Below are 142,792 nucleotides of genomic sequence, written 5' to 3'. Positions count from 1 at the left end.
GCCCCAGTATCCTTCCAGCAAATTTTTTTTTTGTTTTGCTTAAATCGGCCAGAGTGTTTTTTTTTTTTTTCTGTTGTTGTTGCTTTCAACCTAAGGCAATTTAAATAATACATCTTCTACTGTCCCAGTGGCCTACGGAGTCTTGCTCTGTCACCCAGGCTGGAGTGCAGTGGTGCAGTCTTGGCTCATTGCACCCTCCGCCTCCCATGTTCAAATGATTCTTCTGCCTCAGCCTCCTGAGTAGCTGGAGTTACAGGCTCATATCACCACATATGGCTAATTTTTGTATTTTTGGCAGAGACAGGGTTTCACCATGTTGGCCAGGCTGGTCTCGAACTCCTGACCTCATGCAATCTGCCTGCATCGGCCTCCCAAAGTGCTGGGATTACAGGCGTGAGCACCGCGCCTAGCCTAGGTTTTGTGTCTTACAGCCTCAACCACCAGAAAAAGAATTATTGGTCCCACATTCAAAATTTCCAGGGAAGGAACTTAGTGGCTGGGAAGTGGATCACTTTGGCCAAGGGATGGCACACAGAAGAAAACACCAGTTTCCTGGGAGACCACAGGAATGGAGCTGGGAGTAGTTATTGGAAGAGGGAACGGTGTTATCAGAAAAAGTGGATGTGCCAGGCGGACTCGGCGGACTAAACAATAGGTTTCCAATTATTGGGTCTACACTTTCCTATATCTAGATTCCATTGAATACTTATTCTGAAATATATTCTTCCAAAAACAGGGTTTGTGGTTAAATAAATGTGGGGGAAACTATAGATTTTATCACTCATAGAGATTCATAAGACATTAGTATATGAAAGGCTCTGACAATTTCTTTTAAAAAGAAACATCTTCAACAATATTTGATCCAGTGTTTCCCAAGCTCATTTGATCATGGAAACCTTTTTTAATGCCATGCCTAGTAACATTCCATGGGTAGTGTTCTAAGAACATATTTTGGGAAAGCCATTCTAGGTGATAGATGTTCTCCAGAAAGATGTGAGGCAAATTCTTGAAAACAAGAAAGCAGGCTGGGCATGGTGGCTCGCACCTGTAATCCCAGCACTTTGGGAGGCTGAGACAGGTGGATCACCTGAGGTCAGGAGTTCAAGACTAGGCTGGCCAACATGGCAAAACTCTGTCACTACTAAAAATACAAAAAAAAAAAAAAATTTAGCTGGGCGTGGTGGCAGGCACCTGTAATCTCAGTCACTTAGGAGGCTGAGACAGGAGAATTGCTTGAACCCACGAGGCAGAGGTTGCAGTGAGCCATTGCACTCCAGCCTGGGTGACAGAGAAAGACTCTGTCTCAAAAAAAGAAAGAAAGAAAAGAAAGAAAGAAGGAAAGAAGGAAAGAAGGGAGGCAGGGAGGGAGGGAGGGAGGGAGGGAGGAGGGAAGGAAGGAAGGAAGGAAGGAAAGAAAGAAAAGGAAACAAAAAGCCTTTACACAAACCAGAGAGCTGGGTATTTATAGAAACTGGTAAATTATTTTCAGAGTTGTTTCATAGCATAACTTAAACGCCATCAACACTACCAGTTTCTAGGCTCAAGAGTTTTACGTGCTCAGAGTTACGTGTCTTATTAACATGGGATACATCTCTGCAGCCCCAGACCTTCCCTATCTGGAGCATTCCTCTCCCAGGCACCCTCACAGGTTGTTCAGAAGCCTTTTCAACTGTTTTCCAATACCCTGTCCCCTTCGGGGCAAAGCACATCTTTATGCCATTATGGGGCTGGCCACTGCAGTTTGCAAAATCAACTTCACAGCGTGGGGACATCTGTTCCACCCTGTGTGCTGGTGTCATAAAATTCCCCACTGGGCTGAGCAACGCACCTGAGAGCAGCGTTAACAGCACCTCGCATCTGGGGGAGCCTGGAGGCTGGGCCAGCATTAATACATGTAATGAAGGTCTCCTCCTCTCTCACACGAGATTAGAATCTTACACCAGATCAACTACCTGGATTAGAGGTACAACTAAAGAGCACAGTAAACTGCGTGGACATTCAGGAACAGAGCACTAATACAGGTTGGCTATTATATCTGGAAACATAGGTGAATATATAATAAATGGTTTGTTGGTATTACCTTATGATGCATGATAATATAATATCTACATGTCCAGACTTCATGGCCACGCTGTAGCAGAAGCTATTATTTATATCAGGCAGTTATTAAGTGTCAGGAGGTCCTCTTCTAAATGCTGCACCTGAATTAGCCCATGTAATTCTCACCATGCTATGAGCAGGGTACTGTCATCATTTCCACAGTAATAGGTCGGGAAACCGAGGCACAAAGGGCTTCAGCATCTGGCCCAAGGTCTGCTGTTGGTAAGAGATGAGGCTGCGCCCAGGGAGCCTTGCTCTGGAACCCGTATTCAGACACATACACTGCGGCCACCTCTCCAGGTGTCATGAAAGTCTCCTATGCTTTGCTGAATAGCAATCAAAAACAAAAACAAAAACCTGGGATTTAGCGTTCTGTATCTTGTATTTTTTTTTCCATGGGTGGCAAAGGAAAAATCATTGTAATTAACATCTGTACCACTCTTTGTAGCTTGGTTCTCATCACAACCCATTACAGCAAACCAGGCAAGGCCTACAGTTCCATTTCCAGATGAGGAAGCTGAGCCTTTAACAGGATCCCTATCTACCAAATGGCAGAGCCACGTCCTCTGACTTCAGGAGCTTCATGATTTTAACTTATTGCTTGTGTTGGGTTCTGCGGTAGCCAATATCCAAGACGGTCCCGAGTGATCTTTGCCTCTTACGCTCTTTCCTCCCACGCTGAACAGGACTCACTTGTATCACCACTGTGATGTTGTGGAAGTAACGATGTGTGACTTCTGAAGTGAGGTCATAAAAGGCATTGCAGTTTCTACCTTGATTTCTCCTGGATCACTCACTCAGGAGGAAGTTGGCTGCCATGTTGTGAGGACGCAGAAGCAGCCCCATACAGACTCCCTCGTGGTGAGGAACGAAAGCCACCTGCCAACAGCCCATGAAGAACTAAAGCCTCTGCCCACAACCAGTGCTAATTTGCCAGCCTTGTGAGTGGGGCCCGTTGGAAACAGATCCTCCAGCCCCATGCAGATGACGGCAGCCCAAGCTGACATCTTGACTGCAATTTCATGAGAGACCCCAGGTCAAATCCACTGAGTTAAATCACTCCTGCATCCCTGACTCACAGGAATTGTGAGATATTTATTATTGTTGTAAGCCACTTAAAATGATTTTTTTAAAGCCAGGCTTGGTGGCACATGCCTGTAGTCACAGCTACTCAGGAGGCTTGAGTCCAGGAGTTCAAGGTCAACCTGGGCAACATAGTTAAAAACAAAACAATGCCTGGCACAGTGGCTCACACCTGTAATCTCAGCACTTTGGGAGGCCGAGGCATGCAGATCAACTGAGGTCAGGAGTTCGAGACCAGCCTGGCTAACATGGTGAAACCCCATCTGAACAAAAATACAAAAATTAGCCAGGCATGATGGCAGGTGCCTGTAATCCCAGCTACTCAGGAGGCTGAGGTGGGAGAATCACTTGAACCTGGGAGGTGGAGGTTTCAGTGAGCTGAGATCGTGCCATTGCACTCCAGCCTGGGCAACTGAGTGAGACTCTGTCTCAAAAAACAAGAAAAAACAGTTTTTTAATTTTTTTTTTAAGTTTGGGAGAAATTTGTTATGTAGCTGTGGATAACTAATACAAGTTCTAATTCCAAAGTTCTAATGCTGATGAAGGTTTAACTGGCTGTGGTCTTAAGAAAGTCACGGAAGCACTCTCTGGGATTCGGTTTCCTCCCCTGCTAAATAATAATCTAAGCTGATTTCTGAGTCACCCTTGAGGTGAATAATGAACCATGGCAGCTGGGTGCAGGGAATGCTCTGTGTAAAGCTGAACTCCTAGCACACATAGGCTGGTTCTCGGCAAACCGGCACCATGTACCTGTCAGGATTTCAGGAACATTTCATTTGTGCATCCAATCTACCAACACATAAAGACCTAATGTAGGTAACAATAGCCCACGATCGTCACTGAGTATCACTTAAGTTCCCTGCTCTGTGCCAAGATAGCCCCGAAGTAGGGGGATCTCTGCTCACACCATTAGGTTCACCAGAAATGCCTTCCTTACCCCACAGCTACCACAACTATCCCTTACCCAAACCCATCTCACCTGCCTCTGAAGTTTCCTCAGGCAGCTCCAGCTAACGCTGCCCTCGGGACCACCCACAGCAGGAGAAGCCTCAGGTATTTTGGCAGGGGTGTGCTGGTCAATGTTTAACAATGTTTAATGTTTTCTCTGCAGAGAAAAGGCCTTTCTTGACTTCTGTGGTGTTAAATACGTCTGCCGTAGCTGGTTTAAAGCTACCAGCATTGCATCTCTAAGAGCAGAATTGGAAAAAGATACGCACGATCAGTCTCCCAAGCCAATACCAGCTGCTCCAGCGAAGCCCTGCGTTTCTGACTCCTTCTTTCTCACTGTCCTCGTGATTACTTTGAAATATCCCTGGAACCTGCCCTTCCCGCATTCCCAGCATCTCTCCCTCAGCCCAGGCCTTCATCCCACCTGGACTATCGCAAGGGCCTCTTTCACCTTCTGTCTGCCTCCAGATCCTCCTCACCCCCATCCTTCCTCCACACCACACAGCAGGAAGTTCCTATACCATCGCCTCAGGGCACCAGGCCCTCTGTCCTCAAAATCCTTCAAACCCATGGTTTTCAATGGGAAGGTCAAAGTTGTTGGATATACAAGCTCTTAATGACAGACCCTTGTTTATATCTCATCGTCACACACACACACTTGACCCCAGGGGACTCATCTGATTCCTGTAGCCTAAATGTCTTCCCCAGTCTCTAATCCCACTCTTCCTTCTGGGCTCATGGGCACTATCCTCTTCCCTGCTAAGCATTCCTCCCCCCTCCCGCCCCTGCCCATCTCCACATTCCACTGGCGTTTTGCCGAGAGCTCACTCCCCATGGGGAAGCACCGCCGGTCCTGCGCAGCGCGGACCTTCTCTCCTCTCCCTGAGCCACAGGCTCCTTGAGGACAGGACTGTGTGGTGAGTCTCCCATTCTTCAGTGCCTGGCACAGTGTCCTGGCAGTGGGAGAGCCTTTTGGGATTTAGAGAGGGGGAGGGTAGTAAGGAGGTCAGTGGCGTGAGGCCGTGGGAATGGGGCAGGACCAGAGACTTCTCCCACCCTGAAGCCTAGGGTAAGGCTCCCGGCAGAGAGGAGTACAGGCTGTGGGGGTGGGGGTGTGGAAAGAGGAGAGCAGGCAATGCAGCCTCTGGAGTGGCTGAAGTTCCCGGGACCACCATGAATGCCCCACCTGTTTTCTCTGTCCCTCTCGCAGGACTGAACGTGCCACCCTCAATAGTTTGGTTCTATGTCTCTTACGTTGCTTTAAATTGGATAATTGTGGGCTCAACACGACCCTGTGGTCACATGTTAAAGGCTCCGGGCCAGGCTCTGACCCCAAGGAACATTCAAACTGAAGCCACTGATCACATGGACAGTGTCTTAGATTTCAGGTGGCTTCCTTCAAATAACTGCAAAAACATGCCCTTGGCATGTCAGCTCTGCTCCAATTATTAGGAGAACTGGGCAAGCCTCTTTGTTCTAGTTGGGTTTCCCATCTGAAAAAGACAGTTTGTAACCAGATGATCACCTGTATCTTTGACACTATGACTCTAAGCCAATCCCCCCTCTCTGTGCCTTAATTTCCTCACCTATGAAAGGGAAGTTATAACATCTGCCCACCGCAAAGGGCTGTTTAAGATCAAATGAGATCATGGGCGTAAACTTGTTGTTCTAAGCTGTAACGATGAAATATGGGTTATTATTTGTGAAATTCAATTATTGTGTTATCAGTATTTTATAAACAGTCCTGGGTGATTTAAGTAGATTGTAACATGATTGTAGGCATCATGGTGAATGCTAATTTAGGAGAAAAGCAAGAATACATTAAAGGCAGGTCCTCTTAAACAGGGACTCTTCCCATGGCTGAGCAAACTCAGAAACCAGACATCTGTTGGGGGAGCTGTGGACAAGCATGGCAGGCCTGGCCTGAATCAATAGTTTCCATGAGTGTGTTGAATTCCCTAAGATCGACACAAAGGATTGGACATTAAAATCCAGGCATGCCTGTTCTACGGCTTGTCCTGAATGTTCAGTCAGCCTTTCAACAGATACGCTGCAGAGAATTAGAGTTACTCACAGCTGTTTGCCTTTCCCAGGTAGAGCATAACTAGGCCACTGTAATACTTAAAAGCCTCTTCTTTCCATCTGTGCTATTGTTATTATTATTCTTCAGCTCTACAAAAATAATGTCAAGATCCAGAAGTAAGCCAGATCTCACTTTGATCTTTAAGATCATGGCCACACTCTGCCCAGCAGCCTTCATCCTCATGTCTCCAAGCACAATAAATGTCTAATTAGGAAATCTTTCCAGTGTCCTGGAGAATTGGTATACCTGGAGGGACTGAAGCCACAGGCAGCATGAGGAGTCCAAGTCATGCCATGGCCTTTGCCTGAAAATGATTGCCGACCTTCTCCAAGCTGCCAGTCGAGGAATGGCGTCCCCTGTAACTTTGCTACAAAGGTAAGCAGTGACATAGAGATAGACCAATCGGCGGAGGCGCTTTTGCAGGTGATATAGGACGTGCAGTTTCTATTTGTCATTCTATTTGATGTTTAGAATCACAAGTTACATCCTGAGCAACTCACTTTTTCATCAATGTGCAATGACTTGATCTATACAGGTGAACGGGAACAGACGGCCTATCCACAGGTTACCATCTGTGTTGCAATAACATCAAAACCCTGGTGTCTGAGATAATGAGCAAGAAAGAACCACTTTCTCCTTTTCACCATCCCAAATGCAAGAGTTAGCCTAGGCTTCCTGTCCACTGACCACAGGTCAGGAACATCCTCTTTATATCTAGAAGGGAGCCCGTTGGAAAATAGGCATGAAAACAAAGCCCCCGGTGCTTCTGTGAAGGGATTAAATAGTATTATTATTAACAATAATATAGGCCGGGCATGGTGGCTCACACCTGTAATCCCAGCACTTTGGGAGGCTGAGGTGGGTGGATCACGAGGTCAGGAGTTCAAGACTAGCCTGGTCAAGATGGTGAAACCCCATCTCTACTAAAAATACAAAACTTAGCCAAGCACAGTGGCAGGAGCCTGTAATCCCAGCTACTCAGGAGGCTGAGGCAGGAGACTTGCTTGAACTCAGGGGATGGAGGTTGCAGTGAGCCGAGATGGCGCCACTGAACTCCAGCCTGGGTGACAGAGTGAGACTCTGTCTCAAAAAATAAAAATAATAATAATAATAATAATAATAATATGTTGTCATTATTATTATTACTGTAAAGTCATTGATATTTGTAAATTAATTTATACAAAAAAGTCCTTTTCTAATGATTGATATATAATCTGCTACTATAGCCACACTAATTGGTAAAACACTGAATTACTTCCATATCTCTTAAACAGCCACCTGTTTACCCAAACCTCACTACAGTACTCCTTCTTGTGTCATCCAGCTACCAAGGGTCTCCTCTGGGAGCGCCCACTACACACACCTGTCCAAGATTCAGCAATCAAAGAGTTAACAGCTGGCTAAGCAGGGGCCCCAGGACCTATTGGCCAGTGCCACCGCCAGTGTCCACTCAGACTGGTGGGTGTCCATGCCACGCTGGTCATTCAAGGTTTCACTGCCTCCTCTCCCTGTCTGCACTGACAGGCTGAGGGCAGAACACCCTGCAAAGTTCCTCTGCACCCCGCACTCTGTTCTCCGGCTCTGCACTAGCCTCAGTGTGTGAACACAAGTCAGACGGCCCCAGAACAGCCACGGGGCAGACGCCGAGTGCCCTTCTTTAGTTGTGAGGGAGGAGTGGGGAACCTCCTCAGTGACTAGCACTTAGATGTGACCTCCTTCCCCTTGGCTGAGCCCCAAAGCCCCATGTTGGGTGCCTCTTAAAAACCAGAAATAATAACACCTAACAGCCATATGGGCAAGTATTTAACCTGCCGTCTGTATCAGTTTCCCTCTGTTCAATCCAATGGAGAGGGATAATTACCTATCTTAGGCTTAATTAACATCTGGGCCCTGCTGCTGGGAGATTCCCAAACCCAAGTCTCCCTGTAATTGCAAACCTTTATTTCTTTGGGCAGTTTGATGACAGCCACATAATGGGAGCTGTGGCCCCAACCCCACCCACTGCTTCATACTCGCCAACTGCCAACCTCCCTCTCCACCTCCGCTGCCTCTCTCTATTACTCTCCTGTCTACCCGCCCTCCCCCAGGACCGCTTACCCATAATCCCCTCTGCCTTGTGCCATTCTGCAATACGCAGAATCAGGAGGCCAGGACTCCAGCCCCAGTTCTGCCTGTTACTCTCCGCCACGGGAAGTCCATACCTTTGGCCCAGCACTTGGTTTCCATCCGGTAGGTTCTAAACACTTCGGGGTCGCTTTCCTTTCTACTGCATTTCACCCCTTAACCCCCAGATCTCTCAAATCTGGAAACTGAGTTACTAATACTGCTCTCTGCCTGCCTCGTTGGGTGATTATGAACATCAGGAAAGAAAGCATCTGAGGGCATCTTTTATAAGTTAAAAGGTGCCACATGCACAGGAGAGAAACCTCCTCAGAAGAAAGGTTTGGAGGCCAGACTATGTGGCTCACGCCTGTAATCCCAGTACTTTGGGAGGCCAAGGCAGGCAGATCACCTGAGGTCAGGAGTTCAAGACCAGCCTGGCCAACATGGCAAAACCCCATCTATTAAAAATACAAAAAATTAGCTGGTTCATGGTGGGTGCCTGTAGTCCCACCTACTGAGGCAGGAGAATGTCTTGAACCCTGGAGGTCGAGGTTGCAGTGAGCCGAGATTGCACCACTGCACTCCAGCCTGGGCAACAGAGCGAGACTTCATCCCTCCCCCACAAAAAAAGAAGAAGAAAAGAAGAAGAAAGGCTTGGAGGGCTGGTGGGATCACTGGCTAGACACAGCCTCCCAGGGTGACAGTCCCTTGGTGAGGCTACCAAGTGGAGAGTCTGGCCTTTACTAATGCAGGTCCGAAGGAAATACTTGGTCTCCATCTTCAAGATGTTTTGGGGGAAGCAGGAATCCCAGAAAGCAATTAGAAAAGGAAACAGCAGGCTCAGCTGCTGTGTGGTTAGAATCTATCCCTGGCATGCTCCCTAATTCTGCTGAGACCTAACCCAAGCCTGACCTCCAGGCTCCTCCAGGAGGACAGCAATGAAAATTCCTCACATTTGTACACTTTTCCATAAAAGGTGGCTTAGCTGTATGATTTCCTTTGAATTGCCCTATGTCGTAAGGTAGTATAATGACCCCTGTTTACAGTTGAGAGCACAGGACCTCAGAGAATCACACTACCTTGTGCAGTGTCGCAGGAGAGCCTTGTAGGACGGGGGTGAGCCCAGCCTCTGAGTCTGAATCCTGCGCTTCTCCTCCAGCTGCTGGTTAGCCTCCAAGAAAGATGCAGCTTGCTTCTTTTGCTTTCTTTTGTCTTTCCTCCCTTCTTTTTGTTTCTTGATAATGATATCTTTATTTCAAATATTAACAGATTTATTCCTAATGTTATCAGAAAATAATAATTATAATAAAATTACGCTGTATTCCATTAAAACCCATACCCATAAATTTCCCAGATAGTCCTGCTAGGTACCATAAGCCTTTCTAAAAACACCATTTTGAATCGAAATATCTCTAAAAACGCATTATGCAATCCTTTACTTTTTAATCAGGTTATTTTATTGCAAATGTAACACGCTAATAAACAAAATAAAAATCCAAGCCAGGTGCGGTGGCTCATGCCTGTAATCCCAGCACTTTGGGAGGCCGAGGCAGGTGGATCACCTAAGGTCAGGAGTTCGAGACCAGCCTGTCCAACATGGCGAAACCCCCTCTCTACTAAACATGCAAAAAATCAGCTAGGCATGGTGGCGGGTGCCTGTAATCCCAGCTACTCAGGAAGCTGAGGCAGGAGAATCTCTTGAACCTGGGAGGCAGAGCTTGCAGTGAGCCGAGATCGTGCCACTGCACTCCAGCCTAGACTACAAGAGCGAAACTCCATCTCAAAAAAAAACCCAAAAATCCAAATATTACCATATATTATAAAGCAGGTAAACTTCTTGAGAATGGAAACCCAGTATTTCCCCAGGACCCTCATAACTAAAGGCCAGACTTTGGACCAGAGTGGCCCCACCAAGCAACTGTAAAGGTCCACCTGCCCTGCCCACCCTCCAGGCCAGCATGAAGCATTAGCTAGTTCATGGAAGTGTTTCTGACAGTGGACAGTGGCTCCTCTGTCACGCATCTCAGTGGGGCCATGGCAGGGGGTGGATTCACTTAGAGGCCTCCTAGAGCGTACAATGAGCACTCACACCTCTATGCAGGTCTCTTATCTGGAAAGCAGGTGTCTAGGCTCCCTGGCAAAAGGCAGCTGAGGCCTCCGGGAAAGAAGAGCACAGGCAGCTTCCCTAGGGTGGCTGGGTCTGACAAGGAAGTGGAGTGGAAGGCCTGTCATGGCAAAGTTTCTGATCTGCCCTGCACACTGGGAGAAAACGAGACGACCCACTCTGCAGCTCACAGCGCAGAGGGAGGACCGGTGCAACGGCTTGCAGGAAGACAAGTCTCAGAAGAACTTTCTAAGAATCAGAGCTGTCCTTCCAGGGGCTGGGCTGTCCCGGGAGAAAGAGAGATCTGCTCCTAAGGGCCGTAAGAACTGAGGGACCGCCCCTCCTCCCAATGAAAGACAGTCCAGCTCCAGCGTTCCTTCTAGTCTCGAGCTCACGTGATTTTCAGCGTGTTTCTGAGAAGTGACTTGGGCTCTGGGCTCCGACCTGTATTTAAAGCAGCCCCTGGGACCATGTGCAAACGAGTGATGAACACCTACACAAAGCATAAATAAATGATTTCTCCATGACCCTTCCAAAGCCTTCGTCCATATAAACCTGAGCCAGCGGTCATAAAATGAAGAGAGGACAGGAGAGTAGGTACTTTTACCTACTCTTGTTTGGGACAAGATTTGAATCTCCAGGCCTGGCATGGTGGCTCACAGCTGTCATCTCAGCACTTTGGGAGGCTGAGGCTGGAGGATTGTTGGAGCCAAGGAGTTTGAGACCAGCCTGGGCAACACAGTGAGACTTCCATTTCTACAAAAAATAAAAAATAAAAAATTAACCAGCCATGATTGCACACACCTGTAGTCCCAGCTACTCAGGAGGCTGAGGCAGGAGGATCACCGGAGCTTAGGAGTTCAAGGCTGCAGTGAGCTATGAGCACATCACTGTACTCCAGCCTGAGTGACAGAGCAAGACCCTTTCTAAAAAAAAAAAAAAAAAATGAATCTCCAGTGTACATGTAGACTTGGATGAGTAGGCCTGCCCCTCCACCTGCTGCAGAGTCTGCACACTTCTCCAAGGCCATTTCTCCATTTCTCTTTCCTTCTGAGCACACAGCTAGACTACATTTCCCAGCTTCCCTTGCAATGACATAAAGCCCGGAACTGAGTTCTGGCCAATGGAACGTGGGCAGAAGTTGTGTGTATCCCTTCTGGACCTGGCCCATTCAAAGGTTCTAAATGATCATACACGTTCTCTGTCCACTGGAGGACGTTCTTTGGCCAGATGCAGATGTCCCAGAGAGAATTCCAAGACCTTAGAATAGAGATAAACACATTTTTTCTGTAAAGGGCCAGATGTAAATATTTTAGACTTCTGAGCTACACAGTCTTTGTTGCAACTGCTTTCAGAGTGCAAAAGCAGCCATAAATATGTAAGTAAATGAGTATGATTGTGTTCTAGTAAAACTTCATTTACAAACAGCTGGCATGCCCAATTTGGCCCATGACTCTTGCCCTAGGAGATGGTGGAGCCACAATGTAGAAGGAGCCTGGGTCTCTGAATGAATGCCTGGCAACCAAGAGTATTCACACTGACTCTTGCATAAGTGAAAACTAATCTTTTATTATGTCAAGCCAGTAAGAGTATGAGATTTATTAAAGCAGCTGGTAATCTCTACCCTAGTTAATTATACTCACCATATTCTATTTTTTTTCTGATGGCCAAGTGTGCAGGTCAAGAAATGGACCAATGAGGAAGAAAACTTGAATGTTTTTCTGAAATGGCCTTTAAAAGTACAGGGCTGGAGAGAGGTTGCAGGTAGGAGATTTCCAAAAACACCTCCCCACCACCAAAAAAAATGTTCCGGAGAATGATGCTTCCTCTAGAACCTTAGTCAGGCAGCTTTGTGACTCCAGGCAGAGCCTTTGAGGAGACCCACTTTGATGGTTAAAGAGAATGAGCATCTCCTCTGTGAAGCCCTTTGTAATCACCCCTCCCTCCCTCCCTTGGGTGGGTTGGCTGCCCCTCCACTAGCTTCCCTCAATACTTTACACATAAACTGACCACGCCTTTCTTTATGTTGGATTGGTCTTACACGCTTTGTCCTTTTCTGCTGAATTACAAGCTCCATAAAAGCAAGGACTGCATCTCGTCTCCCTAGGTTCATCCTCCAGCCCCCTACCTTATCCCTTAATCTTACCCCTTCCCCACACTCTCCCACCTCCCTCCAGAACCAGCACGGTGCTTGGCATACAGTGGATACCTTGGAAATGTCCCTTCAGTGAAGGAGAGAACAGAAATGAATGAATGAAGACACGCGCAGGTTGACAAAATTGCCTAGGTTACAGGGAGGTGGCTATATCATTTATCATTTATCATTTATCATCAAACTGGGACACCCTGAGAGTGAAAGGCAACTCTCCTGTAATTATGTGAGAACATCAGGCATAACCCAGGACTGTGCTGAGCAAACGAATCCACAGTCATCACAGCAGTAGGCATCTTTGAACTACGGTCTCCAGCAATACAGAGCATTCCCAAAGGGAATCAGTGGTTTCGATTTGTATAATCACATTTAATATTAAAAACAAACAAAGAAGAAAACTCAGAGCACAATGGAAAGGAAAGGATGACTGATCTGAAGGGTGTTTTGGCAGAGATCTGGGAGGATCAGCATAGCCCTCTCATTGTGCTATGAGTTTTCACCGATCATTTCATACCAACGCCAAGCACAACAGGTTGAGTTGACAATACAGCTCATACCCACCCTAGAGCACAGCCCCAGGCATACCCACAGAAACACACACACACACCACCGTTCTAGCAGGGTGAGAGGATTCCACATGTTCTTGTGTATACTCTCTCTGCATATGTCTCCAAGAAAAACCTCAGAACCTCCACATGTCTAGAAAATAATCAGTCTGAAGAATTACTTTAAGAGGATGTGTGTCCATTTCAGGGGCATCTAGGCATCTATTTGAAAGGTAAATGAAATCACAATTGCAAATATCTGTGGAACGTTTTGGGCTGTTGTGCGTGTGTGTGTGCTTGAGTATAGAACACTAATCACACCAGTAATACTGATACGGGCTGATAATCAAATGCTGACTAAAGGAATCCCATTATATGGAACAAATAAAAATGCAGCCAGAGAGCACAGGGCAGCTGCCATGCTCTCCTGCCACAGCTGAGGGAGGAGACGGGGCTGGAGATGGCCATGCAGCCCATGTGGATATTGAGCATTTCGGATGGAAAGTTAGCCCACCATCTTTCCACATGAAGCCTGCCATTCAGATACCCACCTAGTGCTTCCTACTCTTAAGAGATTACTTCATGTTTTTCGGGTTTTCCCACCTTGGGCCATGAGATATGTTTCTGAAAACCTTCCTACCCGTGGGCACACTGGCTCCGTGGGCAAGCCTCACTGAAGCTCACTCAGCCAGACTGTATTCTTTCCGCGTGATACTCCAGCAGCAACCACTCCTTTTCTGTACCGCACTTTACGAGGCACCTACGGGTCCAACATTTAGATTTTGAGCCTAAACAGCACCTGAGAGAGAGTTTGATTAGGTACTACCACCTCTATTTCACAGAAAGAATTGGTGCCAAAAGGAAGCCTGCCCAAGGTCAAAGAGTTAATATGTGGGAAAACCAGTGTGAGACCTGGGTCTTAAGTCTTTCTCCTTAGCTGTACCTTACAGTCTCACCCACAGGAATATTCCTCCCCCGCTCCTCCACCATCCAGCCCCCAATTCCACGTTTGTCAGGTAACGTTGGACACTTGCTAACACCTGGGGCAGAGGAATGGAGTGGCAGATTTATCGTATATGACTGGAATCTGTTTTGATCTCATCAGTGTGGACACCGCCAAAAGGATCTGACCAGCCATGGACTCTGTAAATTTCCTTCATCTGCAACCACTGCTGCAGACACAAGAGAGGGAAAGCCTCATATACCTGGGTGTGTCTGTGCATCTCTTTCAGACAAGCAGCGTGGTTTGGTGCAGACACAAACAGTAGCACCGAATCACATGCTGGTCTTTCGAAGAGATGAGCTCCTCTACTGGAAATCAGGTGGTGAGCACCAGTGAGGGTTCCCCTAGGAATCAGAGCCACTGGGGGCAAGTCGACATACAAAGATGAAGGCAGGTTTCTCCACAGGGGAAGCCTTGGGGGAGGACAGACAGAAGCTGTGGGTAAGGAACTGCTGATGGTTTTGTAGATCTGTAAATGGTACCTGGGAATCATTGGCAAGCCCTGAACTGGAACACAGAACTGAGAGAGTGCTGATGTAGGACCCAGCGTCCCTACCCACCCTCCCTCCTTGAACTCATGTGACCTTGGAAACTTCATTTTCTCTTTCTCTGGGCAGGAGTTCAGCTGCAAGATTGGAACCCTTAGGAATGTGGCTTATGTTGTTAGGAGAACATCTACGAAGTGATGAAAAGTACTCCCTGCACTGAAATACTTGCTACTGCCCACTCTGGCCTCCTCCCATCATGGTGCCTAAAAATAGCCTTAATATTTGGCCTTTTAGCTCTCAAAGACTTTTAATATTCAGGAGTCCCCTACTAAACTGTCAGGTCCATGGAAAGGTCATTTAGGCGAGTGACTGGGATATTCACTGTAGACGGAGGAACAATAGCTTGAGGCGGCAAAAGTGGAGACTTGACCAGCGTGAGAACGGGGAGAGACCTGAGCTTCACACACATACAACCGCCTGGTGTCCCCAGGGCAGTGGGGCTCCCTGCATTGTTGCTGAGTATCTGAAAGAGGGCAGTGCGGCATCTTAGAAAAAGACTGGAGAAAACAAAACCTGGGTTCTAATCCTGGCTCTGTTGTAAGCTTCCTGTGGCACACGCATAAGTCCTTTCCGCTCTCTGGGCCTCAGTTTCCCTATCTGTAAAATGAAAGGATTGGAACCAAGGGGTGATGAGGTTGTGTCTGGCTCTCAGGATGAAAGAGGGTACAAGATTTTGAAGTGAGCTGATGAGTCATGATTGGCTAGTCCTGGAGCAGAGGGTAGGGAGACTCCCCAATCACCAGCCAAGACCCAACTGTTTTAGAGAAGGAATCCAGGGTGGGGATGAGTCCTGGAGGAGGAGGAGCCTGCTGCAGGACAGACAGGGAAGCATTCCCCAGGCCAACAACTCACTCTTCTTCCCAGACGTCCTCAAGTGGGTCTTGGTCTCCCTTGCCAGAAGCCCCAAACACCCGGGGCCAGATGCCCTCGTGCCTTTGATCAGATGCTTAGGCTCTGCCAAGTTTCCTTGGACAGTACCTGGGTTGCCTCCATAGTAACTTATCCTCACCTTAAAGGATTCAGGGAAAAGAGTGTAGGACTTGGAGTCAGAGGACTTTGAGTTCTGGTCCCAACTTGCTGAGTAATCTTAGGCAAGCGATTGCACTTCTCTGAGGCCTAACTTGGCCCTTGGATTCAGTGCCAGTTCCCGTTTCAGGACCCACCATGGCCTCTACGTTTTGAGGTAATGAAAGGGATATCTACCAGGTGGTTCCTGGCTCGGCCAGGGGAATGTCACTTCCAAACCAGACGTTGCTGAAGGTCCAGGAACGTAGGTCCTGAAGACTAGCTCTGTCCTCAGAGCCCGAGACAGTTTCTAGCCCATAGTCAGAGGCTTCTTCTGGTTTGCCCTGCTCCTCACCAGAGCAGAAGCTGGCACCATGCTTCTTGTACAGCTGAAGAACCTTAAGCCAAATAAACCTCTTTTCTTTATAAATTACCCAGCCTCGCTGGGCATAGTGGCTCATGCCTGTAATCCTAGCACTTTGGGAGGCCAAGGTGGGTGGATCACTTGAGGTCAGGAGTTCAAGACCAGCCTGACCAACATGGTGAAACCCCGTCTCTACTAAAAAAAAAATACAAAATTAGCCGGGCGAGGTGGAGGATGCCTGTATTCCTAGCTACTCGGGAGGCTGAGGCAGGAAAATCACTTGAACCTGGGAGGTGGAAGTTGCGGTGAGCCAAGATCATGCTATTGCACTCTAGCCTGGGCAACAAGAGTGAAACTTTGTCTCTGAATAAATAAATAAACAAATATAAATAAATTGGGAGCACCCAAGATGGCCAAATAGAAACAGCTCCAGCCTCCAGCTCCCAGCCTGAGTGACACAGAAGATGGGTGATTTCTGCATTTTCAACTGAGGTACCAGGTTCCTCTCACTGGGGTGTGTTGGACACTCAGTGCTGGTCAGCGGGTGCAGCCCGACCAGCGAGAGCTGAAGCAGGGCGAGGCATCGCCTCACCTGGGAAGCACAAGGGGGAAGGGAATTCCTTTTCCTAGCCAAGAGAAACTGAGACACACAACACCTGGAAAATTGGGTAACTCCCACCCTAATACTGTGCTTTAACCAAGGGTCTTAGCAAACGGCATACCAGGAGATTATGTCCCATACCTGGCCGGGAGGGTCCCATGCCCACAGAGCCTCCCTCATTGCTAGCACAGCAGTCTGAGATCTAACTGCAAGGTGGCAGCCAGGCTGGGGGAGGGGCACCCGCCATTGCTGAGGCTTAAGTAGGTAAACAAAGCCACCGGGAAGCTCAAATTGGGTGGAGCCCACCGCAGCTCAAGGAGGCCTGCCTGCCTCTGTAGACTCCACCTCTGGGGATAGGGCATAGCTAAACAAAAAGCAGCAGAAACCTCTGCAGATGCAAATGTCCTGTCTGACAGCTTTGAAGAGAGCAGTGGTTCTCCCAGCACGGAGGTTGAGATCTGAGAACGGACAGACTGTCTGCTCAAGTGGGTCTCTGACCCCTGAGTAGCCTAACTGGGAGACATCCCCCACTAGGTGCAGACCAACACCTCACACCTCACACCTCACACGGCTGGGTACACCTCTGAGACAAAGCTTCCAGAGCAAGAATCAGACAGCAACACACTGTTCAGCAATATGCTATCTTCTGCAGCCTCCGCTGCTGATACCCAGGCAAACAGGGTCTGGAGTGGACCTCAAGCAAACTCCAACAGACCTGCAGCTGAGGGTCCTGACTGTTAGAAGGAAAACTAACAAACAGAAAGGACACCCACGCCAAAACCCCATCAGTATGTCACCATCATCAAAGACCAAAGGCAAATAAAACCACAAAGATGGGGAAAAAGCAGTGCAGAAAAGCTGGAAATTCAAAAAATCAGAGCGCATCTCACCCTCCAAAGGAACGCAGCTCATCGCCAGCAACGGAACAAAGCTGGAGGGAGAATGACTTTGACGAGTTGAGAGAAGAAGGCTTCAATCGATCAAACTTCTCAGAGCTAAAGGAGGAATTACGTACCCAGCGCAAAGAAACTAAAAACCTTGAAAAAAGAATGGAAGAATGGATAACTAGAATAATCAATGCAGAGAAGACCATAAATGAACTGAGAGAGATGAAAATCATGACACGAGAACTACGTGACAAATGCACAAGCTTCAGTAACCGACTCGATCAACTGGAAGAAAGAGTATCAGTGATTGAAGATCAAATGAGTGAAATGAAGCAAGAAGAGAAGTGTAGAGAAAAAAGAGTAAAAAGAAATGAACAAAGCCTCCAAGAAATATGGGATTATGTGAAAAGACCAAATCTACATCTGATTGGTGTGCCTGAAAGTGACAGGGAAAATGGAACCAAGTTGGAAAACACTCTGCAGGATATCATCCAGGAGAACTTCACCAATCTAGTAAGGTAGGCCAACATTCAAATTCAGGAAACACAGAGAACGCCACAAAGATACTCCTCGAGAAGAGCAACTCCAAGACACATAATTGTCAGATTCACTAAAGTTGAAATGAAGGAAAAAATGCTAAGGGCAGCCAGAGAGAAAGGTCGGCCTACCCACAAAGGGAAGCCCATCAGACTAACAGCGGATCTCTCAGCAGAAACTCTACAAGCCAGAAGAGAGTAGGGGCCAATATTCAACATTATTAAAGAAAAGAATTTTCAACCCAGAATTTCATATCCAGGCAAACTAAGTTTCATAAGTGAAGGAGAAATAAAATTCTTTACAGACAAGCAAATGCTTAGAGATTTTGTCACCACCAGGCCTGCCCTACAAGAGATCCTGAAGGAAGCACTAAACATGGAAAGGAAAACTGGTACCAGCCATTGCAAAAAACATGCCAAAATGTAAAGACCATCAATGCTAGGAAGAAACAGCATCAACTAATGAGCAAAATAACCAGCTAATATCATAATGACAGGATCCAGTTCACATATAACAATATTAACCTTAAATGTAAATGGACTAAATGGCCCAATTAAAAGACACAGACTGGCAAATTGGATAGAGTCAGACCCCTGGCCGGGCGCGGTGGCTCAAGCCTGTAATCCCAGCACTTTGGGAGGCCGAGTCGGGCGGATCACGAGGTCAGCAGATCGAGACCATCCTTGCTAACATGGTGAAACCCCTTCTCTACTAAAAAATACAAAAAAAACAGCCGGGCGAGATGGCGGGCACCTATAGTCCTAGCTACTCGGGAGGCTGATGCAGGAGAATGGCGTGAACCCGGGAGGCGGAGCTTGCAGTGAGCTGAGATCTGGCCACTGCACTCCAGCCTGGGCGACAGAGCGAGACTCCACCTCAAAAAAAAAAAAAAAAAAAGAGTCAGACCCATCTGTTTGCTGTATTCAGGAGACCCATCTCACATGCAGAGACACACATAGGCTCAAAATAAAGGGATGGAGGAAGATCTACCAAGCAAATGGAAAACAAAACAAAGCAGGGGTTGCAATCCTAGTCTCTGATAAAACAGACTTTAAACCATCAAAGATCAAAAGAGACAAAGAAGGCCATTACATAATGGCAAAGGGATCAATTCATCAGGAAGAGCTAACTATCCTAAATACATATGCACCCAATACAGGAGCACCCAGATTCATAAAGCACGTCCTTAGAGACTTATAAAGAGACTTAGACTCCCATACAATAATAATGAGAGACTTTAACACCCCACTGTCAACATTAGATCAACGGGACAGAAAGTTAAAAAGGATATCCAGGAATTGAACTCAACTCTGCACCAAGCGGACCTAATAGACATCTACAGAACTCTCCACCCCAAATCAACAGAATATACAATCTTCTGAACACCACATTGCACTTATTCCAAAATTGACCACACAGTTGGAAGTAAAGCACTCCTCAGCAAATGTAAAAGAACAGAAATTATAACAAACTGTCTCTCAGCCTGCAGTGCAATTAAACTACAACTCAGGACTAAGAAACTCAATCAAAACCACTCAACTACATGGAAACTGAACAACCTGCTCCTGAATGACTACTGGGTACATAATGAAATGAAGGCAGAAATAAAGATGTTCTTTGAAACCAATGAGAACCAAGATACGACATACCAGAATATCTGGGACACATTTAAAGCAGTGTGTAGAGGGAAATTTATAGCACTAAATGCCCACAAGAGAAAGCAGGAAAGATCTAAAATTGACACCCTAACATCACAATTAAAAGAACTAGAGAAGGCCGGGTGCGGTGGCTCAAGCCTGTAATCCCAACACTTTGGGAGGCCGAGATGGGCGGATCACGAGGTCAGGAGATGGAGACCATCCTGGCTAACACGGTGAAACCCTGTCTCTACTAAAAAATACAAAAAACTAGCCGGGCGACGTGGCGGGCGCCTGTAGTCCACCTACTTGGGAGGCTGAGGCAGGAGAATGGCGTAAACCCGGGAGGCGGAGCTTGCAGTGAGCTGAGATCCGGCCACTGCACTCCAGCCTGGGCGGCAGAGCGAGACTCTGTCTCAAAAAAAAAAAAAAAAGAACTAGAGAAGCAAGAGCAAACACATTCAAAAGCTAGCGGAAGGCAAGAAATCACTAAGATCAGAGCAGAACTGAAGGAGATAGAGAAACACAAAAAACCCTCCAAAAAATCAATGAATCCAGGAGATGGTTTTTTGAAAAGATCAACAAAATTGATAGACTGCTAGCAAGACTGATAAAGAAGAACAGAGAGAAGAATCAAATAGACGCAATAAAAAATGATGAAGGGGATATCACCACCGACCCCACAGAAATACAAACTACCATCAGAGAATACTATAAACACCTCTACGCAAATAAACTAGAAAATCTAGAAGAAATTGATAATTTCCTGGACACTTACACTCTCCCAAGACTAAACCAGGAAGAAGTTGAATCCCTGAATAGACCAATAGCAGGCTCTGAAATTGAGGCAATACTTAATAGCCTACCAATCAAAAAAAGTTCAGCACCAGACAGATACACAGCCGAATTCTACCAGAGGTACAAGGAGGAGCCATTCCTTCTGAAACTATTCCAATCAACAGAAAAAGAGGGAATCCTCCCTAACTCATTTTATGAGGCCAACATCATCCTGATACCAAAGCCTGGCAGATACACAACAAAAAAAAGAGAATTTTACACTAATATACCTGATGAACATCAATGCAAAAATCCTCAATAAAATACTGGCAAACCGAATCCAGCAGCACATCAAAAAGCTTATCCACCATGATCAAGTGGGCTTCATTCCTGGGATGCAAGGTTGGTTCAACATACGCAAATCAATAAACATAATCCAGCTTATAAACAGAACCAAAGACAAAAACCACATGATTATCTCAATAGATGCAGAAAAGGCCTTTGACAAAATTCAACAGCCCTTCGTGCTAAAAACTCTCAACAAATTCGGTATTGATGGAACACATCTCAAAATAATAAGACCTATTTATGACAAACCCACAGCCAATATCATACTGAATGGGCAAAAACTGGAAGCATTCCCTTTGAAAACTGACACAAGACAGGGATGCCTTCTCTCACCACTCCTATTCAACATAGTGTTGGAAGTTCTGACTAGGGCAATCAGGCAAGAGAAAGAAATAAAGGGTATTCAGTTAGGAAAAGAAGAAGTCAAATTGTCCCTGTTTGCAGATGACATGATTGTGTATTTAGAAAACCCCATCATCTCAGCCCAAAATCTCCTTCAGCTGATAAGTAACTTCAGCAAACTCTCAGGATACAAAATCAATGTGCAAAAATCACAAGCATTCTTATACACCAGTAACAGACAAACAGAGAGCCAAATCAGGAATGAACTTCCATTCACAATTGCTTCAAAGAGAATAAAATACCTAGGAATCCAACTTACAAGGGATGTAAAGGACCTCTTCAAGGAGAACTACAAACCACTGTTCAGTGAAATAAAAGAGGACACAAACAAATGGAAGGACATAACATGCTCATGGATAGGAAGAATCAATATCGTGAAAATGGCCATACTGCCCAAGGTAATTTATAGATTCAATGCCATCCCCATTAAGCTACCAATGACTTTCTTCACAGAATTGGGGAAAAAAACTGCTCTAAAGTTCATATGGAACCAAAGAAGACCCCGCATTGCCAAGACAATCCTAAGAAAAAAGAACAAAGCTGGAGGCATCATGCTACCTGACTTCAAACTATACTACAAGGCTACAGTAACCAAAACAGCATGGTACTGGTACCAAAACAGAGATACAGACCAATGGAACAGAACAGAGCCCTCAGAAATAATACCACACATCTACAGCCATCTGATCTTTGACAAACCTGACAAAAACAAGAAATGGGGAAAGGATTCCCTATTAATAAATTGTGCTGGGAAAATTGGCTAGCCATAAGTAGAAAGCTGAAACTGGATCCTTTCTTACTCCTTATATGAAAATTAATTCAAGATGGATTAGAGACTTAAATGTTAGACCTAAAACCATAAAAACCCTAGAAGAAAACCTAGGCAATACCATTCAGGACATAGGCATGGGCAAGGACTTCATGTCTAAAACACCAAAAGCAACAGCAACAAAAGTCAAAATTGACAAATGGGATCTAATTAAACTAAAGAGCTTCTGCACAGCAAAAGAAACTACCATCAGAGTGAACAGGCAACCTACAGAATAGGAGAAAATTTTTGCAATCTACTCATCTGACAAAGGGCTAATATCCAGAACCTACAAAGAACTCAAACAAATTTACAAGAAAAAAACAAACAACCCCATCAAAAAGTGGGCAAAGGATATGAACGAACACTTCTCGAAAGAAGACATTCATACAGCCAACAAACACATGAAAAAACGCTCATCACTCACCATCAGAGAAATGCAAATCAAAACCACAATGAGATACCATCTCACACCAGTTAGAATGGCAATCATTAAAAAGTCAGGAAACAACAGGTGCTGGAGAGGATGTGGAGAAATAGGAACAGTTTTACACTGTTGGTGGGACTGTAAACTAGTTCAACCATTGTGGAAAACAGTGTGCCGATTCCTCAAGGATCTAAAACTGAAATACCATTTGACCCAGCCATCCCATTACTGGGTATATACCCAAAGGATTATAAATCATGCTGCTATAAAGACACATGCACACGTATGTTTATTGTGGCACTATTCACAATAGCAAAGACTTGGAATCAACCCAAATGTCCATCAGTGACAGACTGGATTAAGAAAATGTGGCATATATACACCATGGAATACTATGCAGCCATAAAAAAGGATGAGTTTGTGTCCTTTGTAGGGACATGGATGCAGCTGGAAACCATCATTCTCAGCAAACTATCGCAAGAACAGAAAACCAAAAACCGCATGTTCTCACTCATAGGTGGGAATTGAACAATGAGATCACTTGGACACAGGAAGGGGAACATCACACACCGGAGCCTATTGTGGGGAGGGGGGAGGGAGGAGGGATAGCATTAGGAGATATACCTAATGTAAATGACGAGTTGATGGGTGCAGCACACCAACATGGCACATGTATTCATATGTAACAAACCTGCACGTTGTGCACATGTACCCTAGAACTTAAAGTATAATAAAAATAATAATAATGTTTGGATAATAATAGTTAAAAAAATAAATACATAAAAAAATAAATAAATATATAAATAACCCAGCCTCAGGTATTCCTTTATAGCAACACTAAATGGACTAAGACAGTGGCTATGTGCAACAAGCCTGGAGCAGAGAGTGCAGAGCGCCCGGGGCCGAGCACCCTCCTGGCTGCCTAGAGCCCTGAGTAGCTTCCCGTGTGTCAGCCATGGCTCCTACCCCAGCAGTCCTTGCACATTTCTAGCTCTGTCATGCATCACTCACCAGCAGATGCTGGGACTACTGATGCATACCACACAGAGGAAAGAGTTCTGCTTATTAAATTACTAAATCCTGTTAGAAAAGACGGCAACTTGCTCCTAATAGAATTTGCATGTTTCTCATAATCCTTGGCAACTCCAATGAGATTTTTAAATCTCCAACATGGCACCAGGGGTAGATTCTACCAACCAGTGGTCTCTCTATTCACAGGCAGAACCCTCAAAAACAGTTCTGTCCCCTCGGAGGGCATTGTGCTTTCTTACTATAACAGAGCCTTTTCAATTTGTTTAAAAGCTGTTCTGCTGACTGTGGGGCAGCGAGAGGTGTTTCTTTATGGAAACCATGTATGTGCACACACACGTGTGTGTGGAGGGGGTTCTCTGAAGCTGTAATAGTTGGGAGGATATGAAATACTACTGTTTATTTTATGCCATTTTATTCCTCCCACCTTCCTGCTCACATATGCAACAAATGGTAGAAGTGAACATGGGATGTTTGTGCTGTGAGAAGTGGATGAATGCCTCCTCCCGGACTCACACTGCCTCCCCTGGGCGACTGCACCGCCGGAAGCCACTCTGTTTCTCATGCAGTCAACACTGCATTGTTGAACACGGAGCATGACCTAGGCTGGGAAAGAATGTAGAAAGTGTCTCACTGCATTTAAAGTACCATCAGGTTAAGTCATGGAGAAACAAGAGCCTCACTTTGCAAGAAGGAAAAGCTAAATTTGATGAGTAAACCAGACTTCAGGTGTTTTCTGGAAGGTGTATTTTATCTAATGACTTAGCTTTGCTTTTGTTGCTCCATTCTTTTCCCTCTGAGCTCCAGGAGCAAAGTAGTTTTAGAGTCTTTTATTTTCATTCAAAACATCTCTTCTTACTCTAGTGATATCATCCCTGGAAGACTGAGAAGTAAGAAGAGGTGAATCACGTGTCACCTTTGCATCTCTTCTAGAATTACATCAGTCAGAGCTCTGGGGTGCAGTGGGGATCGATGCCAAAAAGCAGAGGGGAGGAAGGAGAGATGGGGAGGGCACAGATGGAGGAGGAAGGGAGCTGGCTCTTTCCAGCCTGCTTATTTTCTTCTTCCTCCTCCTCAGCCTTCAAGCCCCCCTTCCTATTTATAAATCACATAAGAGGAAACGTCAGACTTTAAAGAGATGGCTGCTTTATATTTATTGATGGTGTTGGTTTCAATGCCATTTGCCTGAACTTTTGGACCAATCACCACATGCCTATCAGTCACAGATGAAAGCCAACACTGGTATTCTCACAGGACACTTACACTAGATAAGAATGAAGACGCACAGACCCTGTCCTGCCTTCCAAGTATTAGCCATATTAGCTTCACTCTGTCTCACCTCTTCATTGGTTTCAAACAGCAGAGGAACTTGGCTATGCATGGGAATAATTTCAAATGTGGAATATAGTCACACAGGCTAGTGATGGCCCACACAGCCCTCTGCTTATCAGGTGAGCGCACTGGTGCGGAAGGGCTGGGACGGGCGGGTGGGCTGAGACTGGACTTTCCTGACCTCTCCCTAGCTGGGGTTTTTAATGTCATTCAATGATGTGTATCTGAGGTATCAGGGAGAGGGATCAGGGCTCACAACCAAGCCAAAATATAATAGATTCAAAGGCCTGGACCTTGTCCTAATGCCCTTAAGAAGTTTCTGAAATTCTTTTTTTATAATGTTTGTAACGTTTTCCACTCAGCCGGGTGCAGTGGCTGACGCCTGTCATCCCAGCACTTTGGGAGGCTGAGGTGGGCAGATCATCTGAGGTCGGGATTTCAAGACCAGCCTGACCAACATGGAGAAACCCAGTCTCTACTAAAAATACAAGATTGGCCAGGCGTGGTGGCGCATGCCTGTCATCCCAGCTACTTGGGAGGCTGAGGCAGGAGAATCGCTTGAGCCCAGGAGGTGGAGGTTGCAGTGAGCTGAGATCGCGCCACCGTACTCCAGCCTGGGCGACAAGAGCGAAACTCCATATATATATATATATATCTTTTTTTTTCTACTCGCCCCCTTTGCTTTTCTTACTTAAAGATAGTTCTATGCCTGAACCATTCCCGTTAATTAGGAAGAAAATCTTTCACCCCGCTTTCCTCTATGGTTCAGTGAATTCCAGACTCCTTAGGATTTCTAGGTCTAGCTGCTTGGAACATATTTATGATGAAAACAAAGCAAAGTGGCCTCAGGACACCAGGGAAGGCCAGGAGTGAGATCCATTTCTGCAACACAGGAAGAGAGGCCCGAAGGGGCAAAAGGAAAATATAATTTGCAGAAGGCACAGTTTTGGCAGCATCTTATTACAACTTCCAGCTGATCGGGTGTAGCCAAACTAGAGACATCTGTTTGGAGTTTACAACAGAAACAAAACACACAGAAAGCATGAAAGCGCTGAAACATGCACACCCAGACCGCGCTCTAACAGCTCCTCTCCACCTCGACCTTCCCGCTATCCCCCACTGGGTCACGCTGGGTTGTAGAAGGGAAGGAAATGGGCTCTGCAGCCTGCCCAGCCACCCGCCCACCTGCACCATGACTCACTCACACCGGGATCGGAACTTGTCAACTTTTCTCTCTACTTGGTTTTCCTCCCAGGAAAACAGAGATGGCCCCACTCCTCAGAGAACTCCTCTTTGGGTTTCCAGTTCATCTTTAAAGCTCCCTGAGCTGTTTGTAATGGAAAAGATAAGGTAGTCTCCTTACGCTTGATTACTAGCATGGCCCACAGAAGGAGGTGGTAAAATCTCGGCAGACCTGGAAGTCACTCCTCCAAAAATAACCTCACAGGTCTGAGAGTGTGATATGGAACTCACTCTGGCCTCTCCAAAAGACCAGAAAAAGACCACACTCCCACAACTTAATTAGTGAAAAATGCAGGATAATACATGAAAAGGCTGGTCCCAGACCCAGCACCCGCAGTTATGGAGGTCCAGGAAGGCCCCAGATGGCGCATAAAGTTGACCTTCCTTTCCTAATTCTCTCCAAGCACAAGAAAGGCCAAAGACCGTCCTATGATACCATCCCAGGGTTAGACACAGCCTCTCCCACCCCAACACAGCAGTTCAGACGCTCACCTGCTCTGTTAAATTTTCCTCTTTATTCTCTCCCCACTGGCGTGCAAACAGAACCAGAACAGTGCTACTTTTAAAAAATAACAAAATGTTTTATACACGTTTCTGTATATACAACTGAACAACATTTTACATGTTTCTTTTGCACAGCAAAAGATATAAACATTCAGCTCCGAGAACACAGTTATGTACAGAAAAAAGTCAAAAATACTTCACAACAGTGCAAAAATATTTTACACAGTATCATGGAGTGAGATCTTTTCAGCAAGAGGAAGGGCGTGTGTGTGTTTCTAAAGCAAAACTCCTTTTTAAGATATTAGATGTCTTTAACTGTAAACAAAATGCAACTCTCCTTCATCTCCCCCCACCCCCCAAACAGTTATGTGAGGAATTTGGCAAAATTTCAGGGGTGTGAGTCTGAGGTAAACACCCGGAGTTCTTACACCAGAAAGAACCGAGGGCTAAAGGGTTGCATAAAGCCTCAAACACCTTGAGAGCAAATTCTTTTTTTTTTTTAATGAGATGTCAGTGACAGCGCAGAGCCTCTCCCGGGGGGTAGGAGGAGGAAGTGAACCCCTCCTCCTCAGGCCCCAGTGCCCCACAAACAGGAAACTGGCCAGGCACCTACGGCCTGAGACTAGCAACTTCAGCCAGCATTCCCTCACCCGTACCCCAGAGGGCTGCCTCTCTCTCCCTCCTGGCGGGGTTTTCCCCTCTCACATCTCCCCGCATCCCCATGCGCAATAAAGCCAGAAGTGCTGGGGCGGGAGCAGGGGCGGGGAGGTAGGGGGAAACGGTCAGGGGGAACGCTGGGCCTGGGCTCCAAGTGTAGGTATGGGCCCCAAATGCCCCATTTTCCCTTTCCTGGGGGCGGGCAAGGGACAGGGAGGTTGTCGGGAGCACGGATGGGTAGCCACGTTGGAGCGCCGGCAACGCGCGGAGCTCAGCCCGAGTGGGGCTCGTCTGCACTGGCGCCGTCGGCCTGGCCGGACTCGTCCCCAGCGGTGGCGGAGGTGGCGTCAGGGCCCCCGCCCTCGATGGAGCTCTCGCTGCCCGTGCTGTCGCCCGATAGCAGGCGCGTCACCCGCAAGTCGGCCTGCAGGGTGCGCACGTCGTTGCCGAAGCTGAGCTCGCCCAGGTCGCTAATAAGTTGCGACAGCTCAGCCTTCATGTCGGAGGTGCTGCCCAGCAGCAGAGGCGGCGGCCTGGCCCCCGGGCCCAGGGAGCCCCCGCCGCCCGCTAGCGCCTCCCCACGGCCATTCTCCAGAGTGTCCAACAAGTCCCCGCACTCAAAGTGCATGGCGACCACCAGCGCCCGCTGCGCCTCGGCCTCCTCTGCTGGATCTCCCTCTGCCGCATGGTTCTCCTCTTCCTCCGGGCAGCCCTCAGGGTGCTCCTCTTCCTCTTCTTCCTCCTGCAGCTCCTGCTCCTGTTGTTCACCAAGCAGGTCCTCGGTGATGGAGCCGAGCTTAGGCGCACTGCGGCTGCGCTCCACTGGCGGTTTGTAACAGCAGGGTCCGTGCAGGAGCAGCTTGCGCAGCGGTACTAGCGGGATGGTGTGTGCGCCCACCAGCTCCTGCTGCTGGTGACGCGCGTCGTCCCGCCGCTTGAGGCGTTTAAATTCCGCCAGCGCGTTGGCCGACGTCTGGTAGAGCAGCAGGGCCATAGCCTGCGCCTTTTCGGGCTTGGACACCAGCACGGCGTGGCAGCGCAGCATCACGGCCTTGTGCTTCAGCTCGTGCCGGTACACCCAAGCGAAGACCTTGGGCAGCCGCGCGTCCGCCACGCAGTAGGTGACGCGGTGCAGCAGGTAGAGGTGGCCCGGGCGGCGCAGCGCGCGCTCCTCGGCGTGCACCATGCGGATACCCTGCGCACTCACTGTCAGCTTCATCTTGGTGCCCTGACGGCCCGCCTCGCTCTTGCTCCAGATCTTGCCCACAGCAAGGTCGGTGCAGCCATCGCCGCGAGCCTGGATGGTTGTGGCATTACCCAGGTAGAGCACGGTGTAAGTTGGGTCCTCGCTGGTGATGTGCAGCTTCTTGCGCTTGGAGCGGAACATGCTGCCCACCCGGCTAAGCGCGCCTTCGGGGCACGCCCGTGCCAAAGAGCTGAGCGCCGAGTAGTGCAGGCTCACAGCGTAGCCCTTGGGCTTGGACGCCTGCCGCGGCGGCGCCTCGGCCAGCAGCTCGAACTTGTGCTTCTTCCACGGTAGCATCTCCGGAGGGCGCCCCGGCGCAGCTGGGCGGCGGCGGCGGAGCGCCGGGTGCGAGGCCCACTGAGCCACCGGCCCCGGCCGGGCTCGGCCCGGGCAAGATCGAAGAATAAAACTACTGGGAGCGGCCCAGTGGTAGGGAGTTGGAGGGGGAGGGGAGGAGACAGAGTGCTTTGGAACCCCGGAGGGGGTGGGGGTAAATTTTCTAAAAAAGAAAATATTCAGCTTCGAGTGTGCAAAAAAGGTTGGGGGCGGGTAGGGACACGCGCGCACACAGAATTACCCCAGTCTGGGCAAGGGCGAGGGCAAAGAGTCTCAGGCAAGCAACAAAATGCGAGGGAGAGAGAACGAGCGTGGAGTGGAAAATGTCAGGAAAAAAGCTAGAAGCGCGCGTACAAATAAATAAAGAGAGCCCCGGCAACAGCACCCGGGATGGTGCGAGAATAATGCGGGAACTCCTCGGCGAACGTGAAGAGGATCCCCTAACACACACAACCCCCAGGACTGGGGCCAAAACCCGCAGAAACTCTACAGTGACCGTGCCCAGGGGCCGGTGCTCCCCACCTCCGAGGGGTGCTAGAGACGGAGGGCCCCTCGGCTGGGCTGGTCTCAGAGTCAGCAGCTCGCCCAAAGTGCTGTCGGATGCTGGGTCCGGCTGGCCGCGGCTGGCCCCGCGCAACAGTCCCGCAGGGGCTCACTGCATCTTCGCACCACCGGGGACTCGCGCTCGGCCCGCTCACTGTCCGGGCTAGTTTGGCCGAGACAGCGCTGGGCTCCGAGGGCAGGGGGAGCGCATGGCCGGGTCCGGGGACCGCCGCTACCTCATTTCTTCCCTCAAGGCGGTGTCCAGCTCCGCTCCCGGGCTCTCCACGGTCTGCTGCCCGCCTTTGCAGCGCGCCCTCTCCGGTGCTGCGAGCGGTGGCCAGCTCGCCTGCCTCACATCCTTGCCGTCCGGGAGGAAGATCTCCGGTAAATATAGGCCGGCGCGAACCATTCGCCGCGCGGGGACAGGGGAGGAGCAGAGAAGAGGATCTGTTTGGGGCTCAGACGCCGGACGGATTCCTGGTCTCTTAAAGGGACCGGGTGACAGCCATTGGTCAAGGGAGCGGGGAGACCGGTCCAATCCGACAATTACATTCCAAATTTACCAGCACCTCTTTTGTCTACGGAAATCACTGGGACCTGGGGTTACCCCGCAGCAAAAAGACTTGAATCCTGACACTCCACCCCCAGGCTGAATTGCAACTCGCTGAATACATGTATGTCTAGATCGAAACTTCTGAGGCAGGTGGCAGAAGATGAGACTACAGATTACAATTTCCTGTGCAAAAAGTTTGGGAAAATAGTGGTTTCTTCCTTGTGTGACGGCTTTCTGAGAATGACTGGGTGCTGTTTAGTATTATTTTCAGAATTGTTTTCCATTAAAGAAAAGAGAGATGCACAGAAAACACCAAGGCTTATCTCTCACTATCTTGAGCTCGTATTCACAGGTAAGCAGCAGACAGTGTAAAGTGAGGTGAGTGGTAACATGATTGGGGTGACTACTGTAGAATATCATCAATGAATAAGGCGCTTCCCCATCCGAACCCCAGCAAGACCCGCTCCTGCTGTCGGGCCTCAGGGTAGAGCAATTTTCTGAGATACACACAATTTCTAAGTAATGCTCGTGTGTAGTTAGGACGTAGTTTACTTTGGCAAGCCGGTCGTGCGCTGTCATTATATCATGGACATATTTTGGATGAGAATTCCTAGTAAAAATTCAAATGACATTTTTTATTTGAGTGACAAATAATGCCTGGCCACCCTCCAATGGGAGTGATAATTGCATCAGTATTGCTTTTATCATGTGCCAACTAGACAGTGTAGTTGTCCTCTGACCGGCTTGACCCTAAGCCAGTAACTCGTTTCTGGGCCCTTGAAACAACCTGCTTGCCTCTATGGTATGGTCAGTCAAAGCAAAAAGACTTAGAGCTGGAGTGGGATAAACGTCCGAATGATCCCGCACCAAAACTCCCAGCCTGGTCCTGGAGGAGGACAGTGATCCCTTCTCCCCATCCCAGTCCACTGGGGATCTTTGATGTCTCTGGCTTCCACACCACGTCTTCATGCCAGAGTCACTGCAACCACTCCTGGAAATTCCCTTGGGATATTCCAACAAAATAAAACTGATCCCTGCCCATCCTCTACCTTTGCCAACTTTTGACCTTCCTTTGAACTCTGAGTTTTCTCAAGAGTCACTGGTGCTGAGTTTCCATTTAAGTTACTTTTCTGACTACCTTTTGGTGCCATGCCCTGAGCTAGGAGCAGACGGGATTCCTGCCTCCTAATCCAATGAAGGTTGTAAACTCTCTACCCAACTCTGGGCTTCCACTGGACTTTGGGTTCTCTGCAAGTACCCTGTATCCCCAGTGTGGTACAAATAGGCACTCAATAACTGGAATTAATGAGCAAGATATGCATGTGGACAAGAAGACAGAGTGGGCTGAACGCTATGAGAAAGACTCAAAGCACTATGAGAAGCTGGAGGAAGAAAGCATTCATTGTGACTAGGAAAATCAGAAAAGGCTTCATGGAGGTAGTGACCTTTTTGAAAGACGAACAGAATTTATCCAAACACGAAAAGACGGAAGGACTTTCTGGGTATAAAGGGTAGCAAAATTACAGAAGCATGAAAATGCATGCATAAGGCCAGGCACGGTGGCTCATGCCTGTAATCCCAGCATTTTGGGAGGCCGAGGTGGGTGGATCACCTGAGGTCAGGAGTTCACGAGCAGCCCGGTCAACATGGCAAAATGCTATCTCTACTAAAAATACAAAAATTAGCCGGGCATGTTAGTGCATGCCTGTAATTCCAGCTACTTGGGAGGTTGAGGCAGGAGTATCCCTTGAACCTAGGAGGCGGAGGTTGCAGTAAGCTGAGATTGCGCCACTGCACTTCAGCCTGGACGACAGAGTGAGAAAGAAAAGAAAAGAAAAGAAAGAGAAGAGAAGAGAAAGGAAAAGAAGGAGCATACACACGTAGTAATTAGGATGGAGCTTGTAACAATGAAAGAAGAAAGCTTCCTGATTGTGTTTTTTGGCTCTCTTAGACTCCAAGGGAAGGAATGGCCTTTTCATGGCTAACTGGCCCCACAGGGTCCTTCGACCAGAGCTATAATGCCTTACTCCTCAGCTGCACTGATGGGTTAATGGAGGGATACCAGACACGCTGTTGGAATGAGGTAGTTAGTATTATAATAAGCCATTTAAGCCACTATTAATTCCTTAAATTTCTGGACTGCCTTGTAGTGGCAATGAAGGAGATAGTACACACTCTAAAGAACAAAAAATTCTGGTAAAAACATATCAAATGAGGCTGTGTTAAGTGACCTTTAGTTGGACCATAATCTTGAACTCCACAAAAGCAGACATCATGTTCAAGCAGTGATCATTTCCAAATGGCTCAAAGTTCCAAGGCTCAAGAGGGTTTGGGGAAGAGGAAGAGGGAGCAGTAGCAGGAGCTAAGGCTGGTCTCAGACTCAGCGAGAGGCACCACTTTGCACTTCATGCGGTGGCATGGACACCAGTGGCCCACAGGGGCAGGGAGAAGGAGTCCACTGGTGGGCGGGCTCTTCAGCAGCAGCCAGATGCCAGTCCCAGCAGCACAGGCCCACAGAGCTGCTCCTGTTGACGAGGCTATGTCACGCCTTGACCGCCTTCCTAATAAGCTTGTTTTCAACCTTGGGAGAACAGAAAGGTTCTAGGCCAATGTGAACATCCCGGTGTGAGTCATGCCCTGGAGGAGAACCCGCTGTCCCCTTGTGGCCTGGACCTGTGCCAGCCTCTAGGGCCCGCCTCACCTTATGAAGAAGCTGGCCACCCCACCTGAAACACACATCACAAATAAGGCTGCGTTTCTTCAGCTGGGAGAGCTGGCAGCGCCACGTAGGAGTCTACATCACAGATCTGAGACAGGGCAACTCCAGAACAGACCGTCAGCAAACTGGAGCTGGGAAACAGGTGAGAAACTGCAAAGCGTGCTTTTTTAATGACACTGCCCCATCTACTGGTAGCAGGCAGACATGCTGCTTGGTGGATGGTTTCTCATCAAACCGGATAAGCTAGTGGATGAAACTACACACAACCCGGTCACAGCTGGAAGGAAACGCTGCGATCAGGAGTCCCAGCCCTAAACTTGACATCCAGGAGTCAGCCTTTCATCTCATAGAGGATTTGGACCAGCTTCCTCCCACCTTATGTCTTACATAATGCTCCTTCCTCTCGCCCCCTCTTCCAACATCCCACTCAGTGGACACTGACTTCAGAGAGAACACATGACGAATCTGGAATCTTCAATGTCATCTAGTAAATACTTGTGGAGAGTCTCCCGTGGATGTCACAGAGTTGCTGGGGATATAGCACTAAAGAGGACAGATAGAGAGGTCTTTGCCTGCATGGGATTTAGAGCCTCTGGTGGAGGCAGGCAGGCAGACAGTAAACAAAAAACTAATGAAATAGCAGATAGTGAAAAGTCTCTGGAGAAAAGGAGGCAGTGCTAGGAGTGGAAGGTGGCTCTGGGCGGCGACAGGAATGAGATGAACCTGCAAAGAGATGGGGAAGAGCAGGGCAGCCTGTGTGGCCCAGTACACAGTCACCAGCCACAGGTCGCTGCTGACACTTGAACCATAGCTGGCCCAAATTTAGATGTACTACAAGTATGAACTACACACTGGATTTTCAGGACTTAGTAAAACAAAAAGAATGCAAAAAATCTTGATAATATTATATTAATTAAATATCGAATGATAGTATTTGGCTATGTTGAGTTAAATAAATTATTAAGATTAATTTTACCTATTTCTCTAGCCTGGTCAACATGGTAAAACCCCGTCTCTACTAAAAACACAAACATTAGCTAGGCATAGTGGTGCATGCCTATAATCCCAGCTATTCAGGAGGCTGAGGCAGGAGAATCGCTTGAACCCAGGAGGCAGAGGTTGCAGTGAGCCAAGATTGTGTCACTGCACTCACGCCTGAGTGACAGAGTGAGACTGTCTCAAAAAAAAAAAAAAAAAAAGAACCAATTTTTTTTGCTTCTTTAAGGTGGCTACCAGACACCTTGGTTTTAGCGCAGTGAGGCCCGTGGTGGGCTTCTAACCTGCAGTGCTGCCAATTTGTGGGGACTGAGGCCACTACGTTCGTGGCAGTTTGTTCCAGCAGCAGTACACCTCCCATCCAGCCTTCTTTTCCCTTGTCCTGACTCTCTTCCCTCTCCCACTCTCTTCAACACGTACCCTAAATCCTCACTAGTTTCCCAAAGCCACCTGCTCCCCCAGAGCTCAGCAGAATTGACCGGGTGCTTCCCCCGCAAAAATGCATTTAGAGCAACCTCCAGCCCCTGCCAACCTACAAACAGCACGTCCACACCGCAGCCCGCCTTCCTCCTCCAGGCTCCGAAGTCTCTCCTCCCTTCAACCTGCCCCTCTAACGCCACCTTCGATACTTACCAAACCAACATCTGACCTTTTCCCTCTTCCCGTTTTAACCTTCAAAGTGGCTTCGCATCAGCCACAGGGTACACTCCCACTCCTCAGTATAACGTGAGAATGTTCAGGTCTGGCACCTGCCTATGTCTCCAGCCTCATTCTTTTCTCCTGGACTCCTAATTTACGAACCAGCTACAGAGAATAGCCTACGCTTCTCCCCATGCTGGTGAGACTGGTTTTTCCCTTCCTGCCATGACTTATGCGGCTCTGTCTACTGATATGACCTCCTCCTGCCATTTCTCCCGGCCAAGTCTTACTCATTCTTAGACAGCCAGCGTGGATACCATTTTCTCCAGGTAAACCACCTAGGCCTACTCATCGCCTCTCCACACTCCCTTGTGTGTACCCGTACCTCTGCACTTGCCTTGTTATAATACTGTCTTTCTTTTAAGTCTTGCTCTGCTGCCCAGGCTGCAGTGCATGATCTTGGCTCACTACGGCCTCTACCTGTCAGGTTCAAGCGATTCTCCTGCCTCAGCCTCTTGAGTAGCTAGGATTACAGGCACCCACCACCATGACCGGCTAATTTTTTTTTTTTTTTTGAGACGGAGTCTCTCTCTGTTGTCCAGGCTGGAGTGTAATGGCACAATCTCGGCCCACTGCAACCTCGGCCTCCTACGTTCAAGTGATTCTCCTGCCTCAGCCTCCTGAGTAGCTGGGATTACAGGCACGCACCAGCACATCTGGCTGATTTTTGTATTTTTTTAGTAGAGACAAGGTTTCGCCATGTTGGCCAGGCTGGTCTCGAACTCCTGACCCTGTGATCTGCCCACGATGGCCTCCCAACATGCTGGGATCACAGGCGCGAGCCACTGCGCCCGGCCCATAATATCGTCTTTAACTCTCTGCCTCCCCCACTAGACTACAGGCTCCTTATGGCTGTTGACTGTATTTTATTCACCCTTTGTATCCCCAACTTCTAGCATAATGCCAGTCACCAAATTAATGTGTGGCAAGTGTTTGTAGAATGAACATTAACCATGTGTTTATTTTCAAAGTCATGGGACCGTCACGAGCACAGACTGTCAGAACTGGAAGAGCCTTGTCTGGAAGGCCCTTCGAGATAATCTAGTCAACCTCCCCTGGCTTTACAAATGAGGAAACTGAGGCCCTGACAGCACAGGTGCATGGCCATGCAGTAATTTAGTGGCCACACCAATATGAGGACCCATGTGGCCTGAATCTCAATCCAGGGCCCTTTCCTGTGGCTAAACGTAAAGCCAAAAGCTTCTAAACACATATATGTAGAACCCACATCTTTCGTTTGCTCCCCCTCAGGAAGAGCTGCTTTGGGGCTTATAGGTTCATTTGATGACCTGAACAGGAGCACAAAGCCAAACATACTTCCCCCTGTGACTTGACTGAGTGGCCACTCGCTGGACCCCTTAATGAAAAGTGCACTTTGCTAATGGCTCTCACTGCCCCCAAAGACGTTAGAGTCAAGCATGACTGTCACAGGACTCCACCAGTGAGACAGCTCTCTGTAGTGGTGGAGATCGCACTTGGGTCTCTGAGAGTCTGGCAGCCCATTTCCCATTGCAGGAGAAATAACTTGTAGTCAAATAGTGCCCAGACCAGGGCCCTCTTTAGGAAGGAAGTGGACTTCAAGCATGGAAGGATGGGCAGACTGCTGAAGACAGAGGCAGCAGAGAGTGGTCCAGAGGAAGAAAAGGGCCCATGCAGAAGGTAGTTAGTGTCGAACATCCAACAACTGGGCAAGAGGAGGGAATGCAAAAGTACTGAGCTCCCACCGCATGTCAGACACTGTGCTGAGTCAGATCCGTCCAAATATTTCATGCTCCTAAGAGTGTTGTCAGGTCTGTGCTAGTCTCTTCATTTTTCCGGGGGAAAGCACCACGGCTTGGAGAAGTTAAGAAATTTGCCTAAGATCTCCAAAGCCTATGTTCTTTGTGTTTGGGTCAGGCCAGGGCCTGACTCTGATGGCCCTGAATGGCAGGCGGAGGCGTCTCATAAGCTGTGGTGAGTCACTGGAGGCACTAGAGCAGGGACATGCCATGATCAGAGCCAACGCTCAGGTACACAAGATTGGCCAAGAAGGAATCCTGACCCCCACCCTCCAGCCCTGACTCACCGAGGGTCCCGGAGCACACTGCTGCTCTTCTCTGCCTGTTGGGGAGCTGAGCAAATTCTCATTCATTTCTAAAATCACAGGAAAGCTACAGGTATTTCCTACAGCTGCCATAACAAAGTACCATAAATGAGGTGGCTGAAAACAACAACAATGTATCCTCTCACCGTTTTGGAGGTTGGGAGGAGGCAGCATCCTTCCTTGCATCTTACTGGCTTCTGATGGTTGCCTGTCATCCTTGGCATTCCTTGTTTTTTAGACATATCGCTCCAATCTCTGCCTCTGGCCTCTCCTTCTTTGTCTTCTGCATATGCAGCCACATGTTTCTCTTTCTAAAACAGTAGTTACTGGATTAGGGCCCATCTAATCCAGTATGAGCTCATCTTCACTTGGTTACATCTGCAAACACCCTTTTCCAAACCTGGTACAATGAGCAGCTCATGCCTGTAATCCCAGTATTCAGGAGGCCCAGGCAGCAGGGTCATTTGGGCCCAGGAGTTTGAGACCAAGCCTGTACAACACAGTGGAACCTCATCTCAAAAGACCTCTTTCCAAAGAAAGACACATCCGCAAGCACTGGAGGTTAGGTCTCGCTCTGTGGCCCAGGCTGGAGTGCAGTGGTGCTATCATAGCTCACCACAACCTCAACCTCCTGGGCTCAAGCCATCCTCCCACCTTAGTCTCCTGAGTAGCTGGAAACACAGGTACACATCACCACACCCAGCTAATTTTTTTTTTTTTACTTTTCTGTAGAGATGGAGTCTCGCTCTGTTGCCCAGGCTGGTCTCAAACTCCTGGGCTCAAGTGATCCTCCCACCTCAGCCTCCCAAAATGCTGGGATTACAGGCATCAGCCACCAGGCCTGAACATGTCTTTTTAAGGGACACCATTAACTCAAAACAGAAGCCATGTTTCCAACAAAGCTCTCTGAAAATAAATAAATATAAAAGACAAAAGATCAAAACAGAGCCCATGGCAGGAAACTGCAGGAGTGAGAGAGGACCAATAGACAAGTCAGAGGTCTATGACCTCTGGAGGTCACCCTGTGACCAAAGCTCCCAGAAATGTTCTCACCATGCCCCTTGCCTTGGAGCCTCTCCTTTCATGGGCTGCCTGCTTGGAACGTTGGACAAGGCCCAGGCAGAAATGCAAGGGCACTAGAAGGAAGCCAAGAGTGATGACACCATGAGCCTTACAAGCGAGCCTTCTCCTCAGTGCCACCAAAGGCAGGGACCAGTCAATATTGGTTTGTCCCCTCTGAAGATGGAAGGAAGAGAAATCATTACCCCTACATGATTAACTTTAAAGCAGAAACCATGGATCTTTCATTCAAACTGATTATTTTTGACATTTCCATGGGTGTTAGTAGTATCTGTGACTAATGATGGCTGAATTTGCTAAATGGTGGTTCATGGTACCCTCAACTCTCTCGTGACAATGAGGGCAAGACGTTCTCTTAAATCACGTTATGTGGTGAAGCCACCACCCTGCTTTTGCCAACCTAGGCACCCTATCTGAGACCATCCCTTGCTATTTCAAATACTGGAATGAGGCAAGGGACAGCATAAAGAGGAAGACAACCTACCAGGGTCAGGAGTCTGTTAAGTACCTTAGCAGTTCTTTATTCCAACACCCACTTTGAGGCTTGAACCTGACTTAGAACATCTGACCCCTGATTATCTGGCTTTTGCTTGAATGCCTCTGGTGGCAGGGAGCTCATCACCTTACTAACTTGTCCAATACATCTTTGAGCTCCTCTGACTGTAAGAAGTTTCCAACAAATTCAACCTAAAACTGTATCCCTGTGATTTCTACCCATGTGTTCTGGTTGTTCTTGCCTTGTGTCTTCCCAGAAGTCTTCTTTCCTTTCCCTAGGACAGTCCTCCACATAAATGGAAATGGTTCCCACATACCCCCAGAGTCTCCCTCCTGAGACTAGTCTCATTTCTATCGCCTTTTCCTCGTACAACATAGTTTTGCATTCCAGCAGCATCCAGGTTCACATGCATATATTAGTATATTTATTATGGTGATTTAAGGAGACGGACCACTTTTAGAGACAAAATGTAAAATCCTGGTGGTCAGAGGCCCTCTTAATGGAGTGCGGTCTACCTGGTGGTACACCTTCATGGCTGTACCATGACCTGGCTCAAGTGAGCTCTTTAACCCTGGCTGAGTCTAGTAGGCTGGTTGCCACTAAAGTGTAAGCTCTTCAGGGCAGGGAGTTTGTCCAGTGCTGAATCCTCAGAGTCCTGTGATGAATGAATGAATGAATGAATGATGAATGAGTGAATGAATGAGTGAATGAGTGAGTGAATGAATGAATGAATGAGTGAATGAGTGAATGAATGAGTGAATGAATGGGAGAAACCTAGGACTTTCCACGTGCAGATTTTAGAGTTGGTGATTATTAATTCTACTTTTAGCCTCCTTTATTTTACTTTGCTTAACTGTATTGAGTCTCAACTTCTACAGCTAAAAGTGCAGTAAAATAACAATACCCTTTTTCACTTGACTGTCAAGAGGGAGAAAGTAACTGCAAAGTCATCTGTGAATAAAAGACACTAGCTATTCCATACATAACACGAGTTGAGAAAAAGTTCATGGGTTCAAATACATAGGATCTTGGGGCCTGTGTCACCAAAGCAAGAGGTCACTTTTCCTCTCACAGACAAGAAATCAATATTTGAGCACAGGGACTCAAATTAATCCATATAATAACCACCAATAAATGTCTGCTGACAGCAGCATGACTATGGTTGACAATATTGTGTTGTATATTTCAAAGTAACTACAAGAGAGGATTTTGAATGTTCTTACTACAAAGAAATGATAAATGAGGTGATGGATATGCTGAATACCCGGATTTGATTATTACATAATGTATACATGTATCAAAACCACCTCATACATACATACAATTATTATATGTCAATTAAAAAGATTTTTAAAAATCTGCTGAATTATGAAACTCATGCGAGAATCCACCCATTTTCAATAGGGATAAACTGAGAATGGCAGATAATCATAGAGGGTTTCCCTACTGATTCAATTACACTCTACAGAGGCTGCCAGACATCTATTTTCACAACTCTCAGCCTTATGCAAACTGTTTTAATGTCCTTATAGAAGGAGGTGGTGTATCGTATGGGAAAGAAAGAGAGACCAGGCTGCAAGCTCGCCTTGGAACAACTTTTCTGCCACCAACTCATTTTTGGCCAAGGTATGAAAGGAAAAACAAAACAGAAACCAACCCACTCTTTCCTCTCCTTCCTCAGACAGATGTGGAGCCCAGAGGCACAACAGTGTGGACTTGGAGAGCTGAAAGCAACTCCAAAGTTTGTTGCTGGGTGTGGATTTCAGAGCTTGTAACTACATTTGCTCAGACGTGGTAGAAATCAAGTATTATGCAACCCCATGAATAGGGAACACTCCCTGTGTCACTGTTTAGAAGCTGGGTGCCAGGCTTCCAATCCCCAAATCAATGCAGCCTCCTCCAGGAGCCAGCTTGTCAGAGGATCCTGGCTTTAATGGAAGTGTTCAGCTATGTGGGGAATCGGGAGGATCTGACCCAGCTTCCAGTCACCAGCCTGGTGGGTGAGAGTTTCCGCTGGCGTGAGAAAGCAGGGAGAGGGGTCCAGCTAGGTAGTGTTGTTCCTGAAGTGTGTGGGTGAAATGGCTTCTACAGTTGGAGGGCAGGGACCTGGCCTGATTCATCGTGGCAACCCCCTCACTTGGGCAGCAGCCAGCGCCTTGCTCCACCCTTCATCACCACCATCATCACTCCCCCACAATCTTACCTCGTTCCTTTTCATCTGGGTCCCATGATCTTGTCTCATCAACACCCTCAATTCCCTTCCTCCTTGTCCTTCTCACTGAACAATTATCCAGCTGGGCTTTCACCTTCATTGCTTCGTTTCTGGGGAAAGAAAGTGTGTTCAGCTGTGCCCAACGGTACTCCCACAAATTACTAGGCAGTGACCTTGCAGCATTATCTCATTTGTTACCTCTTCAGGACAGGAATTGTTATTAACCTCATTAACCAGATAAGAAGACAGAGACTCAATCGTCTGTCACTGGTAGATTTTCATAACGTCCTGGAGAAATACAAGAATTATCTATGCTTTTCTTGTCAGCTAGGAGTAGTTGCTGCTAATTAAATCTTTATGACCTTTTGACTCCTCACCACTCCTGATTATCACTTTGGTTTATTTGGTCAAGATTTATTTTTATTTTTATTTTTATTTGAGATGAAGTTTCACTCTTACTGCCCAGGCTGGAGTGCAGTGGCGTGATCTGGGTTCACTGCAACCTCCACCTCCCGGGTTCAAACAATTCTCCTGCCTCAGCCTCCCAAGTAGCTGAGATTACAGGCATGTGCCACCACTCCAGGCTAATTTTTGTATTTTCAGTAGAGACGGGGTTTCACCATGTTGGCCAGGCTGGTCTCAAACTCCTGACCTCAGGTGACCCACCCGCCTCAGCCTCCCAAAGTGCTGGGATTTCAGGTGTGAGCCACCACACCTGGTCTTATTTGGTCAAGATTTTTTAAGCCCTTAGAAAAGTAACAATGGAAAACCAAAGTGTTCATTTTCTCCAGAGGTGACAAAATCTGAAAAAGGAAACTAGGATGAAGTCCCAAGTTCCTGGTTGAGCTCTAGGAACGCGATGGCGAGTTTCTTTATCTCACCTAGTATTATTATCAAAATGTGAGATCTACCTAATCGCACTTCATCAGTTAGTTTGATCTTTAACCACTTAGCTCTGGAGAGAACGCCAGGAGCTGTCTACTAATTCTACTTCATGGGTTTTCTTCATATCTTCCTTCTGGAGATTATGTGTAGGATTTTAAAGATACACTGTTTCTAAATTGGGAAATGGGAGAAATCATGTTCTGATGCATCCCTTTGCTCATCTGTGAGCTCTGCCTTCTCAAAGGCTTGCCAACTACTTCACAGCTTGTCAGCAGTCCCTTCGGCATTTCCCAAAACTCACTTCAATTCAGTAAGAGGGGTAAGGTGTAGCACACAGAGGGCCTGGCAGGGAATTCAGAATGGGTGGGAGTCTGGACCCAGTTTCGCCTAATACTAACTTGCTATGACCTTTAGCCAGTCCACTTGTGTGTCTTCATTTGCACCAGGCAAGAGTGGACTACTCTTGCTACTCAAAGTGTAACCCAGGGACCAGTGACACGGGTATCACCTGGAAGCTTGTTAAAAGAGCCACAGGCCTCACCCCAGACCTTATGAATCAGAATCTGCATGTTAACAAGATTCCAGGGGATTTATATGCACATTAAAGTGTGAGAAGCCCTGGGTTAAATGGATTCTTGATCCTATGATTTCTTTTATTTCTTTTTGGCTGTTGTTTTAATTGACAAGTAAAAATTGTGTATTACTTATGTTGTACAGCATGTTTTGATACATGTGTACATTGTGGAATGGCTAAATCAAGCTATGCTAGGTAATATATGCATTACCTTGATCCTATGATTTAAAAATACATATTTGGCTGGGCGCGGTGGCTCATACCTGTAATCCTAGCACTTTGGGAGGCCAAGGTGGGCGTTCACCTGAGGTCAGGAGTTCAAGACCAGCATGGCCAACATGGCCAAACCCTGTCTCTACTAAAAATACCAAAATTAGCCGGGTGCGGTGGTACGCGTCTGTAATTCCTGCTACTCGGGAGACTGAGGCAGGAGAATCACTTGAACCCGGGAGGCAGAGGTTGCAGTGAGCTGAGATCATGCCAGTGCACTCCAGCCTAGGGGACAGCGAGACTCTGTCTCAAAAAATATAAATAAATAAATAAATAATACATGTTAACAACCCTCATTCCCCACCCTCCCCAGGGGTGTACAGGCTAGTGACAAGACTTGGGTTTGATTCCTGACACTGCACGCACTCAGTCTATGACTTGCTCAAGCTGCTTCCTCTCTCTAAACATCAAAACAAAGAGATGGTTCTCTGGATCAAAGAGAATGTAGTTCACCAGCACACAGCCAATTCTAAGCTGACTTTCTATTATTCCCATTATAGGGAAATCAAACATTCAAGTGAGGAACAGAAGCCTAGGCCTCTAGGAGTGGAGCTGGCTCACTGTTTTCACTTTCATTTTAATTATTTTTAAAAAGGGTAATGAAATTGTAACTAGAACCGTTAAAACATTTTTAAATTTGAAATAAAGCGTAAGTCAATTCCTGTTAACTTTCCTTACAACCTTGCCAAGCTCTGGAAATACTATTCAGCCTCTCATTCCAAATTCACATCCTAGGCGAAGACTTTTCTCCCCACTTCGCAGCTGGGAACGGCTAAACAAAAAGCCGCTGTGCTGGACCTCGGAGAGACCACACCTTGGGACGCCAGATGAAAACCAGCGCGGGGAACCTCCCCCGTTCCAGCGCCACCGAAACATTCTTCCTCCCAGTCTCCGCGTCCTTCTGACGGAAGCGGCGGGAGGCGGAGCTAGTGCCGCGAATAGGAACCGCCATGTTTTCGAGGTACGCTAGTTTCTCGCCGGACGCTAAAGACCGACGCACAAATCAAGAATGGACCATTCTTTTAATTCAGTCATTTATCCAAACTCGAGACGTTCGCCAGGAAATCTACAGAAAATTTCCCAGAACCATTTTTTCACTTATATTCTATAATGCTGGCAAGCTCGAGATGTAAAAAGAGCACTTTAGGACAAGTCATTCTGCTTTCACCTCTCAAGTTTGAGCCTGAACTACTTGGGCTCGCCCGTCGTCACTTCCGGGGATCTAGCTGTGAATCCCGGAAACTGCACGCGCGGAGCGGGGAAGCTTGGTCCAGTGGTCGCGTTGCCATGGGCCGGAGGAGAGCGCCGGCCGGTGGGTCGCTGGGACGGGCCCTTATGCGCCATCAGACTCAGCGGAGCCGAAACCGTCGTCACGCTGACTCCTGGGTAAGACAGACCATGTCATCTTTCTTATCTTTTCTGTCTAGCCTGAGTGCTGCAAAATTCGGGGTCAAAAGTCAGGTAAGTTTTGCGGGAGGGACGCCTCAGCCTGATTTTGAAGGATGAGTTGGAGTTTCTGCCAAGCCAAGTCGCAGGCTCTCCTCCTGGCAGGGCCCAGAACACAAAGGTAGAAGAAGCTTCAAAGAAGGGTTAGTGTGTTGATGAGGCGTGGAGTGACAATGTGAAGAGTCTTCAGTGCCAGGTCTTGAGTACGTTTGTGTTTTGCTCAAGAAGCCACTGAAGTGCTTGGAACTTCCAGAGCAGGAAATAGACATAACGTATTTTTGTATTGATTTGTTCAAAGAATGGATCCTCCAGAAGCGGTTGGTTACTGCCAGAAATACAGAATAATTCAGATCCTTGCTTCACCCTGACGAAGCACCCCTTAGTGGTTTCGCTCAAAGATAAATCATTCATTTTTCAGGGGTGACAGGACCTAATATTTTACTAGGCTATAGAAGGATCTTTAAAAAAATGAATCAAGTGATTTGACTTGTGTTAATCATTCTAGTCGTTATTTTCACCATTCATTCCCCCAGGAATGAATGAGAACATTTGAGTTCTAAGATCGTGTACTAAAGTTAAGTGTGCCCCTGGAGCTAACTAACGGTGTGCCACCGTCATACCAGCTGACTTTCATCCATGTAGTCCACAGAGTAAACAGCACAGAGTGTTTATCAGTATTCATCAGGTCTGAGTTATGCTGGAGATTAGATTACTGGTAATTTTTATTAGTTTCGAAGAAATTTGTTATTAATGAAGCCTTTTAGGAAATAGAGGGAAGATTGAACATGAATGGTAAACAATTGAATCCGAATTCCTTATTTTTGCTGATTCTATGACCACTTAAACTTTTGGCCTTTAGTATTTATTTTTTCATCATTCAGTCATTCATTTTCAGAGACAGGGTCATGCTCTGTCACCCAGGCTAGAGTGCATTGGTGTGATCATAACTCACCAGCTCACTACAGTCTCCACCTTCTGGGCACAAATGATCCCCCACCTTAATCTCTGAGTAACTGGCATTACAGGTGCACACCATCAGGCCTGGTTGTTTGTTTGTTTGTTTGTTTGTTTTTTGGAGAGACAGGGTCTTGCTATGTTGCCCAGGCTGATCTCAAACTCCTGGCCTCAAGCAGTCCTCCTGCTTAGCCTCTTGAGGAGCTGGGGTTACAGGCACAAGCCACCACACCTGGCATTTTTTTTTTATTTGTACCTATACTAAGTATATAGCTTAGGGTGATGGTTATCAAACTCTGGGTTGTGTCTGGAAATCAATTTAGTGGTTTGCAACTAGCTTTTTTGTTTTTATTTTTTCCCCAGCAAGATAGAGAAATATCAGAATGTGTTACATGTAATAGGGTGTGGCTTCAGTATTCTTTTGTTTCCATTACTGTACGGAATGGTACTTGAATGCTTGTATGGTTATGTGTACATACAGCTTTGGGTCACTATGTAAAATGTATTTCTTATTGTGGGACTATATCAGATAAAGTTTTAACTAATTTTGACTAGCAGAGTCAATCTGGGTTCAAGTTCTACCTCTGCCATTTAGTTTTCGACTATAGGCAAGTTATTTTATCTGTTGAAGCCTTAGTTTCATCATCAGTGAAATGAAAATACAATAAAATTCACCTCAAAAGTTTTTGAAAATTAATGAAATGGTGAAAGGGAACTGCCTATTATGAGGTAAGAGCGTGCTCCTTTAAACATTAACTATGAGTAGTATTGATTCTAAAGGGACTACAACCATCCTCAAGACCATAGACTAGTTGCAAGGAAGTTTAGAGCTTATTGGATGCCAAGAGCAGAAGAGAGCAGCTGTATTTATCACCCTGTGTTTTTTCATAGTTGCACACAAGTGAACTCACTGATGGCTATGATTGGGGTCGTCTTAATCTTCAGTCAGTGACTGAAGAGAGCTCCCTTGATGACTTCCTTGCTACTGCAGAACTTGCAGGAACAGAGTTTGTAGCTGGTAAGTTGTTTGTTGCTGAGTGCATGTGACACTGTCACATTTCCATCTGGGGCTGAGGTTTTGTTTTTTGTTTTTGTTTTTGAGACAGAGTCTCGCTCTGTTGTCCTGAAGTGCAATGGCACGATCTTGGCTCACTGCAGCTCCGCCTCCTGGGCTCAAGCAATTCACCTGCCTCAGCACCCCGAGTAGCTGGGACTACAGGTAGATGCCGCCACGCCCGGCTAATTTTTGTATTTTTCGTAGAGACGGAGTTTCACCATGTTGGCCAGAATGGTCTTGATCTCCTGACCTCGTGATCCACCCACCTCAGCCTCCCAAAGCGCTGGAATTACGGGTGTGAGCCACCGCGCCCAGCCTGAGTCTTGAACAATGAATAGAGTTAGAAGGACACATGATATAAGACCTTTTACACAAACAGGCAGAGGACTCGAGCCAAGATGTGAAGCAGCAGCCGACTTTGTTCAGAAAATGGCTAGAAGTTTGACTTTACTGGTGCAGGGGGCGGGATGTGATGAGCACAGGTGCTGAGCAGGTGGACAAGGGCCAGATTCTGGAGAGAACAAAGGTTTAAGGGAAGCTTTAAACAAGTGTGCAACATGATTTCATATTTCATTTTTCAGTTTTTTGGGGGGATGTGTGGGTTCCAGCTTTAATGAGCTATATAATTGGCAACTAAAAATTGTATATAGTTACAGTATATAGTGTGATGTTTGGTTTTGTATTATATATGTAGTGAAATGATTACTAAAACCAAGTAATTAACATATCCATCACCTCACATTGTTTTTGTGTGTGTATGTGGTGAGAACAAGATATATACTCTTTTAGCAAATTTCGTATTAATTAGTAAATACATTATTATCAACTATGGGCACCAGGCTGTACATTAGATCTCCAGAACTTACTCATCCAGCCTCAGTAAAACTTTACTGTTAGACCAATATCCTCCTATTTCCCCCACTCCCTAATCTCTGGTAACCACCATTTTCTCTCTGCTTCTACGAGCTGGACTTTATTCCACATATAAGTGAGATCATACAGTATTTGTCTTTCTGTGTGCCTGGGTTATTTCGCATAGCATAGTGGTTCATTCATATTGTCACAAGTGTCAAGATTTCCTTCTTTTGTAATGCTAAGTAGTATTCCGTTGTATATATACATATACCACGTTTTCTTTATTCATTCATACATTGATGGGCTTTGAGGTTGGTTCCATATCTTGGCTATTGTGAATAGCGCTGCAGGGAACATGGGAGTGCAGATGTCTAATAGGTACATGAGATTTCATTTTTCAAAAGGTCACTGATGAATTTTAAGGAAGCAAGATGAGTTAGGAGACCGTGTCACTTTAGTCTAGCAAGATGAACAGGCCAGAACTGAAATAGAGGTAGTAGAAGAATGGAGAAGATAAGAGGAACAAGAAAACATAAGGAGCTAGAGTAAACCAGACTAGTGGAGAGGGTAGCATAAGCGAAGACGAGCGAAGGGACAAAAATAAGCTGCTGGGTTTCACAATGAGATACCACCTCACCCACTAGGATGGCTAAAATAAGAGAGGCCTGTACAAATATTGGCGAGGGTGTGGAGAGATTAGAACCTCACACATTGCTGTGGGAGTATAAAATGGTGTTGCTGTTTTATAAAAAATTTTGGCAGTTCCTCAAAAGGTAAAACATGGAATTACCATCTGATCCAGCAGTCCCACTCCTGGGTGTCTGCCCGAAAGAAATGAAAACATGTCTACACAAAAACATGGACTTGTGTGTTCATAGCAGCATTATTCCTAATCACCAAAACATGGAAACATGGACGTGTGTGTTCACAGCAGCATAATTCCTAATCACCAAAACATGGAAACACGGATGTGTGTGTTCATAGCAGCATTATTCCTAATCACCAAAACATGGAAACATGGACGTGTGTGTTCACAGCAGCATTATTCCTAATCACCAAAACATGGAAACATGGACGTGTGTGTTCATAGCAGCATTATTCCTAATCACCAAAACATGGAAACATGGACGTGTGTGTTCACAGCAGCATTATTCCTAATCACCAAAACATGGAAACACCAAAAAGTCCTAAACAGGCAAGGCTACAGAAAGTAGATCATTTCCACCAGGTACCTGGGGATGGACAGTGACTGCTAATGGGTAAAGGTTTCTTTTTGGGGTGATGAAAATATTCTAAAATGGATTGTGGCGATGGCTGCACAACTCTGTGAATATACTGAAAATCATTGAATTGTATGCTTTAGTGGGTGGATTGTGTAGTATGTGAATCATATCTTAGTAAAGCTATTTTCTTTTTTTCTTTTTTTTTTTTTTGAGATGGAGTCTCTCTCTTGTCACCCAGGCTGGAGTGCACTGGTGTGGTCTCGGCTCACTGCAACCTCTGCCTCCCGGGTTCAACCGATTCTCCTGCCTCAGCCGCCTGAGTAGCTGGGATTACAGGCATGTGCCACCATACCCGGCTAATTTTTGTATTTTTAGTAGAGACGGGGTTTCACCACGTAGGCCAGGCTGGTCTCAAACTCCTGACCTTGTGATCCACCTGCCTCGCCCTCCCAAAGTGCTGGGATCCGTGAGCCACCATCCCGGTGCTATTTTCTTCTTCAAGTCATTAGTAATCTCTGCGAGAACAGTTTTAGTGGAGTGATAGAGCCACAGCTGGAATCTAGAGAAACAGGAAGTGGGAGGTGAGGAAGTCAAGGAATGAGCAAGTTGTATTCTTCTGAGATATTTGACTGTGGCAGGGAAAGAGAAGTGTAAGGGTGCGTGTGAGAAGGATCTGGGTTAATGGTAGTATGTTCTTAGGTTATGGGGTGAGACAGTAGAGAGGGAAGTTGGAAAGATTTGTTTTGGCAGTATCAGTTAGAAGTTGACAGTTGCAGGCCAGGTACAGTGGCTCATGCCTGTAACCCCAGCACTTTGGGAGGCCAAGACGGGCGTATCACCTGAGGTCAGTAGTTCGAGACCATCCTGGCCAACATGGCAAAACCCTGTCTCTACTAAAAACAAAAAAATCAGCCGGGCATGGTGGTGTGGGCCTTTAGTCCCAGCTACTGAGGAGGCTGAGTTGGGAGAATTGCTTGAGGTTGCAGTTAACCGAGACTGCACCACTTCACTCCAGCCTAGGTGACAGAGTGAGACCCTATCTCAAAAAAAAAAAAAAAAAAAACCAGAAAGCAAGTTTACAGTTGCATATCCTATGAGCCAGCACCTCTGCTTCTCAGCATCTACCCCAGAGCAGCAGAATTGCCCGGAGAACTCTTGAAGACAGATTCCTGGCCCTATCCTCTAGACTCTAGAGCGTCTGATTCAGTGAGTGGGGGTTAGAGCTGCTGTATTTACATTTTTAACAAGCTCCCAGATGATGCTGTATTTTAATAATGAAAACTTGGAAACTGAATGTTCAGTAGTAGAGAAAATGTGATATAGCCACAGTATGAAATACTGTGCGGCAGTCAAAAAGAATGTAGTAACTCTGGATAGTTATTTGGTATAAAACTTCATTTGAGAATAATAATTCATCCAAGGCTAGAAGAATCTAATCAAAAAAGCTTAAGTTGTCTTAGGCTCTCATTTTTAGTTTTCTAAGTTTATCAATATGACCAAACACTCTGTATCTACATTGCCTCTTAAGTAATAGTACTTTTCTTTATTTGAACAGAGAAACTGAATATTAAGTTTGTGCCTGCTGAGGCTAGAACTGGACTACTGTCTTTTGAGGAGAGCCAGAGAATTAAGAAGCTCCATGAAGAAAACCGACAGTTTTTGTGTATACCGAGGAGGTGAGCTGAAGAATTTAGAATGCCACACAACATACAGGCCGCTGAGTATTCATTTTTTAAATTGCTTCTTTTTCTCAGCTACCATTATTAGATCCAAATTCCCTATCTTATTTTGGTTACTTATATGAGGCATGTTTTTCCTTCTATGATTGTTTCAGACCAAACTGGAACAAAAATACTACCCCAGAAGAACTCAAACAAGCAGAGAAAGATAACTTTCTAGAATGGAGACGCCAGCTTGTCCGGTGAGTATCATAGACTCTATGGCAAGTTACCTTGAAATCCCGAGTTCAGACATTTGGTGTGGTTACACCGCCGTTTGCATTTTGAAGTTTTGATTCTTTTAAAAAGGAAATGGTAGCATTCTGCTAACAAGTGCAAATGGATGTGTGCAGAAACAAGATTGCTAGGTGCATATGCGTCCTTGCACAGACAGCGAGTCGGTTACTCTGCGCTGCTCCAGGCCTTTTCCTTTCATTCCCTTCTTTGGCCATTGGGCGCCCTGGAGTTGATCGCTGCTCGCCTGCACATTTTTCCAGGAAGAGTGTGGGAAAGAAGTGACTTTGTGTGATAGGGAAACTTCCAGGGCATAAATAGCTTCAGGATAAATTTTGAATCTGGTGGAGTATTGTCTAAATAAATAGTATTTTCATGGTGTCTCAGCAGGAAATATATAAAATAATTTGACTCTGGATATTTGCGCACCGTACTTATTTTTAATGTAATGAATTTGAGCATTTACACTGCTAAAAATTGTCTATTATAATCTGGCAAAGATATAAACTTCTCATTCAAAAACTAGGCTAGAAGAGGAACAAAAGCTGATATTGACTCCATTTGAACGAAATTTGGACTTTTGGCGCCAGCTCTGGAGAGTCATTGAAAGAAGGTGAATTCATCATTTTCTTTTGTGTAATAAAGACATTGTGGTGAAGTTATATTCGATTTGGATGTTGATATAGGCTTATAGGCTCAGGGTATGAGGAATTAAGCTATGCAGAGGGTTACTGAGAATTACTATAAAAACACAGTATGATACTACCGTATATTTTGTATAGATTTTTTTGTTATTAGATGAATATGTTGATAAGTGTGTGAGAATAATGAACATTTTCTGTAAGATGAATTCTGAAGAACCTACATAGATATTTTAGCAAATGTATATTTAGTTTCTACTGGTAATGTGGAAAATATGTACGAAAAAGAGTTAAGTTCCTGCCTGCAAAGAGCATCTATGTTATGGGGAGAGGCAGATGTCAAAGCTCATGTCAGCCGACTGTCACCATGTTCAGCTAAATGCTAAGCAAAGCACCAGGAACCAGGGGCACACACATGAATGAAATGCAGTTCTTGCACTCAGAGAACTTCATACGTGGGAAAATACAGAGGGCAGTAGAGTTCCTGCTCTGCGGCAGATAGGCAGTGGGCTGAGTCATAGCAGAGGAAGGAGAGGTTGATAAGTATTGAGGAAATCACGGGGTGGTTTTTATTTTTTTTAATTGGGCTCTGAAAAGAAGAGAATGATTTTGATAAATTGAGAATGAGAGATTTTTATTCTTTTTCGTGTAACACTAAGGAGAATTCCTGATTGTTGGAAGTTGATGAATCACCTGTCTCTAATCTCACCTCTTTGGTGTAGTTAAGAGGTTTTTGTTTTCCTCAAAGAGTTTCTGAATTACTTTCAAGGATGCCATAAATGAACCTTATATTTGAAATGATGTTTTTCAACAAGGACCCTTCAGGCTGGTTTTTGTTTTCTTTGAAATCTAGGAAACAGAATGCCTTAATTGGGATTCTCAGAAAAGAACCTTATCACATTTAGCATATTGTTAATAAGAAAACAGGCCCAGCCCGGTGGCTCACGCCTGTAATCCCAGCACTTTGGGAGGTCGAGGCGGGTTGATCACTTGAGGTCAGGAGTTCGATACCAGCCTGAGCAACATGGTGAAACCCCGTCCCTACTAAAAATACAAACATTAGCCAAGCTTGGTTACTACTTGGGAAGCTGAGGCAGGAGAATCGCTTGAACCCAGGAGGTGGAGGTTGCAGTGAGCTGAGATCGCACCACTGCACTCCAGCCTGGGTGACAGCAAGACTCCTTCTCAACAAAAAAGAAAGCAATACTTGGACTAAACTTGTAAAAGTCACTTACATTTCTTATTAGGGTGATGACAATTAAAGTCACTTGAATGCCCCCATTCTCTGCCTCTAGGGGTGTAGAAAGGGCTCGTGGGCTGGGATGTGGGGAGGTCACAGAAGCAAGGCAAATCTCTAAGGCGGAAGAAAGGAAAGGCTTTCTGCAGATTATGGTCCATGCAGGCTCCTTTTACTCAGGCTTGAGGAGGGCTTCGGAAGACCCACAGTCATTCTCCTGGGGAACTGCTGTGGAGCAGAGTAGCCTTCTCTTTGATGCCTCCTTGGTAGTTGAGGCTGTGTACTCCTGAGAATGCCCGTTTTCTCATTTCCAAAGAGAAACGGTAACAAGTGTGGAAGTACTGCAGCCCGGACCTTGAGGGCAGCACCCTCCATCTTCACACTTAATTACAGTTTTTGTTTTGTTTTCACATATTGTCCTACTTCCTATGTGATCTATCTTTCTTCTCTGTTCCTTTTCTTTTTCTTTTGGTTTCTGACTTTTACAGAAGAGGCCTTCCTCAGGTGTCTAGTGATGTTTACCTGTCTTTAAGAACAAAGCATTACAAGGCTGGTTGACAGGCCTACCTGTTTAGTGGAATTTGCCAACTGGTGAGCTTCACCGTAAGGTGCCTGGGCAGGGGTCAGTTTTTTTTTTTTTGAGGCGGAGTCTCGCTCTGTCGCTCGGACTGGAGTGCAGTGGCCGGATCTCAGCTCACTGCAAGCTCCGCCTCCCGGGTTTACGCCATTCTCCTGCCTCAGGCTCCCGAGTAGCTGGGACTATAGGCGCCCGCCACCTCGCCCGGCTAGTTTTTGTATTTTTAGTAGAGACGGGGTTTCACCGTGTTAGCCAGGATGGTCTCGATCTCCTGACCTCGTGATCCGCCCGTCTCGGCCTCCCAAAGTGCTGGGATTACAGGCTTGAGCCACCGCGCCCGGCCGGTCAGTTTTGTCGGAATACTCCAAGATGTTAAGATCTATAGGTCTTTTCCCCAGAGCCAGTCAGTTTTGTGTGTGGTTTTGTTTTGTTTTGTTTTGTTTTTTGAGACAGAGTTTTGCTCTTGTTGCCCAGGCTGGAGTGCAATGGCGTGATGTCGGCTCACCACAACCTCCGCCTCCCGGGTTCAAGCGATTCTCCTGCCTCAGCCTCCCGAATAACTGGGATTACGGGCATGTGCCACCACGCCCAGCTAATTTTGTATTTTTAGTAGAGATGGGGTTTCTCCACGTTGGTCAGGCTGGTCTCAAACTGACCTCAGGTGATCCACCCGCCTTGGCCTCCCAAACTGCTGGGATTACAGGCATGAGCCACTGTGCCTGGTTCCAGTCAGTTTTTAAAAAGAAGAATGATCTCCTGCCAGGAAGGGGCAGGAGGTTGGATAATACAAGGGTGCTGGCCATCTTCACAGTTCAGTATCTTCATAGGCTTACGCTGAATTCCCCTTTTTGCACTTTGGCAGCTCTTTCCCATTTTCCCTGTGCCTGAGGTCCCAGTCCTGGAACTTCTCAAGTTCATTTTCTCCATAATAAACGCTCGCCTTCTGCTATTGGGGTGGGGGATGGGGGCTGTGTGGTGGGTTGCAGTTGCCTCACTGAACGGAACAGAGAAGCCAACCTCCGAGCGCACTGTTCAGACGGATTACAGGCGCGGGCCGCATTCTTGGCCTTGAGAGAGAGAGCTGATGCTTCTAATCCTGGGCTTTCTTGGAAGTCTGGGGCACGAACAGGTTTGCTTCTTGTTGGTTTGACATTTGGTTGCTGCTGTTCTTTTTATCCTAATGGGTTTCAGCCTTTGTTTTTGTGGGTTTTGAGAGGGAGCAGAGGTAACCATCTGTGTTCAGGTTAACAGGAAGCCTCTCTTACACTGTTTCCGTCCTAGTAATTTCCCAAGTGAGCCTGTACATGTTGAAACTTCTAGCTTCAGTTTGGATTACAGTATGATTTGCTGTCTTATTTTTGTTATGTGATTTTCTCCTTTTTTTAAATAAGAGAACATGTTTTCTAACTCAAGGAATATAGGTATATGAAAGGGGATCTGAGTTACATAGGAATATTTCCTTAAAAATGACTGCCGCTCCATCTTTGAATGGGAAATATTTATTGATGTCTTCTCCACAGCAGATGTCTCCTGTTTGGTAACAGGCTGGCTAAGCCATCTGCCTCTTTACTTCTAATAGTAGTTATCAGAAAAGATTAGATGTATAACATGTCATTGACATGCAGGAAACTGCAGAGGCACTGAGGGCGGAACACTGTCTTCCAGTAAGATAAGGCATTTCCACTGTGCTGCGTAGACCCTTCCTGCTACATGGCTGGTGCTTTGCTCTGATCCTCACTCAGCACATGAAGCAGCTGTCTTGAAATGTCTTTTCTTACTGGTGTTTCTAAACTGATTGTTCTTCCTACATGTTCGGTATGTAGATATAATGTTTGTCGACATTGTGGTTTTAGTTGATTAGGCTTTGTCCATTTTTTTGTAATCATTTTTTCATTTACTATTAAATACCCAGTTTGAAAGTGCATTATTACCTTAAAGAAGGAAATACTAGAACCAGCTTAACTAGAGAACTTAAAAAACAGTTTGTCCAAAATTAGCAAGTCTGTGAGTTCCTTTGTGTCACAGGATTATGCTGACATTTTAACTATTCTAAAAGAAAATTCACTTTTAATTGTCAAAAGAGTGTCCTAATTGGTAACCTTAATTCCTTGGAATTTAGCATATTTGCAAAGTTGCCTCAGAAAAGGCTGATTAACAGAATAAGGGTTTTGGGGAGACTCTGCCATGAGGTAGTCATGCATCTGTAGCTTATTTCCTTCCAGCAGCAGTCACGGTGGGCCTTTATAACATCTAGCTCAGAGGCTGAAGGAAGGGAGGAGCCTCCCAGAGAAGGGAATTTTTTTTTCTCCTTGCCGTGCTGGACACCTGTAGTCCCCACTATATTTGTGAGGGATTTGAGGGGCTTGCACCAGCTGCAGTAAGTTGTCTTATTGCTGTACCTTCTTATATGTGATAGAAGAAGTTGGACTTGCCATTCCTGCTTCAGCTGGGCAACCTAAGTTAATACGTTCCTATTTTGTCTTTTTGCCATTTAAATACATTGTTGGAATTGGTGGATAATTTTGCCAAAAATTTTGGATAAGTTTGCCAAAAATATGCTTACTTCTTTGTTATTCCTGGGTTTAAATAAGATACTAGCTTCAATAGTGGCAGCTGTCAGCAACTGATTTACTACTTTTCTTTTGAGGCTTTAACATGAGTGCAGATTAGGGATTGAATATTTAGTAGACTTCACCTTGGAGTGAAGTGTTTGGAATACTCTTTTATCTCACCAGGAGAGTTGAATAGAAGTACGGTGGATGTCTTAGCAATGAAACATCATCCGAACCTCTCTAGGCTGTATGAGAGCAATAGCACGTTATGATTAAGAGCATCACCTCTGGTCCAGGCTGCCTGGGTTCCCATTCTAGCTGTGTTACTTATTAGCTGGTGGCCTTGGGCAAGTGACTTAACTGCCCTGAGCCTTAAGTCACTCGTGTATAAACCGGGAGTAATTATACCTTAAAAATTAATAGATGTCCAGTGCTTAATATCCTGCAGGTGTTTGCTACTCTGGCCATTAATGTGTGGTTAGGAAGATCCCTTTCACCTCACACTGATCGGTCTGTCTCGTGTTTGTGTTTCAGTGACATCGTGGTCCAGATAGTAGATGCTCGAAACCCACTCCTGTTTAGATGTGAGGATTTGGTAAGTCAAGTTTGACAAAATTCAAACATCAGTCCTTTGAGTAGCTGTGAGAGGACCACATCACTCAGCAGTGACTGTAGGCACACATTGTGCCCGCTCTGGCTTTGTTAATGAGGCCTTCCCTCCTTCCAAGGTCGGGAGCTTGCATGATGCCACTGTTGAGACAGATGTTTTCTCAAACAATGATTTCCATCTGCAGGAAGGCACAGACACTTAAATGAGCTTTCTAGCTTTTAGTTTAGAAGCCACTTAAGGCATTTGCTGGTTTCCCATTTTTCAGGAAACACCAGTGGAAATAGTATTTTATTTATTTTAGCATATTGCCGGTCACTTCACTTTTTAATTCATCCCATAAAGTTCTCTCTCCTCACACTTTAGTTATGACTCCCTGTGGTGTTTTACAAGTGAACTAAGTTTATGAAACACCACAGGTGCTAATAACTAACGTGTGAGAATCCCATGAAATGACGTAATACAGCTTTGGGGTCGTTAACAAAATATTGTATAATATGTGAGGTATTCATATTTCTTTTTGAGAACCGTAATACATATTGTTTGTTTGTTTGTTTATTACTATCTTACATATCTAATTTTTTGTAGAGACTTGCCATGTTGCCCAGGCTGGTCTCGAACTCCTGGGCTCAAGCAATCCTCCCTCCTCCGTCTCCCAAAGTGCTGGAATTACAGGCATGAGCCCCCATGCCTGGCCCAGATTATTTTTAAATCTGCTGGTGCATAACAAAAATATTAATGGCGGAACTTCTTTTCAAAGCTTACTGAAAGGATTAGTATAATGCGTCGTGATTAAAACTGTTTAAATTAGGAAATGATTTAAAACTGGGGGCAGTAAAAACTTGTGTTGGGATCTTCAATATGATTAGCCTCATTTTTTAGTTGTTTGAAGAGGTCTTTCTAAATCTCTTTATCTTGCTTAGGAATGTTATGTGAAAGAAACCGATGCCAGTAAGGAGAACGTGATTCTGATCAACAAGGCAGACTTGCTGACTGCTAAGCAGCGGAGTGCCTGGGCCACGTACTTTGAAAACGAAGATGTGAAGGTTATTTTCTGGTCAGCATTGGCCAGAGCCATTCACCTGAATGGTGACTCTGAGGTAACCTGAGGGACTTTTACAGGTTGGGTTTCAAAGGAGGATTTTGATTTCTCATAATGTGCTTCATTTGTGTTTTGTTTACTCTTACTGGAAATTTGTGGGAATTAGAGTTTTTCCCCTGTGTGCTGGATTCGGATGACCTACAGAAAGTGAATCACAAAGTTACTTTCTCTCTGGTTGTCGGACAGTCTGACATCGCCAGTGTTGTTACACACTGATATTAGCTGTATTATTTTTGTATAATTGTATAATTTTTTTTAAAGGTTGTAGACAGGAAGTTGTATAGGAAGTTCCACAATGACCCTGTAACTGCTTTTAAGAGAAGTCAGAACACAAGGGTACAACTGAAGGATGTAGTCAGTTCTCAGGACTTGATTAGAATCTCTTTCGACTTTGTTCTGAAAACAGAGAAACTAACCCTAAATTAAGATATACCACATTATCTTTTAGCCCATATTTTGCAAAAGTAGTTTGGGCTTTATTTTTACTTTTGAATAAAATAATATCTATAAGAGGGCCAGGCGCCATGGCTCACTCCTGTAATCCCAGCACTTTGGGAAGCCGAGGGGTGTGGATCACCTGAGGTTGGGAATTTGAAACCAGCCTTACTGACATGGAGAAACCCCATCTCTACTAAAAATACAACATTAGCCGGGCATGGTGGCGGGTGCCTGTAATCCCAGCTACTCGGGAGGCTGAGGCAGGAGAATTGCTTGAACCTGGGAGGTGGAGCTTGTAGTGAACCGAGATCGCGCCATTACACTCCAGTCTGGGCAACAAGAGCGAAACTCTGTCTCAAAAAAAAAAAATCATCATCATAATACCAACTATGAAACGAAATTAGGAATTAGGATCGTAGAGATGGAGAGACTTAAGAAGTACTGTCTTTTTCCCTGTCCTTTTCTCCTCTCTCTGTTTATCAGGCATCTATTGACTGTGGAGTGTGTGTTGAGCTGGGTTATGAATACAGCACCCTCCCCTCCGTGAGCTCATTGTATAAACTCTCACCTCTAACTGTGTAAAGGAGTTTCTTCCTCCACCTCCGTATCAAACAGTTGCATATTTCTCTTTGACTACTTTAAGCGACAGGATGCTCGAGACCAGGTAACTCATTTCTTTTTACCTCTAAATGTAGAAAGTTCTTCCATTCAGTGGAATGAAGTCAGCCACCCTACCCTTTGATCTGAGGACTCTTTGTCCCTTCGGTTCTCTCCTGCAGCTGTGCATTTTCAGCTCTCACAGACACCAGCTCCAGGACGCCCATCCTGGGTGCCTGTCTTCTTGCGTCAGGACTGCAGGCAAAACTGGCCACACCTAATTGAATACATTATTCCAGGTGGTGTTTGCCTAGGGCGTATACCGAGCATTCATATTTCTTGTGATCAGGATATTCACATTAATTCAGTTTCTGTTAGTTCATCTCCTTTCAGAAGCTGTTTGCTCTTGGCTCATTGAACCTGTGAGCAACCGAATCCCTCAAATATCAAAAAAATAAAAAAAGACTTACTAAGCAAACCTCATCCCATCTTTACATGGAGAGAAAGATATTTGTTCTGTTTTATTTCAACTTAGGAGAGTACTGTTCCTTTTAAATATGTTGATGGCTTAGTACCAAGGTAGAGTTCATTTTAGAGTGTACAGTTAGCATTTCGTCGCCTTCTAGCTGTGAATTGTCATGTCATTGATAACATCGTTGAACAGGCTAGGACAAGGGATACAACTCTGTGACCTTTTGTGGACTTACTAGCAGCACTCTGTGCCAAGCGTTTTTATGTGAATATAGATGTAGTCACAAGAATATACCGATAATAATTATTACTATAATTAATTAAAACTAACCCATAAAATTAATAAGTTAATAAAAACATAGTCTTTACCAGACACCACCATTCTAAACACTTTATGTATTTTACTCATTTAATCTTCTCGGCAGTGAGTATAGATACTCACCATTGTTAATCTCCTCGGCAGTAAGTGTAGATACTCACCATTGTTAGATAGAAGAATAGTTTGCCCTGTTAAACCATTATTTCTGTTGTTTCCAATCTTTCCTGGAAGTCAGTGTCTTGCTGAAGTTTTAAAATAGATAATTACCATCATATTGCTCTGCCCTCATGCAGTAACCCTACCAAAAATGGAAGAGATGAGTTTCTGCATCTGTGGCCTTCTTGATTTACTAACCAAGCAGTAGATAACAAAGGGAAATGAAATTTTTTGCATAATCAGTTTTCAGGGAACTCTTACTACCTCCTGTTGATGACTGTCTTATTTTTAGGGCTCACCAGGTCACTTGTGGAATTGTTTTAATGTCAGTGTCTGGCTTAGCAGTGTACAGTTTATGGAAGATTTTGTTTCCTCCTTTTTAAGACGTAGGCGCCATTTGCTTCTCCCAAGTTCTCTGGACTCTCTGCTGTTATCTATGATTTCTCAGGTTGTGAAGTCTCACTTGTAACTCGTTACTAATATCTGTAATTTGGGTATCAAACTACAGAAGTACTAGAAGGAGCTTGATATTCACTGTTTTCACTGTTTTCTTGCCTGAAAGGTTGGTTCATCTTCTACAGTTGTTCAATTTCAGTTGTTTGAAAAATGTGAATGTTCTGAAAAAATGTGACGTTTTTCAAAAGGCACAGCCCAGTTCTGAGTTGAGTATCTCTGGTTTCCTTCGGTCACCTTGGAATTGCACTGTGCTCCCCAAAAGATTGACTTTTTCCTTCTTTCTTTTAATTTTTAACATAATTATGGCAAAGTCCTTTGCTTGTCTTTAGTCCTTTTCCTGAAGCTGAACTGCTCCCCGCTGTAGTTTTTCTACTGCACGTTCATGTTCAGTTCACATTCTCATTTTCATGCTACTTTCATGTTTGAAAATGACCCAAAAGAGCCCACAGTGAGGACGCTGACTTCTTTACGTTCACTGCTCATTTACCCTAGAAATTGCTTCCGCTTCTGTATTTCTCTCATAAGCCCGGTTTCTTTTTGATTTGCCAGGCTTGATAGTGAAATCATACCTATTTTTCTTGACATTTTGTTTTCTTTCTGCTTTCTTGAGATTTAAGATACATGTTTGGCTGGGTTCATTGTGTCCTCTTCTGTGACTGTTAATTATTCTAACCAAATTACTTGGAAATGATACAAGATTTCCATTACTTTGAAGTCCCAACAAATTCACCCTTATTTCTGCTTTGTTGTCAAGAGGGATTCAGAAGAATTAACACACCCATGAGTAGTAAATGATTTTTACCTTTTGCTTTCCAAAGGGAATCTGTCATCACTAAATAATTTCCACACGTGGAGTTGACTTTTGCTGCCGCATTTCACACACGGTGATCTGTGTGTGCTCCACGGTGCTTTGACTTCTAAAAGCAATTCTGAGAGAATAGCAGATTTTTTTAAACATGCCAACCACCGTCTTTAAAAATACAAATGTAAAATGAACTGCAAATGGCAAAGTCTGCCCTTGCTTTGTGCAGAGAAGAGTATGTTAAATGTGTTCTTGTTCCTGAGACATGCTTCATTTTATTGTGCAGCCCATTGCAAAATAATGTACTGCCAAATAGTTCAGTTTAACATAAGCTTTTCCCCTTGCTGTCTTTGAAGAGTTTTGTTGTTGTTGTTCTTGTTTTCTTTTGTTTTTGTAGAGACCCAGTCTTGCTGTGTTGCCCAGACTGGTTTTGAATTCCTGGCCTTGAGCGATCCTCCCACCTCAGCTACCCAAGTGCTGAGATTACAGGTGTGAGCCATCGCACCCGGCCTAAAGAATTATTTTAAATTATAAAAGTAATACATGTTCTTTATACAGAGTTCAAATAGTATAGAAACATAGAAAGTAAAAAGTGAAGGGAAGGTCCAATTCTCCTCCCCTCCAAGAGGGCGCCACCCTCGATGGTTGTCTGTCATGGCACTGAAAGGCTTTCATTGTCTCCTCCCTATATTCACCTTTCCATCTCCATCGAACTTTGCTTGTCTTCTGCCTATATTCACCTTTCCATCTCCATCGAAATTTGCTTGTCTCCTGTCTATATTCACCTTTCCATCTCCATCGAACTTTGCTTGTCCTCTGTTCATCTTTTTTTTTTTTTTGAGACAGAGCCTTGTCTGTCGCCCAGGCTAGAGTGCAATGGCACCATCTTGGCTCATTGCAACCTCTGCCTCTCAGATTCAAGCAGTTGTCCTGCCTCAGCCTCCCGAGTAGCTGGGATTACAGGTGTGCACTACCACACCTGGCTAATTTTTGCATTTTTAGTGGAGCCAGGGTTTTACCATGTTGGCCAGGCTGGTCTCAAACTCCTGACCTCAAATTATCTGTGCACCTCAGCCTCCCAAAGTGCTGGGATTATAGGTGTGAGCCACCATGCCCAGCCGTCCTCTGTCCATCTTACATAATCAACTTATTAAGTATTTTGACTAGAGTAGAAACTGCAGTTACGTATTTCTGAGCGTTTCTATTATTTTATCAGGAAGAGGCAAGCAAAGATGATAGACAAAGCAACACAACTGAGTTTGAACACTCCAGTTTTGACGAGGCTGAAATTTCTCACAGTGAGACTGAACATCTCCCAGCCAGGGATTCTCCTTCACTTAGTGAAAATCCCACAACTGATGAAGATGACAGTGAGTATGAGGACTGTCCAGAGGAGGAGGAAGATGACTGGCAGACATGCTCAGAAGAAGACGGTCCCGAGGAAGAGGACCGTGGCCAGGACTGGAAGGAAAGCTCTGCTGCAGATTCTGAGGCTCAGAGCAGGAAAACCCCACAGAAGAGGCAGATACACAATTTTAGCCATCTAGTATCCAAGCAGGAGTTACTAGAGCTCTTCAAGGAACTACATGCCGGGAGAAAGGTGAAAGATGGGCAACTTACAATCGGACTGGTAAGATGACATACGTCATAACATTGTTGCCGCATGATTGTCTTTAATCCCCATTTTTTCAGTAGCTACACGACCCCAGAGACTAACCCGGCTTCCGGCATCATAGGGAACATTGCCTTCTTGTTGCCCACTGGCATCACGGGATTAGGCAGTAGGATAGACAGGGCCCAACTCAAAGGAATCAACTTCCTCAAGGCTTATATTGTAACATACCTATTCACATTAAATGTATTCTCCAGTCTCCTTTCAGTTCAGCTTTTTCTGCCGTGTGAAGTACCGAGAGAGCAGAATGAGAGAGATGTTAAGGTTGTCTTCAGACTTCAGCCCAGTGTTCTTTGGGCACCCTGTGATCCTTGCCAGCTTACGCTGTAAATGTTCAGATGCTTAATAGGGAGAATCCCAGCATCTTGGGGCTGGACAAAATATGACAAATGCATTGGTTGCATAAACACCGCATAGTAGATAGGGGAAATTAGGTCACATCCCCAGCTTTATATACGCTAATTCCAGACGTGGCTGCCTGCGGAAGTGCGCAAACCCCGAGGGGCTGCAGCATGGCTCTAGATGGCCCCATCCTTAGCTAAGGAGATGTGAGATGTTAGAGAAGGTATTTATTATACAGATCTATCCAGAATATAACAGTGAGGGAAAGGAGATCATGGCACGTTTAACATCTTGTAGCTTTTCAGTTACATGCTCAGTATAGCTAATCCTAATTAGTTTTGAGCCCCCTTCTCTCCTGCCCCAACCCCCTGCCCCAAAATGCCTGTTTAAAATGACTAAAGTAGATTAGCATCTTACAGTGTAGTTAAAAGAGCTGCCTGTGGAATCAGACAGACCCAGGTGTGATTCCCACTTCAGCACTAGAACTAACTTGTCAGGAACACTGGGGAAATCGCTTATAATGCCTCTAAGCTTTAAAGCTTCATTCTTTATATTGTTGCTAAAAATTCGTATCAGAAAGTTCAGCTTCTCTACATGTTTTCTCACATTTATGGAAAAACTGAGCATCCTCCCTCATTTTCTGAATTTCTTACTCTAGAAATTCTGCAAACACTTATTGATCACCTGCCACATGCCAGACATTCTGCTTGGCTTTAACTAAAAATGACTGAAAATTAAAAATAATTGTGTGTTGTGATTATTCAAATGTCCATCCGATCAGCCTCACCCAGTGTGGAAGATGCGATGGAAACCACTGTCTGTAGATGGGGCAGTGAGGGAAGGCTGGGGACAAGGGGATGCAATGTTCTGTAGCAGCTGCTGTTAACAGCAAAACCTATAAAATGAAAATGTACATAGCCTGACCATTTGTCCCTGGAGACATGTCTGAATAAATATACCCACACCACAGGAGAAAAAAGATGTCTCAGCAAATACAGAGAGCATGGATTTCAAATAATTTTCAGAGTAACCGGACGCTTAATGCTAGTCTTGCCATCATCTGTGTCCTATCTTTGAGTCTTCTGATAGATGCACTGTTTTACTATTTGGTAACTTCTGAGTCTCTTCTAGGTGGGCTACCCTAATGTTGGTAAGAGTTCAACAATCAATACCATCATGGGCAACAAGAAAGTATCTGTGTCTGCCACACCGGGTCACACGAAGCACTTTCAGGTATTTTTGTGGTTCCTTGCCACTCGTGTGCAGCTGTTTCTTCCTTTCATCTATTGTGTACCCAGCTCAAAACTCTTGTCTTCCAGACTCTCTACGTGGAGCCTGGTCTCTGCCTGTGTGACTGTCCTGGCTTGGTGATGCCGTCTTTCGTGTCTACCAAGGCCGAAATGACTTGCAGCGGAATCCTCCCAATTGATCAGATGAGAGATCATGTTCCACCTGTATCATTAATATCCTTTCTGCTTTGGAAACACTCTAGTTATTACGTGCATATTAGGGCTTCAGGTTTAATGTGGGCATTCGAGAGATTCTGATTTGATGAAGAATTTAAAATACTAGTGATCTGCACAAGTTTAAACTGTGATAGCATGAGAACTTCCAAATCGGAACCTCATTTCCTGATTTCCGCAGTGTAGCCTTGAAGAAATGGGAGAATCCAGGTTTCAGATACTCGGTTCCAAGTTTCAAACCTATTTAACAATGCCATGTAACCATGTGAGTGACCTTGGAAAACTTGCTTAACCTTCCCAAATACTTCCTTTTTCTCTAAGTGGGGGAAAAGCATCTGTCTCACGGTTGATTATATTTAATCAATATAGCTAACATATATTGAATACTTGCTATGTGCTTTTCTAAACCCTAACCAAATATCTTTTAATCCTCAAAAAGCAACCCTTAAGGCAGATACTGCTGTTATTCCCGTTCCCTCAAACTTGAGGAGACTGAGGCACAGAGAAGTTAAATAATTTATCTAAGCTCTTACAGCTAGTAAGCAGTAAATTAGGAACTCTGCTACCTCTCAGCAGCATAATGAATTAACTTAGGTAAAGCATCTAGGACAGTGCCCGGCATGAAAAAAGGACTCAAAGATGGATTTGTTAAGAACTATGCAGGGGCCAGGTATGGTGGTTCATGCCTGTAACCCCAACACTTGGGGAGGTCGTGGTGGGCGGATCACTTGAGGCCGGGTATTTGAGACCAGCCTGGCCAACATGGCAAAACTCTGTCTCTACTAAAAATACAAAAATTAGCCGGGCGTGGTGGTGCACACCTGTAGTCCCAGCTACTCAGGAGGCTGAAGCATGAGAATCCCTTGAACCTGGGAGGCGGAGGTTGCAGTGAGCTGAGGTGGTGCCACTACCCTCCAGCCTCGGCGCCAAAGTGAGACTCTTGAAGAAAAAAGAAAACGAAAGAAAAAAAAAACTGCGCAAGGTCTGAGATTTTACTGTACTTACAAGCTAACAAGTTAGCCTGTTACTGTTCTGTAGATACTAGCAGAAAACAGGAGACTTCATGAAATTGGCACACTAATCCGCTGGCTTGTAAGTAGGGTAAAATTTCCTTCATAACTACACTTAAGGCCACAGCTTATTCATAGATACATATGTATGAAAAAGTATATATAGCTTTTTTTATTTTTGAGATGGAGTCTCACTCTGTCACCCAGGCTAGAGTGTAGTGGTGCGATCTCAGCTCTCTGCAACCTCCACCTCCTGGGTTCCAGCAATTTTCCTGTCTCAGCCTCCTGAGTAGCTGGGATTGCAGGTGTGCACCACCACGCCCAGGTAATTTTCTGTTGTTGTTCAGTGGAGATGGGGTTTCACCATGCTGACCAGGCTGCTCTCAAACTCTTGACCTCAAATAATCGCCTGCCTTGACCTCCCAAAGTGCTGGGATTACAGGCGTGAGCCCGGCCTTTTAAGTTTCTCAGTAAATTAATAGTGAGACATGAATTATTTATTGCAGGTAGCCTTAGGTTAGGTACTGTGGAAGATAGGGCATAAATAGAGATGGCTACTGCCCTATACAAAGCATCAATTTATTAGGGACACGTGAGGTATGTATGTGAATAACTGTAACTGTAGTACAAGTAGAATATTGTTAGTGGCTTAAGGAAAATTCAGACAAACTATGAGAGATTAGACAAAGGAGGAAAAGTAATCCTGCATAATTGTAGACATTAGAAACAGACTCCCCTTGCTTTATCTCTACATTAGAATCACAAATGCATAATCTCCTTTTCAGTTTAAAAATGTGTCATCTTTAAAGTCAGTTTCAGAGATATTTTAAATTATTATTTTAAAATAATTCATATGGAAGAGTCGTGGGAGCTTAAGGCCTTGTTTAAAAGGAAAAAAAAAACAACTGAGTCTTTTAAAATTAATAACTATACTCTTCCTTTGGAGAGGAGAAAGAGTGTTCATCATACAAGTGATGAAGTGCCATGCTCTGAGAGGCATGTTTCATGTGCCTTGGGGAGGAGGGAGTCCGTTCAAGAGAGTGGATTCCCTGACAAGCTACATTTGCCAGAATATTCCAAGACATGTTTTAGAAGCTACCTATGGCATTAACATCATAAAGCCTAGAGAAGATGAAGATCCCCACCGACCTCCAACATCAGAAGAACTGTTAACAGCTTATGGATGTAAGTTGTGATTCATTAGAAAACGTGAACAAAAACAACAGTATAGCTAATGAATAGAAATAAGAATAGTAATGGTACTAGAAATGTTATTCTGCAAAGATATAAATTTATCATATTTCTTTAGCATTTTTCAAGTCATCTTCCAGGGTTAATGTTTTTGTCTCTGCGGGCCTTGCCTACGAAGTAACCTACAGTGCAAAAAGCTTTTAGGACATTTGCTGCTTTGATGGTACCCACGTGCAGGCACAGGGGTTCTCATCGGAGGCTGTGTTGGCTCTTTCTGGAGTCTTATCCCAAACAAGAAGAAAGGGGATGTGTGGAAGAAAATGAATACGCGCACCACAGCGAGACAGGAGAGTTAGGAGGGGAGCACCAGAAGGGAGACCCCTCAGAGACGGGGACAGAGTGGAGCTTGGTTAGGACAGGGGCACAAAGCATCCTCCTTCCTCTCCCATCAACCCCTGTAAACTTATTTGACATTAAAATGAGACCACAGCTCTCCCACCTCCATGTTTTATCCCAGTTCCACATGAGGACCTATGATTTCTTGCCTTAAATGTAAACTTTAAAGGTGGCCTGGAGAACCTTGTGTCTACCCAAAAAAAAAAAAAAAAAATAGCAGCGTGCGAAACATTTCTGTGCGTGTGTGGCTTGCCTTGAAGGGGATTGCCACTGGCTGGGAAGGAGTTCAGCTTATTCGAGTATTTACTGGCAGAGAAAGGTGGAAGGTGATTTGATAGGAATCACACTTAAACCTTGAACTTAAAGACTCTAAAGAGGATAAATACTAAACACTTGTGGTAAGACTATTCTCATTAGAGTCATAGAACAAGAAAAGACCTTAGAGATTACCTCACCTCCTAGCCCCTGCTTTTAAGAAGAAGAATCTGAACCCAGAGCCCAAGCTGACCCAAGGTGAGGTGGCTGGTCAGTGGAATAGCCTGGGTGAGATCTCCCTCTAGGATGTTAGCCTGAAAATGCAGAAAGGTGGACTTCCACCAAACTTTCGGTCTGATTGTACTTCCGATAACACTGAAAATAATGTGAGTCTTTTAAGATGTTTCATCTAATGCTGCCTGATAGAATCAGAGTAAGGAAAAAGCCAGCGTGTAAAAACAAATGGCCACACGCACAGTTGCTGAGTTCACTATCTGCAGGTCCATATCGAAGAAAACCTCGACAGTAAATGTTCAAAGATATTGCCAGATTACTCTCATTTTACTTTGTATTTCTTTAATTACTAGTAAAGTTGAGCATCTTTCCAAATGTTTTGTGACTATTTATGTTTCTTCTGGGAATCGCATTTTCCTATATATGGTTCTGTCTTAATGATTTGTAGAAGTTCGTTGTTATATGTGCTACACATTTTTTTCCAGCATTAATTATGGTTTCTTTGGCCCCCAAAGAAGTTGACAATTTTAACAGACTATATTTTTCCTTTTTGGTTTGCCTGGGTTTGGTGTTTTACTTGGGAAGGTCTTCTGCATCCCAAAAAGATAAAACTATCTTCCTGTAATATTTACTTTTTTAACATTTAGATTTTTAATCTGCCTAAATTTATTTTTGTGTATCGTGTGAATTAGGATTCTAACTGTTTTCTTCTAAACTGGAAACGCCAGTCGACAGCTAGTATGTGAGGGGCTGAGTTTGGAACGCAGCCTGTCTGCTGAAGCCATATTCTTAACACTGTTTTGCTGCCTTCTGACTGAGTTAGTGTTAAAGGGATCTTACTGGGGAAAAAGTGTGGGTACATCATTCAATAAGAAAACTTCATCTGTTGCTTTCTGTTTTGCAAGTAGTATTGACAGTGTAGCATTCTCCTACAGGTAGCCTCCATGAATAAATGTTTAAAATAAAGAGGCTGGGTGTGGTGGCTCACGCCTGCAATCCCAGCACTTTGGGAGGCCAAGGCAGGCAGATCACCTGAGGTCAGGAGATCAAGATCAACATGGTGAAACCCCGTCTCTACTAAAAATACAAAAATTAGCTGGGCATGGTGGCGGGCATCTGTAATCCCAGCTCCATGGGAGTCTGAGGCACCAGAATCGCTTGAACCCGGGAGGTGGAGGTTGCAGGGAGCCAAGACTGTGACACTGCACTCCAGCCTGGGCAACAGAACGAGACTCTGTCTCAACAAAAAAATAAAATAAAGAGGTAGAAGAAATAACTGGAGCAGAGAGAAATCAAATTTGTCCTTCATAGCATGGTGCTAGGTGGTTGCTAAGATATCAGATACAAGTAAATATTCTCCTGGATGATCTGGTGTTTTTAATGCTAAACAATACATATTCTACAATGATACCTAATTTGTTTAAAGCTAGGAGTAAGGATGCATTGTTAGTAATAGAAGCTACATCACCTCAGTTGTCTTTGTTGTGATATTCTGTCATCTAAGATTTTGCAAAATTCTTTTCTCTTTACAGATATGCGGGGATTCATGACAGCGCATGGCCAGCCAGATCAGCCTCGATCTGCGCGCTACATCCTGAAGGACTACGTCAATGTAAGTGCACCCTGCCTCTCATGCTGTCCAATACCCACGTCTTTTCCCCAGTCTGTGTTCTTAGAGAATGGCAACCTGTTCAATCGTAAAGGAAATACTTTTTCACTGAAACTGGAGTTGTGATCTTGATGTAGGGTAGTTAACATTATATGGATTATAGAGATTACAAAAGATGGAGAACTCTGAACACCTATTATGAGTGAAAATCACCAATTTATGCATCTGGTTTTTTCGTCTCCTACAGCCCTTTGCTTGTTATGATTGCAACTATTGTCACAGTCTTCTTCGTAGTATAGCTGTTTATATGCCTATCTCTATATTTGTCTAGTAACGATAATAACAGCTAGCATTTTTTCAAAGGTAACCCTGCTAGAAATAGTTCTGTTTTACGTGCGTCTTCTCAGTGAAAATACGTAACAAGTCTGTGAGATTATTATTTCTCCTTTTCAAATGAGAACATGCTATTTGGGGGTTTCCCCATAGTAAAATGGATATGAACAGGGCCTATCTCATGAGATTACTATGGGAAATAAATGAAAACTGTGTGTGTGTGTGTGTGTGTGTGTGTGTGTGTGTGTGGCACTAAGCTCAATGCCTGGCACATAATGAGCCCCCAGTAATTGTTATCAAGTTTCTTTCCACAAATAAGCATTACAGGGCCCTGTTCATAACCAATTGTGAGGATTTGGCTTTATTCCCTCCTCTTCTCAAGACCACATCAGTGGAGCTTTTGGAGCATAGTGGCAACCATCTGTGGGCTCTGCCTTCAGTTCAGGAGGAAAGCAGTTCATGCTATTGGTATGGATAAGTCATGTGTTCATTTTCCACTTACTGTGGAGGATGTAAAGATGAGGTCAAAATTGTCACAGGGTTCAGATCATTTATGATGGAAAGAGGCAGACTTGCCCCCAGGGAGCAACCCCACCTACAGGAGTCGAGGAACTCTCCTGACTCTAACAGTCTACCCGGCATTACCGCAAACTCTCCTGACTATAATAGTCTACCCTGGCATTACCGCGAACTCTCCTGACTGTCATAGTCTACCCTGGCATTACCGCGAACTCTCCTGACTGTCATAGCCTACCCGGCATTACCGCGAACTCTCCTGACTATAATAGTCTACCCCGACATTACCGTGAGTCGTAACTGCCCAGTTGTGTCTTGAGTTTTGTTTTGGAAAATATTCACCATAAGTATAACCACGTCAGTATACTGAAGAATACTTAAGTGGGAATGCAAACGAGAAAAGAAGAAAGAAATTTCATCCTAGTCTGGGGCACCATGGGAAGAGTTAGGTCTTTAGAACACTTTGACCATTGATGTGTTAGAAAAAGGACTCTTCAGCTGCAGTAGACCAAAGCTCCACTCAGCTAACTTAACCAGAAGGCGGAGAGCTCCATCGGAGTGTGACTGGGTGGGGATGTCTCCTCTGAGGCCACAGATGGCTCTTAGGATGCACTGTCGTCATTCATGCTGTCTTTGTAGGGTAAGCTGCTGTACTGCCATCCTCCTCCTGGAAGAGATCCTGTAACTTTTCAGCATCAACACCAGCGACTCCTAGAGAACAAAATGAATGGTGATGAAATAAAAATGCAGCCAGGCAGAAATAAAAAAGTAAACCAGATTGAAAATATCGTTGACAAAACTTTTTTCCATCAAGTAAGTTTTAAAACTGTTCTTAAACTTCTGATCCAACACTCTTTATAACAGCTTTATTGAGTATCACATGCCATAAACACATTTTAATAACCCCAAAAAGGGTTTAATAACCCCCAAAAGAAACCTTATTTATTAGCAGTTACTCCCTGTTCCCCTTTTCCCCCCAGCCCCTGCCAACCAATAATCAATCTTTATGTATAGATTTGCCCGTTCTAGACGTTTCTTGTGACTGGAATCATACTGTGTGCTCTTTGCAACAGGCTTCTTCCACTTAGCATGGTATCTTAGAGATTCATCCATGTTGTAGCATGTGTCAGTGTTCCATTCCTTTTTATTACCGAATGGCGTTTTAGTATCTAGCTACGCCACATTGTATCTATCCGTCCATGTTGTAGCACGTGTCAATATTCCATTCCTTTTTATTACCGAATGGCCTTTTAGTGTGTAGCTGCGCCACGTTGTATCTGTTTATCATCTGATGGACGTCTGGGTTGTTTCCGCTTTTTGGCTACTGTGAATAATGGTGTAATGAACACTTGTGCACAAGTTTTTGTGGAGACGTGGATTTCATTTCTCTTGAGTATATACCTAGGCGTGGGCTTGCTGGGTCAGACTGTAACTCCGTGTTTAACATTGGAGGTATCGCCAAACTCTCTGAAAGTGGCTGTGCTGTTTCACATTACACCCATGATGTGTGAGGTTTCTCATTTTCTCCTCATCCTTGTCAACGTTTATTATTTCCGGTCTTTTTCTATTTTAGCCATCCTAATACCTGGGAAGTGTATTGCATTGTAGTTTCGATTGGTATTTCCCTAATGACTGGTGGTGCTGAGCATCTTTTTCTGTGCTCATTGGCACATGTATATTTTCTGTAGAGAAATGTCTGTTATTAGGTTGTAAGAGTTCTTTATATATTCTGGATACCAGTCCCTTATCAGATTTATGATTTACAAATATTTGCACCCATTTAGTCAGTTGTCTTTTCTCTGAGCCAACACACTTGGTGATAGAAAGTGCTAAAGAAACAGACTTCAAAAATGTCTTCTGCACTTTAAAATATTGATAACTTTAGTTGCTTGTGTCACAGCTACAATTTATAGGCAGTATTTTAAAGGTCAAACCTACATGCAAAAGAGGTAAATCATATAGTTGTACCCAATGTAGTTTAAAAATGTTTTTAAGTGACTACTATAGCAAAAACAGGACAGGGGTTAGGAGGGGGTGATCAGCTGTACCCAGAGAATGTTTTTGTATTCATCCCATGCTTTATCTGTGTGCCTCACACAATGAGCCTGTGATGCAGGCCAAGCAAATATTGTTCCCTGAGGACACTGGCGCTGGAAGAGACTGAGTTACCCAAGGGCGCTTGCTTTAAATTGCAAAGCTGGGGCAAAACTTAGATGTTTGTAGCTCTTAGTTTGAATTATTTCCTAGTTGGTACGTACCAGTATTTGGAAGAAAATTTACCAATATGCAAAAAGATGACAAGTTTCTTCTTGGGCCTACAGCTGTCATACAGAACATTTAATTTGAAATTTTAAATGTTTATAGGTTTCTAAAGGCTATGTACAAGAAGGCTGAAAACTTGTCATAATTTCAATATAATTCATATGTCTCAACCGTAGCCTCTAGAGTAATATTTTACTACTATAAGTAACTTGCAAATCATAGTGTACTAATTTTTTTTTTACTAAGTAAACTTAAAACTTGTTTAGAGTCCATTTCTAATATGGTTGAAGCAGGTTTAGTTTTTATATTAAGACAAATTTCCAGAAAACAGCTAGTATTGAGTCTAGTTGTAGATGGCATTTGAAAGTATGGGACTAAATAAAGCTGATGAGGGAATAAGGAGGGAGAAGAGATGAAATGAAGACAGAATGCTGGTGGGAGAAAGAGGACCAGTGAAAGGGAGGGGGGGAAATTTACTGAGTGACTGACTCCTTTTTATCTTGAAGTGATCCACTGACAGTACTGTGCATATCCCTTAAAGGATAGCCTGCTGACATCTCAGATAATGTTTTCTCTTACTTCCTAGGAGAATGTGAGGGCTTTGACCAAAGGAGTCCAGGCTGTGATGGGTTACAAGCCCGGGAGTGGTGTAGTGACTGCAGCCACTGTGAGCTCTGAGAACGGGGCGGGGAAGCCCTGGAAAAAACATGGCAACAGAAATAAAAAAGAAAAAAGTCGCAGACTCTACAAGCACCTGGATATGTGAGGTTGGGCTGCACTGTGCAGATGGAAAAGAGCAGAAGCTGCCTGTTGCCTGTGGAACTGTCGCAAGACACTGGCACTGTAGAACGGGCCCTGCTCTTGCGGAGCACAGCTGCACCCAGCAGTCTCCGTGTCAAGACTGAGGGCCTCCTGGAAACACCAACTCTGACGACAAGGAGTCATCTGGGAGCCCTAGAAACCTCCTCCTGGCCAGGCGCAGTGGCTCATGCACCAACACGGTGAAACCCCATCTGTACTACAAATACAAAACAATTAGCCCGGCACGGTGGTGGGCACCTGTAGTCCCATCTACTCGGGAGGCTGAGGCAGGAGAATCGCTTGAACCCGGGAGGCAGAGTTTGCAGTGAACGGAGATTGCGCCACTGCACTCCAGCTTGGGCGACAGAGTGAGACTATATCACAAGAAAAAGAATTGCAAGGGATGGTTCATGAGACACATTTGGGACAAAGGTGAAACAGAAACTCCCCATTCTGAGTGTCCTAGTTGGGTTCCTCCGACTCTAAACAAGGGACTTGGGTTCAGTTAGTGCGCAGCGGGGGCTCACGTCCACTGAGGAACGGGTAGAATGTACTCACCGGGTGACAGGGAAGCTGCGGTATTTACTGCCTAGCCCTCATCTTCTCTGTTACTCCACTTATTTAAAATGTCCAGAATAGGCAAATCTCCTTACAGAGAAAGTAGACTCGTGTTGCTTAGGGATGGGAGGAATGGGAAGATGGAGGCCTTCCTTTTGCAGTGATAAAAATGTCCTAAAATTAATTGTAGCAATGGTCACACAACTCTGTGAATATGCTTAAGACCATTGAATTACACACTTTACATTGGTGAATTGTATGGTATGTAAATTAAATAACATAGTTACAAAATATAATCAAAAGCATGAAAGCACTCTTGATATGGTTTGGATCTGTGTCCTCCCCAAGTCTCATGTGGAAATGTAAGCCCCCTGGTGGGAGGTGGGGCCTGGTGGGAGGTGATTGGATTTTGGGGCAGAGTCCTCACAAATGGTTTAGCACCACCCCCTCGGTGCTGTTCTCCGTGATATTGAGTCTTCGTCACATCTGATTGCTTCGAAGTGTGTGGCACCTCCCCTCGGTCTCCCTCCTGCTCTGGCCATATAAGATGTGCCTGCTTCTCCTTTGCCGTCTAACATGATTGTAAGTTTCCTGAGGTCTCCCTAGAAGCAAAAGCTGCTGTGCTTCCTATGTAATCTATAGGACAGTGAGCCAATTTAACATCTTTTCTTTATAAATTACCGTGTCTGGTATTTCTGTTTTTCTTTTTTTCTGAGACGGAGTCTCACTCTGTTGCCCAGGCTGGAGTGCAGTCGTGTGATCTCGGCTCACCAGAACCTCCCTCTCCCGAATTCAAGCAACGTGCCCTCCCAAAAGAGAAAGCTGTTGAGCTGCTGGCCTGTCTCCCCCAGGTGGCTGGGATTTACGGTCACCATTGGCTGCCCACTCCCATAGCGCCGCCCAGGCCACTGCAGCCCTTCCTTCAGAAGGACGGTGCCTGAGGTCCTGCCACCTCTGCCAACAGGAAATGCCTTTGAGCAGTCACATCACTGCCCAGCGTCCAGGAGGACAAGTGCTCCGGTCCTCTTGTTAGTTTTTCTTTTTGGCTAACTCTGAACCATGGCCAAAAACATTATCTTTAGCTCCTGGGCAGCTGCTGGACCTCTGAGGAGCCTGGTTAAGGAACTGATTCATTTCCTGAGGGCCGACCACGTGCAGAGCCCTGTGGAAAGTACAGGGAGAACCTGGGCAGGGTTCTGATGACCCGGAGGGAGGTGGTTAGAAGATACCGTCCAACGTGTTCGCTGCAGGATGAAGTCCCAACTCCCTCGCGACTGAACGCTGACCATCTCACCTCCCTGCTGTGGGCGCTGCCCTGCCTCTGCTATTTGCCTTTCTCCCTATACCATCTCTTGCCGCTTCCAAGGGCCTCTGCAGAGCTGCGGCCATGGCCTTGTTGCCAGAAGCAAACATTCTCCACCGTTATTTATTGAAAACCTTCCCCCACACATGCCCACCCACAATGCGGGGTGTCATCAATGTACTTTAAACATGCCCCTGCTGTAGTGCATGTCATATTTTTATGGCTTGTTTAAAAATCAGCATATCCAGCCAGGCATGGTGGCTTACACCTGTAATCCTAGCACTTTGGGAGGCCGAGGTGGGTGGATCACTTGAGGTCAGGAGTTCAAGACCAGCCTGGCCAACATGATGAAACCCCATCTCTACTTTTTAATGGCCAAAAAAAGTAGCTTACGTTTAATGGCCAAAACCGCAATTACTTTTGCACCAAAGTACTTTTATTTTTTGTTTTTTTGAAACAGAGTCTTGCTGTCTTGCTCAGGCTGGAGTGCAGTGACGTGATCTCGGCTCACTGCAACCTCCGCCTCCTAGGTGCGAGAGATTCTCCTGCCTCCGCCTCCCAAGTAGCTGGGATTATAGGTGCCTGCCACCACACCTGGCTAATTTTTGTATTTTTAGTAGAGACAGGGTTTCATCATGTTGCCCAGGATGGTCTGGAACTCCTGACCTCAAGTGATCCACCCGCCTCAGCCTCCCAAAGTGCTGGGATTACAGGCGTCAGCCACTGCTTCCGGCCTGCACCAAAGTACTTTTGATAGTACACAAAACCACAATTACTTTTGCACCAATATAATATCATCAAATTAGTGATTAGGTTTAATTTCTCCTGAGTAGGTTACAACTTTGTTTTGTTCTGAGAGACTAGGGTCTCAAAAATATAGGGGTCCCTATGTTGTCTAGGCTGGTCTCCAACTCCTGGGCTCCACTGATCCTCCCACCTTGGCCTCCCAGAGTACTAGCATTACAGGCATGAGCCTCCTTACCAGGCCAGATCTTCACTTTGAAAACACAATGTACCACTAAAATAGTGCAGCCACTTTGGAAAATAGTCTGGCAATTCCTCAAAACATTAAACACAGTTACCATAGACCCCAGCAAGGACACTCCTAGGTACATACCCAAAAGAACATGAAACCTGTGTCCACACAAAAACTGTATGCAAATGTTCAGAGCAGCATTATTCATAATAGCCCAAAGGTGAAAGCAACCCAGATGTCCAGCTGATGAATGGATCAACGAAATGTGGTGTAAAAATACTCATACAATGTATTATGAGCCATAAGCAGGAATGAAGTGCTGATACATACATCCTTGAAAGCATGCTAAGTGAAAGTCACAGAAAGGTCACATGGTGGATGATTACACTGATGTGGAATATCCAAAACGGGCAAATCCTTAGAGAAAGAAGGTAGATTTGCGATTCCTGGGCTGGGAGTGTTGAGGGGAGTGGAGAGTAACTGCCGGTGGGCAGGGTTTATTTTTGGGTGGGGGTGATGAAAATGTTCCAAAAGTAGATAATGATGTTGGTTGCACAACGCTATGCATACAGTAAAAACTGCTGAATTGTACGTTTTAGTTTTTGTTTTGTTTTGAGATGGAGTCTTGCTCTGTCGCCCAGGCTGGAGTGCAGTGGCGCCATCTCAGCTCAGAGCAATCTCCACCTCCCGGGTTCAAGCGATTCTCCTGCCTCAGTCTCCGAGTAGCTGGGATTACAGGCACACGCCACCACGCCCGGCTAACTTTTGTATTTTTAGTAGAGATGAGGTTTCACATGTTGGGCAGGCCAGTCTTAAACTCCTGACCTCAAGTGATCCGCCCACCTCAGCCTCCCAAAGTGCAGGGACTACAGGTGTGAGCCACCGTGCCTGGCCAGAATTGTACATTTTAAAAGGACTATGTTGGCTGGACATGGTGACTCACGCCTGTAATCACTTTAAGAGGCTGAGGCGGGTGGATCACGAGGTCAGGAGTTCAAGACCGGCTTGGCCAACATGATGAAACCCCGTCTCTACTAAAAACACAAAAAGTAGTCAGGTGTGGTGGCACATGCCTGTAGTCCCAGCTACTTGGGAGGTTGAGGCAGGAGAATTGCTTGAACCTGGAAAGTGGAGGTTGCAATGAGCCAAGACTGGCCATTGCACTCCAGCCTGGGCAACAGAGTGAGACTCTGTCTCAAAAAAAAAAAAAAGATTATGTTTATGGCATATAAATAATATCTCAATAAAGCTGCAGTTTTGTAGTTTTTTTAAATTAAAAAAGATGATTTTTTCTCAAATCTGCACCTTCTGTAGAAATATTTTTTTCAAGTCATGTTTTGCTTTAAACAAAGTTACTAAGATCAATAAGGAGATTTAAAAATTACAATGATAGTTTGCTCTCAAGAAAAACAGTCCTGTGTGCTTGAACTGTGAGGCGTGTGGCTGGACAGGAGGCGGCCGATTCCAGAGATAACAAGCTCCTTGGCTGCCAGGGCTGTGGGTTAGGATGCCATCCAGAAGCCGGGCTTGGGCGACTGCCTGGGGGCGGAGGGTGGTACTGACAGCTTCAGAAAGGAGAGTGAGACGCAGATGTGGGGGTATTGGTTCTCCGGCACGTTTGTTTCCTCCTTCCTGGACTTGCACCCCGCCTCCCCTTTTTACTGCGCCCTGTCCGGGATCAGGACCAGGCCCCCTTCACCTTGGGATCCCAGCACCCATGGGCTTCAGCAGCGCACCTAATTGCTGATGGCTCAGGAAATGTGCGGAATATGCAGGAAGGGACGCCGTGCCTTACAGCGACCGGCAGAGACTCGGCCCTCCCCGAGCCCAGCCGCCCGCCCCGCTCCGGCCAGGATGTTGGAGGTGGGTGACCGCGAAGAGGTCGGCGGGGAGCGGGCGCCGCCGCGGGCCCGGGGGCGGGGGCCGCAGTCTTTGTGCCCAGGCAGCTCCTGGCTCCCGCCGCTGGGGGGCGGCCTCCGCCCCGCCGACCCCCGACAATAGCGCAGGGGGTGGGGAGCGCGCGGTCCCGGAAACTTTTCTCCGGCGCCTTCGCCGCCACCGCCCGCGCCCGGGAGCGCGCCTTTCTCTGCCCGCGGTCGGTGCGCTCGGCCGGAGCCGCCGTGGCGGAACGGAACCCAGAGAAGGCGGCGCTCGGGGCTGCCCGCGGCGAGGGAGGCTGCGCCCAGTCACCGGCCCCGCGGAGAGCGCCCAGCCGCGCCATGGGGGAGGCGCCCAGCCCCGCGCCCGCGCTCTGGGACTGGGACTACCTGGACCGCTGCTTCGCCCGCCACCGCGTCTGCATCTCCTTCGGCCTGTGGATCTGCGCCTCCTCCTGCTGGATCGCCGCCCACGTGCTGTAATGGGGCCGGGGGTCGGGGGGCTGTCGGGAGGGGAAACGGGCGCCACGCCCCTGCTACTCCCTCTCGGAAACCTAGAGGGGGCCGCGGAAAGGGGGATGAAGGAGATGGCGGAGCAATAGGATCCAATGGAGCATTGCTGTGTAGACTGAAGTGGGATCCTTCTTTCCAGATCCCACGCACAGGGAAGCTGGGCTGAAAGCCAAAGGGAGGAGGCTGGGTAGTGCAGTGGATGGGGCCCCAAGGATACCGCGAGCATGAGTGCTGTTGTCAGCCCTTCCCCATTGACTCGCGGTGTGAGCTGGGCAAGCTCCAGAACCTCTCTGGGCCTCCTATGACTGGTGATAATACCTCATAGGATGATGGGAGGATTCAATGAATCAGTACCGTTAAAGCACTTAGTAAATGCTCATTAAACATCGTTTGTATTGCTCCAGCTAGGCCACCAACTCTTAAGGGACCTTGGCAAGTCCCTTGATGTTTCTGGCCTCAGTTTACCCAAAGTCCTCTTAGGCGGGAACGGGCGTGATGATGATCCAGCTGGCCTGTCTTTGCCCCGGTCTGTCCAGCACCTGGACTGGTTTGTCCAGATGCCCACGTTAGCCTAAGTTCTAAGAGTGAATCTCCAGGTCCTCAGCCGCTCTGTCCTAGGCATGGAAATCCACTAGCAGTGCCCAGGATGGTGCCGCCCAAGCATTCCCTGGCAGGGGAGAAAGGACCAGCACCCCTGGGAGAGGTTAGAACTGTCTCCCCGTAGGCGCTCAGTGGATATTCTCGTAAGGCATTTGGTCGTGTTGCAGAGACTCTGCAGCCCCATTACCCAGTGACTAGAATACAAATACAAAGACGCCTAGAACATTGACTATGGATCCAGTGGTGCATTCATTAACTTTCAATGCCTGCCTCAGAATATCAGCACCAGGAGGTAGGTACTGTTACCCCCACTTTCAGTAGGGAACCCTGAGGTTCTGAGAGGTTAAATAACTTGTCTGAGCAAAAAGAAAGAACCAAAACCCCAAATCCCACTGGAAAGGGGCAGGCTGGTAAAAGAGATTAAACTGGCCAGATCAGAGGCTGGAAACTAACAAGGCACTGGACACACATTATCCATTTGTTCCTCACAGCCGTCCTCAGACCAGCACTGTTAGGCACTTTGCCAACCTTGCGGGGCCTAAGGGCGAGCCTCTGCTTCTCACCCTGCCTGGGATCTGGACATACCCATTTGTTTTCAGGGCCTTGCCATCCCTGAATCTCCCCCCTCCAGTTTCTCTTTGGAGAATGTGTGTTCAGAGTGGTGTGTGGGCTGGGTTAAGGTCAGCTGGAACCCTAGCCCCAAGAGCCGGGGAAGTGGCTGAGAACAGGGTGCGGAGCAAAGGCCCTGCGTGTGAAGCCAGAAAACCACCATTAACTCACCTTCTCGCCAGACACCTCAGTTTTGTCCTCTCAAATGGGAGGGTTGATATAAATTATTTCTAATTTGGGTCCGCCTCTGGGAGTCTCCAACTTAAGAATCTTCACTCCTTGGTCATGAATTGGTTTTAGGAGCCCAGGGCCCAGATTAAAGTTGGTGTTGCCACTGTGAGCTTCAGGCTTGGGCCAGCAGGTCGGGAAATGTTTAGAAAGCAGGCTTCTGTCCTCATCCACCATTCCCAAGGACAGGCGCTTAGAATCCGCCAAATAGTTCTAAGGATGTGGAACGAGTACCATCCTCCGGTGAACCGCAGTGAAGCCGGAGCTGCCGCCCTGCCTCGGTGTCTCCAGCGAAATGTAGCAAGGAGGCATGGACGACAACACGTTTCAGAGGCCCTAGCAGTGACGCTGATAGAAACGGCCAGCCCCTTCCTGCCCTTCCGTGCATCTTCTCCGTGGATCTGGACTGGGGAGGGACTGTAAGGGGAGAAGCGACAGTGAGGGCACTGAGGGAGGGACAGCCCAAAGGACTCTCTGTGTAAAGAACATGGACACAGGCCAGCAGAAGCCAGCCTGCCCCACTTCACAGATGGGTTAGAAGAATTTCACTTTAATTTATTTCAGAGAAACAAGTTGTGTTTTTAATTAAGGCAATTGACTCTGCTCTGCAGTTGTCTGCAGTGGTTGCGTTGCTTTTTTTTTTTTTTTTTTTTTTTTGAGAAGGAGTCTCGCTTTGTCGCCCAGGCTGGAGTACAGTGGCACGATCTCGGCTCACTGCAAGCTCCGCCTCCTGGGTTCAAGCAATTCTCCTGCCTCAGCCTCCCGAGTAGCTGGGATTATAGGCTCTCACCACCACGCCTGGCTAATTTTTGTATTTTTAGTAGAAACAGGGTTTCACCATGTTGGCCAGGATGGTCTAGAACTCCTGACCTCAGATGATCCTCCCGCCTCAGCCTCCCAGAGTGCAGGTGTGAGCCACCGTACCCAGCCTGAGTTACTTTTATAACCCTCCTGTTTCCTTTTCAAAAAATAAAACACGATGGCTACTTTTTCGGTGCTAAGTGGGGGGTCATCAAATGGCGCCGTCCTGATTTGGAGTTGGAAAGTAATTCCTTTTCATTCAAAGAGGTGGTGTCTTCACATCTCATGAGGTCTAGCTCCTGCCATGGGTGTCTGGACAGGCGGTTCTGGAGTCTTCTGATTGTTTCCCATCTGTTAACTGGGGTCAAAAACACCTCCTAACTACCTCGGGGAGAAAGCACTGCCTGAGGGTGCAGGGTCACGGTTCCCTTTTCAGATGCACGAGTGTGGGTCCAAACTCACGGTCCCTGTGTTCTGTTCACACCCCTGTCACCCCAGGCTTCTCTATCTGAGATGTGCAAAGAAATCCAGACAGGACCAGTCGGCGCTGTGTGCTGCGTGCTGCCTCCTGACCAGTCTGTGTGACACCGTTGGGGCTGTTCTCGCCAGACAGCTCACGATCCAGGTATGTGGGGCCGACAGCTGACAGTGGCTTGGGCCAGCACTAAGAGAGGCCTGGCCTTTCTCTCTGCTGCAGCATGGTGGCTTCTGTCTTGTTGCTTCAACATATGTAGCACAGTGTCACCTCAGAACCTGTGCCTTGCTGTTCTTTCTGCCCCCTCAGAGGCTCTTGTTCCCGATATCCACTTGGCTCCCTGCTTAGTCCTTCAAGTCTTTGCTCGAAAGTCACTTCGCAGAGCCGGGAGCGGTGGCTCACACTGTAATCCCAGCACTTTGGGAGACTGAGGTGGGCGAATCACTTGAGGTCAGGAGTTTGAGACCAGCCTGGCCAACATGGTGAAACCCTATCTCTACTAAAAATACAAAAATTAGCCAGATGTGGTGCACACCTATAATCCCAGCTACTTGGGAGGCTGAGGCAGGGAGAATCACTTGAACCTGGGAGGCGGAGGTTGCAGTGAGCCGAGATCACCCCACTGCACTATGGCCTGGGCGACAGAGCGAGACTCTGTCTTGAAAAACAAACAAGCAAAAAAAAGGTCACCTTCTCAATAAGACCTCCCCTACTTATAATGGTGACCCACCTCTTTCACCAGTGTTCTGGATTCCCTTATTCTAATCTGTTTTTTTTCTATAGCTTAATCCCTAATACACCATATACTTTACCTGTGTGTATTCCTTTTTTTTTTTTTTTTTTTTTTGAGACAGAGTCTTGCTCTGTCACCCAGGCTGGAATGCGGTGGTGTGGTCTTGGCTCACTGCAGCCTCCATCTCCTGGGTTCAAGCAATTATCCTGCCTCAGCCTCCCGAGTAACTGGGATTACAGGCACCCACCACCACACCGGCTAATTTTTTGTATGTTTAATAGAGACGGGGTTTCACCATGTTGCCCAGGTTGGTCTCAAACTCCTGGGCTCAGGAATCTGCCTGCCTTGGACTCCCAACGTGCTAGGATTACAGGCCTGAGCCACCACGCCTGACCTGTTTATTACTTCTTGTATGTGAACTCCCATTAGAATGTCAGCTCTACAAGGGCGAGGATTTGTTCACTGCTGTATCCCCATCACTTAAAACAGCACCTGGCACCTAGTAGGTGCTCAGTAAATAGTAATTTATAGCTTTAACCCAGCCCCAGCTTATGTAGGGGTGGCTGAGTCCTTTCCTAGGTAGTGGTGTAGGCTTTGGGGCAAGTGAGAAGTAGTTTCAAGTTTCCTAAAAGCCCAGGCCCTCAAACAAGCCTGTGTGGAAGGCTCCTATCCCAAAACACATTTCCCCCAGAAAACCTGTTGTGCCCCCCTGTGGAGGCACCTCATGGGATTGGTCTTGGCCTTATGCCCATCCAGGTAGAAATGAAGGAAAGCAGCTCAGTGGGCAGAGCACAGATTTGGAGCGTTCTAGACCCTGCTTCGAGCAGTGTTGTCTCAAAAGCAAATCACCTTTCATTTTGGATGCCCATTCTCATTAGCTAATAGAATACAATAGGGCCAGCTGGGCGCAGTGGCTCACACCTGCAATCCCAGCGCTTTGGGAGGGTGAGGCGGGCAGATCGCCTGAGGTCAGGAGACCAGCCTGACCAACATGGAGAAACCTAGCTGGGCATGGTGGCGCACGCCTGTAATCCCATCTACTCAGTAGGCTGAGGCAGGAGAATCGTTTGAACCCGGGAGGCAGAGGTTGCAGTCAGCCGAGATCATGCCACTGCACTCCAGCCTGGACAACAGCAAGACTTCATCTCAGAAAAAAAAAAAAAAAGAATATGATAAGTCCCAGCTCAAGTCCAATAATAATATTCATTAAAAACTTAACTACAGACTTGGCAGTGCAGACCTTTTGGTGTTGCCTCCTGGAATACCAGCATCCTATGACGTGAGTGTCCTCATTATTTCTGTCCTACAGACGTGGAAACTGAAGCATAGGGAGGTTAAGGGTCACCCATCTAGTAAGTAGCAGTGCCAAGATTCCGAGACGCAAACTCCACAAGGCAAGTTCTTCACCGCCGACTCTACTGTCAGAGTAGCTGGTGCCTTTAGAAGTCGTTTGCTTTCCCCAGACACTGGTCTAAACACTGCCCATGTACTGTCTCAAGTAACCCTCCTGACAGTCTTTGACGGAGGCACTGTTAGTGTGCTTGTTTTGCAGATGAGGAAACTGAGGGCCAGAGAAACTCAGTGGGCCAAAGGTACACAGCAGAGACTGCCTCATGCAGTGGGACGTGTGTGGAATAGAGCTGGGGGGCTGGGCTCTTATCCCAACCCTGCTGGTGGGCATCTGCCCACCTTGGGTTCAGTCATATAAACACCTCATCTCCTCATCAGCCAAGTGGAGATGATAGTGGACTTTTCCGGGGTTGGCGGGAGGTGTCCCTGGAGGAACACACGTGGAGACACCGCATCAGTGTAATCCATGTGATACAAGGTCCCGGATGACAGACGCTGTAAGGGCTGAGAAAAGATGCTTGAATGCCAAGACTCTGTTCCCATTTGCTCCCAGGTTTTCACTGGTGCCTACCTAGCAGCTGTTGACTTAGTGAACTTTATGTTCATTCTCTTCCCAGTCTGTGGATCCAAATTCAAGTCTAATTCAGGTGAGTGTGTGGCTGTCTTTTCCTGTCTTTATTCACCCATTCATGCATCAGCATGCCGAATGCCTACCCCTTATCACTCCCTGAGTGGGTCCCAGCCAGGCACAAACAAAGGAGAAGGGCCAGATGTGGTGGCTCATGCCTGTAATCCCAGCACTGTGGGAGGCTGAGGCAGGCGGATCGCGAGGTCAGGAAATCGAGACCATCCTGGCCAACATGGTGAAACCCCTGTCTCTACTAAAAGTAGAAAAATTAGCCAGGCGTGATGGCAGGCGCCTGTAATCCCAGCTACTTGGGAACCTGAGGCAAGAGAATCGCTTGAACGAGGGAGGCAGAGCTTGCAGTGAGCTGAGATCGTGCCACTGCACTCCAGCCGGGGTGACAGAGCGAGACTCCGTCTCAAAAGAAAAGCAAAAATAACACCCCCCCCCAAAAAAAAAGAAGGAGAGGGTCCTTCTTTTAGGCTGCCAGCTACTTTTTAAAATGTTTGTAGAGATAGGGTCTTGCTATGTCGCCCAGGCTGGCCTCAAACTTTTGGCCTCAAGCAATCTTCCCAACTCAGCCTCCCAAAGTGCTGGGATTACAGGCATGAGCCACGGCACCACGTGGTTCATCCCTCTTTTTTTTTTTTTTTTTTTTTTGAGATGGAGTTTTGCTCCTGTCGCCCTGCGTTAGGGCTGCCAGCTTGGGGGTATGTGCACACTGTGGGCAGCCAGAGGGAGGGAAGGGCTGCCAGTGTCAAGGAAGCATGGGGCACTAGAGCTAGGGCCACAGGCAGGGCACTCCAGGCACGCAGTGGCATGGGCAAAGGCTAGGAGGAGGTGTGGAGCAGGGCTTGGGCATGAATAGTGATAGCTTAGCGTGCAGGTTTGGGGTGGTCAGGTGAAGCTTCACAGCTACTGGGAGTGGGTGGCAGGAATGGGCACGGGCCACCACAGGCACGGCAGGGGTTGGAAATGGCTGGGCCAGGGTGAGTGGCCCTGGGTATCTGTGGCTGGGGCTTCTTGAGAAGGGTCAGCCATGAGCTTGGGCCCTTGTTCAAAAAGGGGATGAGGGACTGGGTGTGGTGGCTCACCCCTGTAATCCCAGTGCTTTGAGAAGCCAAGACAGGCAGATCATTTTGAGGTCAGGAGTTCGAGACCAGCCCAGCCAACATGATGAAACCCTGTCCCGACTAAAAAAATACAAAAATTAGCTGGACGTGGTGGCATGCACCTGTGATCCCAGCTACTTGGGAGGCTGAGGCAGGAGAATCATGTAAACCCGGGAACTGGAGGTTGCAGATCGCACCACTGCACTCCAACGTGGGCAACAAGAGCAAAACTCCGTCTCAAAAAAAAAAAGAGGGACGAACCACGTGGTGCCGTGGCTCACACCTGTAATCCCAGCACTTTGGGAGGCTGAGTTGGGAAGATTGCTTGAGGCCAAAAGTTTGAGGCCAGCCTGGGCGACGTAGCAAGATGCTATCTCTACAAACATTTTAAAAAGCAGCTGGGTGTGATGGTACATTGCCTGTGGTCCCAGCTCCTTGGGAAGCTGAGGTGGGAGGATCACTTGAGTCCAGGAGGTGGAGGCTGCAGTGCGTGGTGATTGCGCCACTGCACTCCGGCCTGGGTGACAGAGCGAGACCCTGTCTCGAAAATAAATCAGTAAATCCGAGGGGGCTGCGTCAGTGTGTAGTGTAGCGCGCCCTCAGCGGCTCAGTGCTCCCAGAAGAGAAACGCTCTTTTTAGAGTTTCTCAGGAGAGAGCTGGGCAGTGGCTTCCACCTGGAATCCCAGCCACTCATGAGGCCAACGTGGGAGATCGCTTGAGCCCAGGAGTTCAAGTCCAGCCTGGGCAAAGACCTCATCTCTAAAAGAAAAAATAAACAGAATTGCTCAGAGGAGTGCCTGTCTTACATTTCAAGGACAAAGACACCGCTCATTGCTGTTTGCCCTGCGCAGTTCCCGCTGGCCGTCACTGATTCACTGGTCGATGCTTTTACCACGCTTGTACCGGTTCTGATCTGTGGAGACTGGAGAAACCACCAGGGGATGGTGCCTTATGCTTAGGAGCTCTAGTCCGGAAGAGGCACTGCTGTCTACATGCAGATGCATATGAGAGAAGACAATGTCATCTCTGCCTAAGGAAGGAGAACAGCACGTTATGGGGGCGGGGTGTGCAATCAATTGGTGGTGGAGAGGAAGGGCTCCTTGAAGAGGTGGCACAACTGCAGGGCCCTGAAGGGTGGGGAGGAGCTGGCCTGCAGAATAACTTGGGAACTCGTTTTGGCATCGTGTGGGGACCTGACACCAGTTCTTCCCACGCAGCTATCTGACAAGGTCTAGGTTCCAGGAGCCCTGTGGGATTTTGGTGTCTATTGCAGATTGGGAAGCCCGAGAGAGGAAGAGGAGGCGGCAGCTCAGGGCCAGTGTGTTTGCCCTGGCCCTGCCGCTGAGCCTGGGCCCATGCTGGGCTCTCTGGGTTGCTGTCCCAAAGGCTTCAGCCACCATCCGGGGGCCACAGCGGAGGCTGCTGGCGAGCCTGCTGCAGGTGAGGCTGGGCCACCCTGGGGAGGACTCGGGGTACTGCGTGTCCTGCCAAATGCCTGGGGTGGGATGAGGCGGGGGCTAGGGGACTGGGGTTAAGCCTTCCTTTGTTGGAAGAAACCTCTGAAAGCAGAAAAGGAATCCTGAGCTTTGTCTGCTTCTTGGGGCACATGGCCAGTCTCTGCAGAGTGCTAATGGTGGATCACCTCCTCTTGCAGGAAAACACTGAGATCCTCGGCTACCTGCTGGGTAGCATGGCCGCCTTTGGCTCCTGGGCTTCTCGGATCCCCCCTCTCTCCAGAATTGTGAGGCTGGGGTGGGGCTGGGACTGTGGGTCACATGGCAGGTCTCAGGGCACCTGGGAGCGTCCTGAGAGGGTCACGGGACGGGAGTGTGGTGTCACCGTGTGTGCATGCACGTGGACTCAGCTTTTTCTGAAGAGCGTTAGTGTGTATGGCAGCAAGGAGGGGATGTGTGTGGAGAGGGGGCAGTCAACCCAGGGCGTCCTGAGGACGGCGGGAGCCTCTCGGGGAAAGCCCTTGTATTCTTTCCCATTTCCTGTAGCAAATGAAAAGCAGGCTGTGAGGAAAAAGCCCCCGAGGCTGGCTAAACCCATGAGAGAATGAGATTTGAGAGACTCCAGGCAGTCAGGTATGAGGTTCTGTGTAGATCAAGAGTGTCTTAGGCCAGGCGCAGTGGCTCACGCCTGTAATCCCAGCACCTTGGGAGGCCGAGGCGGGTGGATCACTTGAGGTCAGGAGTTTGAGACCAGCCTGACCAACACGGTGAAACCCTGTCTCTACTAAAATACAAAAATTAGCCAGGCATGGTGGTGCATGCTTGTAATCCCAGCTACTCTGGAGGCTGAGGCAGGAGAATCACTTGAACCCGGGAGGCAGAGGTTGCAGTGAGCTGAGATCGTGCCATTGCACTCCAGCCTGGGCAACAAGAGCAACACTCCATCTCAGAAAAAAAGAGTGTCTTATTGGCAGGCATTCTCCAGGCATCCACATTGAGGGAGGCCCTGTGTCAGCCAGTCCTGTGGGGGATAAGGTGTGCGCAGGGGCGAACGCTTGCCCTCCGGGAGCTCACAGTCTCATGGAAGACACAGGAACGTGAAACAGCATCTCCTAACGCTTCAAGAAAGATAGAAACAAATGTTTGGGGTGTCAGAGAGAGAGAGAGAGAAGGCTCCTACGTTCTTCCAATGAGCAAGGGCGAAAACTGTTTACACTGCCAGACTGTGGGGTGGGGGGAGACGTCATGTTGCCTCAGGAGGGAAAGTGAATTTGAGGACACAGGCTAGGGAAAGGCCATCGGCAGAGGGGAGCACACAGGAAAAGCCCCCATGCGTGAAAGCGCCTGAGAAACTGCGAGACACTGTGGACGTGTGACGGCTGCTCTGCCAAGTTTTCTCTGCAGACGACTCTGAGACAGCTGTTCCTGTCTCACTGACGGAACAGTGGGTAAACCCAGCACCATGACATGTCATAGGCCCATTTAGTCTAAAAAGAATCGGCTGAGTGCCGTGGCTTATGCCTGTAATCCCAGCACTTTGAGAGGCCGAGGCGGGTGGATCACTTGAGGTCAGGAATTCAAGACCAGCCTGACCAGCATGGTGAAACCCCGTCTCTATTAAAAGTACAAAAATTAGCCAGGCGTGGTGGCGGGTGCGTGTAATCCCAGCTACTCTGGAGGCTGAGGCAAGGAGAATCACTTGAACCCAGGAGGTGGAGGTTGCAGTGAGCCGAGATCATGCCATTGCACTCTAGCCTAGGTGACTGAGCAATACTTCATCTCAAAAAAAAAAAAAAAAATTACTTGCCCAAGAGTGTCTTGGTTGAATAGCAGCTCCAGGGATACAGCATTCAGCGCTGGAGGGTAGTTCGTGGTGGTTGGTGAAGTCAGTGAAGCTGCGTTCTGTGCTGTGACTGCCAGAAGCCTCGCGGGGCCTGGGCCTCATCAGCGGGTGTCCTGTCTTTAGATTAATGGAGGGGAGAGTGGCGAGCACTGGGCTCAGCTCAACAGCCCACCGGGGTGGCTCTCCAGGGTAGTGCCAGAGCTGAGAGACCAGGTTGCATGAAGGCCTTTGAAGAAGCTGGCACTGGGCCCTGACCGCTGGTAGTAGCTCCTTAGGGCTGTCATAACAAAGTACCACTAACTTTCAAAAACAGAAATTTATTGTCTCAGTGCCAGAGGTCAGAAGTCTGAGATCAAGGTGCCGGCAGGGCCATGCTCCTTCTGCAGGCGCTAGGGAAGGATCTGTTCCAGGCCTCAATCCTCTCCCAGGTTTGGGTAGCTCCTTGGGTTCAAGTGATTCTTCTGCCTCAGCTTCCCGCGTAGCTGGGACTACAGGCGTGCACCACCACGCCCAGCTAATTTTTGTATTTTTAGTAGAGACTGGGTTTCTCCATGTTGGCCAGGCTGGTCTCAAACTCCCGACCTCAGGTGGTCCACCTGCCTCGGCCTCCCAAGTGCTGGGATTACAGGTGGGAGCCACCACGCCCGGCGCCTTCCTGTTGAGTAAAAGGAAGAACTTCAGGGTAAGACACTGCACAGTGCCTGGCATCTGGAGAGCCGCCAGCATTACCCTGCCTTAGGAGGTGTCAGCTCCCCATCACTACAAGGTATTGAAGCCTGAGGGCCCCGGGCAGGACAAGAGAGTGAAATTGCACTAGGGACTCCGGAAAGGAAACATGCTGTATTTCTAGGTAAGGAGCTGCTGCCGCCTCTCAGTGACTCTGGTTCCAGGAAGAAGAGCCCAGAGCTAGGGTACCCTTCGTAGGGAGAAACCCAGCAGGGTTTGGGGTGTTCTGGGAAGCCAGGTCAGCATGGCTTCAGACCCTGGCTCTCCCAGAAGCTGCTCCTAATTTGGCCATGGTGAGGTTGCCAAGGAGAAAATGGCTAGGTCGCTTTGGTGGCAACGTTCCCATTGCTCCAGGAGTGAGTCCTTGAGTGGGCCAAGGGGTATGAAATACCCACAGATGAGTGAAGCGTGCTGACACCAGGAGTCCTGGCAGCTGCAGAGACCATTTGAGGCCTGTCCTGCCTCCAGCCCTTACGTGGACGTGCCAGGCAGCCCAGGCTGGGGCGTGCCTCCGGCCTCTGTCCTATCTGTAGGCAAGGCCTGCCTAGGCTGGAGAGGGACTGCCACGTCTCGTCCAGTCACAATCCAGTTCCGTTCTTCAAGCAGTGGTTAAGCACCTACTGTATGTCTGGCACTGCAGGTAAATAGAGCTCTCCATGTTTCTCAGGGTCGGCCCCAGGACTGACCCTGGGAAGAGACTGCTTTGGAGGACAGTGGTCACTGTCACTGGCTTAGCACGAGAATGAGGGCAGAGGGCTCCCCAGCGCGGTTCATCTTGAGCAGCAGCGAGAGCAAGGCCCAGCCCCGCTCTGCCTGCCACCTCCCCCTGGCTGTCACTGTCCTCTCTAACGTGGTGGTGGGTGCTTAGGTCGGGGGTGGGGGCGCCAAGCACCTCTAGCCATAGCAGTGCTGCTTCCTGTGTGAGGTAGAAAGGGCCGAAGGGAACGGGGCGTCGTCTCCACCCTCAGCCTCTGGGCGCAGTGGGCCAGGGCTCACCCTCCCAGCCGCTGCTCCCCGGCGAAGCGTGGCACTGTGCTCTCTCCCCTACGCAGTCTTCTGGGGGCGGGCCAGACACAGAGGGGCCTGGGGACAAACGAGGGGACGCAGATTATTTTTAAGAGTTAAATTTAAAGTGGGGCAAAATTGGCCAAAACGTGCTTTTTCTCTGGAATTTTTCTCATTCCCTAGCCAAGGTCTATATATCTGTAAATACGGTCATCAAATGAACATAGGAAATGAGCATCTAATGAGTTTACATATGTATTACATACAAACTAAATTTTATATGTATTATATATAAACTGAGTTATATATATATAAACTAAATTATATATAAACTTAACTATATATAGTCTAATTTATATAAAACTAAATTATGTAAAAATTATAATTTATATATGAGCTCATCTAATGAATTATAATTTATAATATGTGAATTAAAATTGTAAATAGTTTATATATTAAACTCATTAGAGTTATATATTTAACTCATTAGAGTTTAATATATAAACTATTTACAATTTTAATTCATATATTTAAATATATAAGTATATAATCAGAAATATATGGTGTTTGTGTATATACATATTCATATATATAGTGACTTTCTGCATATAAAGGCTACTTACATATAAATATAAATAGTGCATATTTCCTTTTGTTAAACCAGTATTTTTATTACGTATTCTTCAGAAATGTCCTCTTGGCTTTAAAATTTCCAGAATACCGTCTCTCATTTTTTGGATCTTCCCCATGTGACCTGGGTCAGAATCAGCGATCCCAGGGAGAGAAGGGCCAGGTCTCAGCTCTTCTGATTCGGTCTCTGTGTCAGGCTGTTCTTGCGTTGCCTCAGGCTGGGTCATTTGTAAAGATGTAATTGGCTCACGGTTTTGCAGGCACCCAAGCCTGACGCCTGCATCTGCTGGGCTTCTGGGGAGGCCTCAGGGAGCTTTTACTCATGGCTGAAGGCAAAGTGTGAACAGGCAGAGAGAGTGCAAGAGGGTGGAAGGGAAGGTGCCACACACACGTTTTTAAACAGCCAGATCTCAGGAGAACTCACTCTCGCGAGGCCAGCACCCAGGGAATGGTGCCAAACCATTCATGAGAAATCCACCTCATGATCCAACCTCCTCCCACCAGGCCCCACCTCCAACACTGGGGATTACAACTCAATGTGAGATCTGGGGGGACGAATGTCCAAACCATCCCAGTCTCCCTCACGTTCTCCCAGCGGACATTGGGGAGCCGCTGCCCAGTGTCAGGTGCTGGGGCCCTGGGATGGTGAGGACCCCCACCCAGCCCTCAGGAGCCCTCTGACTGTGTAAAGGGCTGAGTCATGATCAATCAAAGTACTCTGCTGGAGGGATGTGTTAGGGCTCAGAAAAGGGAGTTGCTTGCTCCCCTTAGGGTTGAATTGGTAAGGGGAGGTTTCCCAGAGTTAAGTTTAAGTCAGGTTCTGAGGGATGAGTAGGAGTCTGATAGGCAGAAGAAGTAACTCGAGCAAAAGCTGGAAGTCTAACAGAAGCATTGCCCTGGGGGACTGGCTGCAGGCAGAGGGCTGGCCCGGCAACCTGCTGTGCCACTGAGGGCCCTGGGTCTTGTGATCTGCTGCTCCTCCCTGCCCAGCCCCTCCCTCTCTCTGCCCAGTGCCGGGGGAAGACATTTCCTTCCATCCACCTGTGGACTCGGCTCCTCTCGGCCCTGGCTGGCCTCCTCTATGCCTCGGCCATTGTGGCCCACGACCGGCAGCCTGAGTACCTGCTGCGGGCCACACCCTGGTTCCTGACCTCCCTCGGCCGCGCGGCGCTGGACCTCGCTGTATCCACCCTAGGCCTGGGGAGTTCCCTGCTTGCAGCCAGAGGAGGCCTGTGTCTCCTCCCCTCACTGCCCCTGCCCCCACCCTCCTTTTCTCTTGCTAGATGGAACCCTCCCAGCAGTCAGGGAGTGGTTTGAAGCTTGGGGCAGGCAAACACAAATGCAATTATTTGTAGTTTTATGTTTATTTCTTTCTTTCTTTCTTTTTTTGAGATGGAGTCTCACTGTGTTGCCCAGGCTGGAGTGCAGTGGCGTGATCTTGGCTCACTGCAACCTTCACCTTCCAAGAACAAGCAATTCTCCTGCCTCAGCCTCCCGAGTAGCTGGGACTGCAGGTGCATGCCACCACATCTGGCTCATTTTTGTATTTTTAGTGGAGACTAAAAATTTTTGTATTTTTAGATGCTGACTGTGGATAATGGCTATGGCGTGTTGGTGGTGGGGTGTATGAAGGCAAGGCAGGGCCACACCCTCTCTGCAGGCGCTAGAGGGATCTTCGCTTGCCTCTTCCAGCTGCTAGTGGAGTTGCAGGAGCTGCTAGTGGCTCCTGGTGTCCCTTGGCACATGGCAGCATCGTTTTCATTTCTGCCTCGGCCTTCACATGGCCTTCTTCCCTTGGTGTATCTTCGTGTGTCTCCTCTTCTTATAGGGACCCCAGCTGTTGGAGTTAGGGTGCAGTCCAATCCACTATGACTTCATTGTCTAATGATATCAGCAAGGACCCTACTTCCGAATAAGGTCACAGTCTGGGCCAGGTGCAGCAGCTCACACGTGTAATCCCAGCACTGTGGGAGGCCGAGACGGGAGGATCACCTGAGGTCAGGAGTTTGAGACTAGCCTGGCCAACATGGTGAAACCCCACCTCTACTAAAAATACAAAAATTACCCGGGCATAATGGCAGGTGCCTGTAATCCCAGCTACTTGGGACGCTGTGGCAAGAGAATCACTTGAACTGGGGAGGCAGGGGTTGCAGTGAGCCAAGAGCATACCACCGCACTCCAGCCTGGGTGACAGAGCAAGACTCTGTCTCAAAAAAAAAAAAAAGGGTCACATTCAGAGGTGGATCTGAATTTTCAGGGATGCTATCCAACCAACCGCATGTATTGTCACTGTAAGCCAGGCCTGTCAAGAAAGATGTTTTACAAAATGCTTTTGTTTCGCAAATATTTACCAAGTCCTTGTTAGGGACAGGGTCACGTTGGATGCTGGGCCCTCGTGGGGACATGGGGACAGGAATATCCACCCTAGCCCTGTCTTCAGATGAGCTCCTCTCTGTCCCAGGCAAGATAATACCAGGGAGGGAGGAGAGTAGGTGAGCGGGGAGGGAGGAGAGTAGGTGAGTGGGGAGGGAGGTGGCAGCATGGTGTGAAGGGGTGAAGGGCCGCACTAGGCTGCTGGAATATTTCTACCTTAACTTCCACCATCTCAGATTATTTTCCTTTCGTGTGTGATGAAGAGCAAGATGAGACAGGCCTTAGGATTTGCCACTGAAGCCAGAGAGAGCCCTGACACCCAAGCGCTTTTGACCTGTGCAGAGAAAGAGGAGGAAAACCCGGAGGCGAGGAACGAGGACAAGGTCTCTCTGGCTGGAAAACTCTGGTCCCGCAACAGTATCTCGAGAAACAGCAGGATACTGCGGACGTGTGAAAGCTGCCTGCCGAGTGTTCTCTGCAGGCGACTCAGACAGCTGTCCTGTCTCGCTGACGGAACAGTGGCCAAACCTAACACATGACATGTAACGGGCCCATCCTGTTTACTGGCATGGAGTGGACAGGGGCAGTGAGCCTCCATGAGGGCCGGGGCTTGGGAATTCCGGAAGTCCTTCCCTGCTTGCCCAGTTGGTCACTTTATTTTTATTTTTTTTAAATCGATTGATTAATTGATTGATTGATTGAGATGGAGTCTTGCTCTGTTGCCCAGGCTGGAGTGCAGTAGCACAATCTCAGCTCACTGCAACCTCTGCCTCCCAGGTTCAAGTGATTCTCCCACCTTAGCCTCCCAAGTTGCTGGGATTACAGGCACATGCCACCATACCTAGCTAATTTTTTGTATTTTTAGTAGAGACGAATGGGGTTTCACCACGTTGGCCAGGCTGGTCTCGAACTCCTGACCTCAGGTGATCCGCCCACCTTGGCCTCCCAAAGTGCTGGGATTACAGGCGTGAGCCATGGTGCCTGGCCCAGCTGGTCACTTTAAAAACCTGCTGTTTATGTTGAAAGCTAAGGGAACCTCGGATGCCACAGGATCCTCCAGTTTCCCAATTACACAAATGTTTTGAAGTGTTTTTGATCACTTAAAGACTTGATAAATATAACAATGTAGATGAAATAGTCAAATGCCCACTTGATGCTTTTGAAGAATTTACTTACTGGTATATAAGTTCACATGCTGCATCATTTTTCAATAATGTGATTTTCATCCAGGTGCAGTGGCTCACTCCTGTAATCCCAGCACTTTGGGTGGCCAAGGCAGGTGGATTGCTTGAGCTCAGGAGCACAAGACCAGCCTGGACAACAGGGTGAAACCCCGTCTCTACCAAAAATACAAAAAAAAGTTGGTCGGGTGTGGTGGTGCGCACCTGTAGTCCCAGCTACTTAGGAGGCTGTGGCAGGAGGATCTCTTGATCCTGGAGGCAGAGGTTGCAGTGAGCCAAGATGGCGCCACTGCATTCCAACTGAGTTACAGAGTGAGACCCTATCTCAAAAACATAAATTATGTGATTTTCACTCCTATTTCTTCAAAACCTGTATTCCCACTTTCACATGCATCTTTAACATCCGCGTCATTCCCACCACCTAACACAGGGCTCCAGAGCCTGTCAGCACACCCGGCTACGTGATCCCGCCTTTGGGAATCGGCTTGTGATGCTGCCTCTAAAAACTCCTCTCAAGCCACAAGGACCCATTTGCTATCTGTGGTCATTGCAGTGTAACTACTTATTCTATTCCTTGTTTTTTTGTTTTGTTTTGTTTTTTTAGTTGATAATGCTAGAAAGCTGATCTTTAAAAGTGTTGTTTTGGGGGTCAGGTGCAGTGGCTCACGCCTGTAATCCCAGCACTTTGGGAGGCCGAGGCGGGCAGATCACAAGGTCAGGAGTTTGAGATCAGCCTGACCAACGTGGTGAAACCCCATCTCTACTAAAAATACAAAAATTAGCTGAGTGTGGTGGTGGGCACCTGTAATCCCAGCTACTCAGGAGGCTGAGGCAGGAGAATTGCTTGAACCTGGGAGGCAGAGGTTGCAGCGAGCCAAGATCGTGCCATTGCACTCCAGCCTAAGCAACAAGAGCAAAACTCCATCTCAAAAAATAAAAAAATAAAAAAGTGTTGATTAGGCCAGGCACAGTGGCTCACGCCTATAATCCCAGCACTTTGGGAGGCCTAGGCAGATTGCCTGAGCTCAGGAGTTTTTGAGACCAGCCTGGGCAACATGGTGAAACCCCGTCTCTACTGAAAATACAAAAAATCAGCCAGGTGTAGTGGTGGGCACCTGTAATCCCAGCTACTCAGGAGGCTGAGACATGAGAATTGCTTGAACCCAGGAGGCAGAGGTTGCGGTGAGCCAGGATCGTGCCACGGCACTCCAGCCTGGGCAATAAAGTGAAACTCTGTCTCAAGAAAATAAATAAATAAAAATAAAAAACGAAAGTGTTGTTTACAGTAATATCAAACCTTTACAATTATGTCATGCCACCAGCCAAAGTTAATGTGTCTCCTTTTATTGATTTAAATAGATGACCTCTACAAGTAGCCAGTTGTCTAATTGAGGCTATTTGTCTTCATCAAAAGTTTTTGGTTCCAAATAGTTGAGAAAGTACCTCAAGGAAAGCTTGTAAGGACTTGAATATAAAGTCACTCCCTCTTTTCTAATATTTCTTTTTTTTTTTTTTTTTGGAAAAAAATCTCATCTATTACCTGGGCTCTTCACTACCTTAGACTCCTCCCACAGAGAGTGGGAGTGAGGCTGTGAGTAACCTCCTCCGTGGCCAGGATGGAGGAAGTAATGAGGAGTGCATTTGGACCGGCAAAAACAAAAACTGCTCCTCCGAATGTTCTCCAAATGGCTTAACAACGTGATCCAACTGAGTCCATGAAATAGCAGATGATGGTGTATATGACGCAGACGAAAGCATTTTTTTATATAGGTGCTCAGACCAAAGACCCAAGTTCCCATGAAGGCCATAGTGGAAGTTATTTTCATTTCTTTCTAGCAACTGTTAGGAAATGATATTCCGAAAGGGGGCCAAAATCTTAACAGAGCTCTGTGTGTCTTGGAATTTTGGAGAGATGTAGAAGCCTTTGGAGTCTCTTTAGCAATCCTTCAGAGCAGTGGTTCTCAAAGTGTGGGCCCTAGACCAGGATTACCTGGGAAATTGTGAGAAATGCAAATTTGAGGGCTCCACCCAGATCTCCCGAATCTGACACTGAGGGTGTGGTCCAGCGATCTGCATTTTATGTATTTGTTTATTTATTTTTGAGACGAAGTCTCACTTTGTTGCCGAGGTTGAAGGGCAGTGGCATGATCTCAGCTCACTGCAACCTCCACCTCCTGGGTTCAAGCGATTCTCCTGCCTCAGCCTCCCGAGTAGCTGGGATTACAGACACACGCCACCTTGACCGGCCAATTTTTGTATTTTTAGTAGAGACAGGGTTTCACCATGTTGACCAGGCTGGTCTCTATCTCCTAACCTCAGGTGATCGGCCTGCCTCGGCCTCCCAGAGTGCTGGGATTACAGGCTTTAGCCACCGTGCCCGGCGCAATCTGTATTATAGCAAGCCCACAGGGTGCTTCTGATGTGCACCAAGATTAGAGGACCACGGCTTTGCAAAAGCACTTATTTGGCACCTATTGCAGTGGTTCCCAAACTTTGCCACGTGTCAGAATGACCTGGGGAGCGTTTAAACTATCCACTTCCCAGTTACATCTCATACCGATGAAATCAGAATGTCTGGAAGTGGGAAGTAAACACTCGTGGTTTTGTTTGTGCGATAGGGTCTCACTCTGTCACCTCTGCTGGAACGCAGTGCCTCCATCACAGCTTACTCCAGATCGCTGCTCAGCTGGGGAGCCTCAAAAGCAGAATAGGCCGGGTGTGGCGGCTCACGCCTGTCATCCCAGCACTTCGGGAGGATCACTCCTGGATCCCTTGAGCGCAGGACTTCAAGACCAACCTGGCAACACAGTGAAACTGGTCTCTACAAAAAAAAAAAAAAAAATAGATTCCTAATTGATTCTACTGTGCTGCAAAATTTGGGAAATACTGAATTACTGTGACCTGAAAGAGAAAGATAAGACACATAGGAAGCCGAAAGTGAGATGTGCTGTAAAAACAAAAACAAAAAGAGAGAGAGAGAGAGAGAAAATACCACGGGGACCCTTTTGAATAAAATGTGACCTTGTTTTTAGAAAATGCCTCCTGACTGAGAATTCTCCTTTCTGTCTCCCTGCCTTTACTTGCAAGAATTCGGATTGGGTACCTCTCACCACACTGTCACACTGCAAGTCACTGAGGACAATGACAGCAATCAGTCGCTACATGGAGCTGACCATTGAGCCTGTGCAGCAGGTGAGTGGCCATCAGTCACGGCCAGGTGTCGGAGAGGGTGGGAAGCAGTCATGGAAGGCTTCCTGGAGGAGGTGATGCTTTAGCTGAGGGATGGGCAGGAGAAAACAGACAAGCAGGTAAAAAAGAAGGAGCTCTCCAAGGTTGCAATGGAGGGGTGGATGTAGGAGAGTGTTAGAGAGAAAAATATTTTCCCTGTACCCTCATAACTGATGAAACACAGAGTAACAAGAGAGAAAAACAAACAAAAACAACTTTACTCGTACATGGAAATTTACAAAGAAAAATGTGGCTCAAGGAGGTGGCCAGATGATGGAGGCACCTCCATCATACCATATTAGGCTACCATATATACATACCATATTAGGCTAACTCAAGAAAAAGAGGTTTGGGGTTCTGGGGTGGGAGATAAGGTGAGGGAGGACCTGTGTGGGAAATAAGGGTTGTCTTGCTATGCAGGTGAGAGTCTGTCAGGTGACAAGATTTGTCTCTGAAAGTAGCTCTCTTCCTGGTGCAGAAATATCTTTACAAATGGAAATTTCCTTTATAAATATAAATTTCCTTTATGAAGGGAAAATGTATCCTCTATTTTCAGGCAGTTAGGGGAGGTTAATAGCTTCTGCTTCTGCTGGTTTTCGAATCCCTTTAGGTCTAAGGAATCCATATGCTAAAGAGGCATATTTCGGGGTGGTGTATGCTGGTGCCCTTCAGGAGTGAGGGGAGATGAAAGGGCTGGAGGAGGCAGGGGTCGGGTCATTTAGACATGGAGTCTTATCTTTTTTTTTTGAGTCAGAGTGTCACTCTGTTGCCAGGTTGCAGTACAGTGGCACAATCTTGGCTCACTGCAACCTCCGCCCTGCCAGGTTCAAGTGATTCTCCTACCTCAGCCTCCCAAGAAACTGGGATTACAGGCGTGCGCCACCACGTCTGGCTAATTTTTGTATTTTTAGTAGAAACGGGGTTTCACCGTGTTGGCCAGGCTGGTCTGGATCTCTTGACCTCATGATCTGCTGGCCTCAGCCTCCCAAAGTGCCGGGACTACAAGTGTCAGCCAGCGTGCCCAGCCGTGTCTATCATCTTGAGGGTGATGGGAGTCAGGAGGCTTGAGTACTGGAGACTCAGGGTCAGGTGTGCCTTTTAGAGCCATCCCGGGAAGTTGCAGGTGGCCTGGGGGGAAGGAGAGTAGCAGCCAAGCAGTGGGTCAGGGCCAGTCGGAAGCCCGAGGAAGAGGAATTGTGACCTAAACGGAGGTTGGAGCAGATGGAGAAGCAGAGATGGAGTTGAGTGAGTTGGGAAGTGGAGCGTTGCAGGGGTGAGGAGGTGCAGGTGAGGGAGGGCGGGCTCCGGATGACTCCCTGAGTTCTGGCCTACACGGGGGGTCCTCAGGAGGAGGAAGATTGGTAAAGAGGTGACGAGACGTTCCCCCCATGTCCCACTTTCCCCCCAAGACTGTCTTGTTGAGGTCACCGATGACTTCCAAGCTGCTAAATCCACCATCATTCCATTCTGAGATTCCACGCACCCGGCCACCAGCTGCTCCTGGCATCTGTGGCCCCCGCTCTTTTGTGTCTCCTGCCACCCTCACAGGCTCTTCTTTCCCCTTGGCCTCTGCTGGCTCCTCCGGGTAAACTTGACTGTAAAGAGGGAGTCCAGCGCCCTGTCCCAGGCAGGCTCCCTGCTCCTCGTGGGCCCTGCAGTCCCACAGTCCCCTCGCTCTGCACACCAGTTCTTGCTAACCCCCACCCAGTTCGTGTCTCCGTCCTTTCCCCTCCCTCAGTTCCCATCTCAGCTGCCCGGCTCCCCATTCAGCTGTCACCATATGGCGTCTCATACTTACCTCGTCCAATGCCCGGACCGGCTCCTCTCCCCATCTTCCTCATCTTAGTAAATGACGCAGTCTATGCAGTGGTTCAAGCCCAAAATGCCTCTCTTTCCCTGGCCACACTCCCATGCCCATCCATTGCTTTTGAGAGTCCTATACATGCTTTCTTATTTGAACTAGGTCTTGAGTCCAGCAGCCTCCTGGCTATCATCCTCTCCACTTCTTCTGTGGTCCTGCCCTGCCCATCTCTGACGAGCCCCAGAAAGATCATTCACAAATGTAAATTACATCTTGTTCCTCCTGTGTTTAAAACACTCCTCTGGGCCAGGGCTCTTGGTGGCCCACACCTGTAATCGTAATACCTTGGGAACCTGAGATAGGAGTATCACTTGAGGCCAGGAGTTCGAGACCAGCCTGGACCACATAGCAAGACCCCATCTCTCGCCTCCTGTTCACTCCTGTCTCCTGCACAGAGTTTCTCTCCATTCCTCTGCCCAGAATGCTCTCCCTCCCGATTCTTCCGATTCTTCACACGGCTGCCTCTTTCTTGTCTTTCCAGCTTCAACGTAAATGTCTTCTTCTCCAAAGCTCTTCCCCAACCACCCAGTCTGAAGTAGGACCCCTCTGTCCTACTACTCTATTTTATTACCTATTGAAATTCTCTACAAAGCACTTACCACGATCTTTTGCTTTGGTTTGTCTGTGTCCTGCTGAGATGTAAACTGTATCTCCTGTCTCACTGACTCCTGGTGCCTGTAGTCTTGCAGTCCTGGGCTCTCAGTAAAGGTGTGTTTTGAATACATGGTCCGGTGGTGAGGGCCCCTGCCAGGCTGCCCAGACACACTGGTGCTCGGAGAGAGTCTGGGCCTGAGAGAGAGGTTTTGCTTTTTGCTGTTGTTGTTCCTTGTATCCTGGGTGCACAGAACCTTGTGTGTGACCTAAGCGAAGTTCAGAGAGATTCAGAGCATGCCTTTGTAGCTAAGAGCCCGCTTCAGCCATTAAACTGTCCTTCCAAAGGGAGGGAGGAGGTAGGGTGTGCGGGGAACCCTTGGGGAGACACGGGAGTTCCTGCAGCATCTGGCCAAAGCTTTGCTGGAAAGTTCTACATCATGGGACTTCCAAAGGAGAAGAGTGTAAAAGTTGTATTCACTTTAACCCGTCCAGTAGCTCAGTCTTGAGGGGATTCTTGTTGGGGAACAGATTGCATGAAAGAAGAGTGTGTTCCACCTTCATTCTCTCCCACTGAAGCCCACAAGCGCGTCCTTGGGCTTCCGCCCAGCTGCTTCCTTCTGTGTCCGTCAGAGGGCAAGAGGGAGCCCCGAGCCCCACTGTCCAGCCGGGCTGGCAGGTGCCTCCCTCAGCGCTACGGGGCACCCCTCCCATCACAGCCTAGCTACTGAGGGTCAAGGACCTGCCAGGCTCTGAGTAAACAATAGCAGCCAACACTTACATGGTAGTTACGGGCTAGAGTACTGGTCTAAGTGCTTTACACAGATTAACTTCCCCCACAGCCGAGCCCTGAGGACTGTACCCATTTTACAGATAAGGAAACTGGGGGTTGGAGCGGTTAAGTGACCCGCTCGAGGTCACACAGCTTGTCGGTGATAGAACCGGATTCAGACCTGTGTCTACCTGAGTTTGTGCCATTGACCTCTATGCTGTACAGCCTTTTACTTGGCGTAATGGCTGACACCAAGTAAACACTTGATAAACGGCGATCTATTATTAATAAAATAATACTATTTACCATGTAAGTGTTAATAAAAATGAACCTAACAACCGGATGAGGAAGTGTCCTCGTGTGTTTTGCATTGCCATAAAGGAACACCCGAGGCTGGGTAGTTCAGAAAGAAAAGAGGTTTGTGTGGCTCATGGTTCTGCATGTTTGCATGGTGCCAGCATCTGCATCGGTGAGGCCTCGGGCTGCCTCCACTCATGGGGAAGGCAAAAGGGAGCAGGCGCCACACGGTAGGAGAGAGAGGAAGGGGTGCCAGGCTCTTCCTAACAAGCAGTTCTTACAGAACAGAGTGAGAACTCACCCACCAGAAGAGTTCTTCCCCCAGGATCCAGACGCCTCCCACCAGGCCCCACCTCCAACACTGGGGTCACATTTCAACGTGACAAACCACATCCAAACCATAGCAGAGAGATACTATTATTATTTCTATTTTCTTTTTCTTTTTTTTCTTTTTTCTTTTTTCTTTTTTTTTTTTTTGAGGCAGAGTCTTGTTCTGTCACCCAGGCTGGAGTGCAGTGGCATGATCTCAGCTCACTGTGACCCACACCTCCCGTGTTCAAGAGATTCTTGATTCTCATGCCTCAGCCTCCCAAATAACTGAGACTACAGGCACGCGCCACCACGCCTGGCTGTTTTGTGTGTGTGTATTTTTAGTGGAGAAGGGGTTTTGCCATGTTGTCCAGGCTGTTCTCGAACTCCTGACCTCAAGTGATCTGCCTGCCTTGGCCTCCCAAAGTGCTGGGATTACAGGTGTGAGCCACTGCGCCTGGCCTATATCTATTATTTTGTTAACAATTAATAATGCTATTTTAAATTGAGGCACAGAGAGGTTAAGTAACTTACCCAAGATCCCACAGTTAGAAAAATCACAGAAATAGGATTCAAACTAAGCCTGCCCAATTCAGGGACCTGGGCTTTTATAAAGAGAATATGCTCTCTGTGCTGCCATTTTGTACCTGCTCAGTTTGCAGCTTTAAACATTGTTTTAATGTGAATGTCCAACTGGACAAGATTCTGGGGAAACAGGCACCCTGCTGGCTCTGTCCACTGACACATACCCATCTGGAAATGGGTAAGGAGAGCTGCAGAGGTGCTCCTTTGTTTTCCCAGCAACCCCCCTGAGCACTGGTCCTAAGGAGCGACTTTCCAGGAGACGCAGGGGGAGCAGCATCGTGGTTCAGGCTGAGCCTCCAGGGGGCAGAGGGGCCCCGTGGGGCCATATGGATCGGCTCCTGCATCCTCGGCTTGGAACATGTGCAAACTCTGTTTTATCTTTTGATGCAGGTGTGGTCAGGCCCTGGGCATTTATAAAATTTGTCATTGTTGTTCCTGGGAGGCATCTGCTTCCCCACTCCCATCCAGAGCCTTCTGTTTCAGCATCCTTCCCAGCTGGGCAGCAGGGTGGGCCCTCACATGTGTTCCTGCTTCCAGAATGCTGCCTTTGTTTCTCTTGTGGATTTTCTCTGCCCGTCCTCCAGACTCTCACAGGAACCTGTGCACTTAACCCATCAAGGGCTGAAGCCCTGCTTGATTTGGGTCGAGCACTCATAGCCATTCTCCTCGTGTGTCCCAGACATTTACAGCTGAGCCCCATGACACCCCTCCCTGGGGCGAGGCAGGGATTATCATCCCCTTTTATAGATTAGGAAACTGAGACTCAGAGAGGACAACTTTCTTTTTTTTTTTTTTTTTTTTTTTGAGACGGAGTCTCGCTCTGTCACCCAGGCTGGAGTGCAGTGGCCGGATCTCAGCTCACTGCAAGCTCCGCCTCCTGGGTTCCCGCCATTCTCCTGCCTCAGCCTCCCGAGTAGCTGGGACTACAGGCGCCTGCCATCTCGCCCGGCTAGTTTTTTTTTTTGTATTTTTTAGTAGAGACGGGGTTTCACCGTGTTAGCCAGGATGGTCTCGATCTCCTGACCTCGTGATCCGCCCGTCTCGGCCTCCCAAAGTGCTGGGATTACAGGCTTGAGCCACCGCGCCCGGCCAGACAACTTTCTTTCTTAGGTGATGTGGTTTGGCTGTGTCCCCACGCACATCTCATCTTGAATTCCCATGTGTTGCAGGAGGGACCCGGGGGAGGTAATTGAATTATGGGGGGCAGATCTTTCCCGTGCTGTTCTCGTGACAGTGAATTAGTCTCAGGAGATCTGATGGTTTTATAAAAGAGGAGCTCCCCTACACAAGCTCTCTCTTTGCCTGCTGCCATCCATGTAAGATATGACATGCTCCCCCTTGCCTTCCGCCATGATTGTGAGGCCTTCCCAGCCATGTGGAACTGTAAGTCTCATTAAACCTCTTTTTCTTCCCAGTCTCAGGTATGTCTTTATCAGCAGCATGAAAACGAACTAATACATTAGATCACATGGTTAATTAGTGGAAGATGCTGGTCGAGAAAGCAGGTTGTTTGCCCTGTCACGTGTCAGTGGAATGACATGAATCCTGTAGGACTTCAAAAGTTCAGCTGGTGGAGCTTTGTAGGTCTCTGGGGGAGCCCCCATGAGCCCATGGGGGAAGCTTTGTTCTGAGATAGATAGATAGATGATAGATAGATAGATGATAGATAGATAGATAGATGATAGATAGATAGATGATAGATAGATAGATGATAGATAGATACATAGATAGATGATAGATAGATGATAGATAGATAGATGATAGATGATAGATGATAGATGATAGATAGATGATAGATAGATAGATGATTGATAGATAGATGATAGATAGATGATAGATAGATGATAGATAGATAGATGATTGATAGATGATAGATAGATAGATAGATAGATGATAGATAGATAGATGATGATAGATGATAGATAGATGATAGATAGATACATAGATAGATGATAGATAGATGATAGATGATAGATAAATGATAGATGATAGATGATAGATGATAGATGATAGATGATAGATAGATAGATGATAGATAGATGATAGATGATAGATAGATGATAGATACATGATAGATGATAGATACATACATACATACATACATACATACACAGATAGATACATAGATAGATACATAGATACATAGAAAATCTCACAAGTTTCTTTCTACCTTAAACCTTTCTAATTCATCCCAACTCACTTTCATCCCCTGCTGGTGGGCATGGGGAAAGCCTCTATGGGGTGCATTTTTAGCAGTAGCTATACAGATTTCAAACGTACATACTCTCTTTAACCCAGCAATTCCACCTCTAGGAATGTATCCTTTACTCTGAAATCTTGGATGTACAGTGTAATTTACTGCAGTCAGTACTGATTGCAAAAGCAAGAGCCTGGAAACACATGAAACACCTGTTAGTAGGGATGGGTTAAATAGACTGGGAACACCTAAAATGCTTCCAAAAAGCTCCCAAATCTTCTGATACAGAACTCTCTCTAAGGCATAGTGTTAGGTGAAAAAAAGCAGGGTGCTTCAGAGAGTAGAATGTGTGCTACCATTTTGGAAATCGGGGGAAATATGGGTCTGCATTCGATTGTGTATGTCTAGCGTATCTGGAGGGATACACAAGACACTGGGCACTGGCTGTCCCTGGGGAGAACTGGGTGGCCGGGGCAGGCGAGCACAGGGAGATGCTGCGCTGCACACTCTTTTGTACATTTTGAACACTGAAGTATGTGAATGCTTTGACAATTCAGCCATCAAAACTAAACTACGTGTCCTTGCCTGCCCTTTCTCATACACCTTGCAGGCAGGCTGCAGTGCCACCAGGCTGCCAGGTGACGGACAGACGAGCGCTGGAGATGCGTTGCTGCAGGAGCCCCCATCGTACCCTCCCGTTCAGGTCATCCGGGCCCGAGTGTCTTGCAGCAGCTCCTCCGAGGTCTCCTCTGTCAACTCCGACCTGGAGGTACATGGCTGTTGCCTGCTGGGTGGGTGCGTGGGTGCCATTGTTCACTGACACTCGCTGGGTGCTCCTTGGGGCTTGCACAGCTGTTCTCATCTTATCCACGTTAACCTCACACCTGCTGAATAATGAATGAGGCCGGGCACAGTGGCTCACGCCTGTAATTCCAGCACTTGGGGAGGCTGAGGCAGGTGGATCATCTGAGGTCAGGAGTTCGAGACCAGCCTGGGCAACATGGCAAAACCCAATCTTTACTAAAAATACAAAAATTAGCCAGGCGTAGTGGCAGGCACCTGTAATCCCAGCTACCCAGGAGGCTAAGGCAGGAGAATCTCTTGAACCTGGGAGTCAGAGGTTGTAGTGAGCCGAGATCGTACCATTGCACTTCAGTCTGGGCAATAGAATGAGACTCTGTCTCAAAAAAAAAGAAAAAAAAAAGAATGAACTTCCACAGGGCTCCTACAGTCTGTGTCAGTACTGACAAGAGGTTTCCACGGTCACATTAGTAGCAGGGACACTGCATATTAAGAGTCCGGTCTAGGCCGGGCGCGGTGGCTCAAGCCTGTAATCCCAGCACTTTGGGAGGCCGAGACGGGCAGATCACGAGGTCAGGAGATCGAGACCATCCTGGCTAACACGGTGAAACCCCGTCTCTACTAAAAATACAAAATCTAGCCGGGCGAGGTGGCAGGCGCCTGTAGTCCCAGCTACTCGGGAGGCTGAGGCAGGAGAATGGTATGAACCCGGGAGGCGGAGCTTGCAGTGAGCTGAGATCCGGCCACTGCACTCCAGTCCCGGCGACAGAGCGAGACTCCGCCTCAAAAAAAAAAAAAAAAAAAAGAGTCCTGTCTTCACAGATCACTTGCATGATAAATGAATGAGTAATAAATTTTTAAAAGTCTCGGTGGGCTGGGCGAAATGGCTCACACCTGTAATCCCAACACTTTGGGAGGCTGAGGCAGGTGGATCATGAGGTCAAGAGATCGAGACCATCCTGGCTAACACAGTGAAACCCCATCTCTACTAAAAATGCAAAAAATGAGCCTGGCATGGTGGTGGATGCCTGTAGTCCCAGCTACTTGGGAGGCTGAGGCAGGAGAATGGCGTGAACCCGGGAGGCGGAGCCGAGATCGTGCCACTGCACTCCAGCCTGGGCAACAGAGCAAGACTCTGTCTCAAAAAAAAAAGTCTTGGTGTTGGCTGGGTGTGATGGCTCACACCTGTAATCCCGACACTTTGAGAGGCTGAAGCAGGCAGATCACCTGAGGTCAGGAGTTGGAGAACAGCTTGGCCAACATGGCGAAACTCTGTCTCTACTAAAAATACAAAAATTCGCCAGGTGTGGTGGCTCACACCTGTAATCCCAGCTACTCAGGAGGCTGAGGCAGGAGAATCACTTGAACCCGGGAGGCGGAAATTGCAGTAAGCCAAGATCACACCACTGCACTCCAGCTTAGCCAACAGAGTGAGACTCCGTCTAAAAAAAAAAAAATCTCAATGCTTCTCAAACTAATTTGCCCATGGGAGCTTTTCTCCCCGCTAAGGAGCACCAGCCACATCCTGCTGTGTAGCGGTGCCATACACAAGTGGGCCCTGTGGTGGGCACCGTGGCTGATACTGTATAAACTTTACCTCATTTTGAGTTTTTATGTCTGTGAATAAAACACACGTCACAGCTTGGATCACACACACAGGCATAACTCTCAAGTCTGAGCTGTTCTCTCTCGGGCCACAGCTGTGATTCCCATCCCCGTTCAGTGACGAGGCTTCCGTTTGTCGGTGGAAAATGAGAACCACAAGGACGACGTAGTGGCCGCCTGTGTGTCTGTAGACAGTTGCCAGCTGTCTTTTGGTGGGGGGAGAGGACTATCTTCCGTTTTGAGTTTGTGTCCTCCCAGCTGTTTTGGTGTTAAATGCTGTTTTAGGAAAGAATGGTAATAGGAAGCAGTAGTTGGTGTTGAGTTTTTGGTTTGGGGTTTAATTGGCCTTATTTGGCAAAGTAATCAGTTAGCCATTGTACGTCCCCTAGATTGGTTGAACTTAAACTGGCCCTTGAAATCTGAAACTCAGATCCACTGACTGGGATAAAGTCTGGACTCCTCAGGGTGGCAGTCCAGGCCTTTCGTAGCCTGCCCGGCCTCACACGCCCTCCGTCACCGGGAGCACTGCCTGGCCACGGACTCTTTTCTGGCCCTGTTGCCACAGGTCAGAATCTGACCCAGAGACTAACGGCTCCTTCCTCTTGAGTTCCCTGAGCATATATCTTTTTTTTTTTTTTTTTTGAGACAGAGTTCTCGCTCTGTCACCCAGGCTGGAGTGCAGTGGCGTGGTCTCAGCTCACTGCAACCTCTGCCTCCTGGGTTCAAGAGATTCTCATGCCTCAGCCTCCCCAGTAGCTGGGATTACAGGTGCCTGCCACCCTGCCCAGCTAATTTTTGTATTTTTAGTAGAGATGGCGTTTCACCATGTTGGCCAGGCTGGTCTTGAACTCCTGACCTCAGCTGATCCACCCATCTTGGCCTCCCAAAGTGCTGGGATTACAGGCGTGAGCCACTGCGCCCGGCCTAGAGCACACACCTTTCTGACACCACTTCCACTGCTGGCCGTGTACCCCGGGAGCCACGGTGGCCTGGGCTACCTTTGCATCTCTCTGTCCCTGCATCCTGCAGCACAGCCGGCCCCTGAGGGCTGGGTTTGAGTTAGGGACTCTGCATCCTTTAGGTTCATGTCATTCTGTGTTGTGTGGTTCTCGGATCCGGTCTCAGAATTTGTAGGACACCCAAAACACGTGGCTGGCAGCCTGGAGCCAGCAGTCTTGGCAGAGATCTAAGCCTAAAGGGGACCGGAGTGAGCATGATGGCAGAGTGCGTTCAGTGAGCAGGCACAGTGAAGTTGGTGACTCAGGGATGGCGACAGGGAGGGAGAAGGAATATTTGTTCTGTGGAAACAAGGTCCACTCTTGCCACCCACCCTCAGTTGAGGTAAGGACTGCACGGTGAACTTGAAAATTTCAGAAATTTGTCCTTGTAGCTGATTTGGGCTGTTTTCTTGTTTTGCGGTCTTTGTTCTTTCTCTATTCTTATTTCTCTCTTTTCTAGAAATCTATTGTTAAAAATAGGTAAATTCCAGCCGGGCACGGTGGCTCACGCCTGTAATCCCAGCACTTTTTGTGAGGCCAAGTCAGGTGGATCACCTGAGGTCAGAAGTTCGAGACCAGCCTGGCGAACGTGGCGAAGCTCTATCTCTACTAAAAATACAAAAATTAGCCGGGCGTGGCTGGGCCGGGTGGCTCATGCCTGTAATCCCAGCACTTTGGGAGGCCAAGGTGGGCGGATCACCTGAGGTCAGGAGTTCAGGATGAGTCTGACCAACATGGAGAAACCCCACCTTTACCAAAAATACAAAATTAGCCAGGCGTGGTGGCGCATGCCTGTAATCCCAGCTACTCGGGAGGCTGAGGCAGGAGAATCGCTTGAACCCAGGAGGTGGAGGTTTTGGTGAGCCGAGATCGTGCCATTGCACTCCAGCCTGGGCAACGATCGAAATTCCGTCTCAAAAAAAAAAAAAAAAAAATTAGCTGGGCGTGGTGGCAGGCACCTGTAATCCTAGCTACTGAGGAGGCTGAGGCAGGAGAATCGCTTGAACCTGGGGGGTGGAGGTTGTAGTGAGCTGAGACCACACCACTGCACTCCAGCCTGGGCGAAAGAGTGAAACTCCGCCTCAAAAAAAAAAAAAAAAAGTAAATTCCAAGAAGACAGGGTCACATACTTAAATTAAGCAAGTGGAAATGAATGCTTTTGCCATGTAAAAGGAATATATTTTTAGAAGTTCAGCAGCTGCAGCCTCCCTCCCCGTAACCACCACCCACTTTCCACCACAGTCTTCCTCCTTCATGCCCTAAAACATACAGATAATACAAATGACAAAGCTGCTGAGGTCCTGTAAAGAGATTGCTTAATACCAAACTAAACTTAGATAATAGCAGGTCAAACAGGATTGTAAAGTTTCCAATATAGACTGAATATAGACTTCTAATAAATGAGCAAGAAATCTTTTTTCAGGTTTGTGATCCTCTGGGCCTTCTGGTAATCTATATTTTCTGTTCTTCTTTTTTTTTCTTTTTGAGACGGAGTCTTGCTCTGTCTCCAGGCTGTAGTGCAGTGGCACTATCTCGGCTCACTGCAAGCTCCGCCTCCCGGGTTCAAGCAATTCCCCTGCCTCAACCTCCTGAGTATCTGGGACTATAGGCATGCACCACCATGCCTGGCTAATTTTTTTTTATATTTTAGTAGAGATGGGGTTTCACCATGTTGGCCAAGATGGTCACGATCTCCTGACCTCGTGACCCGCCTACCTCAGCCTCCCAAAGTGCTGGGATTACAGGCGTGAGCCACCGCGCCCGGCCTATTTTCTGTTCTTAAAAGTAATAAATGTTTCTGGGCTGGGCATGGTGGCTCACGCCTGTAATCCCAGCACTTTGGGAGGCCGAGACAGGCTGAGATGGGCAGATTGCCTGAGCTCGGGAGTTCAAGATCAGCCTGGACAACATGGTGAAACCCCGTCTCTACCAAAAATACAAACCCTGTCTCTACCAAAAATAAAAATAAAAAATTAGCTGGATGTAGTGGTACAAGCCCATAGTCCCAGCTACTTAGGAGACTGAGGTGGGAGGATTGCTTGAGCCCAGAAGGCGGAGGTTGCAGTGAGCCCAGATTGTGCCACTGCACTCCAGCCTGGGCATCAGAGTGAGACCCTGTCTGAAAACAAAACAAAACAAAAATAAATGTTTTGGTAGAAAATTTGGAAAATGGACTGGGCTTGGTGGCTCACACCTGTAATCCCAGCACTTTGGGAGGCCGAGGCGGGTGGATTACCTGAGGTCAGGAGTTCGAGACCAGCCTAGCCAACATGGTAAAACCCCGTTTTGACTAAAAATACAAAAATTAGCCAGGTGCAGTGGCATATGCCGGTAATCCCAGCTACTGGGGAGGCTGAGACAGGAGAATCGCTTGAACTCGGGAAGCGGAGGTTGCAGTGAGCCGAGATTGTGCCATTGTACTCCAGCCTGGACAACAAGAGCAAAACTCCGTCTCAAAAAAAAGAAAAAAAAACAAACAAAAAACAAAACAAAAATTAGCCAGGCACAGTGGCACGCACCTGTAATCCCAGCTACTCAGGAGGCTGAGGCAGGAGAATCGCCTGAACCCGGGAGGTGGAGGTTGCAGTGAGCCAAGATCAAGCCACTGCACCCCAACCTGGACAACAGAACGAGACTCTGTCTCAAAGAAAAAAAAGGAAAATTTAAAAAAATTTGGAAAATGTGAAGAAGAAAATTAAAATGAACCCCCAAGCCTACCAACCAATGACCGCCTCCCAGGCGGTGGGGCTGTTCCGGTCTGACATGCCCCCTATTTGCTTGAAGCAATATTCCTTGAAGATCCTGGTTCATTTGCGGCTGAAGGCGGGCGAGGCGGTGTCTTTGAGCAGATGGAGTGTCACACCATACTTCACCTGGCTGTTGGCTCACTCGTGCAGCACACATTTTCTGCCAGTGGGAATTGGAAGGAAACGTCCGTGAGGGACCGATAAACGGGCCCCAGCCCACCGCATAGGGTGACAGGCACTTGGTAAACCAGTCACAGTGGAGAGTATGGTCCTCTGCCTCACTCTTCCAGACCGTCCTCTGGAGGGACATAACACACAGATTGAAGTCAGGGTCTTATGTCCTCACTTCCTCTGGTTCGTGACTTCTTCTGCTCCCAAGAGAATTGCGTAAATCAAATATTTCGTGGCGTTGGGCTCAGACCACCCAGGGCGTCTGTCTCCACTCTTGGACTGCCCTGGCCTGGCTGCCAAGGTGGGCTGCCATTCCCTCAGCCGCCTCCCGTTGTCTGTCTGTCACTGACCAGCTCGGCTTCTGTGTGATCCCTTCGGTTGATGAGTGAATGGTCTCTGGCTCCCACCGTCGGGGTCTGTGGGCCTGGGAGCCACTCTCTGTCTTTAAGGTGACGTGTTTCCCTTATCTATGGTCCTTTGTGATATGGTAACTTAACTCTGGGATGGGGTGGTGGTTTGATGTCCAAGTTCTTGGGGCATGGACTGTTTTGAATACTTCTTGCAGTACGCTAGAGGAAGTGGAGAAATGAGTGGTTTCAACACTCCATGGTACCCACAGCACTCCAGTTCATAAAGTGTTTTAAATCCATTACCAGAAAAGCGGTGCTCATTGCGAATAGTGACTGTGCTAGGCACGGTGTGGGCTCTCCTTTCCAAGCACCGTTTGCCTTAACAGCCTGAGTCAGGAGACTGGGACTAGGTAAGTTTAAGTCACTTACCTGATAAAACATAATAATGGTGATAAGAAGAAGTGGCAGAACTAGGGTTTGAACCTAGTTCCGTCTGCTCTGAAGCCGCTCTTATGAACCACCACACTGCACTGCCTTGGCAGAGACTGGTACCCAGGGAGGTGTGCGGGAGCATGTTTATTATCCAGTATCCCATTTTACAGATGAGAAGATGGACCCTCTCCCCAGGTGTCTTCTCGCTCAGCTGTGCTCTGACTGTTGTCAAGGAGTGTCAGAACAGGAGACGGCTGAGACAGACAGGACCCTGGGCATGTGGGGCTCGCATGGAAGGAGAACTTGGCTGCACTGGTCAGAGTACCAGACGAATCGTGTGAGAGCCTTAGTGAGACCAGTAACCGTGTAGAGAGGTCTTTTTCCTGGGCTGTGCAGATTTCTGTAGCTCTGCATAGGAGACGGCATGCTCCACGGAGACTGTGAATCCATTCATTCATTCATTCACCAGCCCACCCATTCAGTACAAAGTCAGCCTCACTCCTGGCAAAGCCATCCGAAGGGCACAATGAACCGGTGGTGAATAAGGGTTCCTGAGCTCAGCGTCCCGTGCCTGGGGTCTACATGTAGGTGACAGAGGCCCAGAGAGAGCAGGACTTATGGGAGTGACCATAAGTCACTCCCATAAGTGACTTTCTGGGACAGTCAGAACCTATATCATAAAAGCAGGCTTGACTTCCCCCAGCATTGAAGCCGCAAAGGACATCAGATTTCACTCTTCTTTTTACCTAAATGGGTCAGGAGTATGTGTGACAGCAGGGAAGGAACCAAACACTTATGCTGTGAAAGGCCTGAAGTTTGCTGCTCCTGTAGATTTAATTTTTTTTTTTTTTTTTTTGAGAAAGAGTCACCTAGGCTGGAGTGCAATGGTATAATCTCGGCTCAGTGCAACGTCCACCTCCCAGGTCCAAGTGGTTCCCCTGCTTTAGCCTCCCGAGTAGCTGGGATTACAGGTGCGCGCCACCACAGCTGGCTACTTTTTTGTATTTTTAGTAGAGACGGGGTTTCACCATGTTGGCCAGGCTGGTCGTGAACTCCTGACCTCAGGTGATCCACCTGCCTCCGCCTCCCAAAGTGCTGGGATTCCAGGTGTGAGCCACCGTGCCCGGCCTCCTGTGCCTTTTAAAGGCTTCCTTTTCTTCCTTTTTCTTTCCCCTCTGGGATTCAAGAAAAGGTCAGTCCACCTTTGTGATAAAAGTACCTTGACAGCATCTAGTCATTTTCTCCCTTCTGTGCTTCCCAGCATTGCCAGAGACTGGGTATAAGCTTTATAGGAATTCTGCAAGGACGCTGTTTCTGTCATTGGAACAAAGTCTGCATAGTGAAGAACGCCTGTGACTGCAGCCAGTGCAGTCCTGTGTGCGTGTGCGTGTGCGTGTGCGTGTGGGGGTGTGCACGCATGCCCAGTGTGGGTGTACCTGCATGGACTATGAGAACAGTGCCAAATGCCAGATGCTCTGTCTGAAGAGGGCCAAGTCCCAGGCCCGTGTGTCCCTGTTGATTCTGCGCCTAAGGCCCTTGATAATCCAACTGCTTATTCTCTCTCTCAACTTTCTGGCACCGGCAGATCAGGGTATATTCCCCTGGATGTCTGCCCTTTTTAAAGCCAAATCATTCATTCTGGAGAAAAAGTATGCATGATATAGATGCTGCAGTGGGCCCCAAAGAGAAACAGGCTGTGCCGGGGACAGAACCTTGACCCAGGAGTCAGATGCACATAGGGGCTTTTGAGACAGAGTCTTGCAACCTCTGCAACCTCCACCTCCTGGGTTCAAGTGATTCTCCTGCCTCAGCCTCCCAAGTAGCTGGGATTACAGGCATGCACCACCACACCCGGCTAATTTTGTATTTTTAGTAGAGATGGGGTTTCTCCATGTTGGTCAGGCTGGTCTTGAACTCCCGACCTCAGGTGATTCGCCCACCTCAGCCTCCCAAAGTGCTGGGCGTGAGCCGCCACACCCAGCACTGAGTCAGTTCTTACACACAGAAAAGCTTCCATCAGGAAAACGGAAAAGTAAACCACCAGCAGAATGTGTGAATGAATCTTGTAGCGCAGCAGTGCAGGCTGCCGTCTGCCCAGATACCACTCTGGAAGACTTCTGTACTCTTAGTCTCTAGATGCTTTTCCAATCTGTCTGCCCCAAGTCCAGGTAAGAGCCTCGTTACTTCCACCTGGACTGGTGCAGGAGCTCCTGATTCCGGTGCGGGAGTGCTCTGCCCTCTTTCATTTCTGTCCTGCAGGGAATACAGCAGGATTTTCCAACACTCGACCAGCCCAATGCCTCCCTGCTTGAGGCCTCCTGGGCTCCTTGCTGCTTACAGTTTAAGCCCAGGCTCCTAAGCCTGCGCTCCAGGACACCTCCCGATCTGTGCCATCTTTGCAGGTCCTTCCCCATGCACCCGGCCAGCTCTCTCTTCTCTGGGTTTCTCTGCCTATCTGTCTTCTCCTACCTTTCACTGTCCTGTCTAAATCCCCCTTCCTCCAGGAAGCCTTTCATGATCCTGAGGAGGGCTGTCAGATGTAGCAGGTAAGAAATACAGACCATTGGCCGGGTGCGGTGGTTCACGCCTGTAATCCCAGCACTTTGGGAGGCTGAGGCGGGTGGATCACAAGGTCAGGAGTTTGAGACCAGCCTGACCAACATGGTGAAACCCCATCTCTACTAAAAATACAAGAAATTAGCCAGGCCTGGTGGTGCGTGCCTGTAGTCCCAGCTACTCAGGAGGCTGAGGCAGGAGAATCACTTGAACCTGGGAGGTGGAGGTTACAGTGAGCCGAGATCACATCATTGTACTCAAGCCTGGGTGACAGAGTGAGACTCCGTCTCAAAAAAAAAAAAAGAAAGAGAAAACTGAAGCTGGTAAATGTCTGACCAGTCTTAAAACTTTATAATCCATCCCAAGTCCAGCACCATCTCACCTCCCCAAGGCTGCGGAGACGTCACTTCTCCCCAAATGTTAAGAGTAAAGAGTTGGACAAATGGTTTCTAAGGCCCCATCCAGCTTCCACAGTCTAAAATGTAAGCCTAGAAAGTGACCGTATTTCTTCAGTAACTTAGACACATGCTAAACTCTTCAGAATTAAAGAAACATTCATACATGCCACATAGACAAAGGCTATAGGAGGCTTCCGGATTTCAGAAGCATAGAAAAGTGTGCTTTTTAGACATGAGGCAAATTAAAATGCCGTATGCAGTGGTTTGAGGCGGTGATAGAATCATGTTTCTGAAGATGATTTTAAGGGCAAGTGGAAATGCTCATTGTATGTTAAAGGAGAAAAGCCATTTGCTTTTATTATATTATACATAATACCTACATGTTTCAGAGGGCTGTTTAATCTTTGTAGAGGCCTTCTTCTAAGGATAGAATTATGGTAGATCCTTGTTTTTTGAAAAATGTTCTATAATGAACACATTTGCTCTTGAAACAGGGAAAAGACTATATAATTTTATTTATTTTTAGTCTGGGGGGTTGAGGAGAGGCTCAGTTACAAAGATTTGGGTTAATTGTACTCCTTAGGCACACTATCATTAGCGGTTTATAACGTAACTTTTAAAATATTGACTATTCCCACTAGAGGGCACTCTTCTCAAATTTTAGATTGCCTGTAACGCTGAAGATTTAAGGTTTGTAAAGAAGATTCAAGGTTTCATTTCAACAGAGTTGGGGGACTCGAGCCTATTTATTTGTTTGCTTGTTTGCTTGGCTTTTAATAAACTTTTTCACTAAGTTAACTTTTTCAACCCTCCTTTATATCATCGACATTTCTGTCTTTTGCAGAGTGTGTGGAACCATCAATTTAGTAATCTGTATCCCTTCCAATCAATCTTTTTTTTTTTCAGTTTATGTTCCCTCAGCAGGATATTATTAAAAGATGAATGCTAAGGAATTATCACTAATTTTGTTACGTATAATAATGGCATCGTGCTTAGTTTTTTTTTTTTTTTTTTTTAAGTCATTATCTATGAGATACATTTTGAAATATTTGTGGATGAAATGATTTATGCCTGGGTGGATGCAGTGGCTCACGTCTGTAATCCCAGCACTTTGGAGGTGGAGGCAGGCTGATCACTTGAGGTCAGGAGTTCGAGACCAGCCTGGCCAACATGGTGAAACCCCATCTCTACGAAAAATACAAAATTAGCTGGGCATGGTCGTGGGTGCCTGTAATCCCAGCTACTCCGGAGGCTGAGGCAAGAGAATTGCTTGAACCTGGGAGGCGGAGGTTGCAGTGAGCCGAGATTGTGCCATTGAACTCCAGCCTGCGACAAGAGCGAAACTCCATCATAGATAGATAGATAGATAGATAGATAGATAGATAGATAGATAGAAAATTAGGCCAGGTGCCGTGGCTCATGCCTATAATCCCAGCACTTTGGGTGGTCACGGTGGGAGGATTCCTTGAGCTCAGGAGTTCAAGACCAGCCTGGCCACCATAGGGAGACCTCATCTCTACTAAAAAAACAAAATAAAAATCAGCCAGGCATGGTGGTACACACCTGTAGTCCCAGCTACTCAGAGGCTGAGGCAAGAGGATCAGTTGAGCCCAGGAGATGGAGGCAGCAGTGAGCTATGACCACACCACTGCACTCCAGCCTGGGCCACAGAGCAAGCCCCTGTCTTAAACAATTAAATAATTTTTTTAAAATGAAAAACATAAGGAGTTGAACATGCTTTGTTTTAATGTGATAATAACCCTAAATCCTATGGGCCATTCGGACTGCCTGCTATCTAATTTAATAGACTTTCCCACATCAGTGTAACAGATATTCATAGATTCTTAGCTCATGTCAGAAACACACGTTTCCCAGGCTGCGGGAGGTGATGGAGTAGCAAGGGCAGACGTGATGCCTGCCCTGCAAGAACTTGAGTCAGACATATTTGAGGTTTGGAGTGGAACCAGCCATGCAGTAAACGCTGACTACAAATGAATCTTGGCAAGGCAGGAATTTTATTGGCATCTCAGTTTTATGGGTTTGAGTTGAATCATCTCAGCCATGTGGTTAATAAATGGGAGATTTATTATTACTGCTGCTCCTCCTAATAATAATAATTTCTACTAATAATAATTTTTAAATCTTGATAGATTGTAATTTTTCCCAGGATGTGCAGCCCTTTGTAATTATCATAACTATCTCCTTGATCATTTAACTAAATTGTAACTGCTGGTAGCTGCTGCCTTCCTGCTTGCTGAAGTTACCTGTTCCTTTGCCCCCAACCATCTAAGGGCCTGTCTCCGGACTCTCTGAGCAGACAGGGGCTGGCCCTGAGCTCCGCTCTGCTGTGTGATGGTGGCAAAATCTGTCCAACGCTTTTTCTGTCTCGCTTTTTATTCTGCAGCAGTAGTATTGGGAGGCCCTAAACTGGGAGCAGGTATGGACAATCATGCTCTTTCTCTTCCAGGAGGGACTTCCTATGGCTTGACTTCAGTTCCTGTTCTTGTTAGACCTCCTTAGATGGCTGGACCCGTGACGCATTCCTTTAGTAAAAAAAAAACGAATGTCAGGCCAGGCGCGGTGGCTCACGCCTGTCATCCCAGCACTTTGAGAGGCCGAGGTGGGCGGATCACCTGAGGTCAGGAGTTCAAGACCAGCCTGGCCAACATGGCGAAACCCTGTCTCTACAAAAAATACAAAATTAGCCAGGCGTGGTGTTGCATACCTGTAATCCCAGCTACTCAGGAGGCTGTGGCAACTGAATCGCTTGAACCTGGGAGGTGGAGGTTGCAGTGAGCCGAGATCGCGCCATTGCACCCCAGCCTGGGCAACAGGAACGAAACTCCATCAAAAAAAAAAAAAAAAAGGCAAAATGAGAGGCAAGACTGAGAATCAGTGGGATTTTCAGGGCTCTGTCAGTTCAGAGTTCTTTCTGCTTTGGGGTATTCAGGTAAGCACAAGTAATACGGACCAAGAAGATATGTAACCCAGTGAAGAAACATGGTCTGGAACAACAGTAGTAGTGACAGGCATGGCTGCAGTAGCTGTTGCAATAAACATTCCAGACATTGTCATTCTGGGACCCTGGGCAGCCGGCTGCTGTCTCCATGCCACCCTTGCCTCCAAGTGACAGATGGGCATGTTTTGTGACAACTCCCTGTGCCTGTCATCTCCCAGGATTGTTTCTGATATGAAAATGGATCTTTTGCTCAGATTCTCTTCATGCCTGGTTTCCAGCAATAATTTTATTATAAAATGAAGTTTTAGGCCAGGCACATTGGCTCACGCCTGTAATCCCAGCATTTTGGAAGGCTGAGGGGGGCGGATCACCTGAGGTCAGAAGTTGGAGACCAGTCTGGCCAACACGGCGAGATCCCCATCTCTACCAAAAATACAAAAATTAGCCAGGTGTGGTGGTGCGTACCTGTGGTCCCAGCTACTCAGGGTACTAAGGCAGGAGACTCACTTGAACCCAGGAGGCAGAGGTTGCAGTGAGCCGAGATCATGCCTCCAGCCTGGGTGATGGAGTGAGACTGTCTCAAAGTAAGTAAGTAAATAAATAATGAAATGAAGTTTTAAAACACATTATTCTAGAGAGTCGGAAAATATAGATTCAAAATGTTTTCTAAGATTTGTACCATTTTATTTTTACTTATTTATTTTTATTTTATTTTATTTTTGAGACAGAATTTCACTCTTGTCGCCCAGGCTGGAGGGCAATGGCATGCTCTCGGCTCACTGCAACCTCCACCTCCCGGGTTCAAGCGATTCTCCTGCCTCAGCCTCCCGAGTGGCTAGGATTACAGGCGCCTGCTACCACTGTGGTAATTTTTTGTATTTTTAGTAGATATGGGGTTTTGCCATGTTGGCCAGGCTGGTCTCGAACTCCTGACCTCAGGTGATCCACCCACCTCGGCCTCCCAAAGTGTTGGGATTACAAGTGTGAGCCACCACACCCAGCCTATTTATTTCTTGAGATGGCGTTTCACTCTTGTTGCCCAGGCTAGAGTGCAATCGCACAATCTCAGCTCACTGCAACCTCTGCCTCCCAGGTCCAAGTGATTCTCTTGCCTCAGCCCCCCAAGTAGCTGGGATTAGAGGCGCCTGCCGTTACACTTGGCTGATTTTTGTATTTTTAGTAGAGATGGGGTTTCACCATGTTGGCCAGGCTAGTCTCGAACTTCTGACCTGAGGTGATCTGCCCACCTTGGCCTCCCAAAGTGCTGGGATTACAGGCGTGCGCCACCGCGCCCGGCCTGTACTAGTTTGAAGAGCTCACTTGATCAAAGCGATAGGTGTCTGTTTGCCGGCAGCTGAGCTGGTCAGGGTTGGCAAGAAGAATTCTTAGCAGCCATTTAAGAAGCTAGAGCAGTGGTTCTCAATCCTCAGGGCATCGAAGAATCATCCTTGGAGCTTGTAAAAATGCCAGACCTTAGGTCTCAACCTCCCACGCAGGGGCTAGGGTGGGCCCCGGCATCAGTGTTTTTAGCCAGCACAGCCTGGGTGCTTCTGGTGTGGCTGGTCAAGAACACACTCTGAGAACAATGACCTTGGTCTCAGGCCTCTGCTTAGAAACAGTTTTCATCAAAGAGCATGCTGGCCATCCTCAGAGAACAGAACAGGCCCCACTTCTTTCACTGGGCAGGTGGGTCACGTAGGCTGAGGGGCCTAGTGAGCTCTTTGATTTGGGATCTGATAATGTCAGAAAGGAATCTGGTTAAAGGGGTCCAGCCAAGTCTGCGACCGCAAGTTAATGAGATGTTCACACTGGAAGTGGCTGGCACAGCCCCAGACAGGTACAGGGGATAAGCTGCCCAAACGCAATCACTGCAGGGACACTGAGAATCAGGTGGTCTTTTTAACATGATGGCTTTTAAAGTCGCCAAGTATTAGTACTCGATTCAGTTATCAGTAAATCACTCACAAACTGGGCTCTTTATTTCTGTCCAAAACAAAGTCACAATTTGTGTTTTCTCATTGGCATGGCATGGCCATTACGTCGGTGGCTCACGGAGCCTTCGGGATCTTCTCTGGGACCTCTAAGGATGGGAATGTTTGATTCAGCTTCAGTTTGAGCAGCTGTTCGAGCATCTTTCTTGGAGGGCATGTCCAAGCCTGGGTCTATCATCTCGTCCAAATAGATCATCTGCCCAGGCAGACACATCCTGTGTCACCTTTCCTTCTTGTTTCCTGGTACTGTCAAATGTGACCCTGTGCCTCAGAATCATCATAGACGCTCAGAAATGGGAGAGATCTTCTTATTTAGTTGCCGATCCAATACCACAGCATACACAGGGGGAAACTGAGGCCTCCAAAACAGAGGCAAATTAGTGACAGGAGGAAGACTTCAGCCCAATCCCTACTTGCCTCCATGGCTGGAACTTCAAAGGTAACACTAAGGATCCCCGTGGGCTCTTATCCATCATCTTAGAACAACAGGAGGGCTTCTCTGACAGCTTCGTCAATGCTTCTGTGCCCACTTGTTTTAAGCCTTCACTCATTCCTGCAAATTTCAACTTCCCAAACTCATCTGAGTCGGTGATGAAATATTCACTGCCAGTGCCCCCCACTCTGAATTGGGTGCTAAGTGATGACAAGTCTACTGAGCCTCAGGTTTAGAGGAAACATCATGTAGGAGGCAGGAGTGAACCTTTGCTCTGTTCCTGTGGAGCTCATCACCTACCTGAGACAACAAGGCAGATGTCCACATAAACACCAGGGCTGTCCGTGCTCAGGGGCAAATCTGTGGAATAGGTAGTACAAAGAGAGGCAAGTGAGCACCCAATGGGCTAACACAGTCAGGAAGGCTTCCTGGAGGAAGAGGTATTTACCTGGCCCATAAAGAATAGGTTGAAGCTAGGCATGGTGGCTCAAGCCTGTAAGCTGAGCACATTGGGAGGCTGAGGCGGGAGGACTGCTTAGGTCCAGGAGTTCAAGATCAGCCTGGGCAACATTGCAAGACTTTACTAAAAATTAAAAACTTAGCCAGGCATTGTGGTATACAACTGTAGTCACAGGTACTTGGGAGGCTGAAGCAGGAGGATTGCTTGAGTCTAGTAGTTTGAGGCAGCAGTGAGCTATGATTGCACCATTGTACTCCAGCCTGGGCGACACAGCAAGACCCTGTCTTAAAAAAGTAAAAAAGGATTAAGTTTGCCTGGTTTTTTTTCCAGGAATGAGGTAGGCATGGAGTCAGGACAAGAAGAACGTGACTCAGTCTCACTAGATAAGGACTTGGTAGAGGCAAAGAATAGTGGAGAAGGAGGGTGGGAAGGAAGGTGGAGCTGTTATGTGGAGGGCGGTTGTTCATTAGTTCCTTGATTTGAAGTTGTGCTTGCCTCCTCAGGGCCTAGAGACACAGGCCTGGGCAACTTGGCCTTACCCTTTTGTCCTTGTCTGTGCCTGGATCATGAGAACCAGAACTGGAGCTATTGTTTGGGTCGGGGGTCATAACAGATGAGAAGCAGCGATCTGTTCCACCCAGGTGCTCTTCGTATCTTTTCTCCACAGTGGGACCCTGAAGATGTGAACCTTGAAGACAGCAAAGACAAGGTGGAGCTGCTCGGATCCCAGGTGCACCGGGACTCCGGGAGGACCGCACACCTGAGTGATGATGATTAACGCCTTCTGGAGCCGGCTCTTCAGCTCCGAGCCCAGGGTCAGGAGTTTGTTGAGTAACACAGCAGGAATCAATCCACACTGACACCGTGGCAGGAACTGAAGCTGCCCTGGAAAGTGAGGAACCAGGAGCCATCACTGAGTGTGGCTGGTCTACGTGTGGCTGGTCTACGTGGAGCTACGACTTTGGGAACTGCGGACAGACCTGGATAGGCCCAGTGTTTGTTCTGAAGATTACAAGTTCACAGACAGCTCTTGCTTTGTAAAGATAATCCAAAGGACATTAGACCCGCTTTTCCTTTTTCCCTTTATTCCCTTGAGAGTCAGCCATAAACTGAATACCTGCTAGGTTCCAGGAATGAGTTCACCTAACAAATAGCAAATGTGTTTGGTTGGATCTCAGCAGAGCTCATTCTGCAAGACCTGGCTGAGCCAGATGAGAGGGGTGGGGAGCCTTGGGTCACACACAGGAACCAAGACCTGGCTTCTGCCCCCGTCACCCACTTGAGTTATCTGCTGAAAGTTATAGATAGGACTGCGTGGCCAGCCAAGTGTTTATGAGATCACTGACACTGCAAAAACAAAGCAAACTGCTCCGGGTACCAGGACTTCCTCCAACCTAGCAAGGTGTGTGCTGAGGTGGGGTTTGCAGGTGAGGGGTCTGTATGCTTCAGGAACTAAGTAAATGCTTGCAGAGGATACGAGGCATGATGGGAGGTGTTCAAGCACAGCAATCCCATTTGGGGGTTATTTTGATACTGCGATGAATGAGGGGAAGGGCGCACAGAATGGGGCTAAGGTGGGAGCAAAGACGGGTGAATAAATTCTTTTTAAATAAATCCAAGTATGTCACTGTGGAGTGCAGTGGTGAGCATGAGTCCCTGCACAGGCACAGAAGTCAGCCACTAGAGGAACTGGAGAAATGCCAAGCAACACAGTTTTGCTCCAGGCTGGCCCACAGCCGCCTGTGTAACTCGGCTACAGCAGCCCAGTTTCTCCTGAGGGGTAGGGCAAGTTCCAGCAGCATGAAGGGGTCCCTTGGGGAAGCAGCTTGGCTCTGCAGGTCTCTGCATAGATCCTAATCCCCCGGGTGACCTCTGAACTACAAGTGATCTTAAAGCCACCTTATTTATCTCCTTTATCTAAACTGTGTTGGTCCCTGGTTGTCCTGGAAAGTTTGCTGAAGTCAGCTTTGCTTTGTGATGTTAACCACGGAAGCTGTACTTCCAGGGAAGAGGAAGATTTGAAGGGAGGCCCAGGATGCAGGGAGAAAAGAGTGTTCAAAGAGATGAAACAGTACAGAAGGCTGGATGCAGGGAAAAGTGGGAGCTAGCAAGAAAGAATCGGAGATGGCCAGAATGGATGATGCAGTGTGGGCTGTAGGGGTGGCAAAGAGGCTGAAAAGGAACCAGACTGGAGGCTGGTGAGTCAGTGCTTGTTTCTGTGGCCAACTGGTAGCCATGGAAGATACCAGAGTAGGAAAGTGACTGACTTGCCTCAGGAAGGCCACAACTGATTGGTGAGGTTTTCATCCCTGTGGCTACAATCTTCCAGGAAGCAGAAATATCGTCATGGGTGCAGAATGAACATGGAAACAGGTTTCATCTAGAGCACTGAGTGGTAACAGCAGGGCAGAAGAGCGTATCTTTAGAAGGCGGAAGGCATGGGGACAGGATGACCTCTGGAGTCTGCCTTTAGCACATCCTCTGTCTTGAGGGAGCTCTGGATCATGCTCCCTAGGGCAGCAAAAATTGGTTGGATCCAGGTGAAAGTGGCCATTCATCCAAGAACATCAAATGATCTTGGCTAGGGGCAGTGGCTCACGCCTGTAATCCCAGCACTTTGGTAAGCTGAGGCAGGTGGGTTACTTGAGGACAGGACTTCAAGACCAGCCTGGCCAACATGGTGAAACCCCATCTCTACTAAAAATACAAGAAATTAGCCAAGCGTGGCGGCTCGCACCTGTAGTCCCAGCTACTCGGGAGGCTGAGGCACAAGAATTGCTTAACTCAGGGGGTGAAGGTTGCAGTGAGCCGAGATCGCACCACTGCACTCCAGCCTAGGCAACATAACAAGACTGTCGCAAAAAAACAACAAAAACCCTGCTGACTTGAGTAACACAAACTACCTAAGGTCCGACTATTACCTGTCTCCCTAGATTCCATTAGCCCAGCCTCCTCCCTTCACAAACTGGTTCCTGTCATCATGGTCCCAGCTTGTCTTAGGGTGTCTCAAGCCTCTTCATCCACAGTGACCTACCAAACTGGGAATTTTGGAAGCGAGGTTTGGCTTCACTGTTCAATGAGAATCTTCCTGTGTGCAAAGCTCTAGAACACTGGAGCCTTTGTGAGGAGGTGCCAATTAAAATGCCTTTCTCCTAGTAGGAGGGGGGCTCTGTTGCAGCTTTTGTTTCCAGTCGTTGGAACAAGAGGGCAGTGGGAGCAACTTGCCCTGATGACCCAGTGAGCAGTGCAAGCGCTTACCTAATGGGGGCGGGGCTTGGGAACAAACGATGTCATCATCGGCTCACTCATCTGGAGACCTGTAATATCGTCTGGTTGTGCTGCCTATCATCTGTGTGGCTTGGGGCATGTTACCTAACCTCTGTGAACTCCTTAGGTAGACTAAGAATAATACCAATCTAGAAAGCCTGTGGTGAAGACTAAGTGAACTAACATGTATGAAAAGGCAAACATAATACCTATTCAATGTAGACTTTGAAGAGGGATTAGTTCCCCAGGCTTTCTGCGCAGATGTACTGTAAGACAGTAACCAAATCATCAGACCTACAGATGGAAGAGATTTCAGAGGCTTGAATTCCCTAAACACAACCCCAATTAGTGATTATCCCGTCCCTACTTAAGTTCTCTGAAAAAAAAAGGATTTCAGTTGCCAAAGTCTTTATCATTTAGCAAGAGCTCTGCTAAGATGATGATTATTATTTTTAGACGGAGTTTCACTCGTTGCCCTGGAGTGCATTGGCGCGATCTCAGCTCACTGCAACCTCCGCCTCCCAGGTTCAAGTGATTCTCCTACCTCAGCCTCCCAAGTAGCTGGGATTACAGGCTCCTGCCACCATGCCCGGCTAATTTTTGTATTTTTAGTGGAGACGGGGTTTTGTCATTTTGGCCAGGCTGGTCTGGAACTTCTGACCTCAGGTGATGCACCTGCCTCAGCCTCCCAAAGTGCTGGGATTATAGGCATGAGCCACTGCACCTGGCTAAGATTTTCTTAAAAGCCTGTCTAGATCCTAAAGAACCAATCCCCTTATCTCCCTCCCTCAGTATGATGAAGAGGTTTATGAGCATCATTTGAAGACACATTCATATTGTGTTTCTTTCAAAGGGGTATGAGCTCCTAGAATAAGAAGAGGCACTGGGCCAAGCAGCATGGCTGGGCTCCAGCTCCCAGGTGTGATTCAGTGTGATCTTTGTCATTTCCCTTTCTATGTCACAGTTTCCTCATCTGTAAAATGAAACTTGGGCCTGATTTTTTTCATTTTTTTCTCTTTTATGAATGTGCCAATTTGTTTCCCACAGAATACTGACATCTTTATAAACTCTCAAGAAAGAGACATTACAAAGACAAATTTCAGGTATACTTTGAAAATAGGCTTCATGGCCGGGCGCGGTGGCTCAAGCCTGTAATCCCAGCACTTTGGGAGGCTGAGACGGGCGGATCACGAGGTCAGGAGATCGAGACCATCCTGGCTAACATGGTGAAACCCCGTCTCTACTAAAAAAATACAAAAAACTAGCCGGGCGAGGTGGCGGGCGCCTGTAATCCCAGCTACTCGGGAGGCTGAGGCAGGAGAATGGCGGAAACCCAGGAGGCGGAGCTTGCAGTGAGCTTAGATCCGGCCACTGCACTACAGCCTGGGCCACAGAGTGAGACTCCGTCTCAAAAAAAAAAAAAAAAAAAAAGAAAATAGGCTTCATTATATAACATATACTTCTTTCTGTCTGGATTTTACTATCCACTTAAAAACCTGCATTAATCACTAAGGAAAAGGCTAGAGGAGACTCTTCTATCTCCAGAATAATTTTGCAACAATTCCAAGATTCTCTGCACTTCTTTTTCTGTCCCTTAATTGGCCTCCTCCACATTTTCCAACTATGCAGGTATTGGCTCTACTCTCTTCGACTTTACATTGTTTTCGATGCTTTTGCAAGGAGACTCTGCCTTGAATGAACCCAAGATATGGTGCAATGTTGAGGAAGATCTCCAAGGTTACACATGCCTGCACGATGGCCCAAAGGTATCATCAGGTGAAAGGGACGACCTTAGAGATGAAAGAAGTTCAAGGAATGGTGCTACATTAAATGACTTAGCATTAGAAAGCATCTACTTTGCTTTTTCTTTCACCAACCCTGAAAGCCAAATAAGGCACTGGGCATTGAGGACTTCTTTTGAGCAGAACACGTGATTACACAGTTATTCTTCAAGAGTCTCTTAATCTGTCGCCTGGAGAACTCTGCACACTGTCCCAATTCCGTCTGAATTTTCCATCAGCTGCCAGTGTTCGTAGCAGAGGGCTCGGGTCTTCTCGTCCTCTCCTCAGGGTCTGGCAGCTGTCACTACCGTGCAGTCGGTCCAGTTCCCAGAGTCGGGGGCGCTGCCTTTCCCATTTCAGTTGCCAGGAGGCTCATCCACGATCGTGCCAGAGGGGCAGCGAGTGGTCTCCTCGAACTACGGGGGAGAGAGGAACCACTGTTGGCACGGGCCAGACTGAACGCCGGCTCCCACTGCCTACCTCCTCGGAGCTGCAGCCGCCGCCATCGTGCGCCCTATCGCCAGCACCGCTGGGGCGCTTCGGCAAGAGGGGAATAGCGGTTCCGCGCGTGCGCACTCCGCAGCCACCGCCTCCCGCGAGGAGCGAGAGTCCCGCGGCCCCGCCCCGCCGAAGCCGCCGCCGCAGGCCGGGGTATGTGCCCGCAGCCCGCAGCGACTCAGCCGGGAAAGAACTGCTGAGGGCGTCTCCGTAGTTCAGTTTTTGGTTTGTTTGTTTGAGACAGAGTCTCTCTGTCGCCCAGGCTGGAATGCAGCGGCGCAGTCTCTGCCCCCTGCAGCCTCCGCCTCCCGGATTCAAGCGATTCTCCAGCGACTGGATAGCTGGGACTACAGGCGCGCGCCACGACGCCTGGCTAATTTTTGTATTTTTAGTGGGGACGGTGTTTCACTATGTTGGTCAGGCTGGTCTCGAACTCCTGACCTCGTGATCTGCCGCCTCGGCCTCCCAAAGTGCTGGGATTACAGGCGTGAGCCACCGCTCCCGGCCCCCCGCCCCCCCTCCCCACTGGGTTTTTAAGGAGATAACTACAAGGTCATTTTACGGTTCCTAGTGTGCTTCAGACCTCCCAACAACCTAACGGTGTATTATAAACCATTCTTTTTTTTTTTTTTTTTTTGGAGACGGAGTCTCGCTCTGTCGCCCAGGCTGGAGTGCAGTGGCCGGATCTCAGCTCACTGCAAGCTCCGCCTCCCGGGTTTACGCCATTCTCCTGCCTCAGCCTCCCGAGTAGCTGGGACTACAGGCACCCGCCACCTCGCCCGGCTAATTTTTTGTATTTTTTTTTTTAGTAGAGACGGGGTTTCACCGTGTTAGCCAGGATGGTCTCGATCTCCTGACCTCGTGATCCGCCCGTCTCAGCCTCCCAAAGTGCTGGGATTACAGGCTTGAGCCACCGCGCCCGGCCTCTTATAAACCATTCTTTGCTTTGTTTTTAAATACATTAAAAACCTTTTTTGAGATAAAAATAGTGGAAGTACATGGTTTAAAAAAAGAAAATCAGATTGCACCAAAAGGTTTATGATGAAAAACAATAATATTCTGTCCCTTTGCCTCCAAGAGACTCCTTTTTAAAAACTTTTGGGCTGGGCGCGGTGGCTCACGCCTGTAATCCCAACATTTTGGAAGGGTGAGGCGGGCGGATGATCATCTGAGGTCAGGAGTTTGAGACCAGCCTGGCTAACATGGTGAAACCCCGTCTCTACCAAAAATACAAAAATTAGCCGGGCGTGGTGGTGGGTGCCTGTAGTCTTAGCTACTTGGGAGGCTGAGGCAGGAGAATCGTTTGAACCCGCGAGGCAGAGGTTGCAGTGAGCTGAGACAGCACCACTGCACTCCAGCCTAGGCAACAAGAGCAAAACTCTGTATAAAAAATAAAAAATAAAAAATAAAAAATAAAACTTTTATCCGTTCTGGCAGTTGTCTCCATTAGGTTTGATTTGGAACTTGCTTTCCAGCTACAAGGTTCTTAAGATCATACTTGCTTTTCCTGAGCTGCATTATCTTCAGCTTCCATTATACAGGCTGATGAGGCTGAGTAGCAGGGCAGGGCCACTGGCGTATTGAGAAATGGATGGTCCCTGTCTTGGCATCCGAGGGTTGTGTGGCCTGCCTCACGCCAGGACCTCCTTGGCCATTCCGCTGTTCCCGAGCTAGAACCCGGCTTCTGAGCCCAGCACGCTCCAACAGCAGCCTGCGCGGTCCACGCCTCTGCTCCAGACTTGACCTTTCCCTTCGGCCTTCCTCCTACAGGTGTCTCCGCACTTGGAATCTCCAGGGGAAATCTGAGGGATGATCTAAACTCACAGGTGGAACAAGGGATGACATACACGGCGGCCACCACCATCTTCCCCAAGGACAGCCTGGCCATGGATGAAAAGGACCGTGTCGTGGGCCTTAGCTTCTGCTAGCGAGTATAGCATAAAGCTATGATATTCAAATATAGACTCTTAGGCTCCACCCCGGAGGGTTCCCTGGTCTGGACAGGGCTTGGGAAGCTTAACAAGCTCCTCAGGTGATTCTGTTACAGATGATCCAGGACCACTGTTTGAAAAAAGCTGTCCTTGGGATATTACCTTTATTTATTTATTTATTTATTTATTCCATATCTTCCTGCTATTTTGTTATCAGTTTTTAATACAGAGACAGAGTGTCACTATGATGCCCAGGCTGGTCCCGACCTCCTGGGCTCCAGAGATCCTCCTGCCTGGGACTTCCAAAGTGCTGGGATTACAGGCATGAGCCACCACTCCTGCCAGGAAATTACTTTTAAAACAGATCTATTTGTATGAGATGTTCTCACAAAACTTAGAATAGCAAAAAAAAAAAGAAGAAAAAAAGAAGAAAAGAATAGTGACAAAGTTCCCACACCCCACTGTTGGGCAGAATTAAAATACTTTTTTAAAAAAAATTTTATTTTTTTTTTGAGATGGAGTCTCTGTTGCCCAAGCTGGAGTGCAGTGGTGCCATCTCGGCTCATTGCAACCTCTGCCTCCTGGGTTCAGGTGCTTCTCCTGCCTCAGCTTCCCGAGTAGCTGGGACAACAGGCATGCGCACCGCCATGACCGGCTAAATTTTGTATGTTTAGTGGAGACGGGGTTTGCCATATTGGCCAGACTGGTCTTGAACTCTTGAGCCCAAGTGATCTGCCCTCCTCAGCCTCCCAAAGTGCTAGGACTACAGGCATGAGCCACCACACCCGGCCCAAACATTATGCTTTAATGAAGACATGATATTTTGCCATTAAACCTAAAATATCATAGAACCATGGATTGAGGAACAGACATGAATGACCTTGAAATCATCTACTGCAGTGTCTGAGTGGCTTTTGTCTGTTCTCACAGCAGAAATTCCCAGTTCTCACACAGTAAAAAAAAAAAAATCATGAAAGATAATGTCAGCTAATAGGCCGGGCACAGTGGCTCACGCCTGTAATCCCAGTACTTTGGGAGGCCAAGTGGGGGCAGATTACCTGAGGTCAGGAGTTTGAGACCAGCCCGGCCAACATGGTGAAAACCATCTCTACTAAAAATACAAAAATTAGCCACACTCCTGTAATCCCAGCTACTCGGGAGGCTAAGGCAGGAGAATTGCTTGAATCTGGAAGGCGGAGGTTGCAGTGATCACTGCATTCCAGCCTAGGCGACAGAGCAAAACTCCGTCTCAAAAAAAAAAAAAGAGAATGTCAACTAATAAAAGTAGAACACAAGAGAGCTTGAGCCACCATTCGCAATTATAAGAAAAATTTCCATAGATCAGAGAAGTCTTAGAAGTCGTTAGATTCTGTTGTAAAGGGATTATGTGGATTTTTATAGATGTTTCCTGACTGTGGAAGCACTTAAATACATCTTAAGAGAACAGTTCTAGTTTAAAAGAGTCTGCAGGCCGGGCATGGTGGCTCAAGCCTGTAATCTCAACACTTTGGGAAGCCGAGGCGGGCTGATCACCTGAAGTTGGAGTTCGAGACCAGCCTGACCAACATGGAGAAACCCTGTCTCTAGTAAAAATACAAAATTAGCCGGGTGTGGTGGTGCATGCCTGTAATCCCAACTACTCAGGAGGCTGAGGCAGGAGAATTGCTTGAAGCCAGGAGGCAGAGGTTGCGGTAAGCCGAGATCACACTATTGCACTCTAGCCTGGGCAACAAGAGTGAAACTCCGTCTCAAAAACAAAAAAGGGCCAGGCACAGTGGCTCATGCCTGTAATCCCAGCACTTTGGGAGGCTGAGGCGGGTGGATCACCTGAGGTCAGCAGTGTAGTTCGAGACCAGCCTGGCCAACATGATGAAACCCCGTCTCTACTAAAAATACAAAAATTAGCCAAGTGCGGTGGTGGGCGCCTGTAGTCTCAGCTACTTGGGAGACTGAGGCAGGAGAATTTCTTGAACCCAGAAGTCAGAGGCTGCAGTGAGCCGAGATGGCACCACTGCACCCCAGCCTGGGCAACAGAGTGAGACTCTGTCTCAAAAAACAAAGAATTCTCCCAGTCGGCCCCATCACGAGATGGGGGCTCCACACATCACCGCTGTTGCCAGCAGAGGACCCTGAAATTCGAGGGCTTTGCAAGGAAAGAGCTGGTTACTAGAGACTGCTCTTCAAGCAGCTTCCCAAATGTGGCTGGATTCTGAGCTGACTAACTGTCGTGTGATTTCAGGGCACAAAGGGTGGATACATTCCAGTTTGTCTGGTACTGAGAAAAAAATAGGGCCTATATCTTAGACAGCCTCGATAAGGTGCCTCCATGGATATGAGTAATGGTCAGACCCAGGGGATGACCCAGGACTCAGAAAGCTGGACAATGGAAAGTCTGGGGCACTGTGACAAGGAAATTCTTCCCCTGAATTGCCTTTTCCTATTGAGATAAGATAGTACACAATAAAGCGCCAGGCTCAGAAGTGCTGCTGCCAATCCCAGCCAGAGCAGCCAGCACTCAGCCCTGAGCTGAGGCACATCAGTGCCTGGGGCTGTCCGCACCTGTGTGGTCTCCAGAAGGCCAGCTCTGGTGGGGGCAAGTCCTGACTCCCACCACTCACCAGCTGTGGGACTCCAATTCTTGTTCGTAAACAAAAGAAAGAAAGAAAAAAGTGTACTCCTCTTCTACCTGCTTTACTCTGTGGTGGCTCCAAAAACTAAAAACCATGCCGGGCACGGTGGGTCACGCCTATAATCCCAGCACTTTGGGAGGCTGAGGTGGGCGGATCACCTGAGGTGATCAAGACCAGCCTGGCCAACATGGTGACACCCCATCTCTACTAAAAATACAAAAATTAGCCGGGCATGGGGGCAGGTGCCTGTAATCCCAGCTACTCGGGAGGCTGAGGCAGGAGAATCACTTGAACCCAGGAGGTGGAGGTTGCAGTGAGCTGAGATCGCGCCACTGCACTCCAGCCTGGGCAACAAGAGTAAAACTCCATCCAAAACACACACACACACACACACACACACACACACAGAGAAAAAAAACTAAAAGCAAACCATGAAAGGGCCTTTCCACTCCCAAATGCTATAAAGGTATCAGGTTATTACTTCCTCAGTATGAAGCAGTTAGTTTTGTAGATTCTCCCTCTTTTTTTTCTTTTTTAAGACAGAGGGTCTGGCTATGTTGCCCAGCTGTTCTCAAACTCCTGGCTCAACGATCCTCCCAGCTTAGCTGGCCTAGTAGCTGGGACTACAGGCACGTGCCACCCAACCCAGGTGCATCCCCTGTTTTAGGTCTAGTTCCATATTTCTTTAAAAGTCATCAGGATGTCTTTTAGGTCCTGAGTACATTTTTATTATGAGATTGTATAAGTAAAGTCCTTTGAACTTCTGAGGAGACAGGATTGAGATACCTTAGATGCTCCACTGTCTCCTGAGTGAGCAGAGTGGCAGAGGCTGTTACCCTTTTAATAGCACCTTAACTGGGAAGTAGACCCCTGTAGGCAAGCAGTGACTCACAGACACTGTCACGGATGAGTCAGCGTCCCAGCCGGGCAGGGGCTGGCAGCCTCCTACTTCAAGGGGTGGGAAGCAAGGCCTAGGCTCAGTGCTGGATACTGGTCTTGTCACATTAGGGGTGGCAGCAAAGAGCCCACAGAGTGGAAAGAAGCTGATGCCTTTGGATTGGTCTTCAAGGGGAGCGGATTGAGCTAACGGGCATGTGATACAGAGAAAGGCTGTAAGTTAGGGTAAGGGAGAGCTTTCATGTGGCCCTGTCTGAGCTGCAGCGGTTGCAGGAGTCATTATTCCCTGTTACTGGAGTAATTCCAACACAGCTTCACCCCACCTATAAAGATGTTTTGGACCGGGCATGGTGGCTCACACCTGTAATCCGAGCACTTTGGGAGGCCAAAGTGGGTGGATCATTTCGGGCCAGGAGTTTGAGACCAGCTTGGCCAAGATGATGAAACCCCATCTCTACTAAAAATACAAAAATTAGCCGGGTATCGTGGCGCACACCTGTAATCCCAACTACTTGGGAGGCTGAGGCAGGAGAATCGATTGAACCCAGGAGGCGGAGGCTGCAGTGAGCCAAGGTGACACCACTGCCCTCTACCATGGGAGACAGAGCAAAATTCCATCTCAAAAAAACAAAAGATAGTTTGGGGAAGCTGTTACCATTGACCAGAGAGTTGGATAAGATAGCATATCAGGGCTTTTTCAATGTTAAAAATCTGAGCTATGGGGCTGGTGTGGTGGCTCATGCCTGTAATCCCAGCACTTTGGGAGGCTGAGGCAGGTGGATCACGAGGTCAAGAGATCAAGACCATCCTAGCTACCACAGTGAAACCCCGTCTCTACCAAAAATACAAAAAAAAATTAGCCAGATGTGGTGGTGGGTGCCTGTAATCCCAGCTACTTGGGAGGCTGAGGCAGGAGAATCACTTGAACCTGGGAGGCAAAGCTTGCAGTGAGCCGAGATCACACCACTGCACTCCAGCCTCGGTGACAGAGCAAGACTCTGTCTCAAAAAAAAAAAAAAAAAAATCTGAGCTATTTTTGCCTCACAATGAACTTGCATTAACCCACCTTCTGCCTAGTAGCCACAGTCTGAGCTTTTTTTTTTTTTTAATTTTTTAGAGAGAGAGGGTCTTGCCCTGTTGCCCAGGCTGGATTACAGTGGTGCAATCATAGCTCACTATAACCTCAAATTGCTGGGCTCAATTGATGCTCCTGCCTCAGTCTCCCAAGTAGCTAGGACTATACAGGTGCATACCACAACACCTGGCTAACTTTTAATATATATATTTTTAAATGGAGGCTCACTCTGTCACCCAGGCTGGAGTGCAGTGGCACAATCTCAGCTCACTGCAACTTCCACCTCTGGGGTTCAATCGATTCTCCTGCCTCAGCCTCCTAAGTAGTTGGGACTACAGATGCTCACCACCACACCTGGCTAATTTTTGTAGTTTTAGTAGAGACGGGATTTCACTATGTTGGCCAAGCTGGTCTCGAACTCCTGACCTCAGGTGATCCACCCACCTCGGCCTCCCAAAGTGCTGGGATTACATGCGTGAGCCACCGTGCCTGGCAACTTTTAATTTTTTGTACAGATCGGGGTTTCACTATGTTGCTAAGGCTGGTTTTGAATTCCTGGCCTCAAGGGCTCCTCCTGCCTTGGCCTCCCAAAGTGTTGGGATTACAGGCGTGAGCCATTGCACCTGGCCCTTTTGGAGCTTTAGCCTCCTCAGCTGCAAAATGGGATTATTAATATCTACTCTAGTTATCTCACAGGGTTGTAATAAGGATCAACAATGATAATAAAAGATTCCTGGTAAAATCATGCATGTTGTTCTCACGTTTCTCTCAGTATCTGTGATCCACAGGTAGAGGGGTGACCGGGTGAGTACCTGGACCAGCTGTCCCATGGGTCAGAGTAAAGATCCCATTTACTCCTGGGGTTGGCATTAAATCACATTTCACTGGCCATCCCCTGAACATGGTTACTGCTTTACCCTTTGACTTCTCTGTTCCTCTGCCTTCACTCCTCCCATCTTCCTTTCCCTTATGGTCATTGGACTGACACTTTCTGATGGGTTACTATGTCCAAGGCACCCTGCTGGGGCCAGGGGAACATGGGAATAACTTCCAGTGCTTGTCTGCAAGGGCATCTCAGCCCTGTAGGGAAAGCGCAGTGCCCAGGAGGAGAGGCCAGGAGGAGATGGAGGCCAGACAGGGGAAGTGTTCACAAGAAGACATGGCTTCATGGGCCTGGCTTTCAAGACCAGGTGATGATTCTCCAAGTAGAAAAGGCAGGGGGAAGGGTAAGAACAGAGTGCCTGGATGTTTGCTTGTCTGTTTCAGGCCTCACCCAGCTCCTTCCTTGGCACATTCTCTTGCCTGTTGAGCAATGTCCGCTGTGTGACAGGAGAGGAGTTCTGCTCAGGTCTCGCATGCAGCTTCTTTCTAAGCAAGAGAATCTGAAAATTAGAAGTTGTTGTTGGAAATGAAACCACCATTGCAAAACTGTAAGTGAGACAGTGAAAGAGACTTGACCTAACCAACTCCATCTTGCTTCTAATCTCCAAGCTGTCCTTGTTCATTCCTGGGTAAAGATGAACTAACTTTGGGATTAACTTGGTTTATACATTAAAACAAAGACGACAGCAGCCCTTTCCCAAAACAAACCTCCTTCTTGCCTGGGAACCAGACTGTCTTTGTAGGACTAACAAATTAGCCAAGAGATTAGAAATCATGGTTCAGGAGTCATGGGGCTGGAGGCTACAAGATTCTGACCCTCCCTAAACTGTTCCTAAGGTCAGTGCTCAAGATATTTTGCAGATTCTGCCCTTGACGGGTCAGCTGGCACCACCTGGATGGATGAACTGGCTCATCTGATCTTGTGGCCCCAACCCAGGAACTGACTCAGCGCAAGAGGACAGCTCCGGGTCCCTATGATTTCATTCCTGACCAATCAGCACTCCTGGCTCACTGGCTTCCCCCAATCCTGACCAATCAGCACTCCCAGCTCACTGGCTTCCCCCACCCACCAAGTTGTCCTTAAAAACTCTGCTCCCCAAATGCTCGGGCAGACTGATTTGAGTAATAATACAACCTCGGTCTCCCGCACAGCTGGCTCTGCGTGGATTACTCTGTCTCTACTGCAATTCCCCTGTCTTGATAAATAGGCTCTGCCTAGGCAGCGGGCAAGGTGAAACAGTGCTGCCTGCTCACTGGGGCCATGCATATGACTGTGAGATAACGCAGTGATTTTCAACCCCGGTTGTACATCAGAATCACCTGGGGTTTGTTTTTGGTTTTGATTTAGTTCAGATTTCCTGGCCCCACTCTTCATGTATTCTGGTTCAATGGATCTGGGATGAGGCCCCCATAATCGGTATGATTTGCTTTCACAAATTTAGAGGGAGAAATAATGTCACAGAATCTTTATTCTTCCAGTTCTGCACTCAGGAGGGCACATGTTTTATTGCAGGATGCCCAGAATCCCCTATTGAAACTTTCACCTACCCTGAGTTTTCTGAGAACCCTAAAGGCTTATTAAGTTCTAAAAAGTGAAGGAGCTGACCGGGCACAGTGGCTCACGCCTGTAATCCCAGCACTTTGGCAGGCTGAGGCAGGCGGATCACCTGAGGTCAGGAGTTCATGACCAGCCTGGCCAACATGGTGACCCCCATCGCTACTAAAAATACAAAAATTAGCCGGACATGGTGGCAGGTGCTTGTAATCCCAGCTACTCGAGAGACTGAGGCGGGAGAATCGCTTGGACCTGGGAGGCAGAGGTTGCAGTGAGCCGAGATTGTGCCACTGCACTCCAGTCTGGGTGACAGAGCGAGATTCTTTCTCAAAAAAAAAAAAAAGCAAAAGAGCTGCCATGGAATTAGTCTGAATTAGTCTGGCTTCCACTCCCAGAGGGGAGAGAATGGATGGTAAGCAGTTGCCTGTTTTTCTTTCCTGTGCCTCATTTTCCTTATCTGTGAAACAAGAAGAAAAGTATTTCCCACCTCATAAGATTGCGGTGAAGGCTGAAAGAGCACAGAGGCCGTGACAGGACACAGTAAGTGCTCAGTTAATGACGGCTATTGCCATGAAGGCAGCAAGGCCTCCTGGTTAGAGGTGTGGGCTCCAGGCCGGGCGCGGTGGCTCAAGCCTGTAATCCCAGCACTTTGGGAGGCCGAGACGGGCGGATCACGAGGTCAGGAGATCGAGACCATCCTGGCTAACATGGTGAAACCCCGTCTCTACTAAAAAATACAAAAAACTAGCCGGGCGACATGGCGGGCGCCTGTAGTCCCAGCTGCTTGGGAGGCTGAGGCAGGAGAATGGCGTAAACCCAGGAGGCGGAGCTTGCAGTGAGCTGAGACCCGGCCACTGCACTCCAGCCTGGGCGGCAGAGCGAGACTCCGTCTCAAAAAAAAAAAAAAAAAAAAAAAAAAAAGAGGTGTGGGCCCCAGAGCCAGACTGCCTGGGTTCACAGACTGGCACAGACTGGCAGCCACTCTAATTGTGTAGCTTCCATGCCTCCATTTCCTTCTCTCCACAATGGGTATAATAATGACTTCCTCACAGAACTGTCATTAAGTGAATTAATAAGTGTAAGGCACGTTGATCAGTGCTGGGCAAGTAACACCAAGTAACTATCAGCAGTGATGGTTACCTGTGCTGTGATCTCTCACTGCCTCGTGGTGTCACTGTCGGTCACTGGTCCTGCCCCGTCCTTAGCTTGTACCCTCCAGCTGCTCCCAGCAGCCTCGCAGGGCAGCTGCAAGCCTTCAAGCAGAGACCACCTCCCCCTACCTCTTGCTAATCCGGGCCAAGGAATCCCTACTTGGGCTCCTAAATTCACCTATACAGCCTCCTCCTGGGAAACCAGCTGGCTCTGGAATGCTGGGTCAGACCCCGTTCCAGCCTCACCAGCACAGCCAGCCAGGACCTCCACGCTCTTGCCCGCTCCTCCCCAGAGATCCACCCCAGGGTCTGCAGCTTTTCTTTGGCCACCTTGGAGCCTAAGGGTCTGAGAGCACCCCTTTCTCCAAACACTGAAGCGGTTCTTCTAAAGGAAATGACCACAGTAAGTCCTGGGATTCCCAGTCCCCATTCTGTTCAGATGGCTGCCCTCTGTGCCTCCAAGTGACTTAGCTGGGAGATGTCCTTACCAGGTGTCAACATTACACTTCTGGTGATACCACTGCCTGGGATTCCAAAGCCATTTTTTTGCTTCCTTAGAGAAGCAGGGCAGGGAAAGTCCGCATGCCTAATCTCTGCTGGGAAGCATATTACGTATAACTTTAAAAACCCCCAGGCATGATTCCAACATGCAGCCAAGGTAGAGAATCACTGAGGTAGGAAGACTGAGACCTAATGGTTATTAAAACACCTGCACAAGTGGGAGGCTGTGCGTTGATTCCCTCGAGGCTGCCACCCCTCGGAACATTTTGATTCTAGAACACTGGCGCTAAGTCAGTGGTTAGAGATCAGCTGGCTCAATGATTCTCCGGTTCAGTGGGCGGCAGAATCGCCGGTGTGGTCTGTTTCTCATAAGCTCCTCAGGTCTCAGCTCCTGATCAGTGACGCTGATTCGGTCGGATGGGGGTGGAGGAGTGGGAGGAATCCCAGATCGCAGTGAGATGCGTGGTGAGGAACCCTGGGCAGGGAGGGGTGGGCAAGGTGGGCGAAGGGCTGCCTGCACAGTCGTGCCTAGGCAGGAAGTTATGAGGAGCAAGGGCAGCGTCTCGGGGGGGCTCAGAGGTGAGGGAATTATCCTCAGAAACTGGAAAAAGTCTGCAGTTGTCAAAGTTAATTGCCAAATCTCTCTCCAAATAATATATCCCCTGACTATCAGGGCCTATTTTCAGATAGAAGAAAATGTGTGTCCAAAGCAGGAATCCCCAGATCAGAACCCTCTCTGGGAGCGGAGGTGAACCCTTGGGAGTGGGAGCTGGGAAGACAATTGCTGCCGATGGTCAGTGAGGAAAGCCTTGGGCTCCAATGACCTCATGCCTCTTTTCTGTCGCCGGTGACAGGACACTCCCTTCCCCTCTGCCCACCTCCACCCACAGGCATATCAGACAGATGACCACATGGGAGCACGGGAAAAGTGTTCCCCGTCGATAACACAGTCTCACGTGCTGCTGCTGCCGCCGCTGTCCGACCTCATCCCCCAAATGTCCCGTGACGTCGGGCTGAGCAAGGCAGGGTGAGGTCACCCCAGAGCTCGTGCTCTTTTTCCCTGGAGACCCAGGAATTTTTGAAAAGTTGCATAAGAGCAAACACCTGGTCATGCCTTGAATTCTTTGTGTGAAACCTTTAGCTCCGGCAGCCAAGTCTCATTTGTCCCCTAATTCACGGTGTGTGACTTTGTTTTCTCAGCGGTGTTCACCAGGAGAGGGTAAAGAATACTCCCTTATCTCCTCAGAGAGGTCAGCGAGGCAGCCCGATCAGCCGTGAAGCAGGGAGGAGCTGGATCAAACTAGGCTCAAAAGCCACCAGTTCCAGAGCCCACACCTCAGAAGGGATCTTCCCCCACGGGGACAGTGCATTCCGGCAGGGGTGGCCCTGAGGGGTCTGCTTACACCTAAAGTGGTTGTGAGTCCTTCAGAGTTAGTGATAAAGAGCCCAGAGCCTGAGATCACCAAAAACAGCCCTTTTCCTCCCACAATCGTGCTCTCCAGCCTCTGACCCTCCCCAGTCTTCTCAGGCCTCCTACTTGACTAAATATTTGGGAAGTGAAACAATAGCCTCACTAAAGCGGTGGTGGGCAATTACTGGAAAACCACGTGATTGTCCGAATTGAACCAATTTGTCAAAGACCATTTTCCTTTCACTCATCACCTCCCCCACACCCCACGATAAGATAGGGTCCCTGGAGCACAATAATCCTTTCCTGAGATACAATTTAGAGGCTCCTGAGAAAAGAAACAAAAGTGAGGCTAATTTTGGCTTTTCTGAGACTAAAGGAAAGCACAGAGGCAGGCCCTGTCCTGCTCGAGGAAGCCAGGGTGGGCCTCATTTCATCCCTCCAGGGCATCTGCTCGGTCACTGGGGAATTTGGAGAACAATGCAAGGGCAGTGAGGGGGAGATGGGAACCAAGTCCTGGCCCTGGCCGTCCTGGCCCTGGCCACAGTGACCGAAGCCTTGCCTAGGCTCTGAAGAGATCTCTACCCCAACAGCCATGGCTTCAGACTTCAACATTCTTTTAACTGCAAATTTCTCACCACCCTTCCCAGCCCAATTATTTTTTATTTTTTTATTTTTATTTTTTGGAGACGGAGTCTCGCTCTTGTCGCTCAGGCTGGAGTGCAATGGCGCAATCTCGGCTCACTGCCACCTCTGCCTCCCAGGTTCAAGCGATTCTCCTGCCTCAGCAGGAGAATCTCTCTAGTAGCTGGGATTACAGGTGCCCACCACCACGCCTGGCTAAAAGTTTCCCCGTAAACCTTTCACCTACTGGTGTTTTGGAGTTTGATGAATATTTACGCATTCTTTCTGTGTGTGCTTAATAACTCTGCGTCAAGCCCGAAGAGGCAGGTATTATTATCTACAGATGAAACTACAGTGTTATCACACAGCGTGATAACAGCAGAGGCTGCGTCATGGAAACAGAGGTCCTGTGTTCCTGGAGGAAAACGTTTCCACTCTGCTTTCCACCATGACTTAGCTGTTGGGAAGCAGCAGGCGTCACTTCTGGTGAACTCCACTGGGCATGGGGGCACACCTGTCCGAGGTGGCGCCTGCCCTCTCATCGTCCCAGGAAGGAGAAGAGACAGTACGTTCTAGACAACACTTCCTCTCTCATGGGCCAGCTCTGTCTGTGCTTCGGGCCCTTCAGTCTCACTCCCACGTCTCCCAAGCCCTTTCCTATCTTGTCCGCTGGTTTTCCCTGCCCTTGTGTTCCAGCTCGAGCTGCCTCAGGCATCCCCAGCTGCACTCCTCCATCCAGAAAGTCAAAGAGGCAGGAGAGCTTTCACCAGAGGGTGGAGGAGGTGATGAGAAGGAAAAATGTTAGGCTTCCCGTTGTCCTGGGGGTCAGTGAGACAGCTGCAGGGATGCTCCAGCATTTCACTGTAGTGTGACAAAGTGGAAACTCCTGCTGGTTCATGCCAAGCATTTCACATCACAACACATGCATGCTTGTGGCTTTCTGTTGATAAAGGGGAGGCAGACTATTTTTATCCAAATCCACGATGTCATGTAGACTTCTTTTTAGCTTTGCTCAGTGGAGAAGCATTTCCGAAGCCCCGTGGTGGTTTCACGACCCCTTGCAGTCTGCTCGCAAGCTGTTTGCGGTCACAGACAATCTGCTTCTGGAAGCCATGCGTCTAGTAGATGGCTGGCAAGCGGAGTGTCCAGTTTAGCCACAGGTCATTGTATGGCCATGCTTTGAGGGTGCAGCAGATGCTTCTCTCTTGGGAAATGATAAACTCCACCCTGTGGAAGGTTATTTGGGCTGATGGAAAATCTAACAGACCGCTTGGCTGGAACAAGCAGGACAGTGAAACCCCTCAGTCAGGCCTGAGCCTTTACCAGTTGCCTGCCCTTCAACTTTCTGTCAATATCATCCAAATTTCTCTTCCTTCGAAGCTGAATTTGTTGATATGACAAAAAATAATATATATATATATATATTTTTTTTTTTTGAGACAAGATCTTGCTCTGTCGCCCAGGCTGGGGTGCAGTGGCACTATCTCAGCTCATTGCAACCTTCGCTTCCCAGGCTCAAGTGATTCTCCTGCCTCAGCCTCCTGAGTAGCAGGCGTTTGCCACCACGCCCAGCTAATTTTTGTCTTTTTAGTAGAGACAGGTTTTTGCCATGTTGACCAGGCTGGTCTTGAACTCCTGACTGTGTATATATATGTAATATATATTTTTTATATAATAATATATCATATATTATAATATATATTATATTTTTATAATTTTTTATTTAAAATTTTTATTTTATTTTTAATTATAATTTTTTATTTTGATGTATTTTATATATTATATATACATTATATTTTATATTTTTTATATATTATGTATATTATATTATATTATATTATATTATATATAGAGATATATAATTTTTAAAACAGAGTTTTGCTCTGTCACCCAGGCTGGACTGCAGTAGTGCGACCTTGGCTCACTGCAACCTTTGCCTCCTAGGTTCAACCAATTCTTGTGCCTCAGACTCCCGAGTAGCTGGGATTACAGGTGTGCATCATGACTAAATCCAGACTAAATCCACCACGACTACATTTTTGTATTTTTTAGTAGAGATGGGTTTTCGCCATGTTGGTCAGGCTGATCTTGAACTCCTGACCTCAAGACATCCACCAGTCTCAGCCTCCCAAAGTACTGGGATTACAGGTGTGAGCCACTGTGCCTGACCCCATTTTTTCTTTCCTTTTTTTTTTTTTTTTTAAGACAAGTTCTGGTTCTGTCGCCCAGACTGGAATGCAGTGACACCATCTGGGCTCACTGCAAACTCCGCCCCCCAGGCTCAAGCCATCCTCCCACCTCAGCCTCCTGCGCCACCACACCCAGCTAATTTTTGTATTTTTTGTAGAGTCAGGGTTTCTCATGTTGCTCAGGCTGGTCTCGAACTTATGAGCTCAAGCCATTCACCTGCCTTGGCCTTCCAAAGTTCTGTGATTATAGGCGTGAACTACCACGCCTGGCCTTTACAGCCTTATTTTAACCTAAGCGCCTCTAAACTATATCTCCAAATACAGTCACTTGAGTACAAGGTGTTATTAAGCTTCAACAACTGAGTTTTGGAGTACACGATTCAGCTCACAGCACGGCCTGGATCGTCTTTCACGTAGTCTCTCTGCCTTCGGCCTTTCCTTCCTTGAAACCAGCCTCCACAGAGCAATCGACGGGCCTACAGCACATTTGTGATCATGTGCATGCATCCTCTGCTGAAAGGCTTTCCACCTGCTACAGGGGACATTGTGATGGTCAGTTTTGTTTTGTTTTTTTTTTGAGATGAAGTTTTGCTCTTGTTGCCCAGGCTGGAGTGCAATGGCACAATCTCGGCTCACTGAAACCTCTGCCTCCAGGTTCAAGCGATTCTCCTGACTCAGCCTCCTGAGTAGCTGGGATTACAAGGATGCACCACCACGCCTGGCTAATTTTGTATTTTTAGTAGAGATGGGGTTTCTCCATGTTGGTCAGACTGGTTTCGAACTCCCGACCTCAGTTGATCTGCCTGCCTCGGCCTCCCAAAGTGCTGGGATTACAGGCATGAGCCCCCGCGCCTGGCGTGATAGTCAATTTTATGTGTCAACTGTCTGATAACCCCAGGGTTATCAGACAGCTACCTGGTGGCAAATTGATGACACTGAACCATTTCCATCATGGAAGGGCCAGTTATTCTTACCAGAATAGCTACTTACTCTGGATACAGGTTTGCCTTTCCTGTACACAATGCTTCTGCTAAAATGACCCTCCATGGATTTATAGCACACCTTATCCACCATCACGACATTTCACACAATACTTCTGATCACAGAACTCAATTCATAGCAACTGAAGTGTGGCAATGAGCCCCAGCTTATGGAACTCAGAGTCTTACCATGTTCCCCAGATCCTCAAGCAACTGGTTTGATAGAGTGGTAGAATGTTTTTGTTTCTTTTTAAATTACAGACAGGGTTTCACTACGTTGTCCAGGCTGGTCTCAAACTCCTGGGCTCAAAAGAGGAGTTACAGCTGGGAGCCACTGTACCTGGCCAGAATGAGCTTTTGAAGACTCAATTACAATACCAGGCAGGTGGCCACCCCTCGTGGGCACTGTCCTCTAGGAGGCTGGATAGGCTCTAAATAAGTGTCTAATACATGCTATTGTTTCTTCCATAGCCAGAATTCACGAGTCCAGGATTCAAGGGGTGGAAATGGGAGTGACCCCACTCACTGTTGCCCGTAATGATCCACCAGCAAAATGTCTGTCTGCTTTCCTTGTGACCTTAGGTTCTGCTGGTCTAGAGTCTTAGACTTAAAGGGAGGAATGCTTCCACCAGGAAACGCAGCAATGATTCCGCCGAATTGGAATTAAGACTGAACCTCAACCACTTGAGGCTCCTCATGCCTCTGTATGAACAGGCAAAGAGGGGGTTTACTTTCCTAAGCAAAGAATATGGACATTTCTAAAAAGTTTGCTTAGAAGGGCACATTTTCTAGCAGTCCTTCTTGTAAGAAACAGAAAGAAGAAATAAGCATATATGTGGGATGAGTCCCTCCCAAAGTTCCAAGATAAGTATTTGAGGAATGTGATGGTCTTTTTATGTGTTAACTGGGTTAGGCTACTTTCCCCAATTATTACTCAAACACGAATCTAGATGTTGCTGTGAAGGTACCGTATTTTACAGATGTGACTAAAGCCCATAATCATTGACTTTAGGTAAGAACAGTTATCCTAAATCATCAGATAATTCAAATAGGTGAAGAGTTTTTTGTTTTTGTTTTTCTTTTCAGATAGAGTTTCACTCTGTCACCCAGGCTGGAGTACAGTGGCACAATCACAGCTCACTGCAGCCTCCACCTCTCGGGCCCAGGTGATCCCCTGCCTCAGGCTCCCCAGTGGCTGGGACTACTGGTGTGTGCCACGCCAGGCTAATTTTTTTTTTTTTTTGAAATGGAGTCTCGCTCTGTCACCCAGGCTGGAGTGCAGTGGCACGATCTTGGCTCACCGCAAGCTCCGCCTCCTGGGTTCACGCCATTCTCCTGCCTCAGCCTCCCAAGTAGCTGGGACTACAAGGGCCCGCCACCATGCCCAGCTAATTGTTTGCATTTTTTAAGTAGAGACGGGATTTTGCCTTGTTAGCCAGGATGGTCTCGATCTCCTGACCTCGTGATCCGACCGCCTCAGCCTCCCAAAGTGCTGGGATTACAGGCGTGAGCCACTGGGTGAAAGATCTTAAGAGCAGGGCTGAGGTTTCCCTGAGGAAAGAGAAATTCCACCTGAGAACTTGCCTGTCCTTCCTGATGGCCTGCCCTGGGGCTTTCAGACTTTCCTAGCCATCCCCCACCATTGCATAAACCAATTCCTTGCACGGAATCCCTTCCTATATCAGCATACATATCCTACTTGCTCTGTTTCTGTAGTTGAACCATGGCTGGTGCAAACATAAAAACCTTTCTCTGTAAAGCCTCTCCCATTTCATACCTTCCCATCCACGGTAGGCACCCAAGAATTAGGCAGGAACATGTGGGCATAATTTCCCCAAGTTAATGGAAAAGCACATTGTGATGTAGGGTTGAGAAGGCAGAGGGACCTCTGTTCTACAAAGGGAAAGATTAAAGCTGTGTTGACAAGAGGAACGTGAAGTATGTACGCAGCCCCTTTGGAAGTTCACTAATCCTTGAGGTGCAAGATGGGTCTAATTTTTTTCCTAACATATTTGGGGGAGAGCAAACTGCACTCTGAAATGGGAGTCCCTTTTACCCTGAACGTGCTTTTTGTCCACTCTTGGATCTCAGAGCTACCTCTTCTCTGTACCCATGGCAGAAAGTGAGGACAGCAGAGAGAGATGCTGGAGGCTGCACAATGTGTAGGGACAAGAGAGAAATAGGGCCAGGAGATTTCTGATAAGAGTGTTGGTGACAGAGAAATGGGGTTGGGAGATGCAGGGACACCACTAGGCTACAGAAGAAAGGGGGACACGAGAAGGGAGAAAGGCCAGTGTCAGAAAAGGAAGGGACAGCCACACGGCTGCAGGGCAGTCAGTGAGGTCCAGACTTTTGCTCAGGACAAAAGGACAAAGTCTCAGACAAGGGACACAACGCCTCACTTTCCACACTTCCAACTCTCTAGGGTTCACGGTCATCACTGGAGCTTGGAGTACCTCTCTGCTTACTCTTGTTCAGGTGCTGAAGTCTAAAATAGGAAAGGACTTTTCACAAGATGGCACTCAAGGCGAAGAAGGAAGCTCCTGCCCCTCCTCAAGCCAAAGCCAAAGCCAAAGTGAAGGCTTTGACGGCCAAGAAGGCAGTGCTGAGAGGTGTCCACAGGACAAAGCCTCCCATGCACCTGCCCATTCTCCAGAGACCATGTCATCCACCTCTGGTGGCCCAAGACACTGCGACTCCAGAGGTAGCCCAAATATTCTTGGAAGAGTGCCCCCAGAAGAAACAAGCTTGACCACTATGCGAGCCTCAAGTTTCCACTGACCCTGAGGTGACTGCGGGGCGAAGGTCTCTGGAGAATGGGCAGGTGCGTGGGAGGCTTTGTGGTTCTCCTCCCGGAACAAAGAGTATAAAGGGGCCACTGGTGGCCGGGCATGGTGGCTCATGCCTGTAATTCCAGCACTTTGGGAGGCCGAGGAGAGGGGAATCACTTGAGGTCACGAGTTCAAGACCAGCCTGGCCAACATGGTGAAACTCTGTCTTTACTAAAAATACAAAACTAGGCCGGGCGCGGTGGCTCAAGCCTGTAATCCCAGCACTTTGGGAGGCCGAGACGGGTGGATCACGAGGTCAGGAGATCGAGACCATCCTGGCTAACACGGTGAAACCCCGTCTCTACTAAAAATACAAAAAAAACTAGCCGGGCGAGGTGGCGGGCGCCTGTAGTCCCAGCTACTCGGGAGGCTGAGGCAGGAGAATGGCGTAAACCCGGGAGGCGGAGCTTGCAGTGAGCTGAGATCTGGCCAAT

General features: G+C 47.5%; 3 protein-coding genes across 11 annotated transcripts; 2 read left to right on the top strand and 1 right to left on the bottom strand.

The window, feature by feature from the left end:
- Window positions 1–26,561: 26,561 nt before the first annotated feature.
- FAM43A (family with sequence similarity 43 member A) lies at window positions 26,562–29,952 on the bottom strand. Its single transcript, XM_033213101.1, has one exon. The coding sequence runs from the start codon at window positions 28,767–28,769 to the stop codon at window positions 27,498–27,500; it is 1,272 nt and encodes a 423-aa protein (XP_033068992.1). The 5' UTR covers window positions 28,770–29,952; the 3' UTR covers window positions 26,562–27,497.
- Window positions 29,953–42,919: 12,967 nt separating this feature from the next.
- Window positions 42,920–72,682, top strand: LSG1 (large 60S subunit nuclear export GTPase 1). The gene is made up of 14 exons (XM_033213100.1): window positions 42,920–43,304; window positions 45,210–45,336; window positions 49,009–49,129; window positions 49,288–49,374; window positions 49,932–50,018; window positions 54,947–55,007; window positions 55,943–56,119; window positions 60,577–60,990; window positions 62,506–62,607; window positions 62,694–62,837; window positions 64,909–65,032; window positions 67,456–67,535; window positions 69,021–69,194; window positions 71,230–72,682. The coding sequence occupies exons 1-14, from the start codon at window positions 43,029–43,031 to the stop codon at window positions 71,407–71,409; spliced, it is 2,154 nt and encodes a 717-aa protein (XP_033068991.1). The 5' UTR covers window positions 42,920–43,028; the 3' UTR covers window positions 71,410–72,682.
- Window positions 72,683–75,818: 3,136 nt separating this feature from the next.
- On the top strand, window positions 75,819–126,048 carry TMEM44 (transmembrane protein 44). 9 transcript variants are annotated; one of them, XM_033213093.1, is made up of 10 exons: window positions 75,819–76,637; window positions 79,408–79,534; window positions 82,021–82,114; window positions 84,479–84,645; window positions 84,860–84,946; window positions 89,875–90,045; window positions 91,473–91,619; window positions 95,505–95,609; window positions 102,868–103,026; window positions 125,475–126,048. In XM_033213093.1, the coding sequence occupies exons 1-10, from the start codon at window positions 76,501–76,503 to the stop codon at window positions 125,508–125,510; spliced, it is 1,230 nt and encodes a 409-aa protein (XP_033068984.1). In that variant the 5' UTR covers window positions 75,819–76,500; the 3' UTR covers window positions 125,511–126,048. The 9 variants fall into 9 exon arrangements, with proteins under 9 accessions (XP_033068984.1, XP_033068982.1, XP_033068986.1 ...); XM_033213091.1 differs by lacking the exon at window positions 125,475–126,048 and adding an exon at window positions 118,829–119,785 and having other exon boundaries at window positions 75,820–76,637; XM_033213095.1 differs by lacking the exon at window positions 125,475–126,048 and adding an exon at window positions 114,783–114,863 and having other exon boundaries at window positions 75,820–76,637.
- The last annotated feature ends 16,744 nt before the right edge of the window (window positions 126,049–142,792 follow it).

This window comes from Trachypithecus francoisi, unplaced genomic scaffold (genome assembly GCF_009764315.1).
Source record: "Trachypithecus francoisi isolate TF-2019V2 unplaced genomic scaffold, Tfra_2.0 Lachesis_group0, whole genome shotgun sequence".
NCBI classification, from domain to species: Eukaryota; Metazoa; Chordata; class Mammalia; order Primates; family Cercopithecidae; genus Trachypithecus; species Trachypithecus francoisi.
Note: the sequence above shows the minus strand (reverse complement) of the source record. Positions and strands in the feature narration are given on the sequence as shown.

Excerpts from the sequence above, each read along its gene's own strand:
- TMEM44 (XM_033213090.1), top strand. The coding sequence starts at position 76,501 with ATGGGGGAGGCGCCCAGCCCCGCGCCCGCGCTCTGGGACTGGGACTAC. Across the intron at positions 79,535-82,020 it reads CCAGACAGCTCACGATCCAG|GTTTTCACTGGTGCCTACCT; the intron begins GTATGTGGGGCC and ends ATTTGCTCCCAG. Across the intron at positions 84,947-89,874 it reads TCCCCCCTCTCTCCAGAATT|TGCCGGGGGAAGACATTTCC; the intron begins GTGAGGCTGGGG and ends CTCTCTGCCCAG.
- FAM43A (XM_033213101.1), bottom strand. The coding sequence starts at position 28,769 with ATGCTACCGTGGAAGAAGCACAAGTTCGAGCTGCTGGCCGAGGCGCCG.
- LSG1 (XM_033213100.1), top strand. The coding sequence starts at position 43,029 with ATGCTGGCAAGCTCGAGATGTAAAAAGAGCACTTTAGGACAAGTCATT. Across the intron at positions 49,130-49,287 it reads TTTTTGTGTATACCGAGGAG|ACCAAACTGGAACAAAAATA; the intron begins GTGAGCTGAAGA and ends TGATTGTTTCAG. Across the intron at positions 69,195-71,229 it reads ACAAAACTTTTTTCCATCAA|GAGAATGTGAGGGCTTTGAC; the intron begins GTAAGTTTTAAA and ends CTTACTTCCTAG.